The following is a 110869-nucleotide window of genomic DNA, read 5'->3' as shown; positions in this document are numbered from 1 at the left end:
AGGAAAAAACATTTAAATATTGTTTTCTAAGCTAACGTGTATTCTTACTAATGTTCCTAACAAGAATGGATTTGTAATATATTCTATTTCTAATTTCATATTCATATTTTGAGGTTCTATATTATTTTAATAGAGAACAGACTTCTCAAAAAATCTTCAGGAGCAGTTTATTATTGAAATATCAAAATATTAAGATAAACCCGGTGGAGTTAGATTACTCATCCGTCCACCAAGTGGGACATTTGCATGGACTGGGGGCTTAAAGGACTTAGAAGAGGCCTGAAAGTAAATTCTGAAAATGAGCCAATTCCCACTTGAATGGTTGCTGAAGTAAACCCACCTGTACTACCCAGGCTATAGCACCTGAGGTAGATAAACCAACTTGGCTCTGGTTCATTCATTTTTCTTCTCTTCATTTGTTTGCTCAAATTTAAGGTGTGTGTTCTAGACTGTGTACAGGCTTTTTTGTTGTCATTGGATAAATGACAATATCGTCCTACTTTTGTATGGACACATTAAAATATAAAGTAACCAAAACAGAATTTGCCATTAGATATTTTTCAGATGTTGGCAGATTTGTGGCAAGCTAATTTGCCTTTTTTTTTTTTTTTTTTTGACAGGTAGAGTGGACAGGGAGAGAGAGAGACAGAGAGAAAGGTCTTCCTTTTCCGTTGGTTCACCCCCCAATGGCCGCTGTGGCCGGTGCACTGCAGCCGGCGCACCGTGCTGATCCGAAACCAGGAGCCAGGTGCTTCTCCTGGTCTCCCATGTGGGTGCAGGGCCCAAGGCCATCCTCCACTGCACTCCTGGGCCAGAGCAGAGAGCTGGACTGGAAGAGGAGCAACCGGGACAGAATCTGGTGCCCTGACCAGGACTAGAAACCTGTGTGCCAGCGCCGCAAGCGGAGGATTAGCCTAGTGAGCCACGGCGCCGGCCAATTTTTGCCTTTTTAAAAAAAAAATCAGCTTGAGCAATTCAGCCAGTAGACTACTCAGAAAATTATTTGACACAATTGTCTAAGAGGTATATATTTTTAGTGCATATTAAATCAAAGTACTGTAAAAGAATTTTTAAAAATTTATAATATTAGCATTTTACATTGATCTTTGTAATGCTATAGGAAATAATGGAACATATTTACACCAGAGAATGTAGAAGGACCCTTGATATGAAGCCAAAAGGATAGGAGCTATGCCAATCAGTGAGTACCCAGTTCAATAGTTTAGAAGGATGTCCCTGCTGAGTCAAGAACATATCATCTTGTGACCAGGAGAATCAAGAGACCAAGAGATTCAGAGACCGCACCCCTACCATTCTGGAGCTCCTCAGCCAATGCCAAGTCACCTACCCCTAGGTTTCTAGTTATATGAGGAAAAAAAATCCTTTTAAGGCACTCTTTGGTAGGATTTTTTTTCCCCATAACTAAAATGGTAAAATGAGTATTTAACATCCTGATGTGAGCATTTCCCCCCCAGTTTTAAATTCATGAGACAAGTGGAAAGTGTGGGCAGGCATTAGGTAAGATAATTAAATGTGTAAGAACTCTGAAGGAAAGAAACAAAAAGAGTTTTGTGGAGTGAGGTGGACAGGCTGCCCACAGAAAATACATGCGGGGAATATAATGTTAACTGCTATAACACCCCCAAAACTCACTAGCTTAACACAGTAGAGGTTTATTTCTTGTTCAAAGGTCAATGTGGATGCTCTCAGTGAAGTAGCTCTTCTCCAAATAGTGACTCGGGTATCTAAACTTCTGTACTATGACTTGTCTCACCTTCAAAATATGTGCTTCAAGGTCAACTTAGGTGGAGGAGGGAGTGCGAGAACATGGAAAAGGCCCATTTCCCTTTTAACTGCCTTGGTCTGATATTAAAACATCACTTCTCACTTTCCATTGATGAGAACTAATCACATAGCCCTGCCTAGATGCATGGAGCTGGGCAAAGTACCTGACTGCATATCCATTTAGCCAGTTTGTTCTATGGAAGAAAAGGTGATATTGGTGTGAAGATCTGGAGGATGAAAACAAGCTCACCAGGGAGAGTATTCTAGAAAGGTGGAGCAGCACGGGCAAAGGCCCCACGGTAGAAATGGCTTGGAACACTTGAGTAATGAACAGAAAGCCTGTGTGGCTGGAGTTTGTGGGAAGGGAGGAGTGGATTAAGATGCAGTTGGAGACAGAGGCCAAGGCAAGATCACAAAGGGCCTGGGAAGGAGTTTGTCTTTTGTTCTCCGGGTAATGAGAATCTATTGAAGGATTTTAGTGTGTGATCTAATTTACATTTTAAAAAGATGACTTGGCAGTGTGGAAAATGGACTGCTTTGGGGATAGGAGTAGAGCAATTAGATCAAGATCATTCCTAGGAGCCAGTGTTGAGGTGTAGCAGGTAAAGCTGCTCCTTGTGACACTGGCATCCCATATGGGCACAAGTTCAAGTCTCAGGTGCTTCACTTCTGATCCAGCTTCCTGCTAATGGTCTGGGAAAAGCAGTGGAAGGTGGTCTCAGTGCTTGGGGCCCTGCCACAATGTGGGAGACCCAAATAAAGCTCCTGGCTCCTGGCTTTGGCCTGGCTATTGTGGCCACTTGGGGAATAAACCAGCAGATGGACAATCTCTCTCTCTCTCTCTCTGTAACTCTTCAAATAAATAAATAAACTTAAAAAAAAAGAAAAAAGAAAAAACAAGAGTAGTCAAATAGCCTAGGACCAGGTGGCTGGTCAGGGAAGTCACTTGGGAAGGACAACCTGGGGATGAAAGGCTCTAATTACCAGTCTTTGTAGGTGAAAAGCTGTGGAGGGCTTTGTGCCATTACATAATGGGTTGAGTGTTTGGAGCTAAGCTGTGTCTCTGCCAAGATCATGTTGTTTCTTTTGGAACTATGTTCCCTTAGGACTATACTACAAGAACAAAAGCAGGAACAGACCAGTAAGTGCAGAAGCAGGAACTTGGAGACCTCTAAAAGTGACGATGACAAGGACAAGCATGGCCTGATATTCAAATGCAACTTTATTCTTGTCTCTTACCAGCCCTGCAAACTTCCCTCTTTGTGGGATACTCTCCCTCCTGGGAGAAAAGCTGAAGCAAGTTTGTGATATTCTTTGCTGATAGTTCAAGGTATAAATGCAATCCCAACTAGGTCATTAGAATGTCCAACTCTGTGTAGTAATAAGCAGCATCTGTCCTAGCTTTAAATCTTGTTTCTTCCTAGCTCTACCTCCCTAAGGGGCCTGTGTTACTGAATGACTGATCTGTATGCTGCCTCTCTCCACATCTCCTCTCCAGCTCACTGCTGCTGACTGCCTTGGGCGCCAGTGCTGAGAGGGAGAAGAAATCAGGGGATAAAACAATCTTGCCTGGCTGGGTTGATCTGCGCCATATGGAGCTGGCATATATTTAACGAGGGAATCTCTGCTGTCCCCGACCCTTGGTTCTCTTAACCGTGGGCATGCAGCTCTGCTCCCCGGCAACTCCTTCCTCAGCCCACACAGCACACTCCCAGCTTTTGCTGAGGTCTCCTTGCTTCTTCCAACGTTCTTACTGGCAAGGATCCATGACCACCCCACACTTTGCCTTCCCCTGCAAGGTGCACAGCAGACACACTTATGCATTACATTGCATTGCTTGCCAGTGCAAATTCTGAGAATGCAGGAGCAACAGTATGTCCCTGGCCCTAACAATGTAACAGTGAGTCTTTGCTTGCCCTCTACATTTCCAGAGCAGGAGTCAGACTCCAGACTCGTCATTCCTCAGCTGTGGGAACAAATACCTCCTGCTTCCCAAAGGGTCTCAGTGGAATCCCTAACTAGACTTGAGGAAGAGAGCAGAAACCTGCCCCCACCAATACCCAAAGGAGTTGCGTTATGACAAACCAGCTGTCCACTGTCTCAGAGCAAGGGACTCTACAAAGCTATCTTAGACCAGTCTCCTCCCATCCCATCCTCTACTTCATGACCTTGAATGTCAAGTGTGTTGTTAATGCTGCCAACTATCATAATATATTTTCCTAGGTCATTCATTCTCTTTCACTCTCCAAGAAGTAATATTCATTCTTTACTCACTCTCAACTGATAAACTGGCTTCCTGCTTCACTGAGAAAATCAAAGCAACCAGAAAAGAATTTCTGGGGTCTTTATCCCAGTGACTCAGAAACTCTGGGAAAGGACTCAGCAACCTGAGGTACCAAGAGCCTTCCTGGTGACTCTAATACACTCTGAGGTTCGAGACCACTGCCTTCTCCCCCTCCCCCACTTACCTTTTACTATGCTAGCCTCTCCCATCTGCGCCAGCCACATAGGTCTCATTGTTCCTTCAACAGCAGGGAAACTGTTCTCTCTCTCTTTAGTATAGGCTCTCAACATGAAACTTGGAAGCTCAGGCATGGATTTGAACAAGAGCTTGCTCTGAAGCTGATGATGGAGCAGGGGGAACCCAGATCAGCATCAACAGAGTCCTGCTTTCAGGCCGGCGCCGCGGCTCACTAGGCTAATCCTCCGCCTAGCGGCGCCGGCACACCGGGTTCTAGTCCCGGTTGGGGCGCCGGATTCTGTCCCGGTTGCCCCTCTTCCAGGCCAGCTGTCTGCTGTGGCCAGGGAGTGCAGTGGAGGATGGCCCAGGTGCTTGGGCCCTGCACCCCATGGGAGACCAGGAAAAGCACCTGGCTCCTGGCTCCTGCCATCGGATCAGCGCGGTGCGCCGGCTGCAGCGCGCCGGCCGCGGCGGCCATTGGAGGGTGAACCAACGGCAAAGGAAGACCTTTCTCTCTGTCTCTCTCTCTCTCACTGTCCACTCTGCCTGTCAAAAAAAAAAAAAAAAAAAAAAAAAAAAAAAGAGAGTCCTGCTTTCAGAATTAAGGGGACAGAGGGGAGCCACTAATGAATGCTGGGCTGAGGGAGGGAGAGCCTGCGGCCTGAGTGACATCCACAGAGATGTTTATTCAATTGGCTGAGCCAGAATAGTTGAAGGGAGAGAAAAAAAGCCAAAGACGGGGACCCCAACTGTCTTGCTAAGCACGATCATAAAACAGAAAAATCAATGAAGATCTAAGAATAGAAATAACCTTTGGGAAAGAACACAAGGTGTAAGAGGTGATCTGTGTCCTACAGAAACAGACTCTGCTGTAACACACTGCTTGGACTTTGTGGCCTGCCTCCCCCTCTTGAAGCTGCCACAACAGTAAGGTCTTCCCAGTAAGCTCTTTGAATCCTAGCAGTCTGCAGAAAGAGAGCTGTCGGGGCATCTGATGTGGACTGCTTGGCTGCCAGCTCTGCTTCCCTGCCTCCCGTCACACCCCACATGGAGCTCTTTCTGGTAGGCTGTGTAAATCTCTCTGCTCTTGAAATTCTTGCCATCCCGCCTCTCCCTTCCTTTGTCTGCAAATCGTCTGGCTCCTCCCACATCCATCCCTGCTCCACTCAAGGCTGGCACCTACTCCACCATCAACTTCTGCCATCGCTCTGGAGAACTTACAAGTCCACGAAGACAATTCCTTCCAATACTTGATCCTGCAGACCATTAACCAATCTCCAGGCAACCTCCTTTGCATGCCTGTCAGGCACTTACCCTAGACTTGGCCATCATCTGGAGTTTCTCTGCTTCCAGAGTTAATTCAGGCATTCCAACTTCTGACATAGTCTCTCATCCTCTCAACTCACTTGCTCAATTACTCTCAACAGCCTACTACTGTCTGTCTGTCTCCTTCCTGTCCCACAAAAGTCCACAATCCTGCTTAACCATCACTGACTTGCTAATTGCCTGAAGCTCCCTTGCTCACCATCCTTTCATTTCCATTGCATGAATGAATTCTGGATGATCCCTTAGTGCTCACCTCTTCCACAACTACTCCTAGATTCCTGAGCAAGTAGAGATAACCACACCATTGAGTTAGTGAGTATAACTACAAGTTCAGGAAAATAATACTGTAAATTCAAATCTCTCAACACCATTGGACAGCTGACTACCTGCCCATTCTTCTCATATGAAAAAGCTACTCTTGGGATCAGTGCTGTGCATAGTGGGTAAAGCCGCCGCCTGCGATACTGGCATCCCACATGGTGCCGGTTTGAGTTCCAATTGCTCCACTTCTGACCCAGCTCCCTGCTAATGCTCCTGGGAAAGCAGTGGAAGATGGCCCATGAGCTAGCACTCCTGCAACCACTAAGGACACCTGGAAGAAGCTCCTAGCTCCTGGTTTTGGCCTGGCCCAGCCCTGGCCATTGCAGCCATTTAGGGAGTCAACCAGTGGATGTAAGACCTCTCTCTCTCTCTCTGCCTCTGCTTCTCCTTTTCTGTAGCTCTTTCAAATAAATAAATGTCTTTAAAAATAAATAAATAAATAAATAAAAAGAGCCACTTTTTTGGTTTTATTCTTCTATCTCTGGCTCAATCTTCTTATCTCCTGTCACTTTTACTGGTTTGTTTTTCCTTTGCCCATCCAATGTTCCCCAGAATACCATTCTGAGCCATTTTCTCCTCCCCTTATCTCCTCTATTTCTAAGACTTCAATTACCACCTCTAGGCTAAATTCCCAAATCTTCAGCTTACATCTCATGTATGTCCAACTTTCAAATGAGCATCTAACAAGCACCTAAAGTCCCATGCTCTGAACAGCATCATCAGCTGACTTAGCTGCTCAAGCCAGAAATCTGAGATTTATTTCGGTTTCCTTTGTCTCACCCTCAACATCCCACTTCTTCCATCATCATTAGTCCACAGTGCCCTCATCTTGTGCCTTGAACCTGGTTTTCATTTTTTGTTTTCTAAAGATGTATTTATTTATTTATTTGAAAGGCTGAGTTACAGGGAGAGAGGAAGAGGGAGGAAGAGAGAGAGAGAGAGAGATGCTCTATCTGTTGGTTCGCCCCCCAAATAGCCCCAACGGCCAGGTCGAAGTCAGAAGCCAGGAGCTTTATCCAGGTCTCCATGTGGATGGCAGGACCCAAGCACTTGTGCCATCTTCCATTGCTTTCCTAGGCACATGAGGAGGGAGATGGATAGGAAGTGGAGTGGCTGGGACTTGAACTGGCACTCATATGGGATCCTGGGATCAAAGGCAGCATCCCAACCTGCTGCACCACAACACCAGCCCTGAACCTGGGTTTCTATAGCACCTATGACCTCATCAATTCCATTCAGCTGGACCATGTTGTTCCTGATCCCTCCCTAGGTGAAAAGTACACTGGCTTTATTTCATGTAATAAGCTCTAGGAATTCAAAGATGGCTTGAGCAGGTTACAGCCAAATGCCCAAAGCAATGACAACTAAATATTTACATGCTAAAGTAGCACTCTTCATGTAGTACTTCTAGGCTTCTTGGAAAGACAAATAAACTTCGCCAATCAGGCAAGTATTAAGAATAGCACATGCAAAGGCAATATGCAGTGCCTGCTGAATGGTTCACAGCTCAACCTCCAAACATACCTTCTAGCCTACAGCCTGTTTCAAAATTTCTCTCCCTGTTTCAAAATTTCTCTCCCTTATTGGAGACACCCAACTGTCTGGAAGTTTTGTCTTCTTAAGTCTTGTTTGTGAAAATAGGTGAAAGAGGCTGTATCTTTGTACCCAGGTCTATGGCAGATGCCTTCCAGGGGAAGCATAGGATCTACCATCCTAGCTTATTTCGCCCCAGCACAGGCTTCTTTGCCTATAGTTTGCCGAGGATATCCCAGTCTGAGCCTACCAATCTCCCATCCCAACAGGGTATCAACCAGTTGTTGTTTCTGAACAGAGACCCAGTTCCCTTCCTGCCCATCTATAAGGACAGCTTGGAACCCATTAAAAAAGTCTCTCAGAGTGCCTGGGTTTGAGTCCCAGGACTCTGCTTCTGATTCCAGCTTTGTGCTAATGTGCACCCTAGGAGACAGCAGGGAACAGCTCAAGGACTTGGGAACTTACCACCCAATTTGGAGACCTGAGTTGAGTTCTGGGCCCCTGGCTTCAGTGCAGACCAGTCCCAGCTTCTGTGGGCATTTGAAGAGTGAACTAGAGGATGGAAGATCTCTGCTCTTTGCCTTTCAAATAAAAAATGAAAGGAAAAAAAAAGTCTCCACGTAGTGGATGAAATGAGCCTGTTCCTGAATTCTCTTACAATCTTTCTTAGTCAACAAATCTATTTTTCACCCTTCAACCTCCAACCCAGCTTAGGGAAGGTCTTCAAAGAACAAGGATTACAATATGTAACAGCCATAGCTAGTTTATTGAGCACCTCCTATGTTTCCAGCCCTGGCCATAGATTTCCTCAGTTAACCAACACAGCCTTCTAAGACAGGAATTATACCATGTTCCAAATGAAGAATATGATATTCAGAGATTAAGTGACCCCAGCTCTAAGTGGTGAGCCCGGATTGGAACTGCCTAGAAGCAAGAGCTGCCTGTCTGCGGCCTTGAGGGCTTGAGCAGATGGAAACAGAACAAATAGAAGCTACGTGGCTTTAGAGAATTGGAAAGAGGAGTAAAACCCAGAGATCCCTGATCTCCAGACAGTCCAGTTTTCATGCTACCTAAGGTGACACATGATTCCCGGACAGCTCCAGGTTCTCATAATAAACTCCTTATTCTTTAGCTAGCCAAAGTCACATTATGCTTCTAAGAAGACTTCACTGGGGCTGAGCTGAGCCACGGTGTTATCACACTTTGCTCATAGGCCAGAGGGAGTGCGGTCTTGGCTCACCACCTTGCTTGAGAGTCTTCACCATCCTGAGCCTGGAGTCTGAGCCCTGCCTCTCCTTCCAACGGGCGTCCAGGTCACCTGCGCTTGTAGAGACACGGCTGAAGCTTCAGTCCTGAGAGCTGTGCCTTGGGCCCTACCCGAGGAGGCCCAGTTTTTTGAAAATCAAACAGGAAGAAGTGGCTGTTGCTCAGGTCCTAGGGGCAGAAAAGACCCAGTGAGCTCCAAATCCTCGCACTAACTCCTCAGAACACCTCCCACCATGTCCTGGCCCTGCCCAGAAAGCTTCCCAGGGCTCCACTGTGAAGTGTGCCCCAGGGAACACTTGCTGTCCTGTGCCTATGGGCTCCTTCCTGAGTACCATCACCCTGAAAAGGGTCACACATCAGACAATAGGGACAGATCTCTCAGGACTCTCACCTTGGAGATGACCTTGAAGCCCAGTTTGCTCACAGCCCCCAGAAAGTTCCGAACATCTTCAAAGCGGCTGCTGACCTCAGCCACTTTCAGGAGACCCCTGTGAAGGAGAAGTTCTACGTTAAAACGCAGACTCACACATGCACACACATAACATGCATCTGGGGCCTGGGGACTCCTACCCTGGTTTCAGTACTCGATTTGCCTCTTCTAAGAAGTCCCTGATGTTAGTTCCCATCAGTGAAAGGCAAAACACAGCCACGTCCACTGACTCGTCCTCTAGAGGCACCTGTGGGTTGAAACACATTGTGCGAAGGAGAAAGCCAGCACTGAGGGCTAGGGCTGGAAGGGTTACAGGTTAGTATATGGGCCTAGAGCAGAGGCCAGCTACACAGAGGGGCTTACCTGCGCCATGTCACACACAGTGACCCTGGGGTCCAGAGAGGCCAAGTCAAAACAGTGCACAGGGTTCCGGATACTTGAGGCCAGGCGGCAATCCCCACAACCAAAGTCAGCCACCACTAGGGATGCAGGCCTGGGAGCGGAAGGCAGGAGTCACAAACTGGTCAGGCATGGGCCCAGGACTGACCCACATTGCTCCTCAGTGCCCAACCCCCATTCACCGATGGCGAAGATCCCTGGCAATGCGGTCCACTGGATGCAGTGGCCACTTCTTCACTTGGCTCTGGAAGCCACGGTGGTAGAGGAGAAAAGCCTCAGGGTCTTCCTGGAAGAGGCGTTGCGCAGCACTGCTGGGCGTTGAGTAAAGTTGTTCATTGAGGTAGCGAAATCGGGCCCCGTCTAGCCTCTGCGCCATGCGGGCTCGGAGGGCCTCAGCACGAGCCTCGTGGCTGTCTGGCTTGGAAACAGAAGGTACCTCTGTCTCCTCTGTGGGGGCCTCAGCTGGAACCTGGTCTGGAGCCTGAGCTGGCCGAAACTTGTTCTTGTGCCTCCGCTTGTTCTTTTGCCGGTTCCGCCACTGCTTTCGAGTCAAGGTATGGGAGGGTTTAGGGCAAGAGGACTCAGGGCTTGACTTGGGTGGCCCATTTGTAGCACTACTCTTCTGGATTTGGGAATCTGCAGAAAGGGAGATGGTGTATTTGGAATAAGATCCCCTAAGGGGCTGGCCCTGTGGTGCAGTGGGTTAATCCTCCGCCTGCAGCACCAGCATCCTATATGGGCACCGGATCAAGTCCTGGCTGCTCCTCTTCCAATCCATCTCTCTGCTATGGCCTGGGAAAGCAGTAGAGATGACCCAAGCCCTTGGGCCCTACACCCATGTGGGAGACCCAGAAGAAACTCCTAGCTCCTGGCTCCTGGCTCCAGACTGGCGCAGCTCTGGCCATTGCGGCCATTTGGGGAGTGAATCAGCAGATGGAAGACCTTTCTGTCTCCCTCTCACTGTCTGTAATTCTGCCTCTCAAGTAAATAAATAAAATCTTTAAAAAAAAATCCCCTAAATTCAGAGACTTGGTCATCGTCTTTGTCCTCATCTTTGAGACAAAGACGACTGTGGTCCAGATAAAAGTACTTCTTCTTTATTTGACAGGTAGAGCTATAGGCAGTGAGAGAGACAGAGAGAAAAATCTTCCTTCTGTTGGTTCACTCCCCAAATGCCCACAATGGCCAGCCCTGCGTCGATCCGAAGCCAGGAGCTAGGAGCTTCCTCCTGGTCTCCCATGTGGGTGCAGGGGCCCAAGCACTTGGGCCATCTTTGACTGCCCTCCCAGGCTACAGCAGAGAGCTGGACTGGAAGAGGAGCAACTGGGACTAGAACCGGCGCGCATATGGGATGCCAGCGCTGCAGGCAGAGGATTAACCAAGTGAGCCACGGTGCCTGCCCCTAAAAGCACTTCTTATTGCCTAATTCCAACCCTAATGGTGGCAGGGCACCCTCTGTTGCATGCAGAACCAGGAGACCTCCTCTCCCACACATATATATACACCAAATGGTACCTGTTTGGTCAACACTGTTCAGGTGCTGGGCTGGGTTCTGGCATTTCCTCTTTCTCTGTTCCTCAGCAGAGTCACTGCCAACAAGACCCCGCTTGCCGACCTTTTTCTTTCTTTCTACTTCCTCTCCCTCAGAGTCACGGCAAGGAGGGCCCTGCTTTCGACATTTCTTCTTCCTTCTGTCCCCTGATTCAACAGAGGCCCTGGCAAACGATGTCCTTTTAGGTTGCTTTTTCTTCCTTTCCACCTCCTCCTCAGAGTCACTGTCAGGTAGGCTGGGGGCTTGCTGGGAAAGAGATGCTGCTTCCAAGGCCCGTAATGTAGCCAAGAGCTGGCGGCGCTTGGGACCCTGGAGGAAAACAAGGGATGAGACGAGGGGACGAGGAGAATGGATGAAGCCTGTTGCATAAGAAAGGGAAAACGGGACCTGATTCAGATGATGGCAGAGGCATCTGGATTCTTCCAAGTCAGCCGAATTACCTTGCCACGAGGCCAGCCAGACCTGGAAGAACTTTCACGACACCATCCCGAGCTTTGGGAGACTGGAGGATAGACACCACCCACTCTACCTCCTTCAGGGGAGGGGAGGGGGCGGCGCCTGGTGGAGGAAGCAAGGGGGCCAAGGCTAGAGACTAGGAGTTGAACTGCCCAGCCCAGCCGTGCCTCCAGCTGACACTTTTCTGTTAGAGACAGGAAGGCTTCTGAACACAGGATGTCATGCTCGTGGGTGCTACGTATGCCTCTAGCTGCAGCGTAGAAAACAAGCCGAAGGGGCTGCAGACAGACAGAAAGGTGGGCGGCCTGGACTGTGGCTGTGGGCTGAAGGGATGACAGAGAGGGAACGAGGACGGCGGAGTCCACGCTGGAGGCTGAGGAGGCACAGCAGCCTTTCAATCAGGGGCTCAGAGAAGCAGCTCTGCCGTCTGGGAGGCTGACCCTGGGTTGAAGTCCTGCTGGCTGGTCCTTGAAGGTTCTCAGTTCCCCCCTACCATCCGCTGAACAGCGAGACTGACAACCATTCACTGTCACTTCCTCTCTCCAATCCGCACCGCAGTGAATAACCACTGAATGCAAACCTGGAGAATTAACTGCTGGGAACACTTCACCGACGTCCCTCTACCCTCAACATACACAAAACTTTTAGAATCCTGCCTTTTCAACAACATCCCTTCTCATCTGCACCCTGTGCTTCAACCAAGGCTCACTTTTTTGTGTGATTCTAACAGAACACATTCCCTTGCCCCAGGGCCTTTGCATGTATATCCAAGGAACCCTCTTCACCTCACCAACTTCTGTTCGCTGCCTCTCTCTCAACTCCAGCGTCATTTTCTTTTGGAACTACTAGGATCTTTGAGTCAGTGCCTCCAGGCTTGCTCCGATCTGGGATCCGAAACAGCTCCCATTGACCCTGCGCGGCGGGAGCCACTCACCTTGATTTGCGAAGGTGGCGCCGGCCGAGGCCGTGAGATCACGGGCCTTAGGCCTGTAGCTACTGGGGCCGCCTCGGCCCACTCAGGCTCCTCGAACATGCGGGCTGCGGCGCAGGGTCCCGAAGCCCACTCGCCTCTCCACGTGCAGAGCGCTTACCCAGGAGGTAAAGCGCCCAGATCCGATCGGATCCGGAAACCAAAGAGTGAAAGCCCTATGTGGCTAGAACGGCCGGCGCCGCGCAGAAACCATCGAGATTTGGACACTAGCGGGCTAGAAGGGCAAGGGAGGAGATAGGAAGGGAAGGAGGCCCGCGCTGGCCCTAGAGGGCCAGGGGCGGGGCGGGGCCGGTCAGCGGGCGCGGCCGGACGGGAGTTCCCCGGAGAAGGCGCCTCCAGCCCGAGTCCCGGTGAGTGAGTGCGGGAGGACCCGCGGCCCCTGCCCAAGAGTGAGGCCCAGCCAACCGATCACCCCTCACTTTGCACGAGTTCTAAGTAGGGAACGGAGGCAATCCCCGAAAAGGACCCCGATCTCCTCCTCCCCAGGGTAGACGGAACTTGTACCTCCCCCTCCCCCAGCCCGTTAGTGGGTCCCGGTGCCTGGTCTGTGACATCCGCTCAGGAGATACCATACCACTTCTTCATCACTCCCTGTCCTGTCGGGACCCGCCTTTCTCTCGCGCCCAGGCTCATCTCGCTGCTCGGAACTCCTCCACAGACCCCCAACTAGCCAGAGACGCAGCGCCCAGCCCCCACCCAGATCTCCAAAACTTATTTCCTGTAGCGGACAAAGATTGAGGTTCATCCATTTCCCTGGGTCCTCACAGTCCGCAGGCTTCCCCAACCCCGGGGACTCAGCGCCGGGACGTGCTATGGACGACATTTTCACTCAGTGCCGGGAGGGCAACGCGGTTGCCGTGCGCCTGTGGCTGGACAACACCGAGAACGACCTCAACCAGGGGTGAGCAGAAGCCGCTGGTGGGTGAGAGGAGGGCTAGAGATCTCCTCTCCGCTACGTGGGGTGCTCACGTCTAGTGGGTGCGGCTCACTTTGCCATCCAGTGTGATGAGTGATGAGTGTGAACCACAGCCTGTCTGGGGCAGAGGGGCTCCACAGAGGGAGCAGTGTTTGAGCTGAATCTTGATTACTGAGTTTTGCAGGCAGAGACAGCAGAGAGCTTTTCAGTGCACAGCATGTGTAAAGGCTAGAAGGCAAGACAGAGCAAAAGGTGCCAGTAAATTGGCTGGAGGATAGAACTCTATGGGCTGAGGCACTGGGTGCAAGTGAACAAGCACAGAAGATAAGGCTGGAGAGGGCTGGATCGGATCAGGTAGGCATATTCAGGCTATAATAAGGCGTTCATTCTAACAGAAAGGTTTTAACATAGTGGGATGATGAGAGGATACATTTGTTAAATATTTTAGGATGCAGGTGGAAAGGAGCCAGTTGCCTAGTCCATTCTACAAGTGATAATCCTTGTGCTGGAATCGGGGCAGGTAAAAAAGAGGAGTGATCAGATTCCAGAAACCTTTAGGACGAAGAATTAGTGGACTTGTGGGAAGTCAGGAAGGTTAAAGGTGATGACTGTGGTTCTGGTTTGGGCACCTGATAGATGGTGGTTGCTCTTACTGAGATGGACAAGGGGTTTTATTCTAGACAAGAGACAGTTAAGGTGACAACACAGCAAGGTGGAAATGTTGAGTAGGTTGTCATGCAGATTTGGAGTTCAGGCATGAGCCCTGGTTTGGAGACGCAGATTTGGGAGATATTAGCAAGTGGATGATAACCTGAAGTCAGGAAAGTGAAGATGAGTGCCTCAGAAGAGTGGAAGACAAGAGGGCAGGGAATAAAAAGCCTGAGGCAGAGAAATGGAGCAACCAGAAGTTGAAGAAAGAACAGAAAATATGTGATTAAAGCTTATAAGATAAATGTTTTCATGAAGGGGGGGTGGTCAACACTAGCATAGGCTGATAGGTCAAGGAACATGAGCATTTCAGAGTAGCCATTGGCTTTACAGTTAGGAAGCCTGATAATCTCAGAGGGTTGGCAGGTGAAGGCCCCTGATCACATTAGGTTTCCCTTTTAACGAACTATACTTAACATCTTGTGTCCTGGGTGCTAATGTCACAAAATCAGACAGACTCTCTGCCTTCCAAGTGGCAGACTTGCCATTGAATTGAATGGGAGGTGAGGAAATAGAGAAAGTAAATGTAGATAAGTTCTTTAAGGTTGGCTGAGTTAGAAGGCAAGAAAAGCAGCACTGATCGTGATTCAGGGTGGTGGATTTTTATTTTTTCATTTAATATTTTACAGCCGGCGCCGCGGCTCACTAGGCTAATCCTCCACCTAGCAGCGCCGGCACACCGGGTTCTAGTCCTGATTGGGGTGCCGGATTCTGTCCCGGTTGCCCCTCTTCCAGGCCAGCTCTCTGCTGTGGCCGGGGAGTACAGTGGAGGATGGCCCAGGTGCTTGGGCCCTGCACCCCATGGGAGACCAGGAAAAGCACCTGGCTCCTGGCTCCTGCCATCGGATCAGCGCGGTGCGCCGGCCGCAGCGCGCCGGCCACGGCGGCCATTGGAGGGTGAACCAACGGCAAAGAAAGACCTTTCTCTCTGTCTCTCTCTCTCTCACTGTCCACTCTGTCAAAAAAAAAAAAAATTCTTAAGGTTGGGAGACTTTAGTTCTTAGGTTTCAGAGGTGAGGATCACCTATCGTCAGAAGTCTAGGCTTCAGTGATTCTCATTAGGCTCTATACAGATTTCTCCTTAATATTTCATCTGTTCCATTTTCTCCACATAATTCTCAAAAGGTGAAACAGTGCTGTTACTATTTGCTGATGAGGAAACAAGGGACTAAACAAAGTTGCCCAGTGGGCCTGCCAGCTTGGAAGACTGCTGCAGAAAAGCAAAAGGATGGCATTAATGACACTGGATGTTAGTGCTACTTTGAGGGGAGAGGATGGGAGGGGTGGCAACGTGCAGGGAGTTAATTCCCTGTAGGCCTCCTTGAGATCAAAGCCCAGGCCCTGTGGTAATGCAACCTGATGGTGGGCATAACCCTGTGCCCATACTTTTGCCCTCTGCTTTCAACCTGCTGTGGGGTTGACTGCTGGAGGTTAAGTCAGGGCACAAATTAAATGTCTAGGAAACAAGACTGATAGGCAGGGTGGTAACTGCTTCCTGGGATACCCACATCCGGAGAAAGCTTTTAGCTATTTTTGTGTGAGCAGAAGAGGCAGGCTGTGGGGGGAAATGATTAAAGGCCACGCCTCCCTTGGGCTGTAGGTACAGCTGTGAGCTCAGACCCCTGATGAGCTCTAGGTTCCGCCTGTAGCCCCCGCAGGGGAAGTGACTGCAGCACTAAAGCATCCGGAGGCTGCCTGCCCAGACCACGGACCGCCCCCAGCCCCGCCCCTTGGATCTGCAGTCGGGGACTGGAGGGAATTTCCTTTTATGGCCCCAGGCTGTCAGGAAGGCCCAGCTCCCACCCAATTGTTGTTTGTACACTTTTCTTTATAAAATACAGGTCCTTGAGAAAAGAGAAACCCCGATACAGTTTTCATTCTTAAGCAGCTATACTCATTTTCTCACTGTACCTGAGATTGCTAAATAGGGGAATTCTGCCTTGTGTGGTAATTTGTTAACTGTCTCATCAGTAATCAAAGGCATTTCTCCTTTTCATTATAGACCCTTCCAAAACATCATTTTAATTCCATTCCATTTTTAGATGTTGGTTTCAGTGCCCGAGCCAGACAGTAAGCTTGCTCCCTCCAGCAAGTGTGGCCTGCCTTTTACAAACACCCTTTTCCCCGTTAACATGCACTGGAGACCTGCTGTCAGTCCCTCAAGAAACTTACAGTCTAACAGGCAAGGCAGTTCCTTAACAGATTTTTACAATACTGTGTGGCAAGTGCTACAGTAGGAGGAGGTACAAGATGCAGCAAAAAACAGGACCAACAGACATTGCAAAAGGGATGCAGGAGAAACAATGAAATAGGGTCTGTCAGGGAAGAAACTGAGTCACTGGGTTATCTAATCTGGGTCATGGGTTGGGCATGAAGCTCAGGGCGAGGGCTGACCTGCACAGCTTTGGGAACTGAACGAGAACTGAAGTCCTTAAAAACGCCTTCCCAGAGAGTATAGGACTATTTTTTCATAAATAAAAGCCTTTGCCCCATCCAACCCAATTACCATTGCCCCTTTTTCAAAGGGATGATCATGGCTTCTCCCCTTTGCACTGGGCCTGCCGAGAGGGTCGCTCTGCTGTGGTTGAGATGCTCATCATGCGGGGCGCACGGATCAATGTGATGAACCGTGGAGATGATACCCCCCTGCACCTGGCTGCCAGCCATGGACACCGTGATATTGTACAGAAGGTATGTATGAACCCTCCATCACCCACATGATATACATGCCATATAAGGTCCACCACAGGCACTGGAATATACAGTAGAAAGTGTATACTCTTCTTCCTTTTCACACATCCTGATACGGAGAGCTCATTTAGACTGACTGTGCCTTTCTCTGTTTGGCCATGGGGCCCAGCTGTTGCAGTACAAAGCTGACATCAATGCAGTGAATGAGCATGGGAATGTGCCCCTGCACTATGCCTGCTTTTGGGGCCAAGACCAAGTGGCAGAGGTGAGTCCTTGGATTGGTGAGAAGCAACCTCTGATCCTGAGTGGAATACTCTGGAACCCTTAACCTGTCAGCACTACTGTGTGATAATTTATGGGGTTGTACACAGCATGTGTGTTTGTGTGTGTGTGTGTGGGGGGGGGTTGGCTGGGACTGCTAGGGAAATAGCAGGGGTCCTCATTACAACTATCTTTTCATTCCAGGATCTGGTTGCTAACGGGGCCCTTGTCAGCATCTGTAACAAGTATGGAGAGATGCCTGTGGACAAAGCGAAGGCACCCCTAAGAGAGCTTCTCCGAGGTCCAGCTCCCACCCGCAGCGTCTGTCATCCTGTCCGTCCCTACCACAGCTCAGGCTAAGACTGGTTTTTTTCCCCCCAGAGCGGGCAGAGAAGATGGGCCAGAATCTGAACCGTATTCCATACAAGGACACATTTTGGAAGGGGACCACCCGCACTCGGCCCCGTGAGTCACTGTTTGGAGGAGGAGGGGTGTAAGGGAGAATTACCATGGGTTCCTCGGGCTGGGTCAGGGTTGATGCTGGATATCTGACCTGTCCCTAATTCTCAGGAAATGGGACTCTGAACAAGCACTCTGGCATTGACTTCAAACAGCTCAACTTTCTGGCGAAGCTCAACGAGAATCATTCAGGAGAGGTGACCTCTGCCTTTCTTGCCCTTTTCTCTTTAATTGCACTCAAGTTACCTGCTTTACACCTGTTGTAAGTTTCCCTCCAGTTAGTGGGCAAAGACGTGCAGCCTTAATTAAAGCCTCCTAATCCCTACCTGTCCTTCAGTTGTGGAAGGGCCGCTGGCAGGGCAATGACATCGTGGTGAAGGTGCTGAAGGTTCGAGACTGGAGTACAAGGAAGAGCAGAGACTTCAATGAGGAGTGTCCTCGGCTCAGGTGGGGCAAGGCCTAAACTGCAAGCTACTGGTTCCAAAGAACCTTCAATAGCACTGAGGGGGATGACTTCTATACTAGCTCTCAGCCACACTCTCTCCCTCTCCCAGGATTTTCTCGCATCCAAATGTTCTCCCAGTGCTAGGAGCCTGCCAGTCTCCACCTGCTCCTCACCCAACCCTCATTACGCACTGGATGCCATATGGATCCCTCTACAATGTACTACATGAAGGCACCAGTGAGTAGGGATGCTGAGTTTCACTGGGATAGGGATGAGGAATGGTACATGAGCCTCTCCAAGTGATTTGACTCTTGTCTCTTCTTAGATTTTGTCGTGGACCAGAGCCAAGCTGTGAAGTTTGCTTTGGACATGGCAAGGGGCATGGCATTCCTACACACACTAGAGCCCCTCATCCCACGACATGCACTCAATAGCCGTAGTGTAATGGTGAGGCCACAAGTTCACTCCTGGCCCAGGCCCAATAGCCCTTTGCCTACCTAGAATAGGACTCACCTTCCACATACCTATCTTCTCCAGATTGATGAGGACATGACTGCCCGGATCAGCATGGCCGATGTCAAGTTCTCTTTCCAATGCCCTGGACGCATGTATGCACCTGCCTGGGTAGCCCCTGAAGGTGGGTGAGGGCATTGCATTGGGAGGTAGAGAATGACCAGCTGAGTAGCAGTGGAAGAAGGCAGAGACAGGACAGGCTAGGCAGCTGGAACAAATAAGCCCTATCTCTCCAGCTTTGCAGAAGAAGCCTGAAGACACAAACAGACGCTCAGCAGACATGTGGAGTTTTGCAGTGCTTCTGTGGGAACTGGTGACAAGAGAGGTACCTTTTGCTGACCTCTCCAATATGGAGATTGGAATGAAGGTGAGAGCAGATGTGCATACCCTTCTGTTGGGGCAGAAAAGATGGGTGTGGTGACAATAATTGTAGCTCTACCCACAGTTGTTCAGATACATAATCCTGTCCCAAGGGTCAGAGGTCTCTTCCTGTATGACACACTCAAATTCTGAAGCTCATCTTAATTTTCCTTGTATTCGCAGGTGGCACTGGAAGGCCTTCGGCCCACCATCCCACCAGGTATTTCCCCCCATGTGTGCAAGCTCATGAAGATCTGCATGAATGAAGACCCTGCTAAGCGACCCAAATTTGACATGATTGTGCCTATCCTGGAGAAGATGCAGGACAAATAGAACTGCAAGGTCCTTGCTGAAACTCCAAGGTGTCAGGACATGGTTGGGGGAGTGTAACTCCCCAAAGCAGTAGGCCTCTGGTTGCCTCCCCTGCCTCCAGTCATGGTACTACCCCAGCCATGGGGCCCATCCTCTGCCCCCATCCCTACCACTGTGGCCCCAAAAGGGGCTGGGCTCAGAGCTTTGTCACTTGCCACACGGTGTCTCCCAGAATGGGAGGGATCAGCCCCGCCTGTCACAATAAAGTTTATTACGAAAACAGGCTGGTGTGGGGACATGGGGATAGAGAAGTACATTTAGGTTGCGTGGCTCAGGTGAAGTAGTGCGGCTTCTTCACATTGATGCCATACTCGCTGAGGGCAGGGGTCAAGTCCTCCATGGTTAGAGTGTACTTGCGGTCCTGAGGGAAGAGGGAAGAGTACCAGCTGAGCACAGGAATCCGAGATTGAAGTCCCAGGTGGGTGATCCTGAGTAGCCTTACACCTCCCCTGGGACTTAGTTTCCCCACAGGGCTCTCAGGATAAGTTAAGCCTCCGCTGCTGTGGAGGGTAATTACTGGTTAAGTGAGCCTCCCCTCACACCTTGCTCTTGCTCCGGGAGCTGCCAGAGGCTGTGCCCTTCATTTTGCAGTGCTGTAGGGCATCGTTGGCAATATCTGAGATGAATTTCTGGGCAGCTAGGGAGATGAGCCGAATTCTAGAGAGAAAAAACTGGTATGAGAAGGAGGTGGACAACAACCTGCAGAAGCACTCAAAGCTCTAGCCTACCCTGGGTTTACTCACATGCGTGGGTCTGAGGCCTCAAAGCCAGCACGGTTCAAGTAGTAACCAGTCACTGCGTCTGGGATCTGAGAAATCAATGAGACAACTGTCAGCATTAGTCCTGCTCCCTGCTGGGCTGTGGGAGGAGGGTGAGGGAGAGAGGATAGGCCTGGCTATCAAGAAGCTCACAGTTTGGGTGGGCGGAGGGACTAAATCACAAGAGCTAGTAGGGGAGCAAATGTAAGATGACGCTGGAAAGCACGGAGGTGTGGCTGTAAGTTGGCGTGGATGCGGGCCAGATGGCCTTGTTCAGGCGGGAAGCCCACCGTAGGCGTATAGTCCTCCAGCTGCATCAAGAAGTCCACCAGAGGCGTGCTAGACACCACGGGCTTCACGTCTCCGTTGGCCGCGCTCGGTAGTACGTAAACCCCGTTAGACATCGCCCCCTCCGGGGGTGCCGCGCCGCCCGCCGACACCGGAGCTGGAGGAGAACCAGCAAACTGAGACACGGAGGTGACAGGCGCAGGGTCCCAGGCAGATCTGCCTTGTACCCTCAACCCTCACCCGCCGCGAAGCCCCGTCCAAGGCTCTTCCCTCACCCTCACCCGTCCCGGCCCTCACCCGCCCCGCGCCGTTCGGTGGGCTCCCCAGCCCGCGCCGCCACGGGTCCCGCGCCCCCGGCCGCGGCTCCAGCCCCAGGCCCCCCTGCTGTCCCCGCGGGGCTGGCCTTGTTCTCCGCGGCGGTGCTGGTGGGCAGCGCGGCGGGAGCCGAGACCGGGGGTGCCGGGCCCGGGGCCGAGGCGGCGGAGGCCGGCGCCGCCTCGGGGTCCGCGCCGGAGCCGCTGCAGCTCATCGGGCTGGTGGGAGAGGCGGCGAACAGAGCCGCTTCCGCTTCCGCTCACGTTACGCACACCCCAGAGTGACGTCACGCGCTCCCCGACTCGCCCCGCCTGTCAATATTTGCTCGGTCCCTGCGGCTTCCCGCCTCCTTTCTTTGCCTCACGGCGGGTTAGGCGAGGAGGCAAGGGGGCGGAGACCAATCCGGGAGAACTACGCGGTCGCCATTCCACCCTCCACCCCGCGGTGCTCCCAGTCGACTCCGCACTTGTGGGTCCCGGGCTCTAATTACGGGTCGAGGACTCCTCATTCAATCGGACGTTCCAAGACCTTGATTTGGGGCTCATCGGCCCGGCACCCCTAGTCTGCCAGTCCGCATTTTCCTGGTTTCCTTATTCAACCTTTTAAAGGTTCAGAGTGGCGTTGGAAAGCCCCCTCCCAAGCCAACTGCCTGCAAGGGAGAGTGCCGCATTCAGTGATGCTGTAGATGGAGAGGAGAGTATTTCAGCCTAAGGAAACAAAATCACATCAAGCGAAAGCATGAGGTTTCCCATTCCGCAAACATTTATTTAATTCGTATTTGCCAACTCTTGAGCCACTCTTGACTGGGAATACAAAGTTAAGTAGGACAAAATTCTAGTTCTGTAGGCACCAGTGGTCTTGGAAAAGGAGGTAAACTGGCAATTTCAATACCATATGGGCGTTAACGATGCTAGAGGTAGGCAGTGCGTGCAGTGCAATGGAGGAAGGGAACAATTGCTGCCTACTTCCAGGTGCCAAGCGCTCCGTCGGCATTATTCCACTGAATTATTCCCTGATTGTTATGAAAGACAGGTAATGAGGAAATGGGCTCAAGGCGATAAACTCTTTTGCTCAAGGTTCTCATTTGTATTGCAACCAAGGTTCACTCAGGTTTGGTTACAAAAATCTAGGATTTTTATGCTACACAAAAATCAGTTAGCTTCTGGGAATCTAAACCTTCAATGAGATGACTTTAGAGCTGAGTCTGTAAAGAATCCTGGAAATTAACCAGGCATTTCTATCAGGGGTGGCTTCAACTAGGGCGAGTTCCTTAAGGGAAGGAAAAATGATTTTGTTACTCAGGAGCAAATAGCAGAAAAGGTTTGTGAACCAAGCCTGAACTTTATCCAGTAATTTTGAAGGATTTTAATCAAGTAAATGGCCTGAGGAGGTTTACATTTTACTTTGGAAAATGTATTAAGGCTGGGTAGGAAGCATGGACACTATTTTTGCAAGGGCCTCCTGCATATTCAGAAGAGAGAGAATATGGTTCAAAGCTAATATGGTAGCACTGGGAAAAGAGAGAATGGGTAAGTTCTAAATATATTTAAATATAGTTGGAATGCATTGTAAATTGATAAACACTTTTTTTTTTAAGAGGCAAAATCTGTAGGGATGTTGATTGAATATGGTGATAGGTGAAGGAAATAGAGGAGTCAAGGATGGCACAGATTTCAGGCTTGGTTGGAAGAGACATAATGTTGTTTACCAAAGACAAATAATAGGTCGAATATTTTGGGGTTGAGATGGAGTGAGATAAGTATTGAGTATCACACATCTTGTATTTGAGGTATCCATCACAACTGTATAGAAAGTCTGATTTAGTGAGATAGTGATTGCTGTAGATGCCATTGATTTGTTCCATGGGACAATGAGTAAGAAAAGCAAATGATTAAGAAAGGAGCAATGAACAACTCTAATATTCTATGAGAAAGCAGAAAAAGAGAATTCCATGGAGGAAGAGAGGGATAATCAGACAATAAGTTAAGCCCAGGATGCTAGGGTAGAAAGGAGAATGGGCAGCTATGATGGAAAGGTATAAAGCAAAGATTGGCAAGTGTGTACTGGATGAAGTAGCAGGGAGGCCACTGTTTCTTATCAGGGGAGGAAAGAGTAAAAGGGGAGAGCAGAGGTCCCATGCCATGAATTGGGACAAGTGAAGAAGTAAAATAGCATACACAGTCAATGTAGAGAACCCTTCGGAAAGGCCTGGTTAAAGAGAGGAAGAGAGGAGGCAGCCACAAAAACACTGGTTATAGCATCCTGTTGAGAACTTGAGGCAAGAGTAGAGACACCTGAGTATGACAGATAAGGGTAGGGTTGGGAGTCAAGTAAAGCTCACAGCATTTCAGGGTTAGGGAGATAAGCTGAAGCACTCAACAACTGAGGGTTCAACAGAACTTCCAACAGGGCAGAATAAGGGATGGAGCCACTAGCTGTAGGGCAGGAGAGAGGACAGCTCTCGGGACAGGAAAGGGTCAAGGGTTGAGCAATGCCTTCAGTAGAGCTGGGAAGTTGGGTGTTCCCCAGCCTGTCACAGGATCCCAGCCAGGGCCAGAGCAGAAACCCTGACCCTCCACCTCTTCATTCAGACAGGACTCATGGCAGCCATGGGTTACCTAGGAAAGAGGTGAGCATCAGATCTGGGCTTGCTGATAGCAGTACTAACAAACTCTATCTTATCATCCTGTGTTCACATCCCAGAGGCTATCTTACCCTATCAGAATTCCCCCCAAGTTCATTTTAGCACTCCCCATACTCGTATGAAAACATCCACACCCTCTCTTTCACACTTACATCAAAGAGTCCTGCCCCATGCTGCTGGTAGAGCCTTGGGTTGAGAAAGCCAAGAGGAGGACGACCGCTGAGGAGTCTGTGCTCATTTATCAAGGATAGCAGTCCCCCAAACACTGGAGTAGAGGCCTGAAGAGGAGAAGGTACAAGTACAGGTCAGGGGTTCAGAGTGGGTGGACTTTGAAGGTTGGGGGGTGGTATGTGAAAGGATCAGAGGTCTCTGAGAAGTCAGGAGTTCTGGCTGCAAAGTTTTGTTTAGGACGTGGGGGTAGTCCCTGAGTGAGCGTTCGGAGCTAGGCTGATTCTCACCGAAGTTCCAGACACCCACGGAATGGGCACTCTGTTGCTGACCACCCAGTAGCCATCAGAAAGTGCAGCTACATCTGGGTAGGCACGGCCACTGGAATTGAAGTAACTCTGTGGTGGCAGGTGGGGGCTCGAGTTCAGGAACTGGGTTACGGCTTCTTCCTGAAAGGCATTGCTGAATGAGCACCGACCTGTGACTTGCTCAGCAGTCTGCTGAACTGAGGCACTTCCCTCCCCCACCCATCCACACAAACATGCTTGTACCTGGTATGAAGGCCGTGGAAACACATTGCTGAAGCCACCGCCACTGATATAGTCAACAATCTCATTTGTGACGCGGAAAGGATTCTGGAAAGATGTGCCTCCCACTGTGGTGACATAGGGGCTGAGGGCAGAAGACAGCATTCGTATTGAAGGGGACCCAAGAGGACCTCCAAGAGGAGGACCAAGATGTATGAGGAGGGATGAGTACAGCCTGGATCTTCCTGGAGACACTAGACACTCAGGAAAGCAAATGCATTGTGTTGCATGAGAGGTTTTCAGCCCTCAAGGCATGGCCTGAGCTGATTATACACACTTCGGTCTATACAATACTCACCAAATCTTTTACCAAAATGTATGGTGACTGAGGAAGAGGAACACTGGGAGCTGTGTCCCACCCAGGAGACTTGGGGCCTAGGATCCAAGTCCCTTTGAGAAAGGTCTACCTCTCTAGCCCCACATTTTGAGAGCTAGAGTAATGATTCCTTAGTGGGTTATAAGGAGCTCTTTTAGAAGGAGGTACCAAGCAATGGAAATGCTTCACATATCAGAAGATTGGGTATTGTCTGGGGAAGTGTTATATACACTTGTGCACCCAAAAGCAAGTGTGTGTAACAGGTCATCATCAGGGGGAGTATCTTTGTTTTCATTCATTACCCTCTCTACCACTTCCCAACTTCATTCATTTCCATATCTGAGCTCTATAAGTATTAGAGTTTTCCACTTCATAATACAGTTTACAAACCAAGATAGAAAAAAGCCCTGGAAATAATATCTAAGGACTGACTGTGGAAAGTTGGATTATTAGTGAAGAAGAACGGGGAATTCAGAAAACAGGACAAGTCAAGCTGATGGCCAAGATACAGGAGCACCTGGTGGGGTCAAACCTGTGGTTCCAGATCATGAAATCCCTGGTGAAAGGTCTGTGGTGACAGGTAATGGGTGGGGCGGGGTGCTTACCTGGAAGCAGGGAAGCTAGGACGGAACTGGTGTCTTCCAGAGACGGACCAACAGCCAGCCCCACTGTCACCTGGGACCGAGAGCAAGTTTAGCACTCATATTAGCTGGTCAGAGGTTGGTAAGTGAGTTCAGATGTTAGAAGGGAAATTCAAGTGTCAGTTATTATTGCAGGAGGTCAGAATTTAGAGGTCAGTTCAGTGGTCTCTGTTGAGAGTCTGAGTTTAGATGAAAAGTCAGAGACAAGGAACATGGATCACTATGAGGTCAAAGCTCTTAGTGAGGGTAGGTGGGGCAGAGGGAAGTCTGTACTTAGGGTAGAAGGTCACCTGAGGCAAAAAGCAGTGTGAGACCCCGAGCAGCAGCCTTCATGAACTCAACGTTGACCCGCTGGATGTAGGCACTGCTGAGGGAGTCCTCGTCATCTCCGTAGCTCACGGTATGCACTTGTGGCAGGGCTGACTCATTACTGAGCAACAGGAGCCACTGCAGGAAGGGTTCCTGTGCCTCATGTCGGCCTGGATGGTTTTGTTTTGAGGGGTGGGTACAAGGGTAGTCATTGAGGGACTGTCACACTCTCTCCAGCTCATGGTATTCCCCTTGATGGAGCAGGGATCAATAGCCACCCTCCCACGCACTTCCCCACCAGCTGGTCCCCTTGGCAGTACCAGGGCTACTGTAGACCCAGGTGGAGATGTTGGCGCCAGCACTCATCAGGTACTGCACATCTAGGCTGGCCTCAATCCCGGCTCGGCCTCGGCCCTGTTTTCCAACCACTCGGGCTACAGACGCCTGGTGTGCAAAGTTGCTCCCAAAGAGGCGCATGAACTCAGCCAGGTCAGAATCATGGAAGTACTGCTCCAGAAACTATGGAGGGAGTCACAACACAGATGACGAGGGTAAACTCAGGTGGGAAGACACTGTGGGCACTTTGGGGAAGTTGTCAGGATCCTGAGGCTTTTTGCTTGGCTCACCTGGGCACAGGCCTGGCTGTTGTTGGTGGTGCCAGAGCCCACATCTTGTGCAGTCAAGTTGTATCGCTCACGGATCACAGAGGGGGTCACTCCCAGGTGCAGGCCAACAGTCCCAGCCACCTGTGGCTCAGGGCGTTGCCTCAGGGATGATGTGGGGGGAAAGCGGTGCAGTCCTGCCACTGTGGAGGAGGGATCAGGCTTGAAAAGGAGGTCTTACAGGCTTCAACACCCACTTTACCTCTGATGCCATCCCATAACCCCAGTAGAATCTAAACTTCTCCAGCCCCAAGCCCTAAGCCCCACCAACCCTGTTGGGCTTACCAAAGTCCACATGAGGGGCCAAGGCCTGAGGGAGACGGTAGGGATGTGGGGATCTTACAACATGGGTCTCTGCGGGTCCTCCCACATAGCGATGAAACTCAGCCCCAGAAAGCAGCAGCTCTGCCTGTCTGGACGTCAGAGATCAAGGAACAGAAGCCAGAAAACACAAAATAGAGCAGGGGAGGCATCGCTGCAGTCAGTCGTCATCGTCCCTTGTATTAGGCACCACCCACGAACTCCCAGCAAGCTCCCAAATCCCTCCCACTGGGACAATTAGTCTCCGTCTCTCTCACGGGATGACTGGTGTTCTGCATGGACAATCATTTCCTCTCACCGAACGCTCAGCCAGCAAGTCAGAAAATCCTGTGTGGTTACTGAATCGCATTTCTGGGCTCCAGCTGCCAATAGCCACTTGTGGACTGTGTGGAGGGTTAGTGCTGATGGCCGTACCAGCTCAGCCACATCCTCTAGGGTCAAGTATTTTCCTGCGGAGATTCAGAAGAGTATCTTGCCTTTATTCTTTGCTTTCCTAAGTTGCTGTCTTTGACCCCAAACAGGAGACATCAGGACTTCCTAGGGAGCCTGGAGCAGGATAAAGAAAGGCTTTGCAGGTGCTGTTGCATATGGCGGACAGGAGAAAAAATGCTGGAGAGACTTGAAATACCATGACCAAGAATATGGATTTATCCTAAGGCCAGTAGGTTGCAAATGCTGCACTCCAGCCTGCATTGCCATGATCATGGGCGGGGGGTGCAGCAGGAGGGGAGGCGGGGGGGTTGTGAAAATAAAAGTTTAACAAACATAAACCTTCCATTTTAGTTTTGCCTCCAGTAAAATTTTTTGAATTTTTTGGAATCAATTATAGTATAATATCTTGTTTATCTCAAATCACCATATTTGTTGATTTTAAGCTCAACGTGATGATGAATCACTTTTTCCTACCTAGAGCCATACAAACTAGTTCTCGCCTCTTGGGTGATTTGAAACTGCCCCTCTCCTCTGCCTCCACCCTTCTCCCTCACACATGCTGCCCCTGCCATGAAGGACTTTAACCAAGGGAAGGGCACAATCCAGTATGACCCTTGTAGAGAGTGCTGTGGAGCTCGGTGGGAAGTAGAGGGAAGTGGGCTGGAAGGAAGGAGAATGCAGGCCAGTGAGGGAGCTGGGCAATAGTCCGGGAGAGAGAAAACACTGAGTTGGTGGCACTGAGGGATGGCCAGAGTGGACTAATACAAAATTGATTGAGGTGGATGTGGCACCTATCGTCTGAACAGAGGAGGTCATGAGAAGGGATTGGAGGTGAGGGGAAGAACTTGAGTGGATGAGAACCTGCATGCACTGGGTGCTATTTCCCCATTTTCTGGTAACTGGGTAGCAGTAGAGTTCAGAATGTGAACCCAGTTCTGGTCATACAGCCTATGCTTTTAACCACATCCACTTTTTGGTTTCTAGACTGAGAAACACAGTGGAAAGTTTTGGGGAAATAATGTGAGTTAATTTTGGAAAGTTAAGTTCCACTGTACTCATTCAGAAACTCTTCAATAACAGCCACTGCTGTTCATCTTCCCTATACTCCCCCATGACAGGTACTGAGAGAGCATGATCCTGACATGATCTGCACCAGCCCATGCTCAATCCAGTCCTGTGTCCCTCCAGTTCATCCCACTTCCTGCCCCCAGTCCCAACAGGCACCGTATCGAGGAGAGCCAGGATCCGACACAGCCTGCACCAGCTCCGAGAGCCTCTTCACGTTCTGCTGTCTCAGGGCAAAGGTGAGACTGAGTTCTTCCTCGGGATCCACACGTCCCAGGGACACCCAGCCTGGGGGCAGCCTGCAGGGTCAGGAGTTACGGACATGGACTTAGTTAGGGTGGGAATGGAAAATATGGATCATGGAAAGTTCCAGATTAGCAGTTGAGATCATGGGTAGGATCTCAGAAGTGGCTATGGACCACAGGAGAGCAACCACAGGGGACTGAGCTTGGAAACCTGGGGCTGAGCCTACGGTACCGGGACGAGGGAGGCTAGAACCAAAACAGTGGGTGCAGAACAGGGCACTGCAGAACAGGGGAGGCGATCGGTACTAAGTTAACTCACGTCCACCGCTGGTCAGGTTCTGGGCTGTAACTGCATTTGCCAGCGACGAAGAGGGCAAGGAGCCCTAGGAGGCTGCAGGGAGGAGCGGGTGGGTTTCAGCGGGAGCTGGATCGTCACTGCGTTCCCACCTCCAGCATGTACTCCCTCCAGCGTGCTCCCTTTTCCCCAACCCTCCCGTCATTTCTCACCAGCCTCGGAGTCCCATTCCGCCTTTCTGCAGGTCTGCTGTCATGTGATGGATCACATGAGCTCTCTGTTCCACCGGCACTTCCAGGCTGCCTAGTAACTACTGACAGTGCTGGCTCCTCCCTCACAGGGGCTGTCCTGAATGCTGGAAAGGGCGGGGCTGCCACTCGGATTCTCCCTCCCCTGCCGGCCAAGCACTTGGTAAGCCCAGTACTTCCCACAGGCTGCCCTAGAGAATCACAAGCTCTGGAGGCCCACAAACCTGACTTCTTCCTAGCTGCGTATCGGGAAAGAAAACTCTCAGAGCCCAAGTTTCCTCATATATTTGACGGCGATTATATAAGTGATCTGCATCATGGACTTGCAAAGAAAATTTACACTGAGATAATGCAAGCGAACTGCCCAGCAAAGTGCCTGACATGGCAAAGACTCCACAAATGCGATTTCTTATTACAATGTGGCTATTTAGTGGTCCAAGAAAAACAAATAAACCACTGGACTGCTCTTGTATCCAGCATCACCTCTTTGAAGATCCTCAGGTTGACATCCTTAGGATCCCTCCCCACCCAACCCAGTCCCTTTCCAGGTTACTGCTACAGCCGAGCCCCAGAATGATTTCTTGCTCAATCAAGAGGCAAAAAAAAAAAAAAAAAAAAAAAAAAAAGACGGCAGAGAGATATGATTGTCGGCCTCAGGCAGGAATCCTGATGTCCCCAGGTGCACCACCCCTGTGCCCCTTGAGGTGTCCACAACACGGATCCAGGTGTCTTTCAGTCATCCCCACAGAACAGAGCCGGAGGCTGGATACAAACTGCAGTTTATTAAGGCTCCAGAGTGAGAATTGGCACTTGTTCTGGGCAGGGGCAGGGGTGTCAGAGGAACCCAAAGGAGCTGGGCCCCAACAGGTTGGAGGGACCACCCCCAACCCCCTACCCCCCAATAAATAAAGTCTCAGCTCCATCTCAGGGTGCTGGCACAGGGCAGAAAGCCCTCACTGAGAACCCAAGGCCACCACCTCCTTCGTATTTCTCCCCACATTGGACCTGGCCACAGGTCAGTGACAAACAGGGCCTCTGGTCCTATTGCTCTGAGGGGGCTGGGGTGAAATGTGGGACCTGCCCCCACTGGAGGAGTTTGGGATGGAGAGCCAGGGCCTGGTGGTGGCCTCCCCATGGCCAGTCATGGTTCGAGGCTGCTCAGGGCAGGCTCAGAGTGGGGCCTGCGTTGGGGACACAGTGTGCATCCCAGGTCGGGGCCCAGCCTGGGCCGCAGCTAGATGTGCAGCTCTGTGTCATCGGGTGGCTCCAGGCCGGACTCTGCGCTGAGTGCTGAGGCTGAGGGGCCCTGGGCCACTCCAAATGGTGAGACGACAGGTGAGCGAGCAGCCAGAGGAGATAGTGAAGGTGAGAAGCTGGGGGACATGGCAGCTGAGGACAGGGAGCCTTCATGGCTGATGGGGGAACGGTGAGAGGCTGGTGGGAAGATGGCCCGGGTTGCAGCCGTGCTCGCTGGCTTGGGGGGCACAGACTTGGCTCCAGGGTGTGCCACGGCAGTGATGAGGGGTGGTGGGTCAATACGGGGAGCAGGGGGGCACGGTCGAGCTTCATCCTTGAGTCGAGCAATCTCTGTGAAGACACTGGCCAGTGGCTGGAACTGAGGGCACCAGCTCAGCAGGTAGTCCCAGTTATAGCTGCCACGGAGCTCCTCCTCACCAGCCACAATGGCCGTCAGTGCACCTGCCACACATGGCTTGCCATCTGCTGGAAAGCCATAGTCCCCGGTGGGTGCAGGGCTTAGGCCACAGCCCCCCAGGAAGGCCGTGGCAGTGGCTGGGGGGCCCTCCTCGCGGTACAGAGTGGCTCCCGCACCTGGCAGCAGCAGCCCTGCCTTTCGACCCTTATACCAGGTGTCTGGAGCTGGTGGTTCGCAGGATGTGTCACTCAGTCCATCTGCATCCTGTTGGATGCCTGAGTCAGGGCCACGGGCAGCCAGGGAGGAGGCCACACTGGCCACACGGGGGAACTCATTGATCATGCGGATCTCATCATCCTCTGCAGCCTCTGCTGAGCCTCTGCCGCTTGAGTGTGAAGGGTCCAGGGAGCCCCCTCGGGGATAGGGTCCTCCAGCTCCTGGCCCACCATAGCTGGGGAGAGTCTGGTGATACAGATGCTCTGAGGGCGGTGGACTGGGTGGCTCCCGGCCCAGCTTCTGAAGGGAGCCACTGGCTAGGGGTGCTGCCTGTGACATGGGGCCAGGGGCTGCCTCAGCCTTGCGGCTGCGGGCCCTAACAAGCCCTAGGACCAGAGCGGCCAGTGCAAGTACCACCACAACTCCCAGGGAGGCTGCCACAGCCCCCACCAAGAGTAGGTTGAGGTCAGGTGCCAGACCTAATGCAGTATGGGTGATATCCACAGTCACAGGCACGGTGGCGCTCCGGGATCCAGGTAGGGGCCCCCGCGCTACCACCTCCAGTCTCAGCTCCCGTGGTGCCTCACGCCGCGTCCGGCCTCCACTCCCAGAGGTGGCTGTTCCACTGCCTGGTGCCCGGCTGTCCACTCGCAGGTACAGGGCACCTGTAGTCTGATTGATACCAAAATAAGGGGAAGAGGTGGCAAGAGAATATAGCACCAGACCATCGGCACCCCCATCCTCATCTGTGGCCTGAACATGACCCAGGCTGTGGCCACGCCGGGCGCCTTCTGGCACTTGGAAGTGGAAAGCTGGAGCCAGGAATACGGGGTCATACTCATCCTCTCCAGTCACCAGCACGGACACAGTGACAGAGGCGGAGAGATTCCCAGCATCGGCAGCACCCACCAACAGCCGGAAGCTTCCTGTGTGCTCGTAGTCAAAGGGCATTCGTGCCCGCAACTCCCCTGTTGAGCTGTTTAGTGCAAATGCCTCTCGGCCGTCAGGCCCCGGCCCAGCCTCCAACAAGCTGTAGTGGAGCTTGCCAAATGCCCCAGCATCCCCATCAATTGCATGCAGAGTGGTCACAAGAGTGCCTGCAGGCTGGTTCTCAGCCAGGCTGGTGCTCAGCAAATTTAGTGGGAAGGCTGGTCCATGGTCATTCACATCCTGGACTTCGACTGTCACTGGTGCCAAAGCAAAGTGTGCCCCGGCAGGGTCAGTAGCCTGAACCACAAGCTGATGTCGAGCCTGTGTCTCACAGTCCAGCGGGTGGGCCAGTCGCAAGGTGCCCGAGCTCTCATCCAGCTCAAAGAGCCCCATAGGGTCTCCTGAGCTGAGGGTGAACCGCACGAGGCCATGTGGGCCAGGGTCAGCATCGGAGGCCTCCACATGCAGCAGCTCAGCTCCAACAGGAGTGTCCTCAGGTACTGCCACACGATAGGATGCTTGCGTAAAGACAGGTGGGTTGTCATTGACATCTAGTATAGTGACAGTGACTGGCACAGCTGAGCTGCGAGGTGGCTGGCCCCGGTCAGCTGCAGCCACAGTTAGATTGTACTGTGTTAGGCTTTCAAAGTCTAGAGGCTCAAGTAGCACCAGGCAGCCCAGTACCCGGGAGCCTGGTCCAACACCCTCCCCAGCCTCAGCCAGGCGGGGTTCCAGCTGGAAGACTTGGCCTCGGTTGCCACTGATGATGCTATAGTCCACAGCAGCATGGGTACGGCTTCCGTCAGCATCTGTAGCCTCCAGCGTGAGGAGGGTGGAACCAGGAGGCAGATCCTCAGTCACAGCCACACGGTAGTGTGGCAACGTGAAGCTTGGGGAGTGGTCATTCTGGTCCTGTAGCTGCACGTGCACCGTGGCTCGTGCTGCCCGACCTGGAGCCCCATGATCTCGTGCTTCCAGCACTACATCCACCACTCCTGGTCCCTCATAGCCCAGGGCCACTGCTCCCACTGTGGTGAATAAGGTTCCTGAGATGAGATGGGAAGGGAAAGAAACACATTCAGCAGTGGCTGAAGAGTGAGTCAAGAGAAGAGTGGCCCTTAGGGTCTAGGAAATGGCTCTGGAAGTCAGACTCTGGGGAATGGAGGGCTGTGTGCTGAGCGACTATGCGATAACCCAAGGATCTAAAGCTCAGCTTCTAGATGTGTAGTTAGCAAATGGCTTAAAATAAAGAGAGAAGATATCCTCCCTGGCTCAGAGATCTAGGAGTCAAGACTTTGGCTCAAATGTTCTAGGAATGAGGTCAGAATATGGCCCAACATGGTCCAAGATGAGGGGTCAGTTCCTGGGAAGACATACCATTGTTGGGGTCAACACTGAAGCCCTCAGCAGGGGAAGCCAGGTGGTAGGAGATGAGACCATTGGCACCTGAGTCCCGGTCGGTGGCAGAGACAGAAAGAATGGCACTGCCTGGGGGGGTGTGTTCAAGCAGAGTCACCTGAGGCAAAAGGAAAATTGTTCATGGCCAGGCTTCCCAGCTGCCCACTCACCCTCTGCTCTGAAGCCGCTCCTAAGAGCTCTGCTTGGCATCCAATCCCACTTTAAACCCAGACTCCCTAGTATTTGAAAGAGTAATGCCCACCATCCCCTTCCCCCTTTCTGGGCGTTCTGGATCCAGAACCCAGACATACCTCACAGGCTGGTCTGGGCTGGGACCCTTTCATCCCTGGATGAACTGCAACATCCAACCCACCCTGCTTCTAGTCTGTCACTCTCCCCCAGCAGGAACAACCCTGGGCCCAAAAACGGGGACATCCCGGGCTGTGGGTACCTGGTAGAGGCTCTGTGAGAAGGCAGGGGTATTGTCATTGACATCCTCCACAAGCACCGTGAGGTTAGCATGGCCCTCATGAGGGCCATCATGTGCCAGCAGCTGCAGGTGGTAGCTGTCACGCTGCTCAAAGTCCAAGGGGCCCATGAGGGAGATGCGGCCTCCATAGCGGCCAACACTGAATGGATCCTGGGGCCCAGATGGGCTCAGCACATACCACAGCACCGGCCCCGAGTCCACATCATTCCCGGTTACTTGTGCAATCTCAGAGCCCAACAGTGCATCTGGAATACACGGGACAAGGCTGTCTGGCATGGTTCCAGGCACCCCTGGAGCTCCAGGGTCGGGAAGAGGGCCTCTGCCGCCCTTTAGACCTCTCATTTACCCAGTCCTCACCTTCTGACACCCGGAGCTCCCAGGGCTGGGGGATGGTGGGGCGGTTGTCATTGGTGTCGATGACCATCACTGTCAGGGTAGCTGAGCCCACCAGGGCTGGGCTTCCTCTGTCTGTGGCCATCAGCACCAGCCTGGACACAGAGGTTAATCAGGGGGTGGGTCTGGAGGTAAGGAGAAACCTTGGACAGAGCTTGGGGTTGGGGAATTCAGGGTGTGGCCTAGGGACTGAGGGTGATGCAAAATCAGGCTTGACACTGGAAAGACCTAGGATGGGGTTGTGCCTCACCGTGTTTCAGCCCAGATCTCACGGTCCAGGATGGCTGTGGTAGTGATAGTGCCTGTGGCTGGGTCTACCTGGAATAATCCTCGTGCTGGCTGGGATGCAGCCAGACTGTAGGATATCTGTCCTCCAGAGCCTTGGTCCAGGTCATCTGCCTCCACCTGGTGAATGTAGGAAGCTGCTGACACTAGCCTGGCCACAGATGAGTCCAACCAGCCCCTGCCTCCCCTTTTCCCATCACACGCCACACCTGCAGCAGAGGCCCTTCTAAGGGCCGGGACTCAGGCAAGAAAGCCACGTAGTGAGGCCGCAAGAAACGGGGAGCATTGTCATTGGCATCTTGCAGGGTCAGGGTCAGCACAGAGAAGGCAAAGGCTCCTCCACTCTCTGCCTGCAGCACCAGCCGCAGCCGCGGACTGGCCTCAAAGTCCAGCCCCTCCGCTGAGCGAACTGTGATGGCTCCTAAGGGGAAACAGACTGCATCAGTGACAGCCCCTTGGCTCACCCTGGAACCTCCCTCACTGAGGTCCCTCAATCAAAGGCAGCCCCTCCCCGCCAAAGCCTCCTCTGACCCAAAGCTCTTGCTTCCCCAGAAGCCTGTCCACTCAGAATCCTTGCTCCCATCCCTTACCTGTACTAGGCTGGATAGAGAATGTCCCCTTCTCATTCCCACTGAGAATGCTGTAGGTGATGGGTCCATTTGAGCCCCCTGCATGGACAGCCTTGGGGGAGGCAACAGGAGTCCCTGAAGACACAATGGCATTGGTTGGACAATGAGCATTAGCTGGGGGAGTTTGGAGGACAGTCACAGTGAGTTACCCTAGCCACCCAGGGATACAACCTGAGAGACATGGTGGGGACCCACCTGGAGGTGCATTCTCACGGAGCGTAGCCTCGCTACTAGTCCGGGGGAAGCGGGGCCCACGCTCAGATTCTCCCTGCAGTCCAACAATGACCACACCGGTGGCAGAGCGAGCTGGACGGCCAAGGTCAGTGGCCACAATGAAGAGAACACGATCCCGAGGGCCCAGGGCTACAGGGGAGCGGGCCACACGAATTTCACCAGTGTATGAGTCCACAGTGGTGCCAGGAGGTGGTGTGCCTGCCAGTCGGTATAGAATGGAGGCGTTGGCACCCGCATCACGATCTTCTGCTCGTAGTGTGGCCAGAGCCAAGGTTGGTGTACTGAGGCTGGGGCCTGGGCGGGGCAGGCGCAGGCGCAGAGGGCTGGTGGGAAAGGTGGGTGCATGGTCATTGACATCACGCACTGTGATAGTGACAGGCACTGTGGTACTCAAAGGCCCAGCTGCTGCACCATCCACTGCGGTCACAGAAAAGGCATAGCTGGGACACTGTTCTCTGTCCAGGGTTGTCACAGTGCGCAGTTCCCCAGAGCTGGGCTCTAGCAGGAAGACTCCTGCTGTACCTGCACCCAGGTAGTAGGTCACACGGCCATTGGCCCCAGAATCAGGGTCATGAGCCTGTAGCTGCAGCAGCAGGGTTCCTGCAGGTGCATCCTCGGGCACCTCCACAGAGTACGCAGGCACAGGAAAGGCTGGGGCGTGATCATTGGCATCCAGCACTGTCACTGTCACAAGTAGAGTGGCACTAAGAGCTGGCTGGCCTCCATCCCGGGCCTCTATCCGCAGCTGGAATGCTGGCTCTACCTCCCGATCCAGTGGCCTCATGGTGCCAAACTCCCCAGAGGCAGGATCTAGGACAAAGGCTCCTGCAGGGTCTCCATCTGCAGAAAAGGACATACACATAAACAGACGTGGGTCAGCACACGAGGCCGGCAGTGACCGATGGGCAACAGCAGAAAGAGATGGGCAAGGGGAAGAAAGAAGAGACTCTGGGAGAGAAGCCAAGAAACAGAGAAGTAGACAAAGAAAAACACAGAGAAACATGGATGGGACAAGAAAAAGCAACTGTTTATACTCAAGAGTATAGCTGGGAACCCTTAGAACTTCCCTGAGATTCTTTTAAAAAATATTTTTGTTTCCATTTATTTGAAAAGCAGAATGGGGGTGGGGGACACAAAGAGAGAAAGCCAGAGAGACAGACAGACAGATCTTCTATCTGCTGGTTCTCAAATTCCCACAACAGCTGGGACCAGGTAAGGCCAAAGCCAGTAGCCAGGAAACCAATCTAGTCTCCCACATGGGTGGCAGCAACCCAAGAATTTGAGTCATCACTGCTGCCTCCCAGGCTGTCCATTCACAGGAAGCTGGGCTGGATCAGAAACAGAGGCAGAACTCGAACCCAGACATTCCAATATGGGATGTAGGTGTCTCACTCGGTGTCTTCACTGCTGAGCAAAACTCCCGCCGCCTCGAGACTCTTTCACACATGTGAGATCAAGACGAGCTTCACAGCACTAAGCTATTATATGCCTCTTTCATTCTCGTTAACTCAAAAATGTAGTTTGCAGATGTTACATGACGTGCAATGTCATTATCACTTGATTAATATAATGTGTGTTTTTGTACTGTGTTTGCTGGAATATTCTAGGTAAAAAGTTCAGAGCATGAATATGTGTGTTTTCAGATTCAGTGTGTGTTGGCCACCTTCAGTTGCACTTGTTGTAATCTCTGTAACTGCATTATTGTCCAAGAAATTCTAACATTTCCCTTGTGTCTGTGCAGAAGCACACCTTGCAGTAAACTTCTTTGGCTTCTTTTGCAATGATACTGTAAAATTTTCTCAGTGTTAGAATCGAATACAGTAAATATTGATACATCACACAATAATTCTTAAGTGTTCTCAAAAATTAAAGAGTGTTAAGGGTTTCTGAGGCCAAAGTTTGAGAATGACAGCTTTACAGGGAGAGACAAATGAAACAGAAAAAAGATAGGAAAATAAAAACAGACATAGAGAGAAGTGGAGAGCTAGATAGAGACATACCCAGATACTCTGACATATGCATGAAAGGAAAAATGAAAGATACAGAAAGAGGGGAAGGAGACCCTGAAACACTGATTAGAACTGACAGTGGCCATCAAGGTGCCAAGAACCAGGCAAGTGGATGCTGGGTTAGTGGGCGTGGGGATGGTTCTCACCCAGGATTCGATACTGCAGCTGTCCGTTGGCTCCCACATCTGGGTCAGAGGCCCGGAGCACGGTAAGGGTCTGGGGGTCCTGGCCCTCAGGGACCTCCAGGGAGAGATGGGAATTCCCAAAGGTTGGTGCATGGTCATTCTCATCCTCCACAGTCACTCGTACTGTGACATGAGTTAACAGGGGCGGAGAGCCCATGTCCCGGGCATACACTGTGGGGAAGCAAAATCAAGGAGGTATGGCCTGTTCCAAACCCATCGAGAAGCCCACACTGCATAGTATTCAAACCTATTTGCTAGGTGCACACATCTCTCCATACCTCCCATGCATGTGCACATATAACCAAACACGTGTCATAACATCGTGTCAGAAGATACTCTTTTCCTTCCCACCTCCCATGCTTGGTGCATGCAAGATGTATCCTGGAATAGCGGTGATGTGACAGCAAAAGTACTAAATGAGGTGTCAAAAAACTGGGGCTCAAGTACCAGCCCTGCCACTTCCAAGCTTTGCTAGCTTGAGAAAGTCACGTGATCTCTCTGGTACTCAATATCAACACGCTCCTCTGTCACATGGTGGCAGTATAATCTCAGAGAGGCCTAAAGGTCACAGTTGTGACATTCTGCATTGCAGAATCCAGTTCACTTTGCACCCTGCCAAACTCTAGACTTCTCAGAAGTACCCCGCTGTGCTGTAAGAGGGGGAAGCTTCTAGAAGGTAACACTTTGGGGGGAGAGGAAGATTCTGTGTATGTGACACTGATGTTTGCCACATCCTGTCATCACGTACCTGTCAGGCTGATCTCCTCTTGCTCCTCCCTATCTAAAGCCCGAAGAGTCGTGAGAACTCCAGTGTCTGGGTCCAGAGAGAAGCTTTCACACGAAACTCCTCCGTAAGTGACTTGCCCATTGGCCCCTGAGAAGGGGCAACACAGAGAGCGATCAGAAACACACGCTTTCTTGCCTCGGTTCACCCTCTCACAATTCATACCCCAGGACCGACCTAGGTCGGGGTCGGTGGCCCTCAGAGTGAGAAGAGATGTGCCAGGGGGGCTGTTCTCCCTCAGGAGGACGGTGTATTCCTGCTGCGGGAAAGCGGGCGCCTCGTCGTTGACGTCGGCGACACTGATGGTCAGGAGCTGCGTGGCGGAGCGCGGTGGGGAGCCGTGGTCCGAGGCCACCACGGTCAGGACGTGCTCAGCTCGCTGCTCGCGGTCCAGAGGCCGCACCACCGACAGCGCTCCTAAACGAGCAGCGGTAAGGCAAGTGGGTGGAAGCGTCCACACGCCCTCCACATCATCCACGCTCCCGCTCGCCCTCTTCCCAGCCCGACTCACCAGTGTTCGGGTGTAGTCGAAAGTGGCTGTCCCCGCCAGCTGCCAAACGATAGGATACCCGTGCTGCCTCGCCCAAGTCCGGGTCCCGGGCCACCACGTGCAGCGCCGCAGGCCCAGGTCGCTGATCCTCCGGGAGACGCACGCGTGATGGCGAGGTGAAAACCGGAGCGTTGTCATTTTCATCTGTGACAAAGACCCGCGCGGAAACGCGCGCTGCGCGACGCCGGGTGGCGTTGGCGGGCCGGTCGGTGGCTTCCACCAGTAGCAGCAGCGCGGGTGTGGTCTCCCGGTCTAGGCCCCGCGGAGCGCTGAGCGCCCCGGTGCGCGCGTCCAGGCGGAGTGGGGGCGCAGCTGGCTCCTGGCGCAGCAGGCGGTAGCGCACGTCGCTGTTGGGGCCCGGGCCGTCGGCGTCCGAGGCGCGGAAAGTATACAGCGCCGCCCCAGGCTCGGGGTTCTCCGGTAACGCCAATGCCAGGGGGTCGCGCGCGAAGGTGGGCGCGTGCTCGTTCTCGTCCTGCACGCGCACCTGCACGCGCAGCAGCCGCGCGCCCGCGCCGCCAGGTCCCTCGGCACGCACTGTGAGCGTGCGCCACGCCGGGCCGGCTTCGAAATCCAGAGGTCGAGCCAGGTAGAGGCGCCCAGACACCGCGTCCAGAGCGAAGGTGCCCTCGGGGTCGGCGCCGCCCACCAGCGTGTAGGTGAGTGCGCCCACACCCGCGGGCTCCGGCGGCGCCACCGAGCCCAACAGGGAGCCTGGCTTCAGCCCCTCAGCTGCCGTCACTGTTAGCACGACAGGCACTGGTGCCCCAGGGTCTGGCTCGGCGAGATCCGGAGGCGGCTCGGCCAAGCGGGCAGAGGGAAGTACCTATTGTGAACCAGGGAGGGAGGAGGTAAACAGGAGGAGCCATGCAAAAGGGGTTCTTGGCTGACTCGGTGGACAGAGAGCTGATGGGGGGGGGGGGGCTCCGCAGCCAACAGCCAAGGGGAGGTGGGCGGACGGTAGGAAGGGCAGCCATACCTGCACCAGCAGCTGGAGGGTGGCACTTCGAGGGGGGCTGCCTTGGTCATGAGCACTCAGGGTCAGCACATAGTGGGGCCGCTCTGCTCGGATCAGGGATGCTGCAGTGAGCAGTTCCCCGGAGTGAGGGTGTAGAGAGAAGAGCTCCGAGCCGGGACCTGGGCACAGGTAGCGGAAGCATAAGGGCTTGGGGCTCAGAGCTGAGTAGGTCATGAGGGTACCCCATCCTCCATCCCCCTGCCCTCCACTCCATACCAGTGAGTGTATATAGGATCGTCCCATTCTCCCCCTCATCGGGATCTTTGGCTTGCAGAGTCGTCACCAGTGTTCCTGGAGGCACGCGGTCTGGTATCTGTGGGGACATAACTCACCTAAGTTGTCTTTCCTTACTGTTCTTGAGACAACTCAAGTCAGAGTTCCCCTCCCCTGTGTGCTGATAGAGACATCCCCACTTTTTTTTTCACTCTTACCTACACCTACAGCTCTATGGGGAGATTCCCCACTCCCTCTCATACTTCCTCAGGGCAGGGTCCTGCCACTTCACATACCTGTATAGGGAGGCCCCCGCCAGCAGCCCCTGAAGCCTGCAGGAAGGTGGGGCTGTTGTCATTGAGGTCGAGCACTGCAATGTGCACGGTGCCTGTGGTACTGCGGGGTGGGCTCCCTCCATCCTGCACCTGCACCAGGAGCTGGTAGCTGCTCTGCTGCTCGCGGTCCAGGGTTTGCAGTGTGGTCACCTCTCCTGGGAGGGCAAGATGAGGATCACATATCGGGTATTTAGGGATGCGCAGCCTAAGGCTTGTGGCTAAGAAGCTGGAGTTTGGGGAGTATGGGTGTGAATGCCACAGCTGAATCCCCGGCCAGGTAATGGTTTTCACAGCTGGGATGTGGGCTGGGAGATGGGAGTCCTGTTCAGATGTTCACTAGTCTAGGGATGAGGCTGTGGAGTTTCAGAATTTCAGTCCCTCTGCTCACCTGTCTGGGGCTGGATACGGAAGGCCTTGCTGTCTTCTGACAGCTGTCGCAAGCTGTACGTCAGACGTCCATTGGGTCCCAAGTCTCTGTCAGTGGCAAGGATTCGGCCCACACTAGTCCCAGGGGGCTGGTTCTCAGCCACAGCCAGGAAGGTGGGCTCCTCAGACAAGCGGGGACTATGGTCATTCTGGTTGAGGATGCTGACCTTTACAGTGGCTGTGCCTGTCTGCTGGCCCAATTCAGCTTTGGACCCAGACACTGCTATTACCTTCAGTGTGTACAACTCCTGAGCCTCACGGTCCAGCGCTGCACGCACCCACAGCCACCCGCTTTGTGGCTCTAGACCGAAGGGGCTACTTGCCCCATCTCCTGCAAGATGATAGGTGACAGGGCCCCCATCTGGTGCCTGGGCCTGCACTTGTAAGACTTGAGTTCCAGGTGTGGTGCCCCAGGGCAGGTCGACACGATAGGTGGGGCTGTCAAATCGGGGAGCCAGCCCACGGGTCCCTTGGTCCTGTACCACCACCCGTAGTCGGAAGTGGCTGGTACGTGGTGGGGAGCCCCCATCCCGGGCCTCCAGTTCCAATTCATGGGCCGGCCCTCCTGGGGATCCAAGAGGTCCCATGAGCCGAACATGGCCAGTGATGGGGTCCACAGTGAAGGCCCCACCACCTCCAGCAAGCAGGGTAAAGGTGACTCGACTGTTAACACCTGAGTCAGGGTCCAGAGCCCGGAGTGTATAGATAGGAGTCCCAGGAGCAGTGTTTGGTGGCAGCAATACCGTGTCTTCAGGTGCAGGGAAGGCAGGGGAGTTGTCATTCACATCGTCCAGCAGCACACGCACCCGAGCTACAGCAAAAGCTGGGGGCACTCCACTGCCGGCTCGCACCTCCAGCTCCAGCACTGGTCCTAGCAGCTCTCGGTCCAGAGGGCGAGATGTTTGCAATAGCCCTGAGGTTGCATCTAGGGAGAAGAGTCCCCGGGGATCCCCGCCTGATAGGGCAAGGGTCACAGGCCCCAGGCGACCTAGGGAGAAGAAGAGAAGGGTCAGGAAGGAGGTGTTGTGGGTACTGTTGAGTCAGGGCCCCGACTGTGATCTCGAAAAGGGCTCAGCAGTGCCCACATCTGTGCCCTTCAAAGTATTAAGAGCAGATGTTGGCAGAAATGTTGGTTGGCATTAGGGTGATATTTATGTGTCTGCACCGTGCCTAAGGAGGTACTGGTTGTTGGTACCAGAGCTGGTATTGGGGCTATCTGCGATGATACTCTAGGGTACCTTGAGATGGTACTGGAGGGTTATACTGGGATATCTGAGTGTGGCACCAACTTGGTATGATGCTAAATGATACCTGGTGGGTTGTGTGCCTGGATTATGCCCACGCTGGTGCCAGGTGCCACATCTTCTGGCACAGAAAAAACATACTGTAGTTGTTCAAATATGGGTGGTGTGGGGGTTCCAGGCACAATGCTGATGTTGACTCGGGCACTGGGTTCTGCCTGCAGGCCACCTCCGTCCTGAGCTCCGACTTCCAGCTGCACCACAGAATTAGCCCGTCTGGTCAAGGGCCAGGCTACGGTCAACAGCCCTGGGAGAAGGGATAGGAACAGAGATATAGAAGGAAACTGAACAGGGATGGAAGGGTAATGGGAGATGGAGGGGGTACAGTGGGGAATGGGGCTTTGGGGGCAGGCCCTGGAATTGGAAGGAATCTCACCTGTTTGTTCATCCAAGGCAAAGAGTTGGGGACTATTGCCAGCCAGGATGTGGTAGGAGAGTCTCCCATGGGGGCCCTGGTCAGGGTCATGAGCACGGACCCTCATCACAGCTGTGCCTGGTGTACTCTGGGCACTCAGACTGACAGCATACTCTCGTGGATAGAAGTGAGGTGGATTGTCATTCTCGTCTGATACAAACACCTTCACATACACCATGGACTTGAGGCCTCCCTGGTAAGACATGCAGCCATAGGTCAGGTGGGCCTAGTTTGGCAAGGATCCCACTCTGACATCCCAAGCTGCCCGTGCTCTGCCTACTCACCCCATCCACAGCAGTCACTGTGAAGTCAAAGGTCGAGGGTCCCTGGTCACGGTCAAGGGTCCGGATCGTGCACACATCACCACTGCGGGCATCAATGCGGAATGGGGGAGACCCAGAGGCTCCAAGTCCAGCACCCAAGGAATAGGAGAGGAGGCCAAATGGGCCACTGTCTGCATCTGTGGCTGTCACCTGGGGAAAGGCTGTGGTGAGTGATGCCCCCTCTTGCTGGCCAGAAAAGCCAGAGAAACAGCAGTTGGTACCCAGAGTCTCTGGATTGTGGGCACATAGAAGGGACAAGTAGGACATGGACCAACACCTAAGCCCAGGTTTTTTGTTAACTGGTCAATACATAATGTTGTTTGATGTGTCTTTCTGTTTAAAGATACCTTATCTAATGTAGATTGTTGATTCATTAAACTGAACTCAGTCAACAGCACTAGAACTCATTTATCCATTAAGGCACATCACACCCTTCTTGTGCCTGGGAACACTAAATAAGTAGTTGAGCCCTACATTTGGGGACCACTTCAAAGAGCAAATTACCAACAAAAAGCATTAAAATATCTACTTAAAGTGACATTAAGTAGACTTCAAAAAGGACACCTGGACAGCTGAAACAAGAAAGCAGCGGGTCACCTTTTTCAACCTTAGCTGGGAATGTGTGTATTGGGTAAGTCAAATTTTTCATTTCTCTGAACATGTTTTATGAATGACTGTAAGAGTGACGAATACAGATTTTTAGGGCTTTAAATAACTTTTAGAGATAAGCTATTATATATAATATATATATGTTTTCATCTACAGTTCTTGGCTTATAATAACTTCCCTTCCCAAGGCAGGCACTATAAACTAGAATTTGTCTTCCCTAAGGTGGGTCATAGAAACTTTAATCTTTCCTGGCCTCTGGCTGACTATAAAGACATTCTCTGACCTATCCTTGTCCAGCAGTAGGCCCTAAAACCCTCCTCATTCCAGAGGGATCCAGCCACATACCAATGAGGAAGGAATGCTGAAGAATCTGAGCAGACAGTCCTTGCTGGGTTTCCCCACCCAGTCTATAGCCATCGTGCCGACACAATGAAGTCACTGGAAAGCCCCCACAGGACAGGGTTGGAGAGTTTCTGGACAGGTGAACATGCAGTGTTCCTGGAGGGTAGCCTTCTGGAGAGGGCAGGGAAGCTCGGCGCCCCTCCCCCTCCCTTGCCCTGTGTACCTCTCCATCTCATACACGATCAGGCTGGCACAGGTGTTTCCCCAAGTTCTGTGAACTGCTCAGAGAAATTAACTGACCCTAACGAGGGAGTTGTGGGAACCCCGATAGCCAGTGGTTCAGAAGCACAGGCAGAATGTTGCGGGGCTTGCGTCTTGCATCTAAAGGGTGGGGAGGGGCAGTCTTGGGTAGGCGGTGTCAGAATTCTCTTAAATTAGAGGACTCTTTGTGTCCACTGTAGAACCGACTGCTTGCTTGGTGAGTGGGGAACGCCTTCCCCCATATCTGGTGTCAGAAGTGATCTGGTGCCCTTACCAATTCCCATAACCAGCCCAGGCAGAGACCTGCCCGACAGAATGCTTGAGGCCAATATTACATATCTGGCCTTCATTAAATCTGATCATTACAGAGATGGACCTGATTAATAACAGGGTCTGATTGCTATAGGGTCTTCTGTATGGGTGTATGGATGTGGCTCATGCATCTTCAGCCTAAGACAGAGCCAGGTACACAGTAAGTGCTCAGTGTATATTTGTTCACTGAGTAAACAGACATTCTGATTGCCCTGTTTTGTAACAAAACCTTCTTTCATACTAAGTTTAATACATAGGGTGCACATTGGACCCTCAATAGTGGGTTAGCTGGTGCTCACTGCTACAGCCTGTGACAAAGTGCTCTTTGTGTATAGAAAGACCTTGGGGTCATGATACACTGCAAGAGGAAGCTAGACAGTGCCCTTTCTCAGCCAGAAAATGTGCTCACAGAGAAAGCTGGCCAAAGACTTCTGAGTGTTGCCCAGGCCCTTGACAGGAGTGATCTGTGCCATTGTTTACCCTCCTGAGAGACACTAAGACCCTGCTACAGCTGAACCCTGGAAACAGCTCCTGCTCCAACTCTTTTTGGTGGCTGGGAGCCCAGATATCCCAGGAGACAGACTTCCCCCTACATCAATCCCGGCGGGCAGCAACACCACTGCAGCACCATCTGCAGAAGCTGCTAAAGACCTCTGCCCTCTGACTCGCGGCAGGAAGAAAGCAATAAACAGTGGTGGGGGGAAGTTGTCAGGAAGTGACCCCAAAAGGTATGGGGGCTAGCTATTGACTGGAAGTGACCAAGGCAGAAGTGAATTTCCTGGCCTGTATGGCCCCTGCTCAGAGGTTTCACTGCAAATACACAGTATCCATTTTCAGCATGTTCCCAGCTCAGCTTCTTAGTTCAACCTTGGTCAGCTCCATCTCCCATGTTACCCCCAAACTACAATAAATTTCACTCCTCTCCTCTGGCCCCCACTTTATTCCTTGCTCTCATCAGATGCACTGGTTCAAGGAACAAAGGAAGAACAACTCTGTGAGCTCTAACTGCATTGGCCCATCCCAACCTCCATCCCAGGTACCTCCGGCTTTGACTTGACACCACTCTCTCTGCCTCTCCTCACGCTGCCTCTCCACCTTTCAGTCTTCCTCCGCATCCCCTTACTCTGCCTGTTCTTACTCACCATTGTTTCCTGAAGCCAATCTTTGACTCTCCTCTCTCTACATGCTCTCCCAGGGCCTTCTTTTTTACTTCCATGGCTTTAGTCATCATCTGTACTTTCATCCTGGACCACTCCTCAGAGCGCCAAACTTGTATATCCAGATGCCTGCTCAACATCTCCACTTGGATGTCCTGCCGGCACCTTAAATACAACCTGTCCCAAACTAAACTCGTGAGCATTCCAAATCTGCTCTAATGACTCTTCCATCCACACAGCTGCTCAAGCCAGAAATCAGTTCTTCCCTTTTTCTTGCCTGGTATATCAATCAGCTAAGGACTAAATAAACCCTGTTTGTCCTCTCTATTGCCATTATCACTGTCCCGACTCGTCTCTCCGCTGGATTACTGTAAGTCCCTATAAAGGGATCTGACCCTCCAATATATTCTCTCATCAGTTTCTTGATCTTGTATTACTAACATTTTGGGGCAGAAAATTCTTTATTGTGGGGGTTTCCTGTGCTTTTTAGGATGGTTAGCAGCATCGCTAGCTTCTACTCACTAGAGGCCAGTAGCATTCCACTTGTTGTGACCATCAAAATGACTCTAGACATTATCAAAATGTCCCTGCTAGGGGACCAAAACTGTGAACTACTGCTCTATATTGACTACAATCTTAGAAAAAAAAATTTATCCACATTACTCCTATACTCAAAGATATTTTGATGTCTTAAAAATCCTGAACTCCTTGTTTCAGCTTCTCACTATCTGGCCTACTTGCATATCTCATCACTCACTCACTCTTCCATCTCACACATCTCCAGACTCCGGAGATACTGAGCCACTTGCAGGCCCTTGAGCTGGTCAGGCTTTCCCACTTCTCTATGCATATCATCTGTGTGAAACCCTCCACCCATCCGGTTCTGTTATAAACTGCTCATTCCTGAAGTCTCAAATCAAGAGTCCTGTTCTCCAGGAAAACATACAGTCTGTCTATCTGTATTTTTATATGTGTGTATTTATATGTATACATACTATATATAAAATACATATTTTATACATATGCAATACTTATTATATATTTAGTATGGGAGTTTTCTCATTGTAATAAAACTATTTCTTTGCACACAAATCTCCCCTCTGGACGCCAGAAGATAGGAGAAGGGATGGTGACTCGTTCGTTTCTGTATTCTGAAAATCTAACATAGTGACTGGCACGTGGTGCAAATTCAATAAATATATTTATTTACACGGTAAGTAAGTCAAATGTTAAGACTTTGTGATAGTTTTGAAGCCCCAGTGGTCATTTTTTACCCCTGCTTCTCCATGGTTGCTAATAATAAAAACTCCAGGACACCACCTGGAAACTTGCTCTCTTACTTCAGGATCAACTGAGGAGGGAAGAAATTTGGCAGCAGTAATCAACTAGCCCTGGCCAAGAGGAAGCATGAACACATGGGAGAGTGGGTGCTGGGGGCTGGATAGCACCAGACAGGCAACATCCAGAGACTGGCTGGAAGACAAGGGGTCAGCCAGGCCCAAATACTGGTCTGGAAGTCCAGGTCAAGAGGCAGCTGAGGAGAGACTGAGGGATCTGGTAGACTTTGGAGACATAGGACTGAAATCACCAGTCTCTTAAGAGGCCTCCCTGCCTGCAGTGTCTCTCCTGCAGCCATACTCTATAGTGCAGACAAAAGACAAAACAGATTTTTTTAGAGCCCCTCATTGGCATTGACTCCCTATAATTTTTAAGATAAAGTCAAAACATGTGACCTGCTCCATGTCTACTACCTTGTCTCCCCCCAGCTCCTTCTCATCAGTACAGCTGAGGCCAACCTGAACAATGCCGCTCTTGAACACATCAGGTCATCCTGGTATATATTTAGCAGCTTCTTTATAGGCCTGGAGTCTTCATCCACAAACCCTGTATTCACCATTTGGCAAAGTCTTACTAGGTCTTCAAGGTCCGTCCTCTGAGCTTCCCCAACACTTTGCATACCTCCTGTGCAGCACTAGTTAATGGCCCATCTCCTGATCTAGGAGCTGCCTGGGAACAGGACTCTCTCCTTTCTTTGTTCTCTGGGCCAAGCATAGCTCCAGGCTTACAGTGGATAAGTAAATCCTTGAACCTATGAATAAAGGAATGATCTATCACTCACCTACTGATCCAATCCATCCTTTACCCTTAAAGCCTAGTTAGCTGATCTAAAAATCTGATCAATCCTTTCGCAGCTCAAACAAGTTCAGTGACCTCCTTTGCTTTCCAAGGAAAGCCTTCAGCCCTCACAGTGTGGTGCCCAGGGACTTCTGCAGTCTGTCCTCAGACTGCCTCTCTGCTTTCACCTCTTCCGAGTCTGATTTGTGGCCAGTCTGTGTTCCCTTCAGCTCCTGCCTCCTCCTTTGAGAGGTCTTCCTGCTGTGCACATCAGGATCTCATTGGATAGCGCTCGTTATCTCCTGTCCTCTTGCCTGACACTAGGTGTCCCACCAAGGCTCTGCTGCAGGGGCAGACACAGGGATTTCTTCCAGCACGGCCTGCACTGGACTAGGCATGGAGGACTCCCTAAATGCAGGGATTTCTCTTGGGGAAGACGAGCGGAGTGGGTCTGAAAAGTCCACATACCTGTCTTGTAGAACAGCTTTGAGACTGTAGAGTCTCCTTTACTTCCTGACACTGCTAGACACTTCTCCTCTACATCTATTCTTAGTTCCCCCGACTTCTACGATTACCTGCCTCAGCCCTTTCACCCTGCTTTCTCATCTTCTCCTTAACCCTCACCCTCCACACAGACTCTGGAGCTCAAACTCCATGGCATAGCCACATGAGGAGATGCACCCACAGGCTTGGCACCTGTTCTGAGGTCTCCTTCGGCCCTGTCCCAACCCTGCCCACCACACTACCTGCTGTGTGTGTATGTGGAGGGCTACCTACCTGCAGGAAGCAGGTTCCAGGCTGGGTACCCTCAGGCAGTGAGGCGTTGTAGAAAGTCTTCTGGAACTGGGGCTCATTATCATTCACATCTTGCAGGGCCACACTAACTGTGGCAGAGGAGGCTAAAGGGGGCAGGCCCCCATCCGTGGCCACCACAATCAGCTGTGGCTGAGGTTCCAACTCATAGTCCAGCGAGGCAGCCGTGGTGATGATGCCTGAGGTGGGGTCGATGGAGAACCAACGGGTATGAGCACCAGGGGCCAGGCTATAGGTGACCTGACCATTGGTGCCTTGGTCAGGATCCTGTGCTGTCACCCGCACCACGAAGCTGCCAGGCAGTGCAACCTCAGGCAGGGGCTCAGGCCGGTAGAGCTGGTGGTCAAAGACAGGGGCATTGTCATTGACATCAGTGACATGCAGCACAAAGGCAGCCTCTGCCCGCAGTGGGGGTGAGCCTGAGTCTGTGGCTGTAACCCGCAGGTTGTAGGCATCCCTTTCCTCCCGGTCCAGCCGTCGAGCTACACACACAAGGTAGATGACGCTGTCTTGGGTGCTTAGGGCAAAGTGGCCCTCTCCACCTTCCAGGGACACATTGACGTGGGCAAAGTCACCATCATCTGGGTCGGACACAGATATTCGAGCCACCAGCTGCCCAGGCGGGGCAGCCTCAGACACTCGGGGGGAGCCATCTGCACTTAGGAAGATGACAGTCATGGAAGGCTGATTGTCATTGGCATCTCGCACGTGCACAGTCACAAAGGCTGAGCCCAGCTCAGGGTGAGCCCCACCATCCCGTGCCTGTACCACCAGTTCATGGACCCGCCGTTGCTCAAAGTCCAGTGGCCGCTCCAACCGCAACAGCCCCGTGTGTGCGTCAATGGAGAAGGGCCCATCACCCTCACTCTGTCTCCGGTTGATTTCGTAAGTGACAGCCCCATTGGCGCCGGCATCAGCATCAGAGGCAAACACCTGTAAGACAGGACTCCCGGGGGCCAGGCTCTCAGACACCACAGCATGGTAGCGGCTCTGATTGAAAGCTGGGGCATGGTCATTGATGTCTAGCAGTGTCACGTCCAGCAGGGCTTGGGCTCTCCGCGGGGGTGAACCACCATCGTAGGCCTCCAGCTGCAGCATGTAGTGTGAATGGTTCTCCCGGTCCAGCTCCCCAGTAATTACCAGTTCAGGCACTGGAGCCCCATCTGGACCGGGGCGTGTCTCCAGCCGGAAGGTCTCTCCAGCTCCATCCCCGGATAGTGCATAGCCCTGGGTTCCAAGGTGGCCAGCATCTGCATCACGAGCAGGCTCCAGTGGATAGCGGGTGCCAAAAGCTGTATGCTCAGGTATCTGCAGGGTAGCCCGAGCCTGCGGGAAGGCTGGAGCATGGTCATTGATGTCAGCCACGCGCACTGTAACTTCCACGGTGGCACCGTCAGGAGTGACTGCAGTGAAGCGGTAACGGTCCCGCCGCTCACGGTCCAACACACGGGCTGTACGGACGACCCCACTGTGTTCATCAATGGCTAGGTCTGTGCCCACGCCACTGCCCTCCTGGGCAGAGATGAAGTACATGGGAGGTGCTGCTGTGCCTGCCGGAAGTCCTGCACTAATGTCCCCAATCAGTGTGCCAGCTGGCTGTTCCTCATCGATCTGCAGGTCCAGGCTTCCTGCCTGACCCTGGGCACCTGGCACCCAGGCCCCCAGGAGCAGCAGCAGCAGTGGTAGCAGGAGCAAGAGGTTGGGGCTCTTCATGCCAGGCCAGGAAGGCACAATGCCTGGCTCCTTCTGCATGGTAGGAACTGCCCAGCTGTGGCTGGGGCTCCAGCTCCAGATCAGGCTCTGGGCCCAACTTGACGTCAGGTTTTGGATCACGTTCAAACTGGGCCTTGGTTCTAACTCAGGTTGTCTGACCTGCGAGAAAAGGAGATGGGAAATGATCATGCCAGGGAAGCGATCAACAGCCCACACGAGGATGGAGGCCACATCAAAACTCAGAAATGCTCAGTCCTCCAACCCTAGCCCAGCCCTCGTGCTGCCTCACACACCCGTCTCAGCCCCAGGGATCTCTGCTTCAGGGCTCTTCAAGGCTCCCTCTTGTCTTTCCCCTAGCAGGCTCCCATCGCACCCTGAGCACTCTCTCTCTGCAGAGTTTTCTGCTTCCTATTATTCAGGCTTGAATATTGATATATTCCCTTCCTTCTATCTCTGGACTTAAAAAATATGGCCAGTCCTTTCTCATTTTCTTCTCATCCAGCCTCAATAACCATGTAATCATACCCACTTTCCAGCATCAATAACCTGATAATCTTGCCTGGAGTCATATTTGTACAACCAGCCCCCTCCCCCGGGTTCTGCCTCTATCAATTCAACCAATTGTATATCGAAAATATTGGTAAAAGGAATTTGCATTTGTACTGAACATGCACCAGCTTCTTTTTCTTGTCATTATTCTCTAAACAATACAGCACGACATCTCTACATTGAAATGACATTTCATTAGCTGTTGCAGGAGGGAAGAGGAACATTCAGAAGCTACCAGTCCCTGAGCTGTTTCATCTCCATGTCACACTTCTCATACCCTCCTCCCTCTAGGCTGTGAGGCTTCCTCTCTTACATTGCTCCCTCTAAGCTTCCCATCATCTCCATGTTCCACATCCAGCTACACTTTTAAACCTTCATCCTACTGACGCATTCTGGACCACTGAACCACTTATACTGGCTCCTCGAAGCCAATTCCTCTTGGCTTCGTGCTATGACTGCCCCACCCACACGTCCCCCTCACCCCTTCTCCTGCTCCCATCAAGCTTCCCTGTCGTCCCTTCCTCAATTCCTTTGCAAGTTCTTCTGCCCATTCTTCACAATTGGTGTTCTCCAGAGCTCAGTCTTGGGTTGCATCTTTTGTGTGCCTAGGTGTTCTTTTCCACTCCCATGCCTTTGTCTCAAGTGTAGCAAATGAGTTTTTTTTTTTTTTTTTAAAACGTATCATCTGTTTGCCGCTGACCTTCCAACCCTCATATTCAGCTCTGGAGAGCTCTGGATGTATGTCCAGCCATCTGTTAGACTCCCCCGAGCATCACCTCAAACTGATTTTCCTCGCCATTCCCTTTCCTGTGTGAATAGTGCCACCATCCATCCCAGTGTCCAAGCCAGAAATCCAGAAGTTCTCTTTGCTTTCTTGCTTTTCTTATGTCCTGATTTCCAGTCATCAAAAACATGACTGTTTCAACTAGATATAGTTCCAGGTTGTTCTTTCCTTGCTTTCTGCATTACTGCTTTCCCAGTCTAAGCACCGTCATCTCTCCTTCCTCTTCTTGCAGTAGTTCCTTACTGGTCTCTGCCTCTGAGCTTGGGTACTCTAATCTATCTAACTTGACTGGAGAGAGCCACACAACTCTAACCAAACTACTCCTGGTAAAAGGCTTGTACTGTTTCCCTAGTAGTGACAACAGAAAGCTGTTACCCTGCTGTGCATGCATACACACACACACACACACACATATAGGTAATACATATGTGCAGACTTATGCCTGCAGCTCCAAGGATTTCATGGAGATTAGCTACAGAACTTCTGACTTAAGATAAAAGTCCAACAGGGCCAGCCTTGTGGAGGTGTAGGTTAGGCCTCTGCCTGTGACAGCAACATCCCTTATGGGTGCTGGCCCGAGACCTGGCTGCTTCACTTCCCACCCAGCTCCTTGCTAATGTGCCTGGAAAGGCAGCAGAGCGTGGCCCAGGTGCTTGGGCCCCTGCATCCATGTGGGAGATCCAGAAGAAGCTCCTGGCTCCTGGCTTTGGCCTGGCCCAGCCCTGGCTGTTGTGGTGATTTGGGAACTGAACCAGCGGATGGAAGATCTTTCTCTCGCTGTCTCTCCTCCTGTCTCTGTAACTCTGCCTTTAAATTAAATAAAAAATAATCTTTTTAAAAAAGATAAAAAAGATGAATCTTTAAAATGTAAAAAAATTAAAAAGATCAAGTCCAACCTCCTTTATGTGTTTTTGCAGTCTGAGCTTTGCCAAACCTCTCCAGTGTCCTCCATGACTACCTTCTCCCACCACACCTTATAGTCCAACAGTAAAACTATTACCTCGCCCCCTCCCAACTACTTGCCTTCTATGTGACATTCTCATGTCCTGAGATATCTTCTAAAAATTCTCTTCTCATGACCATCTTCCACTCAGACTTCAAGATCCAGTTCAAACTTCCTGTCTTCCGTGGATTCTGCTCTTATATCATCATCCCCTGCCCTATGCAGGGTCTACTGTATTCTCCCCTGGGTTCCTGCTGTGTTTGGCACACACTGATACTAAGGGCTGATACTAAGTTGCAGAGAAGCCCTGATTTGTTTGTGTGTCTACCTGTGAACTGGATTGGAGGCTCCTGGGGGACAGGGACACGTCTTACTATGATTCTCCTGCATTTAGTAGAGGCATCATAATAGCAAGCAATCAATGCCGAACAAATGGACAGGGCTGATGCTTCCACATCAGCACACTCGTAGTGGTCTGAAGCCACTGTGGTCAGTCTTGTGGCTACAGACCTATGTCTTTGATCTTCTCTGACTTGCTCTGCTCTAGGACTTCTTGTCCTCCTAAAGCAGATGGGCTTCTGACCTCACCCCTTACTTACACTTCCAACCCCTATCTCTCCCATCTGTGTAAGGCAATAAAAAGACCAGGTGCTTTGGAATTCGGTCTGTTTTTAAGTCCAGTCTGAGTGTTATTTTCCGAATCTGTAAAGTGGCCATGGTGACATCTACCCTGTGGAATTTTGTGAGAATTGGGAGACTGTAAGCAAGGAGCACAGAGCTGAGTATCTGAAAGACTCTTTCCTTAATTTCCCAATTCCATCCCCTGTGGGACTCCTTCTGTGCCTTCATCTTAACTTTAGAATTCTGGGCTCTAAGCACCCCAGCTCCCGGGCCCAGTGGAGGCTGTGGAGGTTCCATATGGAATAACTGGTTGAGGAAGTCAGAACAGGGAGGTCAGGACGACTCAAAGAGAAGGGAGCATGAGTGTATAGGGATGATTCTGGGGCCCAGATCAGCGACTCATCAAGGGTTGAGGCTGGTCATATTCCTTTAAGCAGTCAGTGGAGAGAAAGCAGCAATGGTTTGCCAGAGAGAAGATAACAATGAGGTGAATGCGCTTATCACACTCTGTGCTAAAATTGTCTCCCCACCAAGACAACTGGCTATTCTTTATGTGTAGTAAGGAGCAGGGTGAATAGTACATGATCAATAACCTTTCTGAATGAAAAGATGTATGAATGCTATGAGATAAAACCCAGGTGAATGATCCGCTTTGAAGAGCAGGGATTCAGGTTCAGGCAAATGTTCTGTGTAAAAGCAGCCCCTTCCCTCAACCTGTGTAGACCCCTCATTATCCAGCTTGGGTCTCTGTCCACTACGGACTCACACAGCACACTTACACAGTGGACACTCACAAGTGCACACTCACAAAGTCATAGACCCAAATACAGGCTGGCACATTCTCTCACACTGCTAGACACATGGATGAGAGATCCACACAGGTGAATTCTCACACAGACAGGAACACAACACACACCTGTATACACATGGATGCACAGAGGCTTGCTGTAACATATAGATAGCCACTGCACATTACAGGGACACCCCTTCTCGCATATGGAAGCGATTTTCTAACACACACAGCACATATTCACTCACATGGAACCCACCCCTCACATATATGCAGGCATGCACACTCAGAAACAACACCCACACTGAAACTCTTTCCCATGGACTTTACACAGACAGGCACATTCACAGTCTCAGTTATTCCTCCCCCCACAAACACACACACACACCCTTCCATGCCCTCAGACAGGCCCCCTGTCAAGTATGCAGAGACCAACAAGGCAGGCACGCGCGCACACACTTGCAGACCCACCCACGCGCAGGCACGCTCTCACACATGCTGCCGGGGCACTCGTGGTCAGCTCTGCGGCTGCAGCTGTGACCTCCAGGTCCCTAGAGCCTCTGTCTGGACTATGCCTCATCACTTCCTGCTCCAAGGCTTCCAGTTCCAAACCCGAACTCCAGACTCTCTCCCGAGACTGTCTCATCCTCTCTCCAGCTCTCTTCTCAGCACCATCTCCTCCCATCTGTCCAGTATTTCTCACTGTCTCTTCCTTAAAACCTGCTCCTCCTCCCCATTCTTGTCTCTTCCCTCTCCAGGTCTGTCCCATTACTTCCCCCAGATCCTGCCTGCCCCATCCATCTTGTCTCTTTCCCAGATCTATGCTGCCTCCTACCCAGAGCTGCCACATCTCTTCTGCCACCCAGTTCTGCCTTGCTACATGCCCTCACTCTGTCCAGCCCCCAGCCCTCCACCCCCTGCTGTCCTGTTACTTGGTCCTCTGACTCTATCCGGCTCTCCCCACATCTGGGCCTCTGGAACCACAGCTGGTTCTCATTAAGAGGGGGAGGGGCAAGCCTGTTCATTGGGGCCTGAAACGTGATGTCAGTTCCCCCTCCCTAACAGAGTCCCCCTCACACCCCCAGCCCGTTTGTCTACAGGGCCTGGGAGCAAGGGGGAACATGGGAAAGGAAAGAGAGGTGGGTTGCGGGGAGGACGGGGGACCACAGGGGAGGGGGTGCTTCAGGAGGAAGTAGAGGAGTGGCCCGAGGTACAGAAGGGGAAGCAGACTGGGGGAGCTGGCACCGCCTAGGCCTCCTCCCTCCACTTCCTGTCCCAGGGCCAGCGAGGGGCAGGGACCAGAAAGACAACGGGGTGAGGAGGGGGGCTACGAAAGGCAGACTGGCTAGAAGTGGAGGAAGAAAAGGAGGCTCTGTGAGCAAAGCGAGGTGGGGAAACAGAGCCAGGCTTAAGGGAAAGAGGAAGAGAGCCTTGAATTCTGGCCCGGTGGCGGGTGTGGGGCTGGGGGAGCTGGGGGATGACCCAGAGCAAGAATGAAGGCAAATGAAACTGTGTGGCAGAGCTGTGTGTCTGCAGTACCTGAGAGCCAAGGAGCAGTGTGGGAGCCGACAGAGGGGTGGGCTGGAGGGAGGACTGGGGGGATCACAGGGCAAGGCTGTGCTCCAGGAGGAAGTAGGGAAGTGGCTGGAGGTGAGTGCAAACAGCACAGCCAGGCCTGGAGAGATGGGGGTAGGGAGACAGGAGAGGCAGGGGCCAGGCTGGAGGAAGGGGAGAGGGTGAGGGCAGGAGGAGGAGAAAGCTGAAAAATTAGCTGCCCTGGGTGTCCCGGAGACAAGTCAGAGGTTGTGCTCCTGGCCTGGCTCTGTCCCTCCCAAGGAGGACTCTCTTGGGAGAGGCTGAGCAGAAGAGGCAGAGAGAACTCACATTTTCTGAGCTTTTACAGTATGCTGGGCCCCATGCCAGGCAATTCAGACAGTATCTCATTTAATCATCCTGTGAGGAAAGAATCCCAGCTTCCATTTTCCAATGAGGAAATTGAGGCTCAGAGTGAAACAATTTTCCTGAACTAACATAGTCTTAATTTGATTCCAGGTCTACACACTCCATGTTGACAGAATCAGGGAAATAGACCAACAGGAGAGAGTCCTACCAGGACAGTGGAGGCTTGAAGTAGGAAGAGAACCTGTGGGAGGAGGGACCAGGTGTGAGGCCTCTGTAATATTCCAGGTTAGGAGCGGTGGGGCTGAGCAGACATCGGTAAGAAGGAGGTGAGGAGGTAAAGTTGACGTGACTTGGCCACAGACTGCACAGCAAGAGTGAGGGAGGAGAAGGGCTCTAGACTGCTCACCCAGGGTTCTGGCCTAACCACTGAAGTGCTGCCATCAGGATACTGCAGAAGAGAAACTACTTTCTGGGTGCCTGTTGGGATCCCCATGTGGACATGTCCCGGGCATACTTGGACTTGCAGGTCTGGTGCTTAGAAGAGATGCCTGGATTGGAGATGTGGGATCAGACATATCTTGGGGTAACTGAAAGCCATAAATGTGGAGACTCCCATCAGATGGGATGTGGAGAGTGGAAAGTCTCAGACAGAACCCTGGGGAGACCACAGATAAGGGCAGCTGAGAAGACCTTTGTTCTCCCTGGAGTCAGTGTCACAGAAGTGAAGGGCTGGAGCGTTTCAGAAAGCAGGGAGGGGTGGGTAGTGTCTAGTGCTGCTGAGCGTTTAAGTGAGTTAGGAACAGGCCATTAAACTTAGCAGTAAGGAGGTCACTCGTGACCTTGGAAAGAATCATGATAAGGGGGCAAGCTCCCTGCAGGGAAATGAGAAAGAAGGCATCTACAAATAGACAGCCATAGACCAGCCATCAGCCTAGATTCATTCAATACATGGTTACACACCCACAAGAACAGGGACACAATAAGGGTACTTCATAAAATTTGTGGGAAAAATGGAACTAAATATACATTTATTTTGGTGCAAAAATGATATTTGTGCATAGTTTTTTCATAATACACATTTTCCATGAACCTTTTGAAGACCCTCACATGTTGTATTGAGGTGGGACAAGAGAGTGGTTAAGACAGGGATCCGGGGCTGAACCCTGGGCTGTATTTACAGCTTCACACGTCCTAGCTGTGTGACTTTAGGCAAGCCACTTAACTTTTCAGTGCTTCCATTTCCTCATTTACAAAATAGGGACAATAATAATACTCACTACAGTGTATTCAGTAGCTGGAACAGTATCTGGCACACAGTAAGTTTTTATAAGCATGCAAGCATGGGTTATTATCCTAGTGGTTAAGATGATGGGCTCTGGAGTCAGACAGCAGTTCAAATCCTGACCCTACCATTGACAGCATAACTCTGGGCAAAGTTATCTAATGTTTCTAAGCCTTAGTTTGGTTTCTTCTGCAGTAATGTGAAAAAAAAAAAAAAAGTGGATACCTTAAGTGGTTGGCACAGGAGTTAAATGAAATAGTGCTCACAAAAAACTTACCACAGTGTCTGGCCCATAGAGATGGTACAATAAATGTTAGCTTCTCTCTCTCTCTCTCTCTCTCTCTCTCTCTCTCTCTCAGACACACACACACACACTCACACACACACACAGAGCCTGGAATAGTGTCATTTCACAGATGAGGAGAATGCAGCTTACAGAAGGAAGCAGAGACATCTGGAACGGAGTTCAAGCAGACTACAAAGCTAATCCTTTCTGTTGGACCACACTGCTTCTCTGGTACGACACTGAAATGCCCAGCTAAATGGTCAGAGAATAGGGAAGGAGAATGATCGAAGTTTTTCTACGTTAGGAGACTAAATCTGGCAGTGTGCACGGAGTGGGTTAGAGGAGGAGGAGAGCAAGGCTGAGGCAATTCCCAGTCTAGGTTGAGGGTCAAGTGAACACAGGGCAAGATGGCGAGAGACGGGGATGCTTAGAGGCCTCCAGGAGACGTGTGAAGGGGAGAGTCCAGGGCAAGATATGTATGTGATTCACTGATAGATTAATTCAACAACTAACTGTTGAAGATCTGCCAAGTGCCAGATGACATAGTAAACACTGGAGACAGAGTAAGGGCTCGACAGATCAAGTTCCCGTCTTCACGGAGTGCATGGGTAGGGAGACCTGGACAAGAATAGACAGGGCAGGCAAAGGAGCTGGATGGGGATGGGCAGTCACAGTTTGACCTGGAGTCCTGGATGCAGAGGAGGCCAGTGAGGCTGGAACTGACAGAAAAGCTGACAGGTGTAGCAACCCAGAGATGTCAAGAGGGAAGACATTCTGGGAAGGGGGAGGTTGAAGGGCTGCTTGAAGGACTGAGTGGTTAGAAGTAAAATTAAGTGATTGGCTGAACTCTTGATAACTGTCTTTCTGTTTTAAGGAGATACTGTTATCCTCATTTTCACCTGGTGAGCTCAGAGAAGCTCAGCCACTCAGGTCATAAATGGTGTGGCTGGAAGGTTTAAGGTGTGGTTAGCCCTCTTCACTTTCTTCTCTCTCCCCTCTGGTCTTCCTTCTCATCAATCTTATGGGAGGTGTGTCCTAGGCTCTGAGGGATAGCAAGCTTCTTCAAGCAGCTTAGCAAGTAAAACAGGGCAGTTGTGATTTACAGGAGCAGAGAGGGGCAGCATGGCTGAGGCTTGAGGGCTCCAGTAGACCCCTTGAGATGATGCCCTCACCAGCCGACACAGGGAACCAGGAAGCCCTCTGACTGGCAGTGGTTGAAAATGCCTTGTTGTTAGAGGGTTACCCAGGAAGCGTGGACACTGGAGCTGAAGGAAGAGGCAAGAATCAGGGACCCTAAGATGGGGGAGCAGGGACAGGGATGCCAGGGTTCCAAGTGATGGGGTGAAGGAGTAGCTTAGGGCACCTCCAGGGGAGAAGTTGAGGAATGGAGGGCATGGCGAGGCACTGTAGTGTCTGGAGGCCTGAAGGCAGATCACAGCTTCTGCATCTTCCATTCCTTCCAGGAACCCCAATAGACACATGTCCAACGGACTTGCATCTGTAAACTTTGGATGGTCCTTTAGTACACCGAGGAGAGGGTTGAGGAAGAAGATCTGGAAAATGAGAAGGCCAGGTGAAAGGGGGAGAGGAGGAAGAGCATGTGGTGAGGAAAAGTAAGTTATAGGGCAAAGGAGTGGCAATGTCTCCAGTGAGGTAAATGAATTCTGTGAAAACTTCTCAAGAATGTGGACAGCTGAGACCAAGGGAGAGATGTTCTGTGAGGGGCCTCATGTATTCATTCCTTTGTTCACTGCCAAGCACCTGTGTCAAGCACCTCAGGTCAAAAGATGAACAATACGCAACTTTGCCAGGTGCTAGCATTGTTGGGGAGACTGAACAAGGAAGAGGCAAGCAACAGAGAAACAGAAGGAGCTCAAGCCTGCCTGGTGGAGTTAGGAAAGCAGAGTTTGAGAGCAGATCTGAGGATGAGAAGGGATTAGCCAGGAAAGGAAGGGGGTGAAGGGCCTTTCAGATAGAGAGCAGTATGTGCAAAGGGCCAGGAACATGGAAGAATGCAATGTCTTTGGGGAACTAGAAGGAATTCACTATGGCTGGAACTCCAGCTGTGAGGGGACTAAGGAAACAGGACCAGCCCTGAGGCTGAAGAGGCTGGGGAGAGTCAGAACACATAGTCACAAGCCTCCTTAGCCAGTAGGGATTTTGTTCAAGGGAAATGGAAAGACACTGAAGGATGCCGAGCAGAGAGTGACATAGCTAGGAAGGTCTTTCTTGCTGCAATGAGAAGAAAGGATTGGGAGAGAAAAGACGAGAAGTGCAGGGAAACAAGTTAAGAAGCTCATGCAAACATTTGTATGAAGAGAGGGTGAGGTGAAGCACCAGCAGAGGTGGCGGGAGAAAGGGGAAGGGATATCCAAGACTGCTGGAGAGGAGGTGGAAATCAGTGGTTTCCAAGGATTGTCTGAATGATGGGACATGTGGAGAAGGGAGAAGTTCCTAGTTAATTTCTGAGTTTCTAGCTTGCAAACTGAGTGGGAATGCTCATTTAGGGAAGGAAGGAATGATGAGTTCAGCTTTGAGGATGGTAAGGGGCCTGGGAGCTATACAGCAAAGATCTAGCAGGGAGCCAGTATGCAGGCCTGGAGCTGAAAAGTAATACTCCTCGACCCTGCAGATGATCATTAAAGCCCTGGAAATGAATGAGGTGGCTCACCCAGACACATAAGGAGCTCTCAAAGTGATCTGCGATAGAGTCTGGAGCAGCTCTGGCAGACAGAAGCAGCAAAAATCCTATCATACTGTGTTCATCTGTTCATTTGCTTTTCTCTGACCCACCCCCAAAAGTGTAAACTCCCTAAAGGCAGGAACAGTGATTCCCATCACCCAGCAGTGTGGCTGGTACATGGTTGCTCACTGAAGGTTGACAGAATAAAATGATGGCTTAGAAACCAAAAGACAAGAACAAAAGAGAGAGGACGGCACTGTGGAGTAGAGGGGAAAGCTGCTGCCTGCAGTGCTGGCATCCTATATGGGTGCTGGTTCAAGTCCTGGCTGCTCTGCTTCTGATCCAGCTCTCTGCTATGGTCTGAGAAAGCAGTGGAAGATGGCCCAAGTCCTTGGGCCCCTGAACTCACATGGGAGACCCAAAAGAGGATCCTGGGTCCTGGCTTCAGATCGGCTCAGCTCCAGCATTGTGGCCATTTTGAGTTGCTGGGTTTATTCATCCCATAAACAGTGTAGGATTTTTTTTTAAGATTTATTTATTTTTTGGGCTGGCACTGTGGCACAGTGGGTTAAGCTGCTACCTGCGGTGCTGGCATCCCATGTGGGCACTGGTTCGGGACCCAGCTGCTCCACTTCCAATCCAGCTCCCTGCTATGGCCTTGGAGAGCAGTGGAGGATGGCCCAAGTCCTTGAGCCCCTGCACCCATGTGGGAGACCTGGAAGGGCTCCTGGCTCCTGGCTTCGGATTGGCATAGCTCCAGCCTTTGTGGCCAGCTGGGGAGTGAACCAGCAGATGGAAGACTTCTCTCTCTCTCTCTCTCTCTCTCTCTCTCTCTCTCTCTGCCTCTCCTCTCTCTGTGTAACTCTTTCAAATAAAATAAATAAATCTTTTTTTAAAAGATTTTTTAAAAAAAGATTTATTTATTTTTGAAAGTCAGAGAGGGAGAGATAAAGAGAGATCTTCCTTTCAGTGGTTCAGTCCCCAGATGTCACCAACGGCCAACTATGGGCCAGGCTGGAGCCAGGAGCTTCTTCCAGGTCTCCTGCATGGGTGGCAGGGACTCAGACACTCAGGCCATCTTCCACTGCTTTTCCCAGGCCATTAGCACAGAGCTGGACTGGAAGTGGAGCAGCTGGGACCCGAACCAGTGCCCATATGGAATGTTGGCATTGCAGATTGCAGATTTACCTGCAAAGCAGTAGAATATGGCCCAAGTCCTTGGGCCCCTGCACCCACATGGGAGACCCAGAAGAGGATCCTGGCTCCTGGCTTCAGATTGACTCAGCTCCAGCCATTGAGGCCATTTGAGGAGTGAACCAGTGGATGGAAGACTCCTCTCTGCCTCTGCCTCTCTACAACTCTGCCTTTCAAATAAATATTTTTTTTTTTTAAAAAAAAAGAAGAACAAAAGAAGGAAGAAAGGGCAACAATGTCAGCTCCTGCTAAGAGGTCAAGCAGTGGAGGACTTTGAAAAATCCCCCAGATTTGGCAGGGGAGAGGTCACTTTCACTTTGCCAGAGCTCTTAATTGGAAGCGCAGGAGTAAAGGGAAGTGATGAAGTGGAAACAGTTACTAATCTATGCAGAACACAAAGGTGGCCCTGAAGTACAGGGCTAGACTGTGTAAGGACTGAGAGGAGAGCCGGAGGATCTTTATGTGCTCCCAGGAGGAATGGGAGAGGGAGAGAAACTGCAGACTCGGGAAAGACCTGGAGTAATCAACAGAGTGAAGTCCCTGTGGAGGAGTGGAGGCCATATTGCAGGTAGAGGACTGGCCTTAAATACAAAGGAGAGCACTGTTTATTATTACAGGAAGGATAGAAAAAAGGTTGAGGAGGATGCAGGTAAAAATCTGAGGGAGGAGGCCGAAAGCTGAGGGAGTGCAAATTGAGGGGACAAGTTGTCCACTCCTAATTCTTCCCTCTCCTCTCCCCACGTTGCATGTCCCTTTTGTCTCTGAGCTCTGCTGAAGCCAATGTCAGAAGAGCTCCTCCTGAGTTCTACTTTCTCCCTCTCTCCTGCCACTACTCCAGATCAGGCTGCACAACAACAGCCTACTGTGCGCCTAATTCCATGCTCCTCCTCCAAGCTTCTACACTATCAGAGTGCTAAGACAAGTCTGATCCTATCACTCCCCAGCTTCAACTGATTTGGTGACTCCCCATTCTTCACTGCTTAAATGAATCATTTCTTGTGGCCTACAAGACCCTACATGGTCTGAGCCTCCACCTACCTCCCCTTGTCCTATAAATGCCACACACTTTGAATGCTTCATCTCTGAGATACACAATACCTTCACCTAGATGTGTTCCATGCTGCTCCCTTGACTTGGAACTGTCTCCATCCATTCTGTATCACCTCTCATTTTCTTGATTGACTTCTATTTGTCCACCGAGTTTAAGCTCAAATGCCACTTCCTCCAGAGAGCCTCAACTGCTCAAGTACTGACATGGGACATAGTCACAGCCTTACTTAACCTCCGTACCCTGGTTAGGTTCCCCTGCTGAGTGTAGCAGTTACAACACTTATCCTGAGGCTTGCAGGCACCTTGAGGGCAAGGACCACATCCATTTTGTTCAACTTATAATGTCAGCTCTTATCACATTATTTTGCCTAGGAGAGTATTTAGTATTTGTTGAATAAGTGAATTGGATGGATTAATTAATCTACTGAAAACAACGGAGTGAAGGCTATGGGATAAGGAGTGTGAAGAAAACAGAACAGTTTTCATCTTGGGTGGGTATTTGGTCTAGCCATTTAAGATGCCATTTGGGATGCCCACATCCCATGTCGAGGCACATGGACTTGAGTTCCAGTTCTGCTCCTGATTCCAGGTTCTGCTAATGGTCACCATGGGAGGCAACAGGTGATGGCTCAAGTAGTTTGGGTCCCTGACACTCATGTGGGAGACATGGATTGAGTTCCAAGCTTCACCTTTGGCCTCCTGGCCTTTGTGGGCATTTGGGGAGAAAATCAGTATATAGAGGAGATCTCTGTCTGTATGTCTGTGTTCTCTCTCTCTTTGCTTTTAAATTAACGGAAGTTAATGATTTATTTACAGAGGGCCAAGTGGTAGAATTTATAGAAGCATGAATTTATATTAAGTATTGCTTCTCCAAGTTGTTGAGAAATCACTCAGTAGGGTTGAGAATTTATGGGATAGGAGGGCTCAAGGACAATGGAACAGAGGTGGCCAAGGAGTGCTGAATGGATGGTCCTTGGCATATGAGCTGGAAGGAGAGCAAAGAACCAGGAAGGAGTGGATAAAGAGGAAATGAAGAGGTCAGGGCAGGAGGTCATTATGAGGTTAGAGAGCATAATGGGAATGAGGGCATCTGAAAGCTAGGAGGTTCTAGGGAGCTATAGGCAGAGTGGAATTCAGGAGCTTACAATTTTAGAGATCAAACAGTTCTACAGAGTGGTGCTTGAGAGGGAAGAATGGAGCAGGAGCAGAGGAGGTCAAAGTATAAGGCTGGTGGGAGGAACACTTAGGACATGGCAGCACTGAAGGCAAGGGGAAGACTGATTCAGGTCTCAAAGCTTTCAAGGAACTGGAGGTTAAGTCTGGGAAGTCTATAGATACGGAGTAAGGGTATGTGCTCTGTAAGAGTTTAGCAGCTGGGAAGCTCTCCCTGTAGTGTATGTGTGTCACCTATGACTGTCTCCCAGGGGTTATATAAGTGGCTTTGTGGTAAGGGTGACTGTGACACAGCCTACTGTGAGTGCAAGGCCTCAGGAACACCTGCTATGTACTAACAGCTCTGGTCAGTGTATAAACCTAAATGACGTGCTAGCTGTGACAGCATTTCCCTTGAATGTGTGTTGCTGTGACAGTGTCTCCTGAGAGGTTGTTGGCAGTAACAGTGTCTCCCACAGTATGTGCTGGCCCTAAAAACGACCCCCTGGGGATATGCTGATTACAATATTTTTGCCATGGGAGTCTATTGTCAGGAGAGCATCTCCTGTAGGTTTGACAGTCTACTATGGGTGTGTGTTGGTCTGACAGTGCTTCCTGGAGGTGTGCGATGGCTGAGAGGGCATCTCTGGAGGAGGTATGTGGCCTGGGACAGTGTCCCCTGTGGGTTAAGTAGGGCTGTGACTATCTCCCATGTGAGTACTTGAGGAGTTGACATAAGCGACAATATTTTTCTGGCCTATGACCTTGTGGCTGCTGGCCCAGCCCATGCCACACTGAATTCATTGTGCTTCTAGACCTCCCTCTCCCCGCCCCCTCCGCGTGGGACCCAGGCCTGTGGTGACCTCCCTCTGTCCCCTGCACGGGATTCTGATCCAGGCATCCTGGACACAAACTCCTAGGAGTTGCTCAGGCACTGGCTCCCACTTACAACACCAGCCTCTGCTTGAGACTTTACTCTCTCTCCTCTGCTGCTTTTTGCTCCCCCCACCCCTCAGTTTCTTTGTCTCTGTCTCAGTTTGTCTCTGTCACACACCCATCCTCCACATTCTGACACATGGCTCTTACAGAGCTAGGCAACACACACACACACACACACATCCTCACAGGGGCTCCTTCACCATGACACACTCATCCCGACCCACACCCCCTTGGAGTGACACGCACATGCACATAGAGCCTCCCGGGGACCCGCACTGGCTCACATTCAGAAGATGCACGCACACTTGGAGTGGCACACACAACCCTGTCCGCACCCTACTCCCCGCACACGCGCGCCGCCACACAGCCCACTCGATGACACACGCACACAAAGACCCCGGCCCTGCCCCCACGCTCACGTTCACGTTCGCCCGTCCCGCAGGCCCAGGCCCCCCCTCCCCCATTGTCTCCGGCTCAGAACAAAGCCCCCGGCTCCACCGCCGCCGCCGCAGCCCCAGGAGGCCAGCGGGCCAGGCGGGCGCGGTCGGACGGGCCGGGCGGCCGTGGCACTGACCTCCGCGCGGCGCGGGCTCCCGTGCCCGGTGCTGGGGCGCCGTCCGGCTGCGGTCAGCCCCCCGGGCAGCGCCCGCCCGCGCGGGGCCTGCGGCCGCGCATCGTAGTCCGTCGGTCTGCGGCCCGCAATCCCCTCCGGACAGCCTGCCGTCGGTCCCCGCGCCCTTGGCCGTCGATCGGTCCGTCCACCGCCGCCGGGGCGCCGCCTCCTCCTCCACAGCCGCCCCGCGGAGGATGCGAGATTCGCCGCCGCGGCCCGAGCCCCCTCCCCTCCCCTCCCCCGCCCTCCGCGCGGTAACCCGAGCCCCCGCCCCTCCGCCCGCAGAGCCCCCGCCCCCGCCCCCACTGCGCTGCGCGCCCAGGCGCCCCCGGCGCCCGCCCTCCCTCCGCCCCTCGACTTCCCGGCCCCAGTCCCCGGCGCCGGATCCGGCCCCAGCGCCGCACCGTCCCACGTCCTGGTCCGCTTCCCTTCTCTCGGTCACTTCTCCCCGTTCTCTCCTCCCATCCCGCTCTCTACATCCTCTCTCCTCTGCCCCTCGTCGTCGTCCTCTTCCGTCCCCTAGTACCCCGATGTCCCCTCCTCTCCCCCACTGTCCTATCCCCCTTCTCTTCTCCCAGCCTCCATCTCCACTCCCCTCTCCCTTTCTCTCCACTCCCTTCTCCCTGTCTCCCCTTCTCTTCTCTCCTTTCGTTCCATCTCGTCTCCCCAGCCTCTTCACATCAAATTCTCCCCGTCCACTTTCCCAACTTTCTCCGGCTCCCCGGCTCCTCATCGTCGCCCCTTCCTCACTGCTTCTCCCTACTCCCTTCTCGCATCCCCCTCTCCCTGCCCTCCTCTTGCCCCTTTGCCTGCATCCCGTCTCCATCTCCCATCCTTCTCATCATCCCCTGCCTTGACTCTTTTTCTCTCTTTCATCCCTCGGGTTCTCTCCCTCACTTCCTCCTCTATCCCCAGTTTGAGGCTGGAGACTGGGAGGTATCGCAAGGAAGAGCTCCTGGATGGGGGTGGGGGTGTCCAACTCTGAGAATACATCCCAGAAAAATAAAGTGAGAAGGAAATCGCTCAGGGAGGTGAGAAGGGTCTTGAGAGACCAGTGTGATACCGAAAATGGGGAGGGGTGAAATCAGACGTGCAGACTAAGCAAACCTGAAGGAGCTGGGAGAGATGAGGCTTCTCCCTTTCTGTCCTTTGCCTAAGACTGTGACTGCAGGCAGAAAAGGTGTTCTGGATTTGCGGAGTGTAGGGAAGGCACAGAGAAATCAGGAACTTGGGGGGGGGGGCGGGGAAAGAACAAAGGTTTAGTTCAAGTAGAAGGGGTGTGATTTTGGAAGACAAGAGTGAGGGAGAGGCTGGAGTCCTTGATGACATCCCAGTTTCTGGCTTGGGCAGCTGGGTGGATAGTGGTGACATTCACTGTGTTAGACAAAAGGAGCAGTGGTTGCAGGGGGGTTAGTCTAGAAAGATGATGACTTGTGATTTGGGGCTGCTGACTTTGAAGTGCCTGTTGGGTAGGTAGGTCCGCAGCTTAGAGGAGCGGTCTGGGATGGACATAAATATTTGGAAGTCATCTGCAAATACCGTATAAGCTTGAATATAGGGTGAGGTTTTTGCTTTTTTGTTTTTCCAAAATCATCCCTCAGGAAAGAGGGAGTAACCTTATATTTGAGTCCTTACAAAGTCTCTCATATTACAGGGTTTGCTCTCATTTACTTTATTTTGAACAACAAACCACTGGATAGGGCAGTATGGTATGGTGACTAAGCTTGTGGACTCTGGAGCCAGACTGCCTGGCTCGGGGTCCAGACTCTGCCATTTACACAAGCTGTGTGGCTTTAGGCAAGTTACATAGTCTGTCTCTGCCTCAGTTTTCTCATCAACAAAGTGGGTCTAAGGATTAAATTATTTTATATATGCAAAGCACTATGCACTTGGCACACACAGTAAATGCCCAATACATTCCAGCTGTTTTTAATGTTTGGGCAAGACCCATTAACCTGAACTGTCCTCAACGATGCTATTTTCAATGCTTGTAGAGGTCACCTGCCACAGAATCCCTAGTCAAAGAAATTTAACACAGCTTTGGTAACTATTCCTGGCAGTATGACCTCACAACTGCATGTGTTGGAAGTCTCTAAATACACTTTTTAAAGATTGCTTTAAAAAGCAATACAGTAGTATTTGGGAGGGGCTTTTGGGATGCTGAAAATGTTCTATTTCTTGACCTGAGTGGTGTTAAACTTTCACTTTGTGACAGCACATTAACAAGAATGAGGGAGACATGGCTTGCTTGCACCCTTTTCTGTATACATTTTCTACTTCCATTTAAGACACTAATTAAAAATACATCAAGTGATTTTTTAGGAGTCATGAACATACTCTTGCAGGATGCTTGCCAAAAACCAACTGCCCTAATGTGATGCAAATGGGACTTGTGACTTGGGATAAAGTTTCCAATGACTGCATCATCTGTGGATTCCAACTGTGCTGTGTCCTCTCCCAAAGCCTTCACTTAGACTGAAGAGAAGGTCATTCGTTCTGGGACATGTGTAGGATGGCTGAAAGAGTGATCCTAAAATAATGAAAAAGAAACTACTTTTGAGGATGCATGTTAGGAGTATGCATGCACTTGTTTTAAAAAAGTGAAAATAGAAAAAAATTATACATCATGTTATGACACATGAATTTAAACATGTATAATAAGATCCAATAATTAGTAGAAGTAGACTTCTGATTGTTTCATGATCATCATTAAAGGCATACATTTTCAGGGTGGTCAAAAGCCTTCCTGGGGTGGAGGGGAGAAGGCGGCCGCTGGTTTGGGGTGCAGTGGGTTAAGTTGCTGCTTATGACACCAGCATCCCATATCAAGCACTGGTTCAAATCCTAGCTGCTCCACTCTTGCTGCAGCTCCCTGGTGCCCCTGGGAAAGCAGCAGATGACCCAAGTGCTTGGACTTTCATCCATGTGGGAGACACAGATCAATCTCCAGGCTCCTAGCTTCATCCTAGCCAAGCCTCAGCCATTGCGCATGGAAGATCTCTTTCTCTATCTCTCCATCTCTCTCCGTCACTGTGCACTTAAAATAAATAAAATTCACCTATAAATAAAAAAGCCTTTTGGGGGCAGGCATTTGGCTTATCAGTTGAGACACTGGTTGGAATACTCCCGACCCACAATATAGTGCCTGGGATCCACTCCAGGTTTGGGATCCTGACCCCAGCTTCCTGTCAATGTAGACTTTGGGAAACAGCAGTAATGGCTCAATATTTGGGTTCCTGTCACCCACATGGAGGGCATGGATTGAATTCCCGGGTCTCGGCTGCAGCCCCAGGACCAGGTCATTGTGGGCATTTGGGGAATGAACCAGTGGATGGGAGCTGTCTGTTCACTCATCTGTCTCTATTTCTCTGCTTCCTAATTAGTTTTTTTTTTTTTTTTAAAAAAAGCTTTTCACATTTTCTCATTTAGAAAACAAGGAATCACCTTAGGTTTGGGTTGTCTGGTATGAAAAATTTGACAGAAGGTAAGTAAAATTAAAGGAGTTGGGGGCTGGTATTATGGCTCAGCTGGTCAGGCCACTGCTTGCATCACCAGCATCCCATGTTAGAGTGCTGGTTCAAGTCCTGGTTGTTCTGCTTCTGATCAAGCTCCCTGCTGATGCATCTAGGATGGTGGTAAAGGATGGCTCAAGTGGTTGCGCTCCTGCCATCCATGTGGGAGACCTGGATGGAGTTCCAGACTCCTGGCTTTGCTTTGGCCTGGATCCAGTGTTGCAGCCATTTAATAAATAAATAAATCTTAAAAAAAAAAAAAAACCCTAAAGGAATGAATAATTTTACCTAGGGAAAAGCATATGCATCAGAGAAAGAATATCTGGGACAAATCCTGAGAGTTTCCAACACTTAAAAGATAGGAGGAACAGGCCTCAAAGGGAAGTGAGAAGAAGAGAGGGAAGGGAAAGAAAAGAAAGTGGGTGGTGCCAGTGAGCCCAAGGGAAAGGCTGAGAAACCACAAAGCAGGGAGTGGTCGTCAGGGTTGAATGGCATAGAGGTCAGGGAAGTAAGGATTGAAAAATATCCACTGGATTTGGCCAGGAGGGGGCCCTGATGACCTGGTAGACAATGGGGTAGGTGAAATGGAAGGGATGGAAGCTAGCCAGTGCTCAGTAATACAGGAGTGTGAGGGGGGTAAGACACTGACGGCTTGGAGTAGGGCTTGTTCTTCCAAAAGCTTGACTACAGGGAAGGAGAGAGACCTATAAGGGGAAGGGGACAGGAACTTTAGAGGATAAGACAGTTTTTCAAATAGAAAAACAAATTTATTTGTTTTGTTTCTTCATTTATTGAATACAGACTTAAGTGCTCAGTGCCAGCTTTATACTTAAGACACATAGCTAATTAAGATGCGACTAAGGAGCTCACTGTAAGCTATGAAGATACACCTACAACTGGCACCAGAAATGATGATATTAGAGGAAGGCACAGGATTGTGGACATAGAGGGGATTCCTAACCCAGGGCTGGGACATCAGCAAATAGTGTCACAAGCTGACAGCAGAACGGAATCTTGAAGGATGAGTAGAAGTGTGGCACAGGAAAGGAAGTTGGAGGAAGGACTTTGAGGCAGAATGAATAGCAGTGTGTTCAAGTCACAAAGGCATGAGAGAAAAGTACCTGTGGCTATGGAGTGGTGTCAAGGTGGTGGTGGTGATTGTTCTGAGTACAGTGATTTGGCTGAATGTTGGGCACATGAACCAGTGTGAGCAGATAGCGCAGGAAAGGTAAACAGGGCCAAATCATGGCGGATAGTATATGTCATGCAAAAGGCCCAGGAACTGAGGACATTCAAGTTTCTTTAATAAGGGAACTAAAATGACCGGCATAGATGCCATCAACATCATTTGGTCTGCAATATTGAGAATGAAAAGAAACAAGCTAGGAATCAGTTTCAATTGCCCAGCTTATAATGAGGGTCAAAACTAAGGTAGTGACAGTAGAATTTAAAAAGAGGAGTAAGATATGAGAGAAACTATGGAGATGAAACTGTAATACTGGTGACTGACTAGAAGTCAGAGGTAAAATGTGGAGAGTCTAAGATGGCCTCCCTATTGCTAGTTATACACTGGTGATGTTACTCATTAAGTTGGGAAAACAGAAGAGTAGGTTTGTAGAAAGAGAAGTAAGAACAAATTTGATTTTGCCTGTGGTAAGTTGAAAACGTATGTGAGACGGGCTGGCATTGTGGTATGGGGATTAAAGCCACCACCTGCAATGCTGGTATCCCATATTGACCCATACTCTGTTTCTGATCCAATTCCCTGCTAATATGCCTGGGAAGGCATCAGAAGATGGCCCAAACACTTGGACCCTTGTCACCCATGTGGGAGATGCAGATGGAGTTTTGGGCTCCTTACATGGGCCTGGCCCAGCCCTGACAATCGTGGTCAATTGGGGAATGAATCAGTGGAAGGAAGCTCTCTTTCTCTATTTCTCTGTCTCTCTCTCTTCCTAAGTACCCTGCTTCTCAAGTAAATAATAAATAATTTACTTTTTATAAAAGTGTATGTAAGAGGCCAGCATTGTGGCATAGAGGGTAAAGGCAATGCCTACAGAAATGGCATGCCATGTAGGTGCCAGTTTGAGTCCCAACTGCTCCACTTCTGATCCAGTTCCCTGCTGATGTGCCTGGGAAAGCAGCTGAGGATGGCCCAGTGCTTGGGTTCCTGCACCCATGTGGGAGACCTAGAAGAAGTTCCTGGCACCTGGCTTTGGCCTAGCCCAGTGCCTGCCATTGAGGCCATTTGGGGAGTGAACCAGCAGATGGAAGACCTCTCTGTAACTTTCTCTCTCTAATTCTGTCTTTCAAATGAATAAAATAAATTAAAAAAAAAAGTGCATGTGAATGAGGTTTTACCTCATCCTTGTTAGAATGGCTTTCATACAGAAATCAACAAACAACAAATGCTGGAGAGGATGTGGGGGAAAAGGTACCCTAATCCAATATTGGTGGGATTGTAAACTGGTAAAGCCACTATGGAAGACAGTATGGAGATACCTCAGAAATTTGGATATAGACCTACCATATGACCCAGCCATCCCACTCCTGGGAATTTACTGAAAGGAAATGAAATCAGTATATGAAAGAGTTATTTGTACCGCCATGTTTATTGTAGCTCAATTCACAATAGATATGGAATCAACCTAAATGCCTGACAACTGAAGACTGGATAAAGAAATTTTGGGGTATGTACACCATGGACATATTTTTAACACAGAGGTTAAAAAAAATGAAATCCAGTCACCTGCAATAAAACAGATCAAACTGGAAAACATCATACTTAGTAAAATAAGCCAGTCCTAAAGGGACAAATACCATATGTTCTCTCTGACCTGTGATAACTAATAGAGCACCTAAAAGGTAATCTATAGAAGTAAAATTGACATTTTGAGAAGCAATGACTTGAAAAGCCTTTGTCTTGACTGTTGAGGAACAGTTTTTTTCCCCCCTACTATTTGTTGTACTCTTTACTTGTGTGTATCAAGTTAGTTGAAAATAGATGTTGGTAACAAATAAGAATGGGAATAGGGGTGGGAGGAGGAAGAGGCATGGAAGAGTGGGTGGGAGGGCAAGTACAGTGGGAAGAATCACCATGTTCCTAAAGCTGTAATTATGAAATACATGAAGTTTGTATTCCTTAAATAAAAGGTTTCTTGTGGGGGGTTAGGGAGGAAGTGTACAGAGAGATCTAAATGAAGGTATCCAACAGGTGGCTGAGTACAAAATTTGAAACCCAGAAGACAGAACTGAGCTAAGGGTCGCTGTTCCAGAGCCACCAATACATAGATGGCAAGAGTAACTGTAAGAATGGATGGGGTTGGCCGGTGCTGCGGCTCACGAGACTAATCCTCTGCCTGTGGTGCCGGCACCCCAGGTTCTAGTCCCGGTCGGGGCTCCAGATTCTGTCCCAGTTGTTCCTCATTAAGTCCAGCTCTCTGCTGTGGTCCGGGAGGGCAGTGGAGGATGGCCCAGGTCCTTGGGCCCTGCACCCGCATGGGAGACCAGGAGGAAGCACCTGGCTCCTGGCTTGGCATTCGCGCAGCATGCAGGTTGCAACACGCCGGCCGTGGTAGCCACTTGGGGGGTGAACCAACGGAAAATGGACGACCTTTCTCTCTGCCTCTCTCTCTCTCTCTCACTGTCTAACTCTGCCTGTCTCAAAAAAAAAAAAAAAAAAAAAAAGAAAAGAAAAAAAAAAAGAATGGATGGGGCATGAGAAGGGTGTCCGGGCAGCCTTTAAAGACAAGTAACAAAAAGAAGAGCCGTGAAGGAGATTGTGCAGCAGCCAACAAAGCAGGAATCAAACAGCAATGTTGAGTGTGTCAAGGAAAGAGAAGGCTACTAGCATGAGAGATGTCTTGACAGAGTAAAAGTACAACTGTAAGGTGAGTCTGAGAGGGCTCCATTAGGTTTTGGAACCAGGATAGAGCTGATAACCTTAGAGATCACAGGAGAGAAGGGGAAATATACTGGGCCACAATGAAATAAGGAGCGAATGAAGGTGAAATAGGAGTGACAGTGAATAAGACTGAGAAATTAATTGCATTTGAAAGAAACCCAATTTGAATTAGTTTAGGAAAGAAGGATAGATTTATTGGTTCATGTAAGCAAATCCAGGAGATGACTAATGAGTGGGACCAGAAACTTTTATTTATTTCCTTGAAATGCAGAGTTATAGAGAGAGAGAGAGGGAAAGACAGACAGAGAGAGAGAGAGAGAGAGAGAGAGAGAGAGAGAGAATCTTTCATCACTCTCCCAAATGGCCACAATGGCCAAAGCTAGGCCAGGATGAAGCCAGGAGCCTAGAACTCCATCTTGGCCTCCCATCTAGGTAACAGGAGCACAAGCACATGGGCCATCTTCCCCTGCCTTCCCTGGAACATTAGCAGAAAATTGGATTGGAAGTGGAGCAGCTGGAACTTGAACCCATACCCATATGGGATGCTAGTGTTGCAGTCCGTGGCTTAACTTGCTGCACTACAGTGCCTGCTCCTGGAACCAGAAGTGTGAATTATCATTAAGACTTTCTCTAATTTCTGTTTTTCATTTCATTTCATTTTTGCTTGCCAAAATAAAATACTAGTCTTTTACATGATTTTTTTATTTTGGAGTAATTTTAGATGAATAGGAAAGTTGTAAAGATAGCACTGAAAGTTCCCACATTGGTTAACACTGGTGCTTTATTATTAACTAAACTCCATACTTTACCAGTTTTTCCACTAATATTCTTTTTTCTATCCCAGATTCAAACCAGGAAACCACATTGAATTTGGTCATCATATTTAATTTCCTCTAGTCCCTGACAATTTCTCCTCCTTGTTTTTATGATTTTGGCAGTTTTGAAGAATACTGACCAGGCATTATGTAGAATGTCCTTCAATTTGGATGTGTCTGATATTTTCTTTATTATTATTATTATTATTATTATTATTTTTTTGACAGGCAGAGTGGACAGTGAGAGAGAGAGACAGAGAGAAAGGTCTTCCTTTGCCGTTGGTTCACCCTCCAATGGCCGCCGCTGCAGCCGGCGCACCGCACTGATCCGATGGCAGGAGCCAGGATCCAGGTGCTTTTCCTGGTCTCCCATGGGGTGCAGGGCCCAAGCACCTGGGCCATCCTCCACTGCACTCCCTGGCCATAGCAGAGAGCTGGCCTGGAAGAGGGGCAACCGGGACAGAATCCGGCGCCCTGACCGGGACTAGAACCCGGTGTGCCGGCGCCGCAAGGTGGAGGATTAGCCTATTGAGCCACGGCGCCGGCTTTTCTTTATTATTTGACTGAGAAAGAATACCACAGAGGTGAAGTGTCCTTCTCATCATGATATTAGGATATGTTTTTTTTTTAAAGAAATTAGTTGCTTTTGCATTATGATATTTTGCTTTATTGGGAATGAGTTAACTAAGCTTCCAGTTAACTTTTTAAATTTATTTATTTATTAAAGATTTATTTATTTAGGGGCTGGTGCTGTGGCATAGGGTGTTAAGCTGCTACCTGCAGTGCCAGCATCCCATATGGGAGCTGGTTTGAGCCCCAGCTGCTGCACTTCTGATCTAGCTCTCTGCTATGGCCTGGGAAAGCAGTGGAAGATGACTCAAGTCCTTGGGCTCCTGCTCCCATGTGGGAGACCTGAAAGAAACTCTTGGCTCCTGGCTTTGGATGGGCTCAGCTCTGACCATTGCAGCCATTTGGGGGGTGAACCAGCAGGTGGAAGACCTCTCTCTCTGTCTCTCTGTCTCTCTCTTTCTCTCTGCCTCTGCCTCTGTGTATATCCACCTTTCAAATAAAATAAATAATAGGGCTGGTTTGGAAGAAAGCAACAGGAATATGTTTCACACTGCAGGTGAGGAGCTAATGGAGAGGCAGTAGCTAATGGAGCAAGGTCCTAGAAGGAGAGAAGAGGGACTGAAGAATTAACCAAGACAACAGGAGGCATTGGTAGTTAACAGGAAGAGAAGTACCTCCTCCTTTAGATGGATGAAAATGCAGATAAGTGCATGAGTGATGGTATGTGACAGTGGGAGAAGAAGATAGGGGAGATAATTGAGGCCATCATTCCCTGATTATCCTGTTCTTTCTGGTGAAGAATTTGAATTTTATGAAAAATGGGCTTGAAGAAGGCAATATGTTAGAAATTTTAAGGGAAGCTTTAAAGGATTGAGACATTATTAAGGGGAATTACAGGCCTAAAGGACATGCAAGGAGCTAGGATGCTGGTGAGAGAACAGAGAATAGAAACACATCTATACTGAAGACCCTGATGTCAAAGAGGAAAGTAATTTTATAACACTGAGGAGGGTAGAGGCTTGTATAAGAAGACACGATTCTCAGGGGGCTGGTGCTGTGGCATAGTGGGTGAGGCCGCTGCCTGCAGTGCCAGCATCCCACGTGGGCACTGGTTTGGGTCTCAGCTGCTGTACTTCGATCCGGTTCTCTGCTGTGGCCTGGGAGAGCAGTGGAAGATGGCCCAGGTGCTTGGGTCCCTGCACCCATGTGGGAGACCTGGAGGAAGCTCCTGGCTTCAGCCCAGTTCTGGCCATTGCGGCCATCTGGGGAGTGAAACAGTGGATGGAAGACCTTTCTCTTTCTCTCTGCCCCTCTGTAACTCTGCCTTTCAAATAAATAAATAAATCTTAAAAGAAGAAGAAGACAACGACGACTACGACACGGTGGTCAATGCCTCAGGGGAGAAGATGGAGAAGGAGTCGTTGCTATTTGGACCTTGGGGAGCCTGGAGAGTGAAAAATCTTCTTTCCTCTCCAGGGACTTGGAAGGAAGTGTAGATGTGGAGTTCTTAGGAAAAGCCAGATCCCTTGCACCAGAAGTGGAGGCTTAGAGGTGGTTAAAGGGACAGAATTTAGGGTTTTTCCACCAAGAAATGAAGGTTTCAATGAAAGGAAAGATTGAAGAGTGGGCCCATGATGGGAAGGGCTAAAAGGCAGAATAGCAGTAGGAGGGTGAATTAACCAGGGGCAAGGAGGGGCGGATCAGTGTGGGGATGACCAGATGGGAAAGGGAAAATGACCCAAAAGACCTGCCTTGTGAACCATGATTTTGAATGACATGATAGGAGGCAGACAGTTTTCACTAGCTGTTATTCATTTGTTCCTCAGTGAAGAGGCAGCACTGAGTAACATCAATGCTTGGTTCCAGACAGCTCCAAGTCCAAGCTCCTATTCAAAACACTCATGAGAAGTCACAAGCCATTAGAACTCCAGAGAGCCCAGCCCGAGAGGAAGTGAGCAGGAGTGTTAAAAAATGGCCAGAGTGGAGCACTGTGTTGGGATCTTTCAAGAGTAAGTATGTTTTCCAGGCTCTGAAGGACTTCAACTCCCCCTAGAGACTTTCAGAAAGGAAACTATTCTCGGCCGCAGAGCAAGAGCCAGAGAAAGCAGGGGGAGATGAAATCTAGAACACAGGTGTAGGGATTATATTAGAAGAGGAAGGACTTCTATCCTCTGGGATGGGAAGTCAAGAAAGCCCGTTCTCTGAATCTAATTCACAGAGTGATGAGTTTGCTGGAATTAATCAATTGTGTTAATTTACTGGATTTTGTTTCTTTGAATTATGTGTAAAGTTACAATAGTATGCATGGTTGGGCTGATTTTAAGTACTTTTGAAGATTTCTACAAAGTATCAGCTGACCAGTTTAAGTTTAGCTTAGCCCAGTTTTAGTTTTAATTTATTTGCAGCTGTTTCACTGAAGTCATTCTGCCATGGCTGGCCAAAGTTCAGTGTATTCTAAGTTTTTCCTTGCTTCAGTTCTAAGACTTTTGGGAATAGGGTTTTCTTGTACATTTTACTTTACAAGTGTTGTGCAATGATTCAAATGTCAAAAATTTTATAAACAATCTGGGTGTAGGTTCTCTCTTCCAAATATTTTTCAATCCAATAATTTGCCTTTTTCTTTAAAATTTTTTGTGCATTTGTAATTTTAGCAGATGTTTAGATGTGAGCTACAATATGACTATACTGGATTTTCATGCTGGTTGGTAAACAATATAGTAGAGATTGCTTCTAGTTCCATCAATATCACAATAGGAAGACTGCATTGTAGAAAGGTCCCTGCTTATCTTTATTATTGATTAAGTAGTTGTTACTACTTCTAAATTGTTAGCTTTTTACTTGGTTTTCTTTTATTTTACTGAGATATTATGAAGTTCATTCTTTTTTTAAGATTTATTTTATTATATTTAAAAGGTAGAGTGATAAGGAGAGAGGGAGAGTCACAGAGAGAAAGACAGCTTCCATCCATTTGTTTACTCCCCAGATGCCCACAATGGCCAGGACAGGAGGCCAAAGCGAGGAGGCCAGGAACTTCATCTGCGATTCCCAAATGGGTGGTAGGGCTCCAAGTACTACAGCCATCATCCTCTGCTTTGCCAAGCCCATTAGCAGGGAGCTGGATGGGAAGTGGGGCAGCCAGGACTTGAATTTACACTCTGATATGGGGTGCTGGTGTTGCAGGTGGCAGCTTAGCCCATTGTACCACATTAGCCCCAAAGTTCATTCTTTTAAAGTGTACAATTCACATTGTATTTTAGTATAGAGAGTTATGCATATATCACCACAATCAAATTCAGGATATTTTCATCATCCTAAAGGAAATTTCATGCCCTCAAACTCACACCCCAGACGTTGCTCCCATTAGCAGTAACTCTGTTCTCTCCTCTTCCCAACTCTTGGGCAACAAATAATCTACTTTCTGTCTAGAGATTTATCTACTCTGTATATTTCATATAAATTGATTCATAAAATATGTAGCCTTTTGTATCTGGCTCTTTCACTCAGTGTACTGTTTCCAGTATGTCTAATATTCATCTATATTGTAGCATGTATCAGTGGCAGGGTCCTAGGTATTTGAACCATTTTCCGCTCTGTTCCCAGCAACATTAGCAGGCATGCTGGATCAGAAGTGGAGCAGCCAAGACTCTAACTGGCACTCTGATATGGGATGCTGGCATATTAAGAGGCAGCTTTATCTCACTGTGCCACAACCCTAGACCCTATGATTAATGTTTTTAAGGGAATATTTGTGAAAATTTGTCAAAATGTTTCTAAAGCCATTGTGCCATTTAACATTTTCAACAGGACTGTATAAAAGTTATAATTTCTCCATATCCTTGCCAACCTTCATTCCTTGTTTTTAATTATATGCATCCCAGTGAGTATGAAATGGTATCTTGTGGTTTTGATTCACATTTTCTTAATGTGAATATTTTTTTCATATGTGAATTGAAAATTGATGTATTTTATTCTTTGGCTGTTTTCAAGATTTTTTTGTCATCTTTGATTTTTCTCTTGTTTGATATGCCTAAGTATAGGTGTCTTTCAGTATTTATTATACTTGGTGTTTTCTGAGCTTCCTGGATTCATAGCTTGGTGTCTGTCATTGATATCAGAAAATTCTCATCCTTTATTATTTCAGGTATTGTTTTCTGTTCCTTTCTTTCTCTCTTCTTCTCATTGGATGTATGTTTCATCTTTTGTTGCTTTCCTGAAATTATTGCAAATACTATTTTTAACATCCTTTTTTTCTCTTTGCTTTTCTTTTTAAGATGTATTTATTTATTTAAAAAGCACAGTGACTTGGGGCTGACATTATGGCGCAGCCGGTTAAGCTGCCACCTACAGCACCGACATCCCATATGGCACTGGTTCATGTCCCAGCTCCACTTCTGATCCAGCTCCCTGCTAATGTGCCTGGGAAAGATAGCTCAAGTGCTTGGGCCCCTGCACCCATATGGGAGACCTGAAGGAAGCTCCAGGCTCCTGGCTATGGCCTGGCCCAGCCCTGGTTGTTGTGGTCATTTGGGGAGTGAACCAGGAGAAGATGACCTCTTTCTCTGTCTCCTCTCCCTCACTGTGACTCTACCTTTCAAATAAATAAAATAAATCTTTAAAAAAAAAAAGGGTAAATAGAGGCTGGCACTGTGGCGTAGTGGATAAAGCTGCTGCCTGAAGTGCCAGCATCCCATATGGGTGCCGGTTCAAGTCCCAGCTGCCCCACTTCCAATCCAGCTCTCTGCTATGGCCTGGGAAAGCAGTAGAAGGTGGTCCAAGTCCTTGGGCCCCTGCACCTGCATGGGAGACCCAGAAGAAGCTCCTGCTCCTGGCTTCAGCGCAACTCTGCCTGTTGCTGACAATTAGGGAGAGAATCAGTGGATGGAAGACTCCACTCCCTTTGCTTCTCCTCTCTCTATGTAACTCTGACTTTCAAATAAATAAATAAATCTTAAAAAAAATAAAAAGCACAGTGACAAAGAGAGAGGGATGGTGGGAGGGAGACACACATACACATGCACACACACAATTTTCCAACTGCTGAATCATTCCTCAAATGGCTGGAACAGCCAGGTTTGGGCCAGGCTGAAGCCAGGAGCCAGGAATTCCATCCTCCTCTCCCATGGGTGGCAGGAGTCCAAGTACTTGCATGATTTTCTGCTGCCTTCCCATTTGCCTTGGCAGGAAGGAAACAGCCAGGACTCTGATATGGGATGTGGGCTTTGCAAGCAGCAGCTTTACCTGCTGTGCCACAATATCAGGCCTTCTGTGCCTTTTCAGTTTAATAAATTTTTATTGATAAATCTTTTTAAAAAATATTCATTTAATTTATTTGAAAGGCAAAGTTACAGAGAGGCAGAGGCACAGGCAGAGGCAGAGGGAGAGACAGAGAGGTCTTCCTTCCATTGGTTCACTCCCCAGATGGCCGCAACAGCCAGAGTTGTGTCAATCTGAAGTCAGGAGCCAAGAGCTTCTTCAGGGTCTCCCACGTGGGTGCAGGGGCCCAAGGACCTGGGGCATCTTCTGCTGCTTTCCCAGCCCATAGCAGAGAGCTGGATCAGAAGTGGAGCAGCCGGGACTCGAACCAGTGCCCATATGGGATGCCAGCACTGTAGGTGGTAGCTTTACCTGCTACATCATAGCGCTGGCCCCCTGATATGTCTTCCAGTTAGTAAGTCTTCCCTTGGTCATGTCCTGTATATTGATAAATCTATCAAAGGCATTCTTTATTTCCATTATAAATGTTTTTAATTTCTAATGTTTCCTTTATATTGTTTTTTAGAGTTTCTTTTTCTCTGCTTATGTTATCCATTTGTTCTTTCATGTTATCCACTTTTTCCATTAGTATTCTTAATCATATAATAATGATGCAGTAAGTGTAATCATATAATAATATTAATCATTATTATTTCAAATTTTCAGTGTGACAATTCCAAATCTTTTGCAAGTCTGAGTCTGATTCTGATGCTTGCTTTGTTTTTTGAGATTGTGGTTTTTACTTTTGGCCTTGTAAATTTTTTGCTGAACGTGGGCATGACCTATCAAGGAAAAGGAATTGAGGTAGAGAGGCCTTTAGCATGTTGTTTTATGTTCCTTTAGCATGTTGTTTTATGTTCATTTGACTAGGAGCTAGTCTGTGTTTACTGTTTGCTGTAGCTGTGGTGTCAGAGGTTAAATTTTCTTCTGTTGTTCTTGTTTTTGTCTTTCCTGTGTCTTTGACTTTTCCTAGTTTCCTTCTTAACTAGGGTTTGAGGATTGCATTTGTTTAAGCTCTAACTCTGTTGTTAAACAGGAGTCCTATTAATGTGGTGAAAAGTTATGAGGAGAAATGGAAGAATTCTGTAGTTTATGATTAAGTCTGCATCTTTTAGTGAGCCTGTGTCCCTGGGCTGTGATCTTCACAAGCGCTTCTCAGCCATTCATCTCCCCCACCACCCCCCTTTCCCAAACACAGAGCATATTAAAGAGACCAGGGCTGGAGGGGGTTGAAGTTGAGTAATTCCCTTCCTCCACATTGGTTATGATTCAGTAAAATTCAAGTTGTTTAGGCTCTGGTAAAATAGTTTCCTGTGAGGCAGGTCTTGTTAAGAACAAAGCACTGTGGGCCAGTGGTATCATGGCGACTTGGATACCCTCTCCCCAAGAATATGAAAGTGATGACAACTCTTACAAAGTGTTGGATTTAACTGAGTATGCAACAAGATGCCAGTGGCGGAATTGAGCATTTGGCCACAGTTTGGGACCTCCGGTAGAAACATACTCAGTAGTTACCCAGATTGTAATGCGTGGTATGACTGACTGGTATGCAGGAATTTTGTTCCAGAAAGTTGGAAAACTCACAGCAACCGCAGTAGGTGGTGGGTTTCTTCTCCTTCTGATTGCCAGTCATAGTGGCTATGTGCAGAGTGACTAGAAGAGAGTTGAAGAAGATGTGAACACTGTGATTTGAACAGCATGTATCTGGTTTGCTTAAATAACTGCAACTTCTATATGCTTACTTAGAAGTTTTGTTCCTGTCTGCCACATTTATAAAATAGGAGTATAATTCCTGCGCCCAAATTAATAGGATCCTCAGGATTTAAGAGGACTATTTTAAGAGGTAAGTAGAGAAGCTATGTTGGAGGTGATTTGGACTACACTGAGTTCCTACTACAGTCTCTCACCTCCAAATTGCAGTATGTGGCACTGCTGGGTCACATGGTGACTTAAGATTTTCTCTGAATTCAAGGTCACAGCCCATATGAATAGGGGAAGGAGAAGGACAAGAAGAAAAGGCAGCTGGAGATCTTTCTTATAACCTAGAGCTGCTCCAGCACCCTTGGTTTCTGATTTTTTCTATCGAATATGGTTGAGAATAACTAAGATGACTTTTTTTTTTTTTTTTGACAGGCAGAGTGGACAGTGAGAGAGAGAGACAAAGAGAAAGGTCTTCCTTTGCTGTTCGTTCACCCTCCAGTGGCCGCCGCGGCTGGGGTACCACGCTGATCCGATGGCAGGAGCCAGGTACTTCTCCTGGTCTCCCATGGGGTGCAGGGCCCAAGCACCTGGGCCATCCTCCACTGCACTCCCTGGCCACAGCAGAGAGTTGGCTTGGAAGAGGGGCAACCGGGACAGAATCTGGCGCCCCGACCGGGACTAGAACCCCGTGTGCCGGCGCTGCAAGGCGGAGGATTAGCCTAGTGAGCCACGGCGCCGGCCGATGACTTGACTTTAAAAATGTTTATAAGCAAATAGCCTAGCCTTCTTACATTTTGGTATAAAGCTGTGAACTTCATGACTTTGTAAAACATGGTATAAAGCACATACAAGAGGGAAATAAAGTACTTTTACTAATAAAGATGTGAACAAAACAAAAATGCAGAGTAAGAAACAAGCAAATAAAGCAGCACCTGAAAGAAACAGTATAATTGAACAAGCAATAAGATGTTTGAGAGAGAACATTGTTATATCCAGTGGATTTGTAGGAAGCTTTTTGGTAGGGACTGCATCTTAAGAACTTGAAGAATCTACCATAGTGGATTCAATTGTGAGAAGAGAAGTGGAGGTGATAGGATGCTTTCAGTAGTACATGACATAAGAGACTCCAGGATAAGGGGAAACAGCTAGCTGGCCAAAACTGAACTCACAACTTAGCATTTTGCTGTCTGAAGCTTGGCAAACTTCAGTATCTGCTATAAGACAACCTACATGGTATGTGAATACTAGTGTTCCTGAGCAAAACTTAGCTTTTATCATTTATTAAAAAGTTGTATCTGGGGGCTGGCATTGGGGCACAGTGATTCCAGCATCCCATTTCAGAGTGCTGGTTAGAGTCCTGGCTGCTACACTTTGGATCCAGCTTCCTGCTAATGCGCCAGGGAAGGCAGCAGATGATGTCCCAAGTACTTGTGCCCCTGCCACTCACGTGGGAGACCCAGATGTATTTCCAGGCTTTGGCCTGGCTCAGCCCTGGTGGCTGTGGCCATTTGGGGAGTGAACCAGGAAATGGAATACTTTTTTTTTCTCTTTCTTTCCCTTTCCCCAAAATAAATGAAGTAAATCTTTAAAAATGTACATCTGTTTAGAAACTAGTTTATACATTATCACCATTAGATATAGGTTTCAATAGGAAGCATTCTATTGGATTTATCGCCCAAAGAAATGTTACCCTCTATTTAAATACGATTTTCTTCATTGTTCTTTACAGTATGATATCAATAACTAAAAATTTGTATTATAGCTCCAGAAAAAAAAAAGAACAGAGTCCTGGGCATAATTCAAATGTGCTATTTTCCTGTCCTACTTCTGAAAGTATGACGAAATTTTCTCTGGTCTTCACAGTGAGAACCAGATATGACACCCACATTCTGGTCAACCCGAAACTGACTGTATATCTATTCAATAGACTGCATGTCTATTCAAACCCTTTTCCTATTTTTAAATTGGATTGTCTTTTTCCTTTTGAGTTGTAAGTATTCTTAATATGTTCTGGATAGAAGTTCCTTATCAGATAGGTGATTTGTAATTATTTTCTCCCGTGCTGGGGAATGTCCTTTCATTTGTTGATGGCAAGCTTTGAAGAACAGAAGTTTTTAATTTTGATGAATTTCAGTTTATCCAATTTTTGTTGGTTGGGCTTTTGGTGTCATATCGAAATCATTATCTAAAGCAAGGGCAAGATTTACTGATATGTTTTCTTCTGAGAGTTTTAATCGCTTCAACTCTAACACTTAGGTTGGTTATCCACTTAACTTTTGTATATGGTGTGAGGTAGAGGTCCAATTTTATTATTTGCCTGTGGATATTCAGTTGTTCTGATATCATTTGTTGGGGCTCCCACATGAGTGACAGGTGCAAGGGAGTTATCATCTGTTGCCTCTCAGGGCATGCATTAGTAGGAAGTTGAATCATAAGTGGAGCAGGGACTTAAATCCAGGCACTCTCATAGGGAATGCAGGTGTTCCACTTGGCATGTTAACTGCTGCACAATAATGCTAATCCCAGGTGTGGCTTTTTCGTATATGCTTTATTCTTTTTTTAAAGATTTATTTATTTATTTGAAAGTCAGAGTTACAGAGAGAGAGAGGCAGAGAGAGAGGTCTTCCATCCATTGGTTCACTCCCCAGATGGCTGCAATGGCCGGAGCTGGGCCAATCCGAAGCCAGGAGCCAGGAGCCAGGAGCCAGGAGCCAGGAGCCAGGAGCCAGGAGCCAGGAGCTTCTTCTGGGTCTCCCATGCGGGTGCAACAGCCCAAGGTCTTGGGCCATCTTCTACTGCTTTCCCAGCCCATAGCAGAGAGCAGTATTGGAAGTGGAACAGCCAGACTTGAATGGGTGCCCATATAGGACGCACTGCAAGTGGTGGCTTTATGCACTACACTACAGTGCTGGCCTTCATATATCATATATGCTTTTTATTGGGCTGAGCCATTTACCTTTTTGGCTGGTTGACTGAGTATTTTATAATGAAAAAATACCAGATTTTGTCAAATATATTTTCCTTATTGAGTTGATTATGTGGTTTTGTTTTTTACTCTGTTATAATGATATTTTATATGAATAGATTTTAGGATGTAAACCAGTCTTGCATTTTTGGGATAAACTCTACTTGGCATACTGTGTAATTCTTTTTCTATTATGTTGTATCTGGTTTGCAAGTATTTTGTTGAGGAATTTTGCATATATATATATATAAAGATTTATTTTATTTATTTGAAAGACAGAGTTACAGAGAGAAGTAGAGAGACAGAGAGAAGCCATTTGGGGAGTGAACCAGAAGATGGAAGACTTTGTCTCTGTCTCTGCCTCTCCCTGTCTGTAACTCCACCTTTCAAATAAGAAAAGTTTGCCTTGGAATGGCTCATTTTTAACTATTTTTTAATTCATATGTTTGTTTATCAGCTTGATCAAATGAGTATTATCTATGAGTCCTAAGTGTTTGGAAATATGTATCACATACAAAAGTGACATTAAATAGAGTTGGGCTTAAATCTGCTGTATAATTAATCTAATACAAAGACTTTGGTGAAACTAATCTAAATAAAACTGAAACTTGGGGCCGGCGATATGGCACAGTGGGTTAAAGTCCTGGCCTGAACTACCCACATCCCATATGGGTGCCGGTTCTGGTCCCAGCTGCTCCTCTTCGGATCCAGCTCTCTGCTGTGGCCTGGGAAAGCAGTGGAAGATGGCTCAAGTCCTTGGGCCCCCGCACCCACATGGGAGACCAGGAAGAAGCTCCTGGCTCCTGGCTTCGGGTTGGTGCAGCTCCGGCCATTGCAGCCATCTGGAGAGTGAACTAGCGGATGGAAGACTTCTCTCTCTGTCTCTACCTCTCTCTGTAACTCTGTCTTTCAAATAAGTAAGATAAATCTTAAAATAAAAAAAAAAAAACAAAAAACCTCAAAGACTCCACAAAGCTGTTAAATCCTTCCATGGAACACATTGCTATAAACTTTACAAATGACCAATAGAAACAGTTCGGCAAGTTGGTAATTTTGCCAAATTTGATTTTGAAATATATAAGAAATTTCTTTAGGTGGATAAATTTAGAAAATTTGATCAGCTGGCCTTTGGGTAGCTTTGTCCTTTGGTGAACTGTCTCCAGTAAATATATTTTTCAATAATTGCTTAGGCCCTGGGTACAGATAAGGGTTAAGATTATAAGAAATTGAGGAGACTATGCATATAAACGCCACTTTTTTTTCTTCTGAGAAGTAGGCAGTGAGTTTAAGAGCTGATAATAAGAGGTGAAGGCAATATAAGGGTTTAAGAAAAGTATTGCAAGTTTGTAAGAGTCAATGATGTGGCAGGAGTGAGCAACCCAGGCTTGTGTTCAGGGCCAACTCTGTTGGTAGCAGTTCTAATGGTGTGTGATTTTTGTTTTATTCCTAGGAGTGCTCAACAATGAGGGCACAAGAGTACAGAAATCTGGTGATTAGAAGATGGGTGGGAAAAAAGGCAAGGGACTGGCGTGAGAATGTTGAGTTGTCGGATCATGACATCCTGGACTGGCTGAAAAGGAGGAAAATCTTTGTACACAGAGGGGAAAAGGAAGGGTCCAAAGGATTAGAATTGCAAGAGGCTGAGGTTTGATATCTGTGTCTAAAGGTCTGAGGGAGCTAGACACAAGCTGAGTTTATGGGGTCAGATACTGGAGGATAAAATTTGAAGGGTAACGATAATGTGGTCTCGAAAGGGCCAGAGGCCTGGTAGGGTGGGCCTGGTTGTGTGGATTCATCATGAGAATCCCAGTTTCGCTTCTCCTCTACCATCCTCACTCTCTGTGCATGGAATTATTTCTCTTTCCAACTATTCAAGCAGGAACCTGGTGTCATGCTTGACTCTTTTTTTTTTTTTTTTTTTTTTTTTTTTTTTTTTTTTACAGGCAGAGTGGACAGTGAGAGAGAGAGACAAAGAGAAAGGTCTTCCTTTGCCGTTGGTTCACCCTCCAATGGCTGCCGCGGCCAGCGCCCTGCGGCCCGCGCACTGCACTGATCCGAAGGCAGGAGCCAGGTGCTTCTCCTGGTCTTCCATGGGGTGCAGGGCCCAAGGACTTGGGCCATCCTCCACTGCCTTCCCAGGCCACAGCAGAGAGCTGGCCTGGAAGAGGGGCAAGTGGGACAGAATCCGGCGCCCTGACCAGGACTAGAACCTGGTGTGCTGGCGCCGTGGCTCACTAGGCTAATCCTCCACCTAGCGGCGCTGGCTCATGCTTGACTCTTAACTTTTTCCTCCACCTCACATAATGACACACAATGTGTAGTCAGTCTACTCCACCTTTCCTATGGCAGCTGACTTGTCAGCCTCTTTCCATCCACCGTGCCTCTGGCTCAGTCTGATTTTTCAATAACTTTGCTTGGAGTTATTGAAAAATTATTTGGTTTGCTTGCTTCTAGTTTTGCCCCTTTAACCTATCTTCCAGTTTGATGCAAGAACAGTCTTTCTGAAAAGTAAATCTGATCCCTTTTCTCTCCATTTAAAAATCCTTCAGTGGCTTTCCTTAGGATCCAGGATAAAATCCAAACACTTTATCATGTCTTACGGGGCTCTTTGTAATTTGATCTTGCCTGGCTTTCCTGCTTCATTTTCTCCACTTTTCTCTCAAATAGTACATCCCAGCTGTACCAAATTACTTACTTGAAATTTCTCATCACTCCATACTGTTTCACAATTCAGTGTATTTAAACCTGCAGATCTTGCTGCTTGGCATGCCCTCCCAGCTGCCCTATCTCCTTCAAGTTTGATGCATTCCCACTCATTCTTCAAGAATCAGCTGTATGTAGCATTTTTCTTCTGCGAAGTTCCACATCAACCAACTCTTTTCTTGCTACTCTAGTATGCTTCATGTGCAACTACTTTCATAGTACTTATCTTGCTATTTTGTACTTACTTGTTTATAATTTGTTTCTCTAGCTAGTCTTTTAGGCCTTTGAGGGGGTCATCCTTGTATTGTCTATACTTGCATAGTGCTTTAAAGGGGAGAAGGAATAAATCTAGTAAATGTATTTGATAATTTTTTCTTTTTTTTTTTTTAGTGTTTCCTGTGTACAAGAAACCACGGTAAGTACTCTGATGAATTCTGCAGGTTTTTCTCTCCTAAAGGCAATTTTTCAGTCTCCTTCTTAAGTTCTGTATCCTGTCTGTTCTCTAATGTCTGACTTCAGCCTCCTTCCCCTCTGCACTCTGAGTCACTCCATCCATTTCCTTAGCTTTAATTGCTGACAACTCCCAAATCTGTTCTCCCAGTAACAACCTCTTTCTCAAGATCCAGATGCTCCCAGGCATTTCCAAGTCAGCAAATACAACACTGAACTATCCTTTCTTTTGTTCTTTATGGGATAAAAGGGGAAAAGAATCCTAAGGAAGCTTCTGAAATAATTTAAAGGAAGCAGTTAGAAATTAAGCCAGGACAATGTCATTTAAGCTTTCAGTGACATCCCTACATACAGCTTTTGCGTTTACATCTTCTTGAAGCAAACAGAAATAAACTCCTTCCCAAAGTGGGGTATATAAGTGGTATACCAATGTTCATGTGAGACTACAGAGTAAATAAGGCTTGTCTCCTCAGAATACCAATTTTGTTAGGCAGTTATGTGTGTGAGATATAAAATATCTAACTTATAAAAACTGAAAGCTGTATTTTATATTAAAGAGATATATGACGGAACAGAATGCAAAATGTCAGAAAAGTTTAAAAATTGTAAGCACAAGACCATTTCTACTATTAGAGCTTCTCAGATTTAACCACCAAATTCAGGTCCCAGAGTCAGAGAGCTACACTATACCTATGCATTTAAGAGCACAGAGAGGATATCCTTAAGGATACATGCATTACCTGGGTGTGAACAACGAGGAGTAAGTTTTGCAGGAAGCTCTTTTTTCAGATGAAACAGGAGGAAACAGGAGAAGGGAGGAGTTACTAAATCCAAATGCAGAGTTGGCTTAAGAACTCAGTATAACATGCTGATTCATTCCATAGACATTTACAGATGCTTATTTTTTTTAAAAGATTTATTTATTTCAAAGTCAGAGTTTCACACAGAGTGGAGGAGATGCAGAGAGAGAGAGAGGTCTTCCATCTGCTGGTTCATTCCCCAGTTGGCCGTAAAGGCCGATCTGAAGTCAAGAGCCAGGAGCTTTTTCTGGGTCTCCTATGTGGGTGCAGGGACCCAAGTCCTTGGGCCACCTTCTACTGCTTTCCCAGGCCATAGCAGAGAGCAGGGTCAGAAGTGGAGCAGTGGGGACTTGAACTGGCACCCATATGGGATGCTGGCACTGTAGGTGGCGGCTCTAACCTGCTATGCCACAGCGCCGGCCCCCAGATGCTTATTTTGTCCAATGTTCTTTACTTGGTGGTGGGAGAGGTGAATTTGATGTGATCTCTGCCCTCAAGGAGCTCACTATTTAGTGGCTGCCAAATAGTATAACTAAGACACTGAAATGGAGATGAAATAATCTAATTTACAATGCCATCTCACTAGTCCAAGTGATCAATTTCTGCTCACAATTGATCATAATGATAGGACTAAGAGCCAAAGGGATCACATAAACAAGACTACTGTCTGCTAATACCAACTGATAGAATAAAAAAGGGTAGAACGATCCAACATGGGAAGCGAGATACACAGCAGACTCATAGAGTGTCAATTTGTTAAGTCAACAACAGGAGTCACTGTGCACTTACTCCTCATGTAGGATATCTGTCCTTAATGTGCTGTACATTGTGATTTAATGCTATAACTAGTACTCAAATAGTATTTTTCACTTTGTGTTTCTATGTGGGTGCAAACTGTTGAAATCTTTACTTAATATATGCTAAATTGATCTTCTGTATTTAAAGAGAATTGAAAATGAATCTTGATGTGAATGGAAGGGGAGAGGGAGTGGGAAAGGGGAGGGTTGTGGTGGGAGGGAAGTTATGGGGGGGAGGCATTGTAATCCATAAGCTGTACTTTGGAAATTTATATTCATTAAATAAAAGTTTAAAAAAAGACACTGAAATGGAGATGAAATAATCTAATTTACAATGACATAAAAAACTAAAATATTTTGCAATAAATTAAATCAAGGAGATGAAAGATCTGTGCACTGAAAACTATGACACTGAAAAAAGAAACTGAAGACACTAATAAGTGGGAAGAAATCTTCTATTCTTAGATTGTAAGAATTAGTATTATTAAAATGTTCACACATACATCCTGCCCAAAATGATCTACAGAATCAAATCAATCTCTATTAAAATTCCAATGGCATTTTTCACAGAAATAGAAAAAATAATCTTAAAATTCATATGGAATACAAAATACTGAAGACAACCAACTGTATTTGAAGAACAAACTGGAGGTATTGCCTTCCCCAACTATAAACTGCATTACAGAGGTGTAACAATCAAAAAAGTATTGTTTAGGCAGAAAAACAGACACCTACACCATTGAGACAAAATAGGGAGCCCCCAAATAAATCCAGGCATCTGTGGCCAACTAATCTTTGTGGCCAACTTAATCTCAGCATAAGGGTGCTAAGAATATGCAATGGAGAAAAGAAGTCTGTTCAATAAATGATGTTGAGAAAACTGAGTATCCAAATATCACAATGAAACTGGATCCTTGTCTTACATTTTATAAAAAATTAACTTGAAATGGACTAGTCTTTTTTTTTTAAAGATTTTATTTATTTATTGGAGAAGTAGAGTTATAGACAGTGAGAGAGACAGAGAGATGGGCTTTCCATCTGCTGATTCACTCCCCAAATGGCCGCAAGGGCCAGAACTGAGCTGATCCGAAGCCAGGTGCCAGGTGCTTCCTGCAGGTCTTCCATGTGGGCAGGGGCCCAAGTGCTTGGGCCTTCCTCTACTGCTTTCCCAGGCCATAGCAGAGAGCTGGATCAGAAGAGGAGCAGCTGGGACTGGTGCCCATATGGGATGCGGGTGCCACAGGTGGAGGATTAACCTGCTGCACCACAGTGCTGGCCCCATGGACTAGTCTAAAATGTAAGATATGAAACCACAAAATTCCTAGAAGAAAATATAGGGAAAAACTCCCTAAAGTTGGCAATGATTTTTTAGATATGACATCAAAGTATAAACAAATAAGCTGCATTACATGGAACTAAAATCCTTTTGCACATCAAAGGAAACAATCAACAAAAAGAAAAGACAATCTATGGAAAGGACAAAGTATTTGCAAATCATATCTGATAAGGGACTGATATCAAAAACGTCATCAAGAACTTAGACAACTCAAAAGCGAAAAACCTTAACCAACCAAACCAAATTATTTGACTAAAAAATGGACAAACGTTCTGAATAGACATTTTTCTAAAAATGACAAATAAGTACAAATGGCCAATACAGAAAAGTATTACTCAACATGCTGAGTAATACTAATCATCAGTAAAATGCAAATCAAAACCACAATGAGATATCCCACACCTATTAGCATGGCTATTATAAAAAAAGGATAAGCAACAAGTGTTGTTGGTAAGGATGTGAGGAAGGGGAGCCCTCATACACTGTTGCTGGGAACAAAAATTGGTTTGGCCATTATGTAAAAACAGTATCGAGGTTCTTTAAAAAAATTAAGAATATAATTCTCGCCTGTCTGCTCGGCGCCTGACAGGCCCCTCGCTGCAGCCAGGGGCCGCCCGCACCGGGCAGAGGCCGGGTCGGGCCGGCGGCGAGGGCAGCGGGGGCCGCGGGCGGCGGCAGCGGCTCATGCCCGGCCTGTCCCCCCGCAAGGGGCGGGCACCGTGACTCGGCTGGGGCCCCAGCGGCGGGCGATGTGAAGATGTCAGTGGGCTGTGCCTGTCCTGGTTGCTCCTCCAAGTCGTTCAAGCTGTACTCGCCGAAGGAGCCCCCGAACGGCAACGCCTTCCCCCCCTTCCATCCCGGCACCATGCTAGATCGGGATGTAGGCCCAACTCCCACGTACCTGCCTACATACCTGGAGCCTGGGATTGGGAGGCATACACCATATGGCAACCAAACTGACTACAGGATATTTGAGCTTAACAAACGGCTTCAGAACTGGACAGAGGAGTGTGACAATCTCTGGTGGGATGCTTTCACGACCGAGTTCTTTGAAGATAACGCCATGTTGACCATCACTTTCTGCCTGGAGGATGGACCAAAGAGATACACTATTGGCCGGACCCTCATCCCACGCTACTTCCGCAGCATCTTTGAGGGGGGTGCCACGGAGCTGTACTATGTGCTTAAGCATCCCAAGGAGGCATTCCACAGCAACTTTGTGTGGGGAGCAATCCGGACTGGACTGAGTTACTGGAATTAAGACTTATTCTATGCATCTGCTCTCCCACAATATGGCGCTGGGAGAGGAGAAAACAGCTTCTACACAGCTGCCTCCAGTTCAGCCAATAAACTGTAGGACCTACTCCTGATTGGAGGAGAGCAGCGTACTTGGCGTGTGGGCAGCCGAGTTGGGATTGGCAGAGGAGGACTATAAAGGAGGAGAGAGACGGCATGCACCAGGAACATCTAAGGGGAACATCTAAGGGGAACATGTAAGGGAACACCTGTGCAGCCCCTGAGAGAGCCGGCCGGCGGTGTGCTGCTCCCCTGCAGAAGTGGGGAATGTGGCCAGGGGGAACTGCCCTTCCACGGAGGTGGAAGGGATAGTAGCCAACCCGGGAAGAACCAGCAGCAAACCCGGGGAGGGCCGAGCAGACAAAAGAACAGCGCAGGGTCCTGTGTCGTTCCTCCACGAAGACGGGGAGCGACACTTTGTGTCCCTCGACTGTGACCAGGGTAGCAGGGTGACCCAGCACGGCAAACCCATGTTCACTCAGGTGTGCGTGGAGGGCCGGCTATACCTGGAGTTCATGTGCGACGACATGATGAGGATAAAGACGTGGCACTTCAGCATCCGGCAGCACCGAGAGCTCATCCCCTGCAGCATCCTTGCCATGCACGCCCAGGACCCCCAGATGTTGGATCAGCTGTCCAAAAACATCACACGGTGTGGGCTGTCCAACTCCACTCTCAACTACCTCCGACACTGTGTGATACTCGAGCCCATGCAGGAGCTCATGTCCTGCCACAAGACTTACAGCCTCAGCCCCCAAGACTGCCTCAAGACCTGCCTTTTCCAGAAGTGGCAGCGCATGGTAGCACCCCCCGCGGAACCCGCACGGCAGCAGCCCAGCAAGCGGCGGAAACGGAAGATGTCAGGGGCAGCATCATGAGTTCGGAGGGTGGCTACACCAACAACAGCAACAGCAAGAAGAAGAGCCCGGCCAGCACCTTCGCCCTCTCCAGCCAGGATGTGATGGTGGTGGGGGAGCCCACCCTGATGGGCGGGGAGTTCGGGGACGAGGACGAGAGGCTCATCACCCGTCTGGAGAACACCCAGTTTGACGCGGCCAACGGCATTGACGACAGCTTTAACAACTCCCCTGCACTGGGTGCCAACAGCCCCTGGAACAGCAAGCCTCCGTCCAGCCAAGAAAGCAAATCGGAGAACCCCACGTCACAGGCCTCCCAGTGAAGGCCCTGCCGTGGCCACCCAGCACTCTGCCTGCCTGCCCCACCCCTCGCAGCCCCAGGGAGCAGAAGACAGAATGAAGAGACTGAGCATGGGCATCCTCCATTCACCCACTTCAGGGAGGAACTGGACTTGCTGGGGGCAGGTGCCAAGATTTGCCTCCCAGTGTCCCTGGGCTGGGCCTGGCCTCTGCAGAGCCTCTTGGGGGAAGGGGGTACTCAGGTGGATGCCTCTGTGGGCCCTGGGCCTCTGAGAAATGTCCTGACCACCCCACCCCAGGGTGTTTGTCTCCATTGTCACTCCAAGCTCCGGGTTCCCTGTCCTCCTGACTTTACCCCCTTGAAGCCTTGGGTTGTCTGTACCCACAACTCTTAGGGACTCAAGAAGTTACACGGGGCTTGGCTGGATGCCCCTCCCCCTAGGCAGCTGGTAATTGAGGGGTAAAGCTCTGGGCTCCTCCTCCCTCTGCCATTTATCCCAGCTCCAAGTTTTTAAAAAAATATATTATTAAAAATATAAGTTAAAAAAAAAGAATATAATTCTCATATGATCCAGCAATCTCACTTCCAGGTAGGTATCTAAAGGGAATGAACTCAGTATCTTGAAAAGATATCTGCACTGCTGTGTTCACTGTAGCATTAATCACAATAGCCACAATTCAGAAAGTTCTCTGTCAACACATGGATGGAGAATGCAGTACACACACATACATACACACACACACAATGGAACTTTACTCAGCCATAACAAAGAAGGAAATCCTGCAATTTATAACAACATAGATGGACCTGGAGTGTCGCTCCCCCTCTTCATGGAGGAATGACACAGGACCCTGCGCTGTTCCCCCGTCTGCTCGGCCCTCCCCGGGTTTGCTGCTGGTTCTTCCTGGGTTGGCTACTATCCCTTCCACCTCCGTGGAAGGGCGGTTCCCCCTGCCACATTCCCCACTTCCGCAGGGGAGCGGCACACCGCCGGCCGGCTCTCTCGGGGGCTGCACAGGTGTTCCCTTACATGTTCCCCTTAGATGTTCCTTCTTAGATGTTCCTGGTGCATGCCGTCTCTCTCCTCCTTTATAGTCCTCCTCTGCCAATCCCAACTCGGCTGCCCACACGCCGAGTACGCTGCTCTCCTCCAATCAGGAGCAAGTCCTGCTGTTTATTGGTTGAACTGGAGGCAGCTGTGTAGAAGCTGTTTACTCCTCTCCCAGCGCCATATTGTGGGAGAGCAGATGCATAGAATAAGTCTTAATTCCAGTAACTTAGTCTAGTCCGGGTTGCTCCCCACAGATCCCCCTTTCTTTTTATTTTTTGGCGTTGATACGCGCCTGTCTTCGGTGTCCCACGGCACACACTCTGCTCTGCTTGCTAGAGTTGCCACAGGTTCTTACAAGTCCTATCAATCAGGCAAACCGAATCCGGGTCCTCTCTTCGCCATGTTGTGAGGAGGTTTTTAGGCGCTGATGCATGCCTGTCTTCGGTGACCTGTGGCTCATACTCTGGTCGAGCTGCCTGCTGGTGCTTACCGCCTTACTAATCAGGCAGACCGAATCCAAGCCTTCTCATTGCCATATTGTGGGGTGACTTATTGGTGTTGATTCGTGCCTATCTTCGGTGACCTGCGGCTCATACTCTGGTCGAGCCGCCTGCTGGTGCTTACCGCCTTACTAGTCAGGCAGACCGAATCCAAGCCTTCTCATTGCCATATTGTGGGGAGGCCTACTGGTGTTGATTCGTGCCTATCTTCGGTGACCTGCAGCTCATACTCTGGTCGGGCTGCCTGCTGGTGCTTACCGCCTTACTAATCAGGCAGACCGAATCCAAGCCTTCTCATTGCCAAATTGTGGGGTGACTTATTGGTGTTGATAACGTGCCTGTCTTCGGTGACCTGCGGCGCATAAGCTGCTAGCCGCCCGCAGGTGCTCACTGCCTCACTAATCAGGCAGACCGAATCCAAGCTCTCTCATTGCCCTGTTGTGGGGAGGCCTTTCTATTTCTCTATTTCTCTATGTCCGGGCATTCCTATTTCTCCCGTTTTGCCTCTATCTTCCAGCATTCCTATTTCTCTCATTTTACTTCTAAACTTCTGTTTCTCTTATCCCCGCGGCTTCCCGGCGCCCGCCCTGAGGCTGCTTCTCGGCGGCTTTCCGGCTCTGAGCCGCTTCAGCCCGCGCCTCTCTCATCTGCGCGGCTTCGCACTAGCCCAGCGTTCCCTATCTACTTGAGCCCCGCACGCTCTGTCTGCGCGCGGCAGCCTCCGCGAGTCACACAGCGTAGCTTACGTCTCCGCCACTAGCATTCAATCTAAGTTCCCCGGGCTAACCTGGCGAATTCAACCCAGCTCACATCTCCGCCCCACGATTTGGCTTCCCGTCCTTTGCTCCCCGGGCTAATCAGACGGATCCCAATCTGGCTTACGTTTCCGCTTCTGGTTTCAACTTTTCGCCCCCTATTCCCGGGCTAACTTGAGAATCCCAAAGTGGCTTTCATCTCCGCCTCGGCCTGCCCCCGACGGCTTCAATTTCCCTAACATTTTTCTCTACCCGGTATGTTTCCCCAAGCTTTCCTCCAACAATACTCCTCCCTCATTTCTCCTGGCCTCTCCCCACAGTCCGCATCCGAGTCTGTTTGTTCTAGCTTTCACTTTCGCTTTCGACCTTAGAGATTTCTCCCAGCTTCCCCCCGTAGTCCGTATCTGAGTCTATGCCTAGGCTTTCAATAGCTTCTTCCGGCACCCTTTTCATCCGGCTTTCCCCTAGGCTGTTTGCTAGTCTCTCTCTCCGACATTCTTCCATTTCTTCCCATTTCTTCCCTCCTAAGTTTCCTATCCGTCCTAGGTTTCCTATCCGAGTCACGGCACCATTATGTCGCTCCCCCTCTTCATGGAGGAACGACACAGGACCCTGCGCTGTTCCCCCGTCTGCTCGGCCCTCCCCGGGTTTGCTGCTGGTTCTTCCCGGGTTGGCTACTATCCCTTCCACCTCCGTGGAAGGGCGGTTCCCCCTGCCACATTCCCCACTTCTGCAGGGGAGCGGCACACCGCCGGCCGGCTCTCTCGGGGGCTGCACAGGTGTTCCCTCAGATGTTCCCCTTAGATGTTCCTTCTTAGATGTTCCTGGTGCATGCCGTCTCTCTCCTCCTTTATAGTCCTCCTCTGCCAATCCCAACTCGGCTGCCCACACGCCGAGTACGCTGCTCTCCTCCAATCAGGAGCAAGTCCTGCTGTTTATTGGTTGAACTGGAGGCAGCTGTGTAGAAGCTGTTTACTCCTCTCCCAGCGCCATATTGTGGGAGAGCAGATGCATAGAATAAGTCTTAATTCCAGTAACTTAGTCTAGTCCGGGTTGCTCCCCACACTGGAGCACATTTTGCTAAGTGAAAAATTAGAAAACACAAATACTGTGTTGACTTCACTTATGTGTGGAAGTTTAAAAAGTCAAACACAGAAACAGTGTGGAATAGTGAGTGCCAAAGTATCCAAACTTTCAGTTCTAACAAGTTCTGGACATCTAACGTACAGCATGGATGAAAGTGACTATATTAATATATATATATATATTTATTTGAAAGAATTACACAGAGAGAAAGATGGCAGAGAGAAGTCTTCCATCTGCTGGTTTACTCCCCAGTTGGCCAGAGCTGTGCTGATCAGAAGTGAGGAGCCAGGAGCTTCTTCCAGGTCCCCAACGTGGGTGCAAGGGGCCACGGACTTGGGCCATCTTCTGCTTTCCCAGGCTATAGCAGAGAGCCAGACCAGAAGTGGAGCAGCCGGGACTTGAAACGGCACCCATATGGGATACTGGCACTGCAGGCGGCAGCTTTACCCCCTATGCCACAGCACCAGCCCCTATATTAATTTAAAAAGAAAGCTAAAGAAATTGGACCACCAGAGTAACATTGAGCTTTGCCTAGGGAATTGAGTGAACACAGGGGTCACCCTTCAGCTTTTGGCAGTCTTGGAGAATGTACAGGTGTTTTCTGCCTGTGGATTAGTTAGGAATATTCCAGGAAATTGTTATATAAAATGTGTGAGAAATGAATTAGACATATACTTACATTCTTACTTACATCATTAAATATTCTATATTTACATATATTACATCATTAAATATTCTATATTTACATATATTACATATATTACATCATTAAATATTCTATACTTACATCATTAAAATGATTCATAATCATTTTAGCCTCTAAGTTCCTGTAGAGAAAGGAGACCATTTCTTTTGCCTTGGACACTTAGCAGTATAGCCTAACACTGTCCCTGCACATAGTACCATCTTTTAGTTTTGTTAAGGCTTAGGCAGAGTTGAATATGGCCTGGATAAAGTTTACTTCTCCTCATTTAATGAACATATATTGAGCACCTATTGTGTATCAGGCCTTACAGTAGTTATTGCCTCCTAGTTTCAGTTTCAGAAGCTTGGTTGAATGAAGCAATCTGTTAAGTAGTAAAGGGTGTTGAATGCTCTGACAAGTACACCTCATAGGGCTACAACAGCACACCTAAAGAGAGCTAGCCCTATTGGAGGGTGACAGGGAGACTTCAAAAAAGGCTTTTCTTCTGAGCAGAGATTTGAGTCAGTAGGAGCTGACTTGAAACAGGGCAAGCGTTATAGCAAAGGGAACATCACACATAAAATTGCCATATAGTCAGAGAATAACAAGTAGTTTCCTATGAAGGATGGTAGCAAATAATGGTAGGAGGTCAAGTGGCTCAGACCAGGCCATAGAAAGCCTTTGTGTCATGAAGTGTCTGGAGTTTGTTTAGCAAAGGCAATGGTTTTATCACTGGAATGCTGGTTGAGTCCAGTAAAAATAGGTTGTAATCCATTAGTGGACTGTAAATCAATTTAGTGAATTATGACCAGCATTTTAAAAAGTGAGCTAGAACACAGTAGAAAAATATTAGTGTGCGTATTTCCGTAAGTATTTTGTGAAGTATCCATAACTATTTCAGTCATATATGTAAATGCATAGTGGCAATGTAAAATATTTAGTCTGTTAAGTCATAGTGAAAATGGTTTTTGATAAAACAGTAAAGGTTAAACAGGATACAAATAACTATTTACTTTTGGGAACAATTATCAGACTAGCCAGGTTTAAACAGAAATAAGCATGAAAGTGATTATTTCAGCATAACTAGGACTTCACCTCTTAGGAACTCTAGGTACTGTTGTTTCTTAGTTGTTCTAATCCACAATCTCAGTGCCATTTCCATTCTACTGCCAGAACCCTGTTAGCACTGAGTAACTTGCCAATTTAACCTTACAACAGAACAAGGATTCCTACTGCCACAAATTTTATGCCTGTCTATCCTGAACCCATCAAAAGAAAGATGGAAATAACAGGACTGTCTTAGACTTGGATGTCTGGGAACCAATTCACAGTCAGGAACTATAATGCAATGTGGCAGATTCAAAGTAGTATAGAAACACTGTAGAAGTACCTAGTTTGACTATGAATTTAGGTTATGGGGGCAGAGGAGCTACTCAAATATAATTAGGTAGGTAAAAGTGGAAGGGTTCTCTGGGTGGTAGGGACTACATGAACTAAGAGGTAGTAAGGGTAGGTACACAGAGAAACAAGCCAAAAGAAGGGCTTCTGTGCTTCTGTAGAATTGAATGAGCCACAGGAGCTAGCAGGACATTAAAATGGTCAGGTTTCTATCATGACAGCTCTGCCTGGAGCAAGGCAAATCAGGGGGCAAGTGCAGTAATTCAGGAGAGCCATGCCTTAGATCGGTTTAGGAAAGGTGACTGTAGATTTAACAAAGATTATGGAAACAAAATCAATGTGGTCTGCTAATTCCACTGAAGATGGATGCTAAGGATACAGTCTGGTTTGGTGTTTCCTCTTAAAATTAGTGTTAAGACTACAATTTGTTATCTGCATATCTGCGTGTGTATGGGAGGCACTACTTTGTCAGTCCTACTGTTAAGAACCCAAGATGGAGAACCTTTGACAACGTGAGAGGGAACTCATTTTTCTTGGTCTCTTGGGTTTGGAATTTGGATGGACTTGAAGGAACATTCCACCGAAGTAAAAATTTGTCACTTACAGGCCAGATTTCTAATTTCTGATTCACTGCGGTTTATTTCCCTTGGGTTATCCCTGAGCTGTTAGCAAATGTTCTAGGATTCAGGTAATCTTATGTGGGCCAAAATATTACAGAGGAGGTAGTGTCCCTTGAGAATGTTGTGACAACAGCAGATTAGACTCTGAACTCCTTGATGGCAGAGGCTATTTCTTCTCTATATTCTAGTGTAAACAAGGGAAGAGTGAATTTAGATTTATTTGAAAAATGTTTTTAGTGTCTACTGCATTAAGTTTTCTGGCAATACTTCGTGAACACACTGGTAAAGGGAAAGAAGTAGAGAGCCACCTTTGGAGCAGCCAAGTTTCAGATTAGGGCACTTGTGGTAAAGTTACACCAGAATAATTCTGTTTCTGAAGTTCATGTCTTACCACTAGACCAGTGACCTCTCTCCTCTTACCCTTACTTATTAAACTCCAATAACAGTGGGCCAAACACTCTAACAGCTAAACTTCTTACCAGTCTACATGGGAAATAGCAACCATCAGGCCCTGCTGTAAGTGTTGAGGCCAGGAGGAGTAGCTCCCATTTAAGCCTTCTCATGAAGAGAAAGCAACCATCACCCTAGTTGCCTCTGAACAGAAGGGAGGAACAGCATGCCTGGGCCAAGCCCAGCTTCACAGTAATTAGTAGATATAAAGGAGTTCTCTGCTTCTCACGTTCCCAAGCCATTCTGAAGCCGGATTTCCTTTTTCTGAGTTCCCAGAGAGTCCCAGACTTGACAACAATAACAACTTCCAGGAAATTCCCAGTGAGTTTAACTTCCTAATCCTCCTTACTTCAACTCTCTCCTTTATCCCCTCCCCTCTCCACCAAGAGGAAAGAGCTTAATCTGAAATCCAACTTCCCCTGTTGAACGCCTCCACCCCTTTGGTCAGGGTAGTGGATAGCTGAGCTTTTACGTCTTCTCCTCTGAGGCTCATTCAGGAGTGGAGGGAAGCACGCGAGAGTAAAGTGGGAGCCTGCCGAGAAACAGAGGAATGGTGTCAGGGTCTCCTGAGGGTTCCTAGGAAAGTGGATTGACAAAGTTTCACTTGTAGATTTTACTGCCCCACCCATCAAAAGTAATCTTTCTCTAAGGAATCTAAACGGCTCACTCTCTATGCTGGGTGTCAAAACATAATCACCTTCAGGAGCAACACTGGAATTGTAAGATGTGTCCCATCTAAAATGGCATTAACAAAAATAAACTATACTAAACACACGGAACCCGAAACTAAGAATCAGAAAATCAAGCCATGAATTTACTATCTCAGGTAGATTGAGCATTTAGTTTTCATTCTCCAGAAACCTCAGAGGAAGAAGAAAAAAATCAATTTACATATATTCACGTTAAGGAATTTTATATACTGTGCAGGTCAAGGGCCAGAAGATTCTGGACCCCATTAAGATTGTCCATTCCAGAACTCTCACTCTAGGTCTTCTCAGACATTAATAAAAGAGCAGCAGAGGCCTGTAATCAGTGGCACCAATGAGAGCTGCAGACCCATCAGCCCCAGTTAGGTTCCTGGTGTTTGAGTTGTGTGGCAGCTGTGAATACTTGTTTCCTGGTTCAGCCTGAGGTCCTCCCGCAGTCCCTGCAGCAGCTGGTTTAGGAGTGTAAGGTTGCTGTCTCTGGGAGGCAGAGGCAGGGGTGGGAGGCAGTTCCCTTTATACTCGATCACAGCCATCTTGGCCCGATCCTGCTCACTCCGATTCGGGATTTGCAGCATTCTCGTGTAGCCCCCATTCTGATCTCGGTACCGAGGGGCCAGGACTTGAAACAGCTTTGGGATCAAGTCCTTCTCCTAGAGGGAGAATTATTCAGGAGAGAGTGGAGTCAGGTACAACTGCAGAGGCATTTAATTCTCAGCTACTCCCAAAGGTAGGGTCCAAACACATGTACACAGACCTCCCCCACGTCCCCCCCAAAGTATTACACAGAGGGGCCATTCACAGGTCATTCTGGCGTATGCGTAGTCGCACCGGGTTCAACTTAAGACACAAGTTTCCAATTTAGTTCCTAACAGTGGTCCACACGTCAGAGCTTAACTCTGCCCGGCCCCCTCCCTCCAACAATCCCCTCCTCTGAGGGAGCAAGCAGTGCATCTGGGAGGCAAAGACGGGTCACACTCACCGTGAGCCAGAAGTCAGCCATACGCATGGCTCGTTCGTTGGTGTCTCCCAGCTTCCCATAGTCGATGAGCTGCGAGGAGATGGCAATCAATTCATCCCGCCACTCAAGGGTCTTTAATTCAGGCCGCCCGCGACTACGCAGCCCTTACTCGTCTCCGGTTTGGGCTCAGTCTAGGATCCTACGTGATTCAGACTTGGGGAAGGGTTTACCAGAGCAGTCCAATTCCTCGCCAAATTCAGCCAGACCCCGCCCCTGCAGCCTAGACGCGCGCGGAGACAGGCCGGCCTCGCTCCTTACCTTCTCGGCGTAGCCCCTCATCTCGTCCACGCGCGCCCATGACGCCTCGATGCGTTCGTGTCGCACCAGTCCCGTGAGCAAGTTCCGCAACAGGTGAATGCGGGACTCGGGTCCCAGGCCCAGGCGGCGGAATACGCGGCCGTGGGAGACGGCGGCGGCGACCGACAACCGCATGTTCGCAGCGCCCCCGCCCCTCAGAGGCCGGAACTGGAAACGCCAGGGGAGGGGCCAGGCGGAGGAACGGCGGGGCGCATGCGCCGTCGCCCGGTGCGTGGCGGACGTGTTTGCGCATGAGCATCACGGAGTGCCTCGCTGGCAATCTGAGGAAGGGCGGAGGAGGGGAGTTGAGCTTTTCCCGAGGCGGAGAGCCGGGCGAGCGTCCCTCGCTGTGAGGGGGTGCTCCGCGGCGAGCCAGGGAGCGAGGCGCCACCTAGTGTGGCAAACGGCGGCCATCGGGTCCTCCTAAACGACGTGGCGGGGTTTAGACGGACGGGAAGCTCCTCCGCGGAGCGGCTAAGAAAGTGAGTGTCTGAGGGAGCCGCGCCTGGAGGGGTCGCGCTGCTGCGAGCTGACTGAGCGCGGGCCGCCGGTAGCAGTAATGGCGAAAGGAGTAACCAGGAAGCCCAGGAAAGAAACTCAGATAGTGAGACTTTTCTGTTGTTGAAGTAGTCATCGCAGTTAAAAATCCTAGCGCTAAAAGACAGAGTAATGGGCTAGCATTTTAGAATTACATCTCTGTATTTTTCGAAAGGGTAAAAGCATACTTACACATTATCTGTTCATGTACAATAACATTATAGTTTACTTTTGAATCTCAACTCTGCAAGTTTAATTTTTTGAAAAGTTTGATTCATTTAAATATTTGAAAGGCAGACGATGGGGCAGTGGGGTTTGGAGATTTGATGCGATGTGGAAGTTCCATCTGCTGGTTTACTCCCCAGTGGCCGCAATAGGCGGGTCTGGCCAGGCAGAAACCAGGAGCCAGGAACTCCAATGGGAGCCCCCATGTGTGTGTCAGGGTCCTAAGTCCTTGTGCTATCTCCCCTTGCCTTCCCATGTGAATTAGCAGGGAGCTGGGTGGGAAATGGTGCAGCAAGAACTCCAACCGGCTGCTCAGATATAGAATACCATCATCGTAACGGGTAGGTTAGCCATTGTGCCACAGTGTCAGCCCCACAACGTCTCCAAATTTACAGTGAGTATCAGTATTATTCTTTGTGGGTTGAACTGTCATCCCCCCACTTCTCCCACCCCCGGCCACCTCAGAATGTGACCTTATTTGGAAAGAGTCATTGCAGATGTAATCAATGACAGTAAGGTCATACTGAAATAGGAAGGACAGTTCATGAAAAATGGCGAGTTTGTAAAAAGAAGGCATTTGAAGAGTCAGACACACAGGGTGAAGATTGTCTGACAAAGACAAAGACATACAAGGAGAATGGCTTGTGACCATCAAGAGAGGGTTTGGCTATATAGTTGCAAGTGAAGGAATGGACTCCAAGGATTGCCAGGAAACATTTGAAGCTAAAAGAACATCATAGATCCGTCCCTAGATCTTTCAGAGAACATAACCTGTGGACACTATAATTTTTAACTTCTAACCTCCTGAGATGTGAGACAATAGATTTTGTTGTTTCAAGCCCCATGGTTGTTTTACTTTGTTATGGGGCCCTTCATAACTAATACATAATCATGTTCTTTAGACAGTGTAATTAATATTTGTCACTCTGCTTGTAGGTGACCAAATAACACTTAGTATTTTTTTTTTTATTTTGTAAGTTTTCTTTCACATGAAGCAAGAGATAGTCATAAGAAAAGTCATAAACATGGGGATGTTGGCAAGGATTTATACAAATCATACTTCACAGTAAATTTCAGAAGTTACCTTCTATATTATATGTTTTTTCTTTGGGAACCATTTGTGCAGTTTTCAAATATTTTCATAGTTGAAGAATTCAGTTTAGATATTTTCATGGAAAACTTCTAACTAGGAAAATTAAATTTCTAATTAGGAAAAACTTTTAAGGTTTTCTTCTGTAGGGGCCGGCACTGTGGCATAGTGGGTAAAGCTGCTGCCTTTAGTACCAGTATTCCATATGGATGCTGGTTTGAGTGCTGGCTGCTCCACTTCCAATCCAGCTCTCAGCTATGGCCTGGGAAAGGAGTAGAAGATGGCTCCTGTCCTTGGGCCCCTGCACCCACATGGGAGACCCAGAACTTCCTGGCTTCTGGCTTTGGGTGAGCCTAGCAGAAGTCAGAGAAAATCAACATTGGCATTGACATTTGATCTGTTATAGATGTATCACATGGTGAAAATAATTGAAGTATCAAACTGTTATCTTTTTTTTAAAAGATTTATTTATTTGAAAGCCAGAGTTATAAAGAGACAGAGAGAACGAGAGAGAGAGCGAGAGAGAGAGAGAGAGAGAGATCTTCCATCTACTGGTTCACTCCCCAAAGGAAGAAAATTATATCTATTTATATATTTTTTGCAAAATAAAGATGTTTATTTTCATTCCAAAAAAGTTTAAATCTAGTATAGTTTTTTTTTTTTTTTTTTTTTTTTTTGACAGGCAGAGTGGACAGTGAGAGAGAGAGAGAGACAGAGAGAAAGGTCTTCCTTTTGCCATTGGTTCACCCTCCAATGGCCGCCTTGGCCGGTGTGCTGCGGCAGGCGCACAGCGCTGATCCGAAGGCAGGAGCCAGGTACTTCTCCTGGTTTCCCATGGGGTGCAGGGCCCAAGCACCTGGGCCGTCCTCCACTGCACTCCCTGGCCACAGCAGAAAGCTGGTCTGGAAGAGGGGCAACCGGGACAGAATCTGGCGGCCTGACCGGGACTAGAACCCAGTGTGCTGGCGCTGCAAGGCGGAGGATTAGCCTATTGAGCCGTGGCGCTGGCCTGTATCTACTAGTTTTTCACATTAACTTCTACATAGAATTTTTAAAGAATATGTTAAAAAATAGTGATAATCTGAAACCTGCACACAGATGATTAAAACTCAGTGGTAATCATAGCAACTGTTTACATTATTTTATCATTTTATTTGAATGGCAGAGAGAGACAGAGTTCTTCCATCTGCTGGTTCACTCCTCAGATACCTGAAACATCTAGGACTGGGCCAGGTCAATGCCAGGAGCCTGGAATTTAATTCAGGTTTTTGGTGGAGGCATCATCTGCTGCCTCCCAGGGTGATATTAGCAGGATGCTGGATCAGAAGTGGAGGAGTCAGTACTCAAACTAGGCACTATGACATGGGTGGGATACAGGCATCCCAAGCAGCGTTGTAACCTCTACACCTAATGCTTGCTCTGGCAATTGTATAGAAATTAGACCAAGAGCACCAATTGGCGTCCCAGATGCTCCACTTCCGATCCAGCTCTCTGCTGATGTACCTGGGAAGGCGGTGGAGAAAAGCCAAGTCCTTGGGCCCCTGCACCCATGTGGGAGACCTGGAGGAAGCTCCTTCCTGGCTTTGGACCAGCCCAGCTCCAGCTGTTGTGGCCATCTGGGGAGTTAACCAGTGGATAGAAGATCTCTCCTTCTGTTTCTCCCTCTCTTTCTCTGTAACTTTGCCTTGCAAGTAAATAAATAAGTCTTTAGAAAATTAGACCAAGAAAACTTTTTTATTGAGGGTTATTATATCATTACATTAGAATTGTTGTAGGTATAAATGACAATAAAAAGCAGATTAACTTTTAGTTATTTTATTACTGTTTTAAAATCTTTGAAGACTGTTCAACTCCTTATTTCTGCACCCAAGTTGGACGGTATCCATCCTTCCTTCCTTCCTTCTTTTTTTTTTAATTTATTTATTTGACAGGTAGAGTTACAGATAGTGAGACAGAGAGAGAGGTCTTCCTTCTGTTGGTTCACCCCCCAAATGGCTGCCACTGCTGGAGCTGTGCCAATCTGAAGCCAGGAGCCTGTTGCTTCTCCTGGTCTCCCATGTGGGTGCAGGAGCCCAAGCTCTTGGGCCATCTTCCACTGCCCTCCTGGGCCACAGAAGAGAGCTGGACTGGAAGAGGAGCAATCAGGACTAGAATCCGCTGCCCATATGGGATGCCGTCGCTGCAGGCAGAGGATTAGCAAAGTGAGCCATGGCGCCAGCCCCCTCCCCCCCCTTCCTTCCTTCCTTCCTTCCTCCCTTCCTCCCTTCCTCTTTTTCTTTCCTTCTTTCTTCCTTTATCTCTTTCTCTCCTTCCTTTCTCCCCCCTCCCTCCCTCCCTCTTTCCCTCTCTCCCTCCCTCCCTTCCTCCCTCCCTCCCTCCCTCCCTCCCTCCCTCCCTCCTTCCTTCCTTCCTTCCTTCCTTCCTTCCTTCCTTCGAGAAGGAGAGACAGAGAAAAAGGTCTTTCATCAGCTGGTTCACTCCTCAAATGGATGCAATGGTCAGAGCTAGGCTGGTCCAAAGCCAGGAGCCAGGAGCTTCTTCCTGGTCTCCCATGTGGGTGCAGGGGCCCAAGCACTTGGGCCATCTTCTGTTGCTTTCCCAGGCCATAGCAGAGAGCTGGATCAGAAGAGGAGTAGCTGGGACATGAACCAGCACCCATATGGGATGCCAGCATCACAGGCCAAGGTTTATCCTACTATATCACAGAGCTGGCCCCTGTTCTCACTTTGCAACCTGTGTTACTCACTAGCTCTGAGTGTCCAGCTGACCCTCCAGGGAAGGTACTCAGAATGGATCTATCTGAGTATTCTGGCTGAACTAGGACTTGTAGCAACTCTGATGAATCCGAGTCCAGGTTGAGCCCCTGAGGAGGTGTTGGTGGTAACTATAGTCAGTTTCTCAGAGTGAGAAAAGCAATCTCAAGCAATGTTTTGTGAGTCTGCTGAATAAGATCCCAATCTTCAGAAGAATCTTTGGTTGTTTTTCATAACCTTTGCTGGAAGAAGAGGGTTGTGTCTGCCCACACCACTGCAGAGAATCCCTGACTGCTTACATCCTATTCTTTTTTTTTAATTTATTTATTTACCTGAAAGAGTTACACAGAGAGAGAAGGAGAGGCAGAGAGAGAGAGGTCTTCCATCCCCTGGTTCACTCCCCAGATGGCCTTATTGGCTGAAGCTGTGCAAATCCAAAGTTAGGAGCCAGGAGCTTCCTCCAGGTCTCCCACATGTGTGCAGGGGCCCAAGCACTTGTGCCATCCTCTACTGCTTTCCCAGGACATAGCAGAGAACTGGATTGGAAGTGGAGCAGCTGGGACATCCTATTCTGTGGAAGCTTCTCTGAGGCAGTGCTCTGGAAGTCAATCTAGGGAACTCAGTATTCAGTTAGGGATTTAGTGGTGATTCTGGTAAGCAGTTGTTGATTGGGCCCCAAAACAATTACTGATTTTATTCCTTAAATCTTGATCTGGGAAGAGTTGTACAAATTACAGCCTGTCTCTAGTACCTGATAGATTGATGATCGTATTAAGCTTAGTTAAAATGAGTTTTTCACAATAAGAGTCACTAGGTTATTTAGGATAACAACAAATTAAAATACATCTCAAAGAGAAACAAGAGACCTTATAAAGCTGTTGAATATAGAAAATAAGCTCCTGATATACATTCAACAAAAGCAAGATGGTCTAGGGCTGCAGACAGACACAGAATTTGGATAGAATCAGCATAACCCTCTATGGTTATATTTCACTCTGGAAATGGTGACTAGTTGTTTCTAACTTGGTTCCCTCTCTTAATGTGGTGTTCTTGCCCCTCCCTGCTTCATTTCCTTGTATTATTAGTGAGATCCACTGCCTGCTGTTGAAATTATAAGGTCTTTCAAGGTCAGGGAGAGACTCTGACTCATGCATCTCATCTCCTTTCTCTTCGCCTCCACCCCCAAGCTAGCACTGTGCTTTTCTGTTCATAAGTCTTTCAATACAAATTTGTAAAAAAGAGCTTGAGAAATAGAACTTTGAATTTTTTGTCTGTGTCCCTTGATAATTTCACCTTTACTTGCAGCAGTTATTTATCTTCTTTTTTCCATCTCTTTCTCCTTTTCTTCTTCTCATTCTTTTCCTTCTCCTCTTCCTTCTTTCTCTCTCTTTCCCTCCCTCCCTCCCTCTCTCCCTCCATTCCTTCCTTCCTTCACTCCTTCCTTCAACTGATTTATTTGAATGGCAGAGTTGCAGAGAGTTGGGGAGGAGAAAGAGAGAGAGAGAGAGAGAGAGAGAGAGAGATCTTCCCCCTGGTGGCTCACTCCCTAAATGGCTGCAACAGCCCAGGCTGGGCCAGGGTGAAACCAGGTGCCAGGGACTCCATCCTGGTCTGTCATGAGGGTAGCAATGGCTCAAGTACTTGGGCCATTTTCCACTGCTTTCCCAGTTGCATTAGTAGGGAGCTAAATCAGAAGTGGAGCTGCCTGGACTCAAGCCAGTGCTTCTAGGGGATACCAGCATTGCAGTAGGCAGTTGAACCTGCTGTACCACAATGCTGGCCTTCCTTTCTCTTTCATTTGATAGCTATTTATTCATAATTTATTGTATGGCTAGGCCACATTGCTTAATAACTAGCTTTCTCTCTTTTTTTTTAAGATTTATTTATTTGAAAAGCAAAGTTACAGAGAGGCAGAGGCAGAGAAAGAGAAAGAGCGAGAGGTCTTCCATCCACTGGTTCACTCCCCAAATGGCTGCAACAGCAGGAGCTTCACCAATCTGAAGCCAGGAGCCAGGAACTTCTTCTGGGTCTCCCACATGGGTGCAGGGGCCCAAAGACTTGAGCCATCTTTCACTGCTTTCCCATGCCTTAGCAGAGAACTGAATCAGAAGTGGAGCAGTTGGGACTCTGACTGGGACCCATATGGGATTCTGGCACTGCAGGCAGTGGCTTTACCTGCTGTGCCACAACGCCGGCTCCTAAACTAGCTTTCGTCCTATCTCCACACCAGGTGTCACTAATTTTGCCTCTTTGTGGTGAATGCTTGTCTCTGAGACCTTTTACTACTGGTTCTGAATTATTAAAAAGATCACTCCAGCTCCCTTCTTCCTATAAAGCAGAACTCAGTCTGGATTACTTGTAAAGCGTCTGATTTGATTTTGTATTGTATCTTTTCTCTGAACCTAGCTGACTTTTTTTTAACCACTGCATATTAGTTCTTTTATTTTTTGCTTACCCATTTTAGAAACTCTTGAATAAAGTAAATGTTGGAGAATAGACACATCAGAGGAGACAGTAACTGTAAACTGGATTAATTTGGAAGGAACCTTGCTGATCATTCAGTCTAACAATTCTGTTGTTGGTGGTGCTTTTTGGCCAAGACAGACAAATCCTATTCTGAGAATAATGTTTTTTTTTGAAAGCTTTTATTTAATGAATACAAATTTCATAGGTACAGCTTTAGGAATATAGTGGTTCTTCCCTTGATACCTGCCCTCCCACCCCAATTCCTGTCCTACCTCCTACTCCCTCTCCCATCCCATTCTTCATTAAGCTTCATTTTTAATTAACTTTATATACAATAGACCAACTCTATACTAAGTAAAGATTTCAACAGTTTGCACCAACACAGACATACAAAGTATAAAGTACTGTTTGAAGACAAGTTTTACAGTTAATTCTCATAGTACAAGTCATTAATGACAGAGGTCCTACATGGGAGAATAATGTTTTTTAAAGTCTAAAATGCAATATGAAGGATTAAAACTGAAACTAATTATATTGTTATCAGGATATTTTAAAAAATCTCCTAATTGGTGATATAATATGCGGTGTTTTGCTAATGCATTAAATAATAAGATCTAGTTGTGGGTATAGTAAGTACTATAATTTTTCAAAATAGTGATGAGTATAAATGATATTTGAAACATTTATAATTAATATAGTACAAAATTATCTGTGATTTTTACTGGTGAAGTAATATTGCTACTAATACTATTGTGATTTTCTGCCTATATATAAATTGAAGAAGATGTTACATTCAGTCAACCTTTTGTAACAGGTCAGTGAAAATAAAGGCAAGTTGTTTTTTTTTTTTTTGTGATCCAAAGTCATGTGTACCATGGATTTTATTTATTTACTCTTTGTATGTGTGTGGCCTCCAGGTTAAAGGCATCTGAGTTATTGTGTAGATGAGGAAACTAAGGAAGGTCTCTGTGAAAAACATTGAGATTTTATTCTTGGAGAGAGGACAATTACATTTGAATTCCACTGTAGCTCAGTAATGAGTATCTTTAGTACTTCTACCCCCACTGCCATCTCCATTTCCAATTGCTTTAATTCATTCAATAAATATGTATTGAAACTTACCACATCAAGCCATGAGGTATGCACACCTGCAGGAGAGTACATACTGACTTTCTGGGGGATGCATGAGTAATTTAACAGATTTCTTCCAGGTCCGCAACTTTCATGTTTCTTTTCCAAAATGGATCAACTCAAGAACATGTCTGTAGTAGAAATAACCTTTGTCTTTCTCTCCCACCTCCTCTTCCACACTGACCTTTCTCTCATTTTAAAGAAGAAAGCCATTTCTTTGCCCATCTACAATCTCATGATCATACATTGTTCTTACTAAAATTCCAGGGGATCAAGCAAAGCAATGTGTCAAAATATTGGAGTCTGTGAAGTCTCCTTTTCCATGCTTTAACATGATTTTTTAAAAAAATTATTTTATTTATTTTAAAGGCGGAGTTACAGAGAGAGGTAGAGCCAGAGAGAGGAGAGAGAGAGAGAGAGAGATCTTCCATTCCACTGGTTCACTTTCCAAATGACACAATGGCCAGAGCTGAGCCGATTGAAACCAGGAGCCAGGAGTCTCTTCCGGGTCTCCCAAATGGGTACAGGGGCCCAAGGAGTTGGGCTATCTTCCACTGCCTTCCCAGGCCACAGCAGAGAGCCAGATCAGAAGTGGAGCAGCCGGGACTCAAACGGGCGCCCACATGGGATGCCAGCGCCGCAGGCTGGGGCCTTAACTCACTGTGCCACAGCGCTGGCCCCATGATTTTTGTTAAGAATAACATTTAGCATCAGAGGGGAGCAAGAATTGTAATTTTTATTTAATGACCCCATTTCTTTTAATTACTGACAATTATTGAAACAAATGATCCAACAAAAACATAATTCCTAAAGTTTTGCTGAGAAAACCATAAGATTATTGATAAGAAATATTGAAAATGATGCTGTCTGATTTCATCCATGTGACAGATTTATGGCAACATCATGTACATTCATCTAATATATCTTTGAATTTGAATAGTTATAACTTATAAAAATACTGATGGGAGATAGAATTTTCTGTAATGTGTTTCTTCTGAGCACTTCATTACTTTTAGTAATGAGAAAAATCTTAATGAACATTTTCATTTATGTAGTTATTAGTTGTAAATTTCATATAATTTCAGGAATTAGGAAAATAAAATTTTGTATTTATTTCCAACAGAGTAATGTTGTGTATAAGAAGAGAAACAATATGGAACAGAGATAAGTTAATTATGAACATTTATTCAGACCCATAAGAGAAACATTTTTACTAACTTAAAAAAAATCTTCATTCTGATAAAATTTGCATATATAATAAGTTTCATTCATTAGCTTTTGATTAAGGTTTGGATTTTGTAAATACATATTCTTTTTTAAAATCATAATTAAAGTCATTTAGTTGTAACTCTTGAATTAATTTTCTGGTCATTTATTCATTCCTGCCTTCTAGTTAAGAGATTTAGATTAGCTTTACTTGAGTATATATTTTTTTTAAGATTTATTTATTTGAAAGAGTTACAGAGAGAAAGGCAGACACACACACACAGACACAGAGAGAGAAAGAGAAAGAGAGAGACAGAGATAGCTTCCATTTACTGGTTTACTCCCCAGATAGCCACAATGGCCAGGGCTGGGCCAGGCCAAAGACTGAAGCTTCATCTGTATCTCCCATGTGGGTGGCAGGGACGCAAGTCCTTGGTTTGTCTTCTGCTGCTTTTTTTTTTTTTTTTAATTTACAACATCATACAGATTCTGTGTCCAATGTCCTTTGCAGAAAGGTTGCTTCAGAATTTGGCATGAACCATACCACTGTATTCATGAGCACGAGTTACCTTTTCCAGAGTACTTTGCTTTTGTTAGGTTTGTCACCAGGAATCAGTGTGTTATTCTTTGCTTTGTACACTTAAGAACATCTCTTGCCCAGGTAGAATTTATTTTTGTCTCAAGAATAAACATTCTCAATTTTCAATTTTAATTTAATTTAATTTTTTTTAAGGTAAACAAATTTCATGTAATTTGTATATAGAGATCTAGGAACATAGTGATACTTCCCACCCTACCTTCCCTCCCATCCTTGTACCTACCCTTCCTCCTCCTCCCTCTTATTCACTAGATTTTTTAAAAGATTTGTTTATTTACTTTAAGGGCAGAGTTACAGAGAGGCAGAGAGAGAGAGAGAGAGAGTGAGTCTTCCATCCACTGGTTCACTCCCCAGATGGCTGCAACGGCCAGATCTGCACCAGGAGCCAGGAGACTTCTCCAGGTCTCCCACATGGGTTCAGGGGCCCAAGGACTTGGGCCTTCTTCTACTGCTTTCCCAGGCCACAGCAAAGAGCTGGATTGGAAGTGGAGCAGCCAGGACTCGAATTGATGCCCACATGGGATGCCGGCACTGCAGGCGGCAGCATTACCTACTACAGCACAGCACCATTTCCCCTTTTTTCCTTTCAGAGAAAAGTA

The 110869-nt window shown here is 48.6% G+C and overlaps 7 protein-coding genes, 1 long non-coding RNA gene and 1 pseudogene across 9 annotated transcripts; 3 read left to right on the top strand and 6 right to left on the bottom strand.

The window, feature by feature from the left end:
• Positions 1 to 8173: 8173 nt before the first annotated feature.
• RRP8 (ribosomal RNA processing 8) lies at positions 8174 to 12744 on the bottom strand. Its single transcript, XM_002708764.5, has 7 exons — positions 12464 to 12744; positions 11037 to 11382; positions 9704 to 10157; positions 9486 to 9615; positions 9263 to 9369; positions 9084 to 9180; positions 8174 to 8860 (listed from the first exon to the last, which is right to left on the bottom strand). The coding sequence occupies exons 1-7, from the start codon at positions 12560 to 12562 to the stop codon at positions 8741 to 8743; spliced, it is 1353 nt and encodes a 450-aa protein (XP_002708810.1). The 5' UTR covers positions 12563 to 12744; the 3' UTR covers positions 8174 to 8740.
• A 549-nt stretch (positions 12745 to 13293) lies between these two features.
• ILK (integrin linked kinase) lies at positions 13294 to 19465 on the top strand. Its single transcript, XM_002708766.5, has 12 exons — positions 13294 to 13421; positions 16670 to 16835; positions 17005 to 17100; positions 17301 to 17397; positions 17478 to 17561; positions 17667 to 17752; positions 17893 to 18002; positions 18110 to 18237; positions 18326 to 18447; positions 18538 to 18637; positions 18750 to 18880; positions 19057 to 19465. The coding sequence occupies exons 1-12, from the start codon at positions 13333 to 13335 to the stop codon at positions 19204 to 19206; spliced, it is 1359 nt and encodes a 452-aa protein (XP_002708812.1). The 5' UTR covers positions 13294 to 13332; the 3' UTR covers positions 19207 to 19465.
• Positions 19440 to 20857, bottom strand: TAF10 (TATA-box binding protein associated factor 10). Its single transcript, XM_002708769.5, has 5 exons — positions 20589 to 20857; positions 20294 to 20448; positions 19989 to 20053; positions 19788 to 19902; positions 19440 to 19606 (listed from the first exon to the last, which is right to left on the bottom strand). Exons 1-5 carry the CDS (start codon positions 20818 to 20820, stop codon positions 19517 to 19519), a joined length of 657 nt encoding a protein of 218 aa, XP_002708815.1. The 5' UTR covers positions 20821 to 20857; the 3' UTR covers positions 19440 to 19516.
• Positions 20858 to 21345: 488 nt separating this feature from the next.
• Positions 21346 to 28615, bottom strand: TPP1 (tripeptidyl peptidase 1). Its single transcript, XM_070074294.1, has 13 exons — positions 28504 to 28615; positions 28316 to 28387; positions 27911 to 28050; positions 26553 to 26703; positions 26219 to 26346; positions 25898 to 26076; positions 25592 to 25790; positions 25253 to 25441; positions 24927 to 24996; positions 23970 to 24090; positions 23709 to 23867; positions 23403 to 23528; positions 21346 to 23224 (listed from the first exon to the last, which is right to left on the bottom strand). Exons 1-13 carry the CDS (start codon positions 28545 to 28547, stop codon positions 23084 to 23086), a joined length of 1719 nt encoding a protein of 572 aa, XP_069930395.1. The 5' UTR covers positions 28548 to 28615; the 3' UTR covers positions 21346 to 23083.
• A 687-nt stretch (positions 28616 to 29302) lies between these two features.
• On the bottom strand, positions 29303 to 64673 carry DCHS1 (dachsous cadherin-related 1). The gene is made up of 21 exons (XM_051851319.2): positions 64399 to 64673; positions 47901 to 49808; positions 42289 to 42477; positions 41966 to 42197; positions 41600 to 41836; positions 40251 to 41276; positions 39824 to 40017; positions 39531 to 39627; positions 39276 to 39433; positions 38258 to 39122; positions 37924 to 38163; positions 37711 to 37836; positions 36924 to 37133; positions 34730 to 35608; positions 34496 to 34609; positions 34115 to 34326; positions 33871 to 34025; positions 33585 to 33715; positions 33189 to 33472; positions 32717 to 32855; positions 29303 to 32385 (listed from the first exon to the last, which is right to left on the bottom strand). Exons 2-21 carry the CDS (start codon positions 49686 to 49688, stop codon positions 29774 to 29776), a joined length of 9888 nt encoding a protein of 3295 aa, XP_051707279.1. The 5' UTR covers positions 49689 to 49808; positions 64399 to 64673; the 3' UTR covers positions 29303 to 29773.
• Positions 64674 to 79055: 14382 nt separating this feature from the next.
• LOC100357289 (FUN14 domain-containing protein 1-like) lies at positions 79056 to 83100 on the top strand (annotated as a pseudogene).
• Positions 83101 to 88864: 5764 nt separating this feature from the next.
• LOC138849682 (uncharacterized) lies at positions 88865 to 90296 on the bottom strand. 2 transcript variants are annotated; one of them, XR_011388730.1, is made up of 2 exons: positions 90157 to 90296; positions 88865 to 89197 (listed from the first exon to the last, which is right to left on the bottom strand). It is a non-coding gene; the product is annotated as an uncharacterized lncRNA (long non-coding RNA). The 2 variants fall into 2 exon arrangements; XR_011388729.1 differs by having other exon boundaries at positions 88865 to 89228; positions 90157 to 90286.
• LOC100338374 (LIM domain-binding protein 1-like) lies at positions 89923 to 95027 on the top strand. The gene is given in 3 exon segments (XM_051823803.2): positions 89923 to 90462; positions 90950 to 91400; positions 91403 to 95027. Coding segments are annotated over 3 exon segments (1230 nt in total). The 5' UTR covers positions 89923 to 90000; the 3' UTR covers positions 91720 to 95027.
• Positions 95028 to 99055: 4028 nt separating this feature from the next.
• MRPL17 (mitochondrial ribosomal protein L17) lies at positions 99056 to 100491 on the bottom strand. Its single transcript, XM_002708772.5, has 3 exons — positions 100226 to 100491; positions 99929 to 99997; positions 99056 to 99599 (listed from the first exon to the last, which is right to left on the bottom strand). The coding sequence occupies exons 1-3, from the start codon at positions 100397 to 100399 to the stop codon at positions 99312 to 99314; spliced, it is 531 nt and encodes a 176-aa protein (XP_002708818.1). The 5' UTR covers positions 100400 to 100491; the 3' UTR covers positions 99056 to 99311.
• Between the last annotated feature and the right edge of the window lie 10378 nt (positions 100492 to 110869).

This window comes from Oryctolagus cuniculus, chromosome 1 (assembly GCF_964237555.1).
Source record: "Oryctolagus cuniculus chromosome 1, mOryCun1.1, whole genome shotgun sequence".
NCBI lineage: Eukaryota > Metazoa > Chordata > Mammalia > Lagomorpha > Leporidae > Oryctolagus > Oryctolagus cuniculus.
The sequence above is the reverse complement of the archived record's forward strand: the minus strand, read 5'-3'. Positions and strand labels throughout refer to the sequence as shown.

Coding starts and splice junctions, on each gene's coding strand:
- ILK (XM_002708766.5), top strand. CDS start 13,333: ATGGACGACATTTTCACTCAGTGCCGGGAGGGCAACGCGGTTGCCGTG. Junction 17,101..17,300: donor GCCAAGACCAAGTGGCAGAG/GTGAGTCCTTGG, acceptor TTTTCATTCCAG/GATCTGGTTGCTAACGGGGC. Junction 18,448..18,537: donor TCAATAGCCGTAGTGTAATG/GTGAGGCCACAA, acceptor TATCTTCTCCAG/ATTGATGAGGACATGACTGC.
- DCHS1 (XM_051851319.2), bottom strand. CDS start 49,688: ATGCAGAAGGAGCCAGGCATTGTGCCTTCCTGGCCTGGCATGAAGAGC. Junction 42,478..47,900: donor CTGGAACCTGCTTCCTGCAG/GTAGGTAGCCCT, acceptor GCCTTTCCCCAG/GTGACAGCCACAGATGCAGA. Junction 34,610..34,729: donor CCGTGAGAATGCACCTCCAG/GTGGGTCCCCAC, acceptor TTGTGTCTTCAG/GGACTCCTGTTGCCTCCCCC.
- MRPL17 (XM_002708772.5), bottom strand. CDS start 100,399: ATGCGGTTGTCGGTCGCCGCCGCCGTCTCCCACGGCCGCGTATTCCGC. Junction 99,998..100,225: donor TGAGGGGCTACGCCGAGAAG/GTAAGGAGCGAG, acceptor ATCTCCTCGCAG/CTCATCGACTATGGGAAGCT. Junction 99,600..99,928: donor TGGCTGACTTCTGGCTCACG/GTGAGTGTGACC, acceptor TTCTCCCTCTAG/GAGAAGGACTTGATCCCAAA.
- TAF10 (XM_002708769.5), bottom strand. CDS start 20,820: ATGAGCTGCAGCGGCTCCGGCGCGGACCCCGAGGCGGCGCCGGCCTCC. Junction 20,449..20,588: donor CACCGAACGGCGCGGGGCGG/GTGAGGGCCGGG, acceptor GTTCTCCTCCAG/CTCCGGTGTCGGCGGGCGGC. Junction 19,607..19,787: donor GCTCCCGGAGCAAGAGCAAG/GTGTGAGGGGAG, acceptor CTCTTCCCTCAG/GACCGCAAGTACACTCTAAC.
- TPP1 (XM_070074294.1), bottom strand. CDS start 28,547: ATGACAGCAGACCTGCAGAAAGGCGGAATGGGACTCCGAGGCTG. Junction 26,347..26,552: donor ACTTGCTGGCTGAGCGTTCG/GTGAGAGGAAAT, acceptor TCTGACGTCCAG/ACAGGCAGAGCTGCTGCTTT. Junction 25,442..25,591: donor CTGGGTCTACAGTAGCCCTG/GTACTGCCAAGG, acceptor AAAACCATCCAG/GCCGACATGAGGCACAGGAA.
- RRP8 (XM_002708764.5), bottom strand. CDS start 12,562: ATGTTCGAGGAGCCTGAGTGGGCCGAGGCGGCCCCAGTAGCTACAGGC. Junction 10,158..11,036: donor GAACAGTGTTGACCAAACAG/GTACCATTTGGT, acceptor CCCTTTCTGCAG/ATTCCCAAATCCAGAAGAGT. Junction 8,861..9,083: donor GCTTCAAGGTCATCTCCAAG/GTGAGAGTCCTG, acceptor TTCTGCCCCTAG/GACCTGAGCAACAGCCACTT.